The sequence below is a fragment of the Aulonocara stuartgranti genome, assembly GCF_965226115.1.
Source record: "Aulonocara stuartgranti genome assembly, chromosome: 11".
NCBI lineage: Eukaryota > Metazoa > Chordata > Actinopteri > Cichliformes > Cichlidae > Aulonocara > Aulonocara stuartgranti.
The window spans coordinates 33,730,263-33,836,065 of NC_138947.1; the positions used below are offsets into that span (position 1 = coordinate 33,730,263).

The 105,803-nt window shown below is 40.4% G+C and overlaps 1 protein-coding gene across 5 annotated transcripts; it reads left to right on the plus strand.

Moving 5' to 3' along the window:
- The first annotated feature begins 1,155 nt into the window (after positions 1-1,155).
- On the plus strand, positions 1,156-81,620 carry gask1a (golgi associated kinase 1A). 5 transcript variants are annotated; one of them, XM_082551026.1, is made up of 6 exons: positions 1,156-1,530; positions 39,146-40,155; positions 43,216-43,653; positions 67,879-68,001; positions 76,102-76,205; positions 80,015-81,620. In XM_082551026.1, the coding sequence occupies exons 1-6, from the start codon at positions 1,503-1,505 to the stop codon at positions 80,217-80,219; spliced, it is 1,908 nt and encodes a 635-aa protein (XP_082407152.1). In that variant the 5' UTR covers positions 1,156-1,502; the 3' UTR covers positions 80,220-81,620. The 5 variants fall into 5 exon arrangements, with proteins under 5 accessions (XP_082407152.1, XP_082407151.1, XP_082407153.1 ...); XM_082551025.1 differs by having other exon boundaries at positions 1,158-1,530; positions 39,049-40,155; XM_082551027.1 differs by lacking the exon at positions 1,156-1,530 and adding an exon at positions 1,566-3,903 and having other exon boundaries at positions 39,049-40,155.
- Positions 81,621-105,803: the final 24,183 nt, after the last annotated feature.

The window sequence follows — 105,803 nt, forward strand, 5'->3', positions numbered from 1 at the left end:
TACTTCTGCGGGCCTGGCCAGCGAGCCGGCCGGCATCAGGGCGATCAGCTGATCTCTGGAGTAAACAGTCCGTGCGTGTAGGAGATGTGCCGCGGTCCCGTTCCTTGATAAAAGTAACAGTTCCACGGCCACCAGAAGAACAAAAACTCTCTCAATCCACATGATTGAGTAAGAGATAGAAAACGGAGGAAAATACAAGTCAGAAAAAAAAAAAGAATACGTAAGAAAAAAGAGCTAAACTAAGAGAAAAGCAGGAGCGACTGTAACAGGCTGCATGCTGGTTGGCGCATGCGCACTATATATATATTGTACTATTGTTGGTTTATAATGGAGCACTGGAACAAAAACATAATTTCCCCCAGGGATCAATAAAGTATTCTGATTCTGATTCTATATTTACTGCGTTACTGCTGGGTACATGTGTATGTGATGTGTGCACCAGCATACACAAAGACGGCAAACTGGTGGAAGGAGTATGATTATCTTGGCAATACACGTTTGGGAAACCCTGTATTCAGTATTCACATGGTCGATAATTTGCCACCTACTTAAAAAGTGTTGCAGGCAAGGAACATCTATCCATTAATTCATCAATACCTACAATCATGCATCCTCTTAACCATGTATCCAATTCAAGGGGGCTGAAGCCTATCAAAGGTGCTACTATAAGAGAGGCAGGGTACACCTTGAACAGTACCAGGAACATTAATTTGTGGCTCTGGTACTCTCTGCTACACAGGGATAGCAGTCTTGCTTTGTAATACAGACTTTAGATCTCACGAGCTGGCGTTGCGTTAGTGGCACACAAAGAGGATCACCAGCATGTAAGACTGTTCATAATTTTCATGTCTAGAGATTAAAATATTAATAATTTTAAAGAAAAACTATAGAAATGGTAAATGGAGTGGTATTTATATAGCGTTTTTTACTCTTTTACTCAACCCTATTGAGCCATAGCCGTTATCATGCTTGCTTTGTTTTGTAACAGTCAAGTTCCTGGTCACAGTTCTTGTTGCAGTTACAGGGGATTGTAGTCTGCCTTCTTCCTTTCTTGTTCCTATATCTGCCTTAAGCTGTCTGCCGGTTCGGAGACGCGTTGTTATGTTTTCAGGGAGAAATCATCTCAAATTTCACACTGAGCAGGCAGCCCCTCCTTAAACAGTACGGCTTTTACTTTGAAAAGTCATTTCCCAGACGCTCGCGTAGCAGCTGCGCGTTCCCCTGGGAGAGAGAACGGCGCTCGCGACACCCCGTAGACTCATTTTTTTGAACTTTGCAGATACAAAATTAAGGACCTGGTTATGTAACTTCTGGAAAATGACATATTAGAAGCAAACACAGTTTTTAGTTAGCAAAGCAAGCAGTTTTCAGACTAGAAATTTCGTTGTCCGACTGGCCCGTGGCCGTTGCAACTTCAGGACCACCGGCTGTCTCATGCTTGTGTGGAGATTCAGCAACCTCCAGTCAAAGGGGATGTCTGTGTGATAAATGAGATAAGGGTAATGCGCTCGACCAGCGACACGCACCATGGTGAGAGTCTTCTTTTGTCTTCCTGCAGTTTTCCCTTCAGCCTTGCAGTCTGAGACAAGACGGAACACTTTGAAAGTTTTCAGCCAAGTGCTGAGTAGGCAGATCCACGAGTCTGTTTCAGAGAGTGCATAGTACAGTCGACCACATATTTCATAGGTAAAATGAGTTTATAGCTAGTAGTGGAAAAAATATAGTTGTAGGTCCTAAATGTGGACTGTTTGTACATTGCAGAGCACCAGTCTCCATTGTAAAATGGAATCTTAGTGAGCAGAGCTCCCCACTCTATAAATAATAAGTATAAATAATAAGGACACTGCCATGTAAAAGTAGTGTAATGGAAGTGTGCATATTTAAAGACCACATACACAACAGACAGCTAAGCAGGTCCTCATGCATGTGTGTGATTACTGCTGTCGGCTGCTCCCTTCCTTTCTCAGCCCCAGTTGTTGTAATTCTGCCTTAAACACACTCTGCTGTGTGTTGGTTTCAGCTGCAGATGTTTTTTCTTTCATTTAATTGCCAGTTTATATTTTGTGCATGGTCTTGGTTCAGTGTGAAACCATCTAAAACTGCAGTTTTGCGCTGATAAAAAGGAATTTGGAAATGAGTACACACCAGCATATAGATAAATTATATGCACAACTGAAATTGTTACACTATGGTGTTTTAACTGAAATGCATCTGCGTTTTATTTATTTATTTTAAAACCGAAAACAAGGACATTGTTGGGTGACTCTTCAAGAGTGCTCTTTCTTCTGCTTTCTTTTGTGGTCTCTCTCTTCTGCTATGTTTTTCTCTCAGCACAAGCTGTTTTAAATTTCTGGGTGACTAATGGAGGAAACCTGGTGCAGATGGTGCTGTTGGCCTTGCACACGTGCATTTCTCATTGACCGTAAGTCATGACCACTGAGAAGTGCAGTCTCTTTGAATGCTCTTAACAAGGCAGCAATATTTGTGCAGCTACTTAGATAATTAGAGAGAATTCATGTATACAAATTAACTACTGAGGTAATAAACTGTGACTTTGCGTGACAGCTTACTTCTCAAACATAAAGTTTACAATGTCATTAGCTCCTTATTGATCTTGTCCCCACATTGGGGTTAATTTATCATCACTTACTACTGATGTGCTACTTTTTGGATGGATTCTGCCTTTGTGACGCAGCAGGTTTTCAATAAATTAAGAGAAGACTTCTCAGAACAGCTGGAAGCAACAACCTACCTTTAATCTTTTGTCAAAATGTATGTTGTAGTCATTAGAAGTGAGCCTAGTTTTTACAAACTTTCACATTTCTTTAATCTCAAGTTGTATTTTATAAAATTGTATTCTGTAAAAGATACTGTAGAGCAAAGCAAAAGACAGGGAATTCGCCATACATAAAAATGTATTTTAAAAATAAAAATAAACTTGTGGTGAGGAAATGTTTTTCATTTGATATTTATTACTAAACATGTGAACAGATTTTACCTAACAGTAAAATGAATGCTACACATGTGCCATATACACATAAATAAAAAAAATAAAAAAATATGGGCAAAATTGTCAGGTATATTAAAATAGGTTTTAACAGAATAAAACACTTGTTTTCACTTCACGGTAAACTTCTAAAAGTATATTTATGTGAAAAAAAATGAATATATATAAAATACAATACTATACCCTTAAAAGTAAATACTGCCCAGAGAGTGAGCTGCCTTAATGGTGGTTTGTGCTTCTTGTACTTATGTTAGTTTGGTATGTTTGTTTTTGCCGTATCTCACAGCGGGTAAGAATCCTTAGATTCTTAGATCCAGCTCCTGTGTCAGTTTGGCCCACCTCTGGTAAAATTTTGATGGAAATCTATCAATAAGTTTTTGATTAAGCTTCTTAACAGACAGATAATCCAACCATATAACTGCCATTAATCTCTCCTGTAAGTTACAGTCACAGCAAATGTAACCTTTGAAAGGAAAAAAGATGCACACAGCCTGAAACTCTCTGAGACGAGATATACAAGACCAGAAAACACAGTGTAACCTGATATATTTTGATACAAAATTTGAAAAGAGCTTGGTTGGCATTTACATACTTGTTTTTCTATCATCTGATTGGCAGTCATCCTTCTTTCAAGGAGTCCCTATAGTTTCACATTTCAAATTGGTTCCATGTGCAGAGCAGGCGCCTGGGTTTAAATTGCCACATGGAAACCACAAACCTCTTCTCTTCTCTTCTCTTCTCTTCTCTTCTCTTCTCTTCTTCCTGCACTGCATGCTGGGAGTGTGAGTGAATGGGTGTGTGAAGGTGTTTGGTGAGTGCGTGGAGCTGCTGAGTGAGTTTGGGACATTTGGACTGTTTTTTTCCAGAAAACTTTGGGCTTTATGGGTGGTTAACAGGTAAGGCACGTTTATTTCATTGTGTTGTGTGAAGTGAAGAATTTTAGTTAATTGGCCAGTTTTACCTTGAGTCATGGCGTCCCTCCCTAGTGAGGGTTCGCCTCCCCTGTCTGTTAGACATGGGGCCAGTGTGGTGGCACCCCAACAGTACACCGTGGAGCAGGTTTTGCTAGCTGTTGGTGAACAGGTGGGCCATGAGAACATAACTTATGGCTCTTGGATGAACAAGGCTGTGGTTGCCTTTCTCCGTGAGGAGCGCTTGGTTCACCTGTTAGTTGAAAGGGGGATCATTTTGGATGATTTGTTTGTGGCTGTTTCGCCACTGTTTGTGCCATCTATGCAGGTCACCGTGTCCGGTGTCCCGCCATTCATCCCAAATGAACTGCTTGAAAAGGAACTGACCCGCTTTGGAAAGTTTGCTAGTGGGTTCAGGGTTGTTCGCCTTGGCTGCAAAGATGCCAGACTGCAGCACGTTCAGTCTCTACGAAGGCAGGCCTTCATGTATCTAAACGATCCTTCACAGACACTGGAAGTGTCGTTTAAAGTGAGATATGAAAACAGCTTATATACTGTTTATGCAAGTGCACGTAGCATGAAGTGCTTTGAGTGTGGTGATGTTGGCCAGAAATGCTCTTCCTGGTGCCACTGGAAACAAAGGAAAACTGACTTTTGCAATTTGGCTCAATGGTGGGAGGTGGGGAAAACGCAGATTAAGCTTTTTTGTCAACAATACACGTCACATGCAACGGCCACTGTTAAAGACTGCTTTGAGGACTTAGAACGAGAGCTCAAGATGCTAGAGGATAAGATTATAAGTGGGACAGATGATACAAATAGTACCTGGGACAGTAGGAGGAAGGCTTTAGGCAAGTTTCTCCACTAAAGAGCAAAAGGTGCTCTTATAAGAACTCGGATTTCTACTATTAAAGAAATAGATACCCCAACCAGATTTTTCTTCAAGCTGGAGAAAAGGATTCGTGAGTCACACCAAATGATGCACTTAAGGCTTCCAAATGGGAAGGTAACATCTGACCCAGCAGAAATGAGGAAGCTTGCTATTTACTTTTATGCCAGCTTCTTTAGTGCTGAAATGTGTGACCCTGACTGTGTGACGAAGATGCTGGAGGCACTGCCACGGCTGGATGTGGCTGAATCGGCTGTGTTGGAGTCTGCTATCTCTTTTGATGAGATGTCTTCAGCGGTTCAACAACTCAACTGTGGTCGGTCATCAGGAGTTGATGGTCTTCCTGGGGCATTTTATCAGAAATTCTGGTCGCTGCTAGGAGAGGACATACATGAGGTTTTAACATACTGTATGACCACTGGGATCTTGCCAGCAAGTTGCACAAGGGCAGTTTTGACTTTACTGCCAAAGAAAGGGGACCTGGGCCTGCTTAAAAATTGGAGACCAGTTTCTTTGCTTTGTACGGACTATAAGATTATTGCAAAATGTCTTTCCAATAGGTTGAAGACCTGTATCGACATGATTGTAGATGTGGATGAAGCATACTGTGTCCTTGAAAGGACTATAATGCACAACTTGTTTTTAAATCGAGACATTATTGATCTGGCCAAGCTCAGAGACTTGGATGTGGGGTTTTTATCTCTGGATCAAGAAAAAGCTTTTGATAGAGTTGATCACCGCTATCTGTTAAAAACTTTAGAAGCTTTTGGGTTTGGAAACATTTTCATTTCATGGATCAAACTGTTGTACTCAAATGCTGCTGTCATGTTAAAGGTGGGGGGAGGGTTAAGTCGGCCTGTTCCAGTTCAGAGAGGCATCAGGCAGGGGTGCCCCCTTTCTGGTATGTTGTATACGCTGGCCTTTGAACCTCTTTTGCACCATCTTAGACAGGGACTCTCAGGTTTGACCTTTGAAGAAGCAGGAAGCACAGTAAAATTTATATGAGTGAGATTTCTTTTGGGGAGGGCTTCACTGGACCAGGTCTGCTGTGCTGTCTCTACCTGTGTCGGGTGGGTGGGTGGGGGGGGGTCAGGGTTTGATTGACCTTCGCAGCTGCATCACAGCGTTCCGTCTTCAGACAGCATAGCAGTATCTTTATCGAAAGCAATAACCACTCTGGTTCAAGACTGCATCTATGCTGCTTCACTGAATAAAGGACCTTGCATATGACAAGCACCTGTTTCTTATTGACGTAACTGGCATAGACCTTTCGCAGACCTCTGTTTTTTACCAGTCTGTTTTGACTGCTTGGAAGACTGTTTTTAAAGTACAGAGAGACTGTTCTCAATTTTATGGTGATGTTGGTGAAGAGCCTCTTTTTTTTTTTTTTACAATCCCCTGATGCCAAGTAGGATGATCAGCACTACTAGTGTGCAGAGGTTCCTCGTAAATGCTGGTCTAACTAAGCTGGCGGGCCTCAGGATGGCAGGGCAGTGGAAAACGGCTGCCAAGCTGGCTCAGGAGACTGGAATCAGATCTTTGCGCTTTCTGGACAAGCTGGTGGAAGAAGTCATGGGTGGTCTTCCTGGACTTGTAAGGGCTGCGCTGGGGACTCTGCAGGTGGTCAACCGAGTTCAGCTGACTTTCTGTCGTTGCCTGTTTGTGCCGCAGTTGGGGAGCAGGATGAGGAGGGAGGCTCTCTACTTAGTAAGTAAGTAAGTAAGTAAAATTTATTTATATAGCACTTTTTAAGACAAAAACGCTGTTACAAAGTGCTTCACAAGAAGACATGTCAAACAAACAATATAGCAACATAAAGGAAGTATAAAAGCATATCAAACAAGCAATAGTACAATATAAATATAAAATAAAACAACATATTACGCATTAACATTACCCAAATGCCTGTCTAAACAGATGAGTTTTAAGCTGTTTTTTAAAAGAGGCCACCGTGTCGATGGTGCGTAGTGAGGAGGGTAAACCGTTCCACAGTATTGGAGCCAGGGTTTGAAAAGCGTGATCCCCCTTTGTTTTCAGACGAGTCCGTGGAATAGATAGACGACCGCTATCAGTGGATCTAAGAGTCCGCTTTGGAGAATAGGGCTGGAGAAGCTCCGAGATATAGATGGGGGCCTCACCTTGTAGAGACATAAACGTAAAGGTGAGGATTTTAAACTTCTATCTATACTCAACCGGAAGCCAATGCAGGGATTTTAGTATAGGAGTGATATGGGAAAATTTATTGCTGTGGGTTAAAAGCCTTGCTGCAGCATTTTGAACCGCTTGGAGCCGATTTAGTGAGGCCTTAGATACGCAGGAGAAAAGTGCATTACAATAATCCAGCCGGGAGGAAATAAAGGCGTGGACAAGCATCTCCAGTTCGGTTGTGGAGACAATAGTCCTGAGTTTGGCAATATTTCTTAAGTGAAAAAAGCAGGAGCGGGTCACGGATTTAATATGAACGTCAAAGGACAAAGATTGGTCGAAAATTATCCCAAGATTCCGAGCAGTGGCTTTTATCGACGATGAAAAAGCACCCAGATGTTGACTAATCTGGGGCTTGATATTCTCTGGGGCTAGGATTAAGCACTCGGTCTTGTCTGCGTTCAGCTGCAGGAAATTGTTTGTCATCCAAAGATTAATTTCCTTAAGACAGTCCATAAGAGTGGATAGCTTGTCTAATTCCCAAGATTTAAAAGAAATGTATAATTGGATGTCGTCCGCATATAAATGATAGGAAATATTTTTGAAACCGCTAATGATCCGGCCTAAGGGAAGAATATATAGTGAAAATAACAGGGGGCTTAAAACCGAACCTTGTGGAACTCCACATAGAAGCTTAGCCACGTCTGATTGGAAGTTTCCCACTGAAACTAAAAGCGTCCTATCTTCCAGAAATGAGGTGAACCACTTTAGAACAGATCCTGATATCCCTACCGTGCAGTTTAAGCGATGGATTAAGATCTGATGGTCAACGGTATCAAAGGCTGAGCTAAGGTCCAGAAGAACCAGGACTGAGCAATCACCCCTGTCTGCAGCCATCAAGAGGTCATTTGTGACTTTCAGCAGAGCTGTTTCTGTAGAGTGTAACTTTCTGAAACCCGATTGAAATTTATCAAGAATGTTATGCTTCTCCAGCGCTTTCTTTACTTGTAGCCAAACAACTTTTTCTAGGATTTTAGAGATAAAAGGAAGTTTTGAGATGGGCCTGTAGCTTGACTGAAGTGTTGGATCCAGGTTAGGCTTTTTCAGCAGAGGTTGAATAACCCCCTGTTTAAAGCACCTGGGGACAGAGCCAGATAGCAATGAATGGTTTATCAGCGTGACCACAGAGGGCCCGATGGTCTCAAAAACTTTACAGAATAAACGAGTAGGTAAGACATCAGCTAAACTCGTTGAAGGATTCAATTGAGTCAGTGTTTCCAATAAATCCTCTAAAGAAACTGGGAGGAAAGATTCCATAATTATGGGGTGTGGACGATCATGGTTGGTGGGGTTTCCTGAGGGAGTTGTGTTATGTCTTAGGCAACTAATCTTATCTTGAAAAAATTTTAAAAATTCACTGCAGTCCTTATCTGAAGAGACGGGTGTACATGGCGTTGGGGGGGAGACAATGCTACTCACTGTATCAAAGACAACTTTCGGATTTCTTTTTCCTACTGCAAGTAGTTGAGAGAAGTAAGTGGCTCTTGAGTCTGACACCATGTCATTAAAGGTAGATAATAGTTCTTTTAAGTGGAGCTTGTGAACCTCGAGTTTTGTGATTTTCCACAGGCGCTCGGTTTTACGGCATATTCGCCTAAAGCTGCGGATAGCTTCTGTAAACCAGGGCGGGCATTTAACAGTACTGCCTTTCCTGATTTTAAGAGGAGCCACTTTATCTAGAATTTTTTGACATTGTGAATTGAAGGAGGCCATCTGCTGATCTATATCGTCTGTTTCAGATAAATTGTTATCAAACAATTCCATAAATTCTTCTACCGCTGAGTCGTTAATTAATCGTGAACGCTTCTCATAAACAGAGGGTAGAGTGTCATAAGTAAAAGAGAGATCAAATAAAAGGTATTTATGATCACTAATAAAAATGTCTCTGCAATGAACTGGGCCGATATCCAGACCCAGTGATAATATCAGGTCCAGGGTGTGGCCACCACTGTGTGTTGGCCCAGTCACATGTTGGACAAGGTTAAAAGAGTCTAAGAGAGTAAGAAAATCCGAAGCAGCGTGACATGAACTGTCATCAACATGAAGATTAAAATCCCCCAGCAGAAGAATTTTTTTTCCAGCTTAATGGTGGAGGATAGAAAATCCCCAAACTCCACTAAGAAACTCCTAGCTAGTCCTGGTGGCCTATAGATTAAAATCACATAGAAGGGATGAGTCCTATTGATCTTCATCATCTGGATTTCAAAGGAGTTAAAGGAGGGGGTCTTTACCAGCCGACAGAAAAAGGAGTTTCTAGAAATAACTGCCAACCCACCACCACGTCCTGAGAGACGCGGTGTGGTTAAGCACTTACAGTCTGCTGGACACAGTTCTTTAAAATGGACAAATTCCATATTCCGCTGCCAAGTTTCGGTTAGGAACATAAAGTCCAAATTATTCCTAATGAAAAGGTCGTTGAGAACAAATGCCTTATTTGAGATCGAGCGGCAGTTTAATAGAGCCATGTTAATCGGCGGTGCTGGAGCATCACTGTTTACACCCTGAGGGGCTTGGTGCAGGTTCGCACTGCATACTCCTCGGGGTTTTTTACCGTTTAGTATAATCCGTGGGACAATAGGACGGTCACTCACATGGTCTGGGAAAACTGTTTTCAGACACGGCGTCCTGATGAAGCCCATGCGAGGAAACTGTGCATTAAGCTGGAGGTCCGCCTTAGCAAAAACATCCACTGTTGAGAGCTCCAAGCAGGACGTTAAATCAGCGGTACTCTTATATTTCCGTAATCTCACTTGGATGCCCGCTCTCCTTCCTCGTCTTCTCTGACGGTGATTTGTCCGGGAACGGCGGCTCCGGTTTTTCCCTGGCCCAGGCAAGCAAGGGACGTAATGGGCAACAGCTGATCGCCCGGAGGGTGGAGAGAAGCCTCGAAAATATTTCCAGGTTTCATCCATAGATTCCATAGTTGATTTAATCCGAAGTAGAGTGTGGCGATCGTAAACATAGGTAGCTGTAATCTTATCCACAGACAGCAGCAAAATGGGTAATGCAACATAAAACAGAAGAAGAACACAGAGTTTGACAGCGGCATTGCCGATCACAGGCGCCATCTTGTCTGTAAAGACTCTGTGCGCCTTCCAAAGTGTTCTGGCTTACACACCTCTTGGGGTCATTCTTTCCTTTCGAACACCTGTTCTGGGTGACCTGTCAAAGATTTCACAGAAGGCTATATATGAGGTGGCTGTAAAGCTGCTGAACAGATTGTTGGCTGGTGTTCTGGAGTCGAGGTGGTCAGGTGTGTTGGCTCTGGGGTCATCTCCAAGGGGCAGCTGGAGGTCCCTGTACAAACCTCCCATAGAGAAACACAGTCCGGATCTCCAGTGGAGAATAGTGCATGGAGCCATGGCTGCGAACAGGCATGTGGCACATATGGATCCACGAACAGGGAACCACTGTCTTTTCTAACTGAGGAAACACTGCAGCACCTGTGGCTTGGCTGTCCCAGGCTAGCTGGCCTTTTTTCATTGCTGCGGCAGTGGCTTGCTGGCCTTAGGAGTGTTTTAGAGGAGGGTCTCTTTATCCTGGGTCCAAGGTACTCTGCACTGCAGCGTAGGAAGGTTTGCTTGATTATTTTTTAATGGGTCAGGCTAAGATGAGTATATGGCTCACAAGGAGGAACAAAATGAAGGGAACAGGATCTGTTAATTTAGGAATTATGTTTAAAGGGTTAGTAGGTGCACGTTTGAAAGTAGAGTTTGTTTATTACAAGATGGTGTCCAACATTGAAGAGTTTGTCTCTATTTGGGGTATTAATAGAGTTTTGTGTAAAATAACCGATGATAATTTAGTTCTGAATTTTTGAAAAAAACAGAATGGAGTGTCTTCTGTTTTTGTTTTCATTTTTGTGTTTATTGTATTTGGGTGGGGTTGATGGTTGTTCATATGTTGATTTGGCATTCATTTTCAGTTATGGTTGTAAGTTGAAGAATTGATATAACTGATAATATAATAAAGGTGTGTTAAAGGTCAAAGGTCTCTTTTCTTCTCTTCTCTTCTCTTCTCTTCTCTTCTCGTAATGTAAATTATATAACTAGGTTTTTGCAGCAGATTGGATTCAGTGAAGGTGACAGACCTACCTAAATACAGACAGAACAACAACGCAGCCCTCTGCAGTGTTCTCAGCTGTGTGTTACTCCATGTCTGCATCTGTGTGAGAGACAGAAAGAAAAGCAGGTAGACACGCCTTTGCTGATTGCAGTGTATCAGTGGAGTGCATCCCTACTAAATATACTGTAACAGAAGTGTGGTTAAAGCACCAGTTATAATTTTGTCATGCACGCTACAACCATTTCAAAGTTAGACAGCACTGTAACTCAGAGATTTACACTTGCACCAAATTACCCATTACTATTCTACAATTACTGTACTGTCACTGGACCTGGAACTTAATTTTATGGAGAACCATATTCCTAAATGGCTGCTACACCAAACACACATATACACTGATAAGGCATAACACCCTGACCAATGACAGGTGAAGTAAATAATGATTATCTCTTCGTTGGGGCACCTGTTAGTGGGTGGGATATATTAGGGAGGAAGTGAACATTTTGACATCAAAGTTGATGTATTAGAAACTGGAGAAATGGGCAAGCAAGGGCCAAATTGTGATGATCTTCAACACTGCAGCTCTCGTGGAGAGTTTGTGGAGAGAGGTCAGTGGTCCATAGAAGGAACAGTGGTTACCTCATTGGAGGCCAAGGATCATTGATGCACAGCGGGAGTGAAGGCGGGTCCATGTATTCTGATCCAGTACACAAGCCACTGTAGCTCAAATTGCCAAAAACGTTTTAGCTTTACCTAACAGTAAACATACCTGAATTAATTTTAGTAAATAAAGTAATTAGCAGTGTAATGACAAACTCAGGATTCAGACCATAATTAATGATTCTCCATGTGGGAGTATACTGACCCTAATTACAAACATGAACTACTCTCACACTTGCTCACATTTATTATTCACATTGGTTTCTCTGTTGGAGTATATATGACCCAGAAAATCTCAGTGTATGTCCCCTGTAAATGTGCAAATGGCTAGAGGGCAACCAAACAAAAGGTTAATGAGGAGACTTGGATTCTTCTCTTCCACTAAGCATCCTCCTACTGTGTTGCATGTCAGGTGGAACAAACAGATGGAACAATGGAGTTGCGTAGCACTGCCAGCACTTCCTGCCATTTCTGTGCAGATACACTGTTTGTGATGAAAGGAGAGGGACATGAGAATATTTTTCCACTTCCAGCAGCTGGATATACTAGCATGGGAGCAGCAAATAATAGTTAACCTTGTTTGCCTACAGTGATGAATAATTTAGCCTAGCATAATTAGTGAGTATTGGATCAGTGGATGGCCATCAGTTAATCAAATGCTGTTTAAAAAGTTTATTTCTTCTATACTTTACACTTTATAGTTCTAACTCTTTTGAGCTCCTTTAAGGTGCTAATAAGTACTGTTAGTATTAGACAACTGAATGATAGTAAGATGTCTAGAAAGTGCACATACATAAAAATTTAAAAAAAATTCCCCGCTCGCCCCTGCGGGCATCTATCCCTCAAGCTTGGGTCCTCTACAAGAGGCCTGGGAGCTTGAGGGTCCTGTGCAGTAACTTGGCTGTTCCTAGGACTGCGCTCTTCTGGACATAGATCTCTGATGTTGTTCCCGGGACCTCCTAGAGCCATTCGCCTAGCTTGGGAGTCACTGCACCTAGTGTTCCAATTACCACTGGGACCACTGGGACCTTCACCCAGTTACTGTTCATTGGAACTCTCTGTTTGAGGTCTAAAGAGATGTCAGTAGAAGTGAGGGAAGCCATTGTTGGACTGAAAAAACTAAATAAGATGTAAATAAATAATAAGAGGGACACGAAAACCTTTAGAAGTAGTAAATCAACAATATTGCACATTTTTAAAAAGCAGAAATGCACTGGCCAGCCGTTTGGTATGAAAAACACATCAGACAGCTCATAGTGCAAAAGCAACCCTAGAGTTTCTCAAACTGGGATATTATTCAATGGCTAAATCACTCAAGTGATCTCAATCCACTACACCATGCTTTTAGTTACTGATGACAAAACTAAAGGGAGAGACATACAAACAATCTGCAAATGAAGGTGGCTGCAGCAAAAGCCAAGGAGAGCATTCCAAGGGAGGAAACGGCATGTGGTCATATCCATGGTTTCTAGACTTCAGGCAGCACACTGACTGCAAACAAGTTACCTTCAAATCTTTATATTTTAAATTATGTTAGTTTGTTAGAGCCTCTGAAAATGTGTCTCTGTAAAAACTGTAATTCCTAAGATGAAAGTCTACACTTCAGTGACGTCTTGATTGTTTTATTTATATATACCCACTGTAATGGTGCACAGAGACAAAATTAGAAAAAATTATGGACTTGACTGTATCTCTCCTCCACACTCCACCATGCCCTCTCCACAGTGTTTCACCAACAAACACACACTTACATTGAGTTTTAAAACTGAAAAAGCAGACAGAAATATCACCTTCAGTTTTTTCATTGCAGTGGTGATGGATCAGTGTAGCAGTGTAGAGGGCAGGAGTGCAAGCTTTAACTTTGTGTTTTGGGCACTGGTGTGTGCCCACACATCTGTGTTGCAAGTGCTGGTTATAAACCGGGATGCCTACATGAAACTAAGCCAGTAGGATTAAATCCAACATAAATTTAATCTTAATCATAATAATAATAATTTATTAAGTGATTATTAATTAGTAAAGAAGCTAAAACCAGTGACACTGCCCTGGATCAGCACAACCCATGAATTAAAGATGTTACTACTACTGTGCAAAAAGAAAATATCTGTGGTGCTGGTAGTGCTTTTATGCTAATTGATGCTAATTATCAGTGAGCAGTGGTTCTGTTCAGAGTTTGGAAATCGTAATTTGTGGTAACTAAACAGTTCCTCTAGACAGGATTATCAGGTGCTCAGAATTAATAATGTCAGATCTTTAACACTGACTTACTTTAAAGGAGTACAATTATATTTCAAGTTACTAATTATACCAGTGCTTTGTTTTTACACTGACACAAAGAAATCTTATCTTTAGTAATATGTTCCACGTCTGCAGAAACTTTACCCAACATTAGTGTCTTGGAATCTGGTCATCATAGCAGAGGCCAGCCCATCGCTGCTGTTCTCATAGTTAGTATTGCATTTTTAATTTCTCTTTGCTATTTGGGCTGATTGGGACATGATGAATGTAAAAACAAAGAATTACCAGATTTTTTATTTATTTATTTTTTTACCTGATTTTTGTTTCCACATATGAGGACATTCGCTTTAAATTTCGATAGAACAGTGGCAGGATAATGTCCTCATAAGTGGATATCAGGTACTTGTAGAGCACAATTTAGTATTTTGGTCTAGACAACCCGAAATGTGATGTCCACACATGTGGACGCCAGGTCCTAGAAGGTTAAAGCAGCATTATAACCCTGCATCAGTTGAATGCAACATTAAATTGGCCCTCACCCTGTCTGTCAAGCAGCCTTTCTGATAGAAAACCCTAATTATGGCTGTAGACTAGTTTGACTTATTTGCACCATGTTGAAGAAAGTGAGCAGCAGTGATGATGATGTAATCTCATGCAGTCTTACTAACTCTTGCATTTGTGTGCTTGCATAGATGATATGAGTTTCTGCAGTACATTGGTTTTGGTTGCTTTGGCTTTGCAGCGTAATGAAACTGGACAGGAAACAGAAGAAAGTGCAGTGAAAGTGACTTCAGAGGCGCCTTGCCTCCCACTCAATCTGTCGCGAGTACAACTCCAAGAGGGACGCTGTCCACACAGCCATCTGCTCTGGCTGGGATGTCTAGCCATTAAAACGGACACCTGCGAGGGTCTTTGTTAAATATCTTTAAAGTCTTTAAAGACTTAAAGATTAACACGAAGAAATTAACAGAAATTGCAAATAACAGAAAGAGATACAACGGAGAAAATATCTATATGTAGTCATTATCTTAAGTAATTTGGCAAATGTGGCTTGCACGTAGTCTGGCCTGTGGTTGCCAATGTTTGTTCGTCCGTCTGTCAGCCAGTCCGTTTGTGACGCCCACGTCTTCCATCTGGGCATCTATCGATCAAACAGAGCAGTTTTTCCTGACACAATTTGCCACATTGCAGACTTTCCACCAGAAAATTGCCCAGCGGAGGTGGTGATCGGTGAGCAGCTGGTGTCAGTGTCAGGTCACATATATATTTGTAAATAAGAAGTATGTAATGCTGCTGGCCAGACAGCTATTAAAATCTTTCAGCCACACATACACTTCTCCAAGGACAAACTCACAAGGTTTCAGAGATTTATGCAACATAATGGTTTATATAATGAGCTGCTGCCAGTTTAGCAAATTAAAAGCACAAGGCTGTAAAGGTAAAGACAATTCTATACTTTCTGAAGCCTGTGAAAATCTCCTCTTTACAGAACTGTGGATGCATCCTAAACAGGCAGGGATGACTATTACAGCTGCATTTCTAGTGAAATGAGTACACACACACACACACACACACACACACACACACACACACACACACACAAACTGGCCTTTTAATGCCTTTTAGCTTGGCTGTTTTACCAAAGCTGTCGATGAGGATTACTTGAGATTGGATTAATTTTGAATCCAGTCTCAAGTGGCAAACCCAAGAACTGCACTTCCACATCCACTTTTCTTATCAGCCGTGGGGATTGCTGCTTGGTATTAGGACTGTGCCATCATTGGTATGAAGTTTTATGTCATATGAAAGTGTTTTATCACAGTATCATTGCTATAGCAAGGCAGTTTATGTTCCCTAGTGCAAATAACAAGACGAGCTCAGGCATCTCTGAGACCAAGAGCGGCATTTCAGTTTCCGATAGGGCCTAAAAAAGGATCTACTTCAACAAATTACAACATGTGCAAGAAAAATGTTTCTGTTAACGGTGCAGAGAACAACATGTTTCATCTCTGCTTGGTTTTAACACACATGGCAATTCAGGGAAATATGCATGGAGAACCCATTGGGATTGAAATGCACATTTAGGTATCTTCGCATGTGATCTGGGACAGGTACGTTTTTGTAAATCCTAACTAATCTAAAAACTGACATCAAATGTAATTGCATTTGATGTGTCCGTTAAAAAAAGCAAAGACCCAAGGATACTTGATACTGGAGTATCAAGATAATGTATTCAGCCTTAGTAGTGACATTACTTTTTTATAATTTGTGTTTAATATAAGTATATATGACCTTTGAATAATTCAATTATGAATACTCCTTATTTATCTTATAGTGGTACTTTTTGCAGCCCACAGGGGATGCATTATCTGAATCAAAGCGGTTTTCACAGCCAGACCTGTGTATTTGAGACAGCCCATTTAGGGATCGACAACACACAGAGCCAGGAGTAGAAAAAGAGCTTCAAAGCAAAGTTTTTAAGCTCTTGAGATACTGGGTGCATCTACACATATTTGGAACCTTTGGTCATGTTTAATATTAGAATCTCCCTTTATGACAGCATACAGTGCTATGAAAAAGTATTTTCCTCCCTCCTGATTTCTTACTATATTTTTGTCAAGCTTGGAAATCATAAAACCGATTCGTCAAAAAATGTTTTAGTATGACTTTGATAAGCTACGAAGCCGCACTGCTTGATAGATTGCATTAAGGCTACCGTAGGCGGGAGCCTCGTGGAGGAATCTGGGTCCAAAATTCCGTCCGCTTCAGGTCCCAAAGTCAAACGAACACTGCGGCATTACTGAGAGTTAAAAACTGTCTACATTCTTTTATCTTTAATAAAATGATCAGTGTTGCTGCTTTACCAGGTGTAACAATTAAGTTTAACATCCATGAAAACAGAATTTATTAAATTTAACAGAGTTAAATGTTAGCAGGAAGTTAGCTCACTAGTTTCCACCTAAACATGACATACCACGTTCTGACTGAGAGATTTCTGAAAAAATTAAAATGTACAGCTCTGCTATCACTTCCAACACAAATGAAGACAGAAAACTAAACAGCAGTGACTTTTTTAGGGTTACTGAAGTTGGACCGGATATATATCGATGTGCTACGTGATCGCTAGCGACACAGCTAGGTTAGCATAACATAAACACAGTGAAGGTGGAGGATGAATGCTAACTTTTTTACATTCGATAAAAGTTAGATTCATTCTCCACCTTCAATGCAAGAGTTCCCGATGGTTAGGGACAAATGCAATGGCAGGATGCTGTAAACAGACTAAACTTCAGTCAGGAGAACAACTGAGATAATTCATCCACAATACGAGGTTAGTCATTAATATACAGCAACAACACGGGAATAGAGCAGCTGCAAGAGAATTCAACATTAATGAATCAATGGTACGTAAGTGGAAAAACCAAGAAGAATGAGTTGAGTAAAGTTTGACTTATCTGACTGTTTTGTTTCACTTAATGAGCCTTATAATCCGGTGCACCTTATGTATGAAAACAGACCTTTTCATCGACAGTGCGCGTTATAATCCGGTGCGCCTCATGGTCCAAAAAATACGGTATACATTTTTTAAATAATGAGTTCATCTATTAAGGAATAAAGCTTTCTAGACAAACCTGATCCTTCACTAGTCACATTCAGTGGCTAATGAAAGTAAAGGGCTTTTTAATGACTCAAATACCTCAAAACTATACAGGGCTTAGGTTAATGTACTTACATTTCACAAGTACAAATAAGCAGCCAGGGATGGTTTCCATTTGTAACCAGTTGGTCTACTGAAGCATTAGATTAAATGCATGGTGACACTAAGAAATATAGAGGAAGTCATCTACCATCACTCAAGCTATGTGACCATGGCAGGGTTGCTGTGTTCAGTCAATTGAGACAACATTTTTGTCCTTTAAACAAGAATCACTATTTCTGCTTTAGTTTAATTTTGGCTTAAGTTGATGTAATTTGGCTGCAGCCCAAATGTAGTCTGTTTCTTGCGAGCCAGTAAATGATCCTGAAAAGTCAGCCTTCATTTTCTTCTTGCTACCACATCTTTCTGCAAAATTTGCTCTTATGCAGCCCCTTCCACTTAGGAGAATGGAATGTGCGTTGTGGAACAGACTCGACCACGTATGCACTCAGATCTCTTTGCAGCCATATGGAGGAAGGATTTTTGTGCCATAGAGTAATTACTTTCAGAGCTGTGATCTGATGTTTGGGCTTCATTCTACACACGGAGATGAAGAATATGAAGAAATGTATTCTTTATTCCTTTGCCAAAAGGGAGAAAAATCAGGTCTGTGCACTCACATAAAGCTTTTTAACAAAGTGAGATTGGTTTGGGATTCTGAACAAAAAGAGACGTTTTCTCAGTGCCTGTAGTATATATCTTATTAGGAGGTAGCTTTTAGAAAATGAGCAACTTTCAAAGGCAGATGGGGTTTTCTTGAAGCTTAAAAAAAACTTAAATTAATCAGCACATAAATCCCTAAAAGTCAGCAATCATTGAGTGTTTGCTTTTAACATGTCAGAAAAACTTGTGGTTTTAAGGAGTTGACTTGTCCTTATTGATTGTTATAATCAATGGGCAGGTTGCACAGTTGCTTCACTCTTTTGAAACTTGCATCTGTTCAACTTACTCATTTTATTAAACTGGACATGGCAGGAGTTAACCTCCTCATAATCAAGGCTTTCATTAAAATGAGAATAAATTGAAGTGATTGTTTCCTTTCTAACGCTAGCTCTGTTTCAACAAATACCCAGATGAGAACTTCTCAGAGCAGTGAAAGCAGAGCCAGCAGCAGCTTGCCTAGCATGCTGGTCTCCCATCAGTCTTCCGACAAAGACCAAAGGTTTAATGCGCATGTGTAGACAACCAGAAAAAAGTTACTGGTTTCTCGTTAATGAGACATAGACACAGACATGAGAACACCTACCCCATACACATTTCAGCTAATTTAGCAGCGCTAATTCTGCTTCCAGAGACAATAGCCAACTGTGGCCACAAGATGGCAATAATACAAGGGATATAAGTAAACAGACCAGGGGCCTATTTGATTCCTCTGTTGTTACTGAGCTGTTTGTCATTGTCTTGAATCTGGTTTCAGAGACCCTTTAAAGTAATCAGTTCTTTTGCGCTTTCTTTTATTTTTATTTTTCACTTGATGATTTTTTTCTTTTCAGTTGGTAGTGAGGGAGTGACAGATGCATCTAATGTCATAGCCCAGGGGATTCACAGGCACCAAAAGATACGTTGTCAGCAGTTTTGAGAAATGGGCTGAGAACAGACTAAAACACTAGGACCCAGGGTTTCCTAGAAGACAGTTGCACTGTAAAGAGAGGATCAACTTTATTCACCTAATCAGAATCAGAATACTTTATTAATCCCTAAGGAAGTTATGTGGGTTACAGTTGCTCCAGTACAGTAACATTAACAGAAACAGACTGTACTATTTAACAATAAAATCTGTTACAGATTTAAGAAACTGCACAATATATACAAATCACTAAATAATAAATATCAAGGATTGACAGAGGTGATTATATATAAGTATCTAGAATATTGACAGCAACATTACTGAGTAGAAAAGAGTGTGTGCAAAAAGGGTGTAACTATTGCAGTGTTTACAGTGTATTAGATGGAGGAGTTATACAGGGAGATGGCCACAGGCAGGAATGATTTCCTGGTGCTTTTTGGTAATCTCAGTCTCTCACTGAACATGCTCCTGTGGCTAGCCAGAAAGTCATGGACTGGATGGAAGGTATTATCCAACATTGCCTTTATTTTGGACAACATCCGCCTCTCCGACACCACCTTGAGGGAGTCCAACTCCATCCCCACAACATTGCTGGCCTTGTAGATCAGTTTATTGAGTCTGTTGGTGTCTAGGGGCCTCAACCTGTTCCCCCAGCATGCAACAGCATAGAGAATAGCACGTGCCACAACAGACTCATAGAAAATCCTGAGCATTGTCTGACAGATGTTGATAGAATAGAGACGACTCTGGCCCTTCCGTTAAAGTGCAGTGGTGTTTTTAACCCAGTCCAGTTTATTGTCTATGTGTACTCCAAGGTTTTTATAGTCCTCCACAATGCCCACGTTGACCCCCTACATTAAAACACAGGTCAAGGTTTTCCTGGTCTTCCTAAAGTCCACAATCAGTTCCTTAGTCTTTGCCACGTTGAGCTGCAGATGATTCTGCTTGCACCACGTGACAAAGGAGTCGACCACAGCCCTGACTCATCACCCCTGCTGATACATCTAACCACCACAGAGTCATCAGAAAACTTCTGAGGATGGCAGATCTCTGTGCGGTGGCTGAAGTCTGTGGTGTAGAGGATGAAGAGGAAGGGGTGGAGGACGGTCTCTTGTGGTGCCCATGTATTGCTGATTACCTTGTCAGACACACAATGTGGAAGGCGCACATATTGTGGTCTTCCTGTCAGGTAATCAACAATCCAGGACACCAGAGAAGCATCCACCTGCATCGCTGTTAGCTTATCATCCTTATCACAGTTTCTCTTGTGTGTGGCATAGTAAGTAAAAGCCACTTTTTTGATTGAAGTATTAATATAATAATTTAATTGATCAAATAGTCTTGAGATGAGCTTTGTCTGTCGTTTAGAGAAAATTAATATGTAAATAAAGAAAAGGCAGTGCAATTCTCTTCTATATTTAACAGTGATCCCCATTTCACATCTTGAGGTGTACATGTTAAAGAAAACTATTGCTTTCTCTAACATCAAATTAAAAACATCACTGTTGTTTTCAGTGTGCACATATGGAACAAGGCATGACATCTGGAACATTTTTAAACACAGGAATTTCAGTATTATAAATTATGAGCAATTTATATTAATCCCAGTTATGACGACAGGGCTGTTTCCAGGACAACCAGTACGTGGTCCGGCAGTGTACAGCTCAAAAGAATGACTGAATCGCTGTTCCTCACACACACAAACACAGCCTATGTGCACTTTAGAGGTATGCAAATTAAAGGATATGCAAAAACGTGCACGAGGCCACACACAGTCACACAGCACTTGGCCATCTGAAGGTCTTGTCAGCGAGAAGATTGCCAGATTGCCTGCTGTCACGCTCCACCTACTCAGCTGACACATAGTACGATGGCAGACAGGTCACCATGCAAAGAGACCACACAGTCACATCACAATGGATGACAGCAGGTTCCACACAAAGAAAACAGAGCACAAAAAGACATTTCTGGGTTTTTCCTGCTCACCGTCTGTGAGGTATGTTACGGGATATACACAACTATAAAACTGCATCAGCTGAGTCTACATTTCCTGTTATAGGACAGCAAACACAGTGCATCAGGTGCAGATTGCAGTTATCTGTGTACATGTAGTAATACTATTCCATTACAGAAATATTGCTCTACATTTAAAAATACTGGTGTTGGAACAAAAAGCTGCTCAGGAAATGACAGTACTTACTTTTTAATCATCTAGCAAACATAGTACTCTTAATGTTTAAAAAGGATTTGCAGCAGGTTAGGGTGATCAAGGACAGACATGGAAATGTGTTAATGACACTGTGTTTTGAGAAGATGGAAGGAGTAGGCCTGCTTTGAGAAGCTGACTAATGTGGAAAATGAGAGGAGGCTGGGTGGAGGACAGTTAGCGAATCAGGAAGTGCCGAGGATTGGTAATGAGAAAGGCAGGGCACCTATGAAGAGGATGAAGAGGGGAAAGGTGGTTGGTCCAGATGACATACATGTAGAGGTATGGAGATGTCTAGGAGAGAAAGCAGTGGACTTTTTAACCACATTGGTTTAACACAGTCTCTGAGAGTGAGAGGATGTCTGAGGAATGAAGAAGATGTGTACTTGAACCAATTTTCATGAACAAGGGTGATGTGCAGAGCTGTAGTAACTACAGAGGGATAAAGATGATGAGTCATACCATGAAGATATGGGAAGGAGTTGTTGAAGTGAGGCCAAGACTAGAGGTGTGAGCAGCTTCATGCCATGAAAGAGAACTCCAGATGAAATGTTTGCTTTGAGAGTGTTGATGGAGAAGTGTAGAGAATACAGAAAGAGTTTTGGATCCAGATACAGTCTAATCCAGACGGGCTCTAAAGAGGAAATGAGTATATCGCAGGGGCAGCTCAGAGTGAGTGGTTTGGCGAGGCGAGGCTGAGATGGTTTGGACATCTGCAGAGGAGGGAGCATGGATACATGTAAAGGATAACGGATATTGAAGATGGAGCTGCCAGGCAGGAGGAAAAGAGGAAGACAGTAGAGAAGATTCATGCATATAGTGAAGGAAAATATGTGGAGGGTTGTTGTGACGGGACAGGGTGAGGTGGAGGCAGATGATCTGCTGTGGCAGGCCTCATAGGGAGCTACTGGAAGAACACTAAGCGTTTGAAACAGGTTTTTAATGTTGTATTACTTATTTTTCAGTCATGTAATATAATGTGATTTATTGCTATGTTGAGAAATTAAAGCCATCTCCAGCTACAACATTTAAATGTTTTATGCATTAATTAATCGACATTTATGATTATTATATATTATAATATGTAAAACTAGAAGTGGGAATCACCAGAGACCCAGTGATACCATATTATCATGATAATTAACTCACAATATAGACATTAGTGTGATTTCAAACATTTAGTGATATGGTATTTGTGTTTTATTATAATAATATTGTGAATAATGCCACCAAACGTAAGCTTTGTCTGTTTTAGGCATTTAATTTGATTTGAGAAATTATTGGTTGCTTGCTCTCACCTAGCCATCACCACAGACCATAAATGTTATCTAAACTTTACAAACTGAACTCTTTGTGTTACGATCTAGTTCAAATTAACTGAATGCAGACGTGTGAACTGTAGTATTAAGATAATGAGCTGTTTTAGTCACATAGGACTCTATAGCCCATGACGTTCATAAGTTGTACAGTTAATTCCTCATAACCCCTCATCATACTTCATTTTCCACAGCATGTAACAAAAGTCCTGGTTTTCCACAGCACTGCATCAGTGGAGGCCTTTGCACATGAAGTGGGTGATGGTTTGTGCTTTTTTTTTCTTAGCTCACTTTGAATTGGAACAGTTTGTTTTAAGCTAGCTTTGCCATCATTGGCTGACTACATTTAAGGACACTCCTAGCAAATCACATATGTCACATTCATCTTTTTCATCTCATCCTTATTAACAAATCAAAAATAATTCCATACATTTGAATTTAACACAGATGGGTCTTTTATGATTTCATTCTCTGATGCCTCTGTCTTTGTTTTACTTAGTTCCTCCAGCATGGTGATCGTCACTTTTGCTAACACAACATTTCATTTGTTAATGTGAAATAATAACATGGAAAAAATGACCACCTGACCACAGGTCTCCACCTTTTACTCTGTATTTGTCTGATCTATTTACAAATAACTATGACTGTCGCTCCCAGGCCACAATCACTTGACCTGCATGCATTACAGTGGGGCAAAAAAGTATTTAGTCAGCCACCGACTGTGCAAGTTCCCCCACCTAAAATGATGACAGAGGTCAGTAATTTGCACCAGAAGTACACTTCAACTGTGAGAGACAGAATGTGAAAAAATAATCCATGAATCCACATGGTAGGATTTGTAAAGAATTTATTCGTAAATCAGGGTGGAAAATAAGTGTTTGGTCAATAACAAAAATACAACTCAATACTTTGTAACATAACCTTTGTTGGCAATAACAGAGGTCAAACGTTTACTATAGGTCTTTACCAGGTTTGCACACACAGTAGCTGGTATTTTGGCCCATTCCTCCATGCAGATCTTCTCGAGAGCAGCGATGTTTTGGGGCTGTCGCCGAGCAACACGGACTTTCAACTCCCGCCACAGATTTTCTATGGGGTTGAGGTCTGGAGACTGGCTAGGCCACTCCAGGACTTTCAAATGCTTCTTACGGAGCCACTCCTTTGTTGCCCGGGCGGTGTGTTTTGGATCATTGTCATGTTGGAAGCATGATGTTTCCACCCCCATGCTTCACAGTAGGTATGGTGTTCTTGGGATGCAACTCAGTATTCTTCTTCCTCCAAACACGACGAGTTGAGTTTATACCAAAAAGTTCTACTTTGGTTTCATCTGACCACATGACATTCTCCCAATCCTCTGCTGTATCATCCATGTGCTCTCTGGCAAACTTCAGACGGGCCTGGACATGCACTGGCTTCAGCAGCGGAACACGTCTGGCACTGCGGGATTTGATTCCCTGCCGTTGTAGTGTGTTACTGATGGTGACCTTTGTTACTTTGGTCCCAGCTCTCTGCAGGTCATTCACCAGGTCCCCCCGTGTGGTTCTGGGATCTTTGCTCACCGTTCTCATGATCATTTTGACCCCACGGGATGAGATCTTGCGTGGAGCCCCAGATCGAGGGAGATTATCAGTGGTCTTGTATGTCTTCCATTTTCTGATGATTGCTCCCACAGTTGATTTTTTCACACCAAGCTGCTTGCCTATTGTAGATTCACTCTTCCCAGTCTGGTGCAGGTCTACAATACTTTTCCTGGTGTCCTTCGAAAGCTCTTTGGTCTTGGCCATGGCGGAGTTTGGAGTCTGACTGTTTGAGGCTGTGGACAGGTGTCTTTTATACAGATGATGAGTTCAAACAGGTGCCATTCATACAGGTAACGAGTGGGGGACAGAAAAGCTTCTTACAGAAGACGTTACAGGTCTGTGAGAGCCAGAGATTTTCCTTGTTTGAGGTGACCAAATACTTATTTTCCACCCTAATTTACGAATAAATGCTTTACAAATCCTACCATGTGGATTCATGGATTTTTTTTTCACATTCTGTCTCTCACAGTTGAAGTGTACCTCTGGTGCAAATTACTGACCTCTGTCATCATTTTAAGTGGGGGAACTTCCACAATCGGTGGCTGACTAAATACTTTTTTGCCCCACTGTATATCTGAGCTGTAAGCAAATAGCCAAGTTTGCAATTTCCTGGAAATGTTTGAATGAAGCTTTATGCTATATGGCTTATGTCTGACAGGCGTTTGACAGAATACGGTGACTTTAAGAAAACTGAGGCCAGTCGTTTTAAGTATTTCATGTCTGAAAAGAGGAAAACGGATTTTCAGTAGATTGATATGTTGTTTCATCAGCCATCCCATTAACTTTGAAAAGTGTAGAGTAGAGATTTGGTTGTTTATTACTTCACAGATGGAAAATATCGAAGCAGTTTTATGGAGTCAACCTTACACAAATATCCACTATAGAAACATTTATTTTTAGTGTCTATGTGTGTTTCTGTGTGTGTAAATCTTTTCTAAAATCATATTTGAAAATAGACACTCTCTTTAAGACCAAATAATGGGGGGGGGATACCCGTCATAGGTGATGTTATACTTCATAAAAATGATATGGAGTGGACCTGGCACCTGATTTAAAGTGCTGTTCCTGGGCTCTTGCCTGTTTTGCTTGGCTGATAGTCTAACCTTGGTAATTACTTGTCCTCCAGACGTTGCTCTTCATTAGAAACAGCTAACCATCCTTTAAAAAGGCAAAAGGATTTTCCAGGATGATTAAATACACTTCAGGTTTCACCGTTTGTCAATTGGATCCAACGCCTGCTTTCCGGAAGAAAAAGTTGCTGACAGGAGAGCAGGATAGAACAGTACTCATATTTCAAACTCCAGGAAAAGCAGGGGTTAGTTTTCTTCTCGAAAGAGGATCTCTGTGGGAATATTTAGATTTATGCTTATTCAAAGGCCTGAACTGAAGTGCGTTATTCACTGTGCTCTAGCTTCGGAAAGATATGGGAGCACATGCAGGGTGGAGTTCATACTTTATGAACGCACAAATGCATTTTCTTGTGCACGTGTGTAGCTGCCTTCATGGATTAGTTCCTGCTGTGTGAACATTCATCCCTCTGACTGTGCAAGCTCATATCAAGATACCAAAAACATCGGTTTGCATTACATCAGCAATTCCATAGCCCACTGATGTATCCAATGCCTCAGGCTTGTGTGCCCTTGAGCTGAGGTGTTACATATACCAATATTATTGCTTACTTCCATTTCTGTGCACTGTATGTCATATGGTATCAACCATTTCTTTCTGTGCTATATACGACCATTTCTAAAGTATCATTTTGAGCCCTACTGTTGTGGGCGAACTGTGGAATTCATTATGCCGTATTGTGCATCACTGGATAGGATGGTGCAGCAAAATCCCAGCTCTATGCCAAAGACTCAGCACAAGGCAAGCTGATGACTTGAGCTGACTAAAACTGTGTCTCTGGCCCAATGACCAGTCTAGTTGGAGATGCAGTGTTACAGACTGGAGTAGCTGTTTCTGACTGACTGGTAGTTGCATCAAGTAGAGCTTTTTCACCTTACTGTGCGTTGCTTGGCTTCACACTACTCTTTGTTCAGCTTTGATGCTACAGGGATGGACCTATCAAACTATTTCCAGCTCTAAGATGATATTGATACCTTTGGGTGGGGCAGAAATAATTATTAATATTAATAATATTATTGCAATATTTTGCATTGTATTGATACAGGGACACCAAGTAGCAATATTCTAATAAAATAAAAAGCAAGCTCATGCCCCAGCATCCTGAGATAAAGTTAACCGAGCAAACTTACATTAAATCGGCTTAACTGAAAAACCAACCAATGCTGGGCACACTGAGCTTGGCAAAGCTACCTCTGAATTCAGAGCAAGCTAATGGCTCTGTAAAAGGAGTAAAAATAGGACAACAACCATCTAGCATCTACTAAAAAAAAAAAAATCAATGGCGACTGCATTTAATTTTTTCCACCTTCTGTGACCAATTGCAACTTTCAGTGCGTTTCAGTGTCCATAGTTGAGGTTGCACACTCACAGCCACTTTTGACTGTGAGGCAATTGCACAGATTGTCCAATAAGACAGATACATTCTGACTTGGACTGACTATAATCACTCTTGAAGAGATTATTCTCTAATTTATGAATATGTTGCCATCATTTTAATTGCTGTACCATCAGAAATGATTGCATGACATTTCCAACTTGACCCCAGTCAAGCAGACTGACTCCATCATTTTGAAACATTTATGGCAGGGTTTAGTATTGGTATGCTTGATAATTGAATTGGCAAATTTTAGGTCTGATGACATTATTTGCGACTGAATAAATGTGATAAACACACATGTTAAATGTTATTGAAATTATCTGTGTAACACTAAGTGCAGCCACAGTAGAAAAAATGTTTTTATCCTCTGTTTCAAAAATGAAATTGAAAATAACCAATATTTAAATAATCTGAACTCTTTCTCCCTCATCTCCTCTTTCTATAGTTGCTTTGTTCCCATTATTTTCTGGGTAGAAAAATACACTGATATCAGGCTGTAATCTCAAAAGTCATTTATTTTTCATCTTTCATGTGTTGTCATCATCCTCAGACTCAGATGCATCAGAAAGTGAAGCGAGCAGTTGCTGAATGCATTTTGTGCCTTGGTACATCACTTTGCTTTTGTTGCATTGCTTTTGCATTTCTTTCATCTTCCTGCCATCCTTTCTCACACGCTCTTCCTTATTCATGTGCATGTCAGAGAAAAAGAGGATCTGACCACTTTCATTAAGGTCTGCTGTCGACAGCTGAGAGAGACACACACACACACACACACACACACACACACACACACACACACACACACACACACACTTCATCTCTCCTATAGAATTCCTCAGATGCGCTTTTGTCCTCCTTTTCTTCTCTTTGCTTTTTTGCACCTTTCCTTTTCGGTTGTTCGGCTGTCATTTTTCGTTTGTTTTCGACTCAGTAAATGACTCTGGGGTTTTCCTCTAAACAAAAACAGCAGACTGGACATGCTAAAAACATTCAAAGTCTCAGCTGGTTTTAAACTACATATAGTCTGTCACGGCATGCTGTTCTTCATCACCACTTGGGCAGGGTTTTTATATGAGATGTCCTGAGTCAGTCATAAGTTGAAATCAACACTTATCCAGCCATATTTTAATGGATCATTATTGAATAAAGTAAAGCTGAGCCAAATCCAATTCTTTTCTCTGTAAGATCTACAATCTGAACTGCTTTTTATCATTAGAGTCTAAGGTCATACAGTAGTACAGCAGCACAGCAGTACAGGAGCACAGGTAGAGGCCAGCAGCCTTCGATGTGGTATTGCATGTTGTAGGCTAATTTAACCTACCTTACCAGTAACACAATAAGACATTCCCGGTTAAATAAAGGTTAATTATTCAAATTATAACATTTCTTTTCATTTATTTATTGTCATTCATTTTATTCATTAATTCGTTATCATTTATCTCATCCATTTAAAAAAAGCTAGTACTCGTAGCTTTAATTCTCCCAACCTGCACAGAATTGAAAACTGTGTTTCTTCTGAAAATATCTAATGTTAAATCTAATGGTCTTAGGGCGTTCTTGGACCACTGTCCACTCACCTTGTTTGGCGAAGTCAGAGTAGCTATGTAGGTGAGAGCTGTAATGATTTGGGCTTCCGTGATTAGTGATCATCAGTCGAACAAAGTAAACTGTGTCCCAACATTGGTTATGATACTGCTTACATTTTTTAAATTAACTTCTTTTAAATCCTGTTTTAGTTCTTCTGACTCATTCAGGCTGTTTGTATTTTTGCAGAGGTAATCAACACTAACTTTGAGGTAACATTTGTGTTTTGTGAGCCAAAATACAAAATTCTTTGATGCTTCGTCCAAGTCAGGTATGAGTTTAGTCATGGATTTATTCAGGCAACCGTTTGGAAAGGATGACACAAAGTTCAAAACCAGCTACAGATAGAATGAGAATTGTTAAACAATGTAGAATTTGTCAGCAGACAGCAAAGTTGAAGAACCCTGACTGCTGTGGCTGAACGCATACTGAATTAAGCTTTGAAATGGCTAGTGATAAATGCAGGTCTCTGTTTTTGATTGTTGGTGAATTGAGGCTGTTTCATGTCTTTCGTAGCAGAGATCACTCAGGCTTTCTAATATCCTATCTGTGAAACTAAACTTAGGTATTTTATAAATTAATTTTATCCTCACTGTTTATCCTGCAGCAGCAACCTGTACAGATAATCGTGTTCTTGTTGGGAATCAGCCAGTGATGTGTATTTGCTTGTAAAGGTGAACTCTTTGTAAGAGCATTGCACAAATGTAATTGGCCTCTGAACGCACATCCAATTAATTTAACACTGATATTAAAGGATACCAGTCCAAACCGGGTGTTATGAAGTGGCAAGCTGTATCTTTTGTGTTGACGCTTGGCTGTTAGTTAGTTGATGTTGCACATAAACACGCGCGGTATATCTGTGTCTCTGAAGATTTGATGTCTCTCTGATTGAATTAATCCAGATTGAATTAACTCGTTATTTTTTTTAGTCTCTCCATCCACTTTGATCCAGACGGGGAGTTATTCTTTGCTTGTGTGTGTGTGTGTGTGTGTGTGTGTTTATGAGGGGATGATGTGTGTATTCGTGTGTGTTTTTGGTTTTTCTTTTCTTTTCTTTCTTATAATTGAAGCTGGCACAGACAGAGACCTTCTGACCTCATAAATTTCAAACATAATTCCAGCTTTGATAGCTCTATTAAACCAATCTCAGATGCTGGCTCATTCAAACTCTCTAAAGCCCTGATGCCAGCTTCTTATCATTCATACGCTGTTAAACCTTCTTTTCCCGTTAGTATCACTTCATTATACAACAACATCATAGAGTTGCTTCTTTCTGTACTTCTCTATATAAATGTTTAATTGCTAGACTATAACACTAATGATTAATGAAGACTTCAGCTCTGTTGTACATTTAAATCAAAGTGCACTCAGCTTTACTTAATTCCACACTCCGTTTGACCTTGAAGCACCACATTTGGAATAAAACAGCTCAACAGAATGGAATGAAGATAGTAGCAGTAAAAAATTTCAAGTACTCATGCAGCTTAAACAGCTGGGATAACAATTATCAAATAACTTGGATGTATATTGGTAGATATGTTTTATAGATGTTGACTTTTATTCTTTTTTGGTTGTTTAGATATATATATACGTATATAAAAATTGTGCTTTGCATCTCTCCCGACCTTTGATCCCACCTTACTCTGCAGGGACTGAAATGCCATTTGTTCAAGACATGAAATCTTTGAGGATGAATCCTTATACCTCCTTATACCTCTTTTTCGCCATGGTGTTGCCGTTTGTAGTTCAAAGTCAAGAGCTTAATAACTAATAATAAAGTCCCCAATGAGGATTTCAGAGCCTTAGTTAATTACGGCCTCGAGCCACATTTACTTTCCCTAATTTGTAGCATTTGTAATTTTTGATCTTGATTTCCGTCAGTTATTTTATACTAGTGCTAGCCAAACGGTCAATCAAACAGGACTAGCATTGGTTGCCTTGCTTTGTTTACTACAGAGGGCTGCAGTCACCTGTAGTTTGCACAGTTATGTGGCAACACCTATGTGTGCAAACCGATTCACTTTTGGATCCGTTTGCAGCAACCCTCACTGGTTCATTTGACTGCATGACTAACTTAACAGTCAACTCCAAACCGTTTTTTGTTTTTCATTTTTCACTTAATTTTTCAGGTTCAGCAGTGATTCTAATTCTAATGTAATAGAGTTTTAAGTTAATTCTAAATCTGTTCCTTTTTACTGTGAAGCACTCGTTTTATCTGTTTCATAATAAGCACAACCATTGCCTTCACAGCATTGCTGTGTTTCCCCTTCTTAAAAGCTGAAGCTAGGAGCTGTTTGGTGCAGTCTGAGTAAAAATGAATGAAAGAGAGCTTAGCCCAGACTCACAAGGTGAGCGTGTGAAAGGATTATGAACAGTTTGTGCTTTTGACTCTTGACTTTGAGACTTTGTTGCTTGCCCCAAGGTACTGTGCTAGTCTGCTGTTGCTGGGGGGGCTCTCTTCGTCCCTGTCTGCAGAAATCTTGCAGTGAAGGCTTGTGCATGACTGACTTAGCAGTCAACTCCAAACTGTTTTTTGTATTTTTCATTTGAATAATATTTTAAGTTTAAGAAAATCCTCTGTGAAGAATAAATAAACTAGTAACTGAATGATGTAACTGAAAGAGTTCTATTAAAACTGCGATACTGATCAAACATGTGGACGGTAACACAAGAGGACCTTCCTGCTTTGGGTATGATTTGACTGGTGTATGTCCAGTAAGGTGGTCATTTCTGGCTAATTTTTCCCTTTTATAGCACTAAGTCCAAATATACCCCTCCTTACCCTCATTAGGTGTAACAGAAGTGTACTGAGTCTACCCTTCTGTTAGTAAATCACAAAGTGTATTTGTTTTGAGCCATGTCACACTAACTACAGCACAGATGGTTAGCTAATGCTCTTCCAACCTGATGGCCAGTTTCCGTTTGTTAATGTGAGGACATCCATCTGGTATGTTAGAGTTTACCCGTAATTGCACTGTTCTGCTGACTTTGTCTCACAGTTAAACACACTTTTGGAAACAGCACATCCACTTCTGCCAGCACACTGCTCTGTCAAGACTTTTATTCTGTTGTGTCTTGCCCTGTCTCTTTAAACACACTGATAAAAGGTGCCATAGAGAAGACGGTGAAATGAGACAGGTTTCTGGGTCCAGACATTCTCACCTCCTTTCTTCTCCATTCTCTCCTGAGGCTGGCTGGCTGCAGCACCTGTTGCGTGTCTTGACCTAATGCTGCATACCTCGCCGTCAGCTTTGAGCAGGAAGAGAAGAAAAGAAGTGATATTAAAAAGAAAAGAAAGGGGAAATGAGCCAGGAGCTGTCAGATAGTGGCACACCTGGCCTGTCAGAGCAAGTAAGAGGTATACATACATGTGGAGGGTTAGATATGAAGCTGCCAGATATTAAATAAACAACATATCATCTTTTAGTCACAAATCTACTTAGAGGGGACTAATTATTCTTCATCATCATCATCATCATCATCATCATCATCATCATCATCATCATCATCATCATCAACAACAACAACTTTGCCACAGTCTTTATTCCTGGACTTTACTAGACCAGCTTTTCATGATTAAGACTTCAAAATGATTCATCTTCTTAGTTCATCCTTTGTAATAAGCTTTTTTGAGTTTCCTTTCCCGTCCCCAGTTATAATCTGATTGGCTGCCTCTCACAAACACAAAGTTTGAACATCAGGTTTTATAGGTTTTCTGTGCTCAGTGCCTGAGATGACCATAACAGCGACATCCTCTCTGTATTACATCACATAGAGCCAAGAACAAAAATAGCTGTCTGAAACAGAGTTTTAGGAGAAGTCCAAATCCTGAGCTTTTGGCTCACAGGGATTACTTGGACTTTATTTGAAACTCTGGCCATGTTTCATATGAACATCCACCAGTGTTGCAGGATATAACAGAAAAATCAAAAGCATAATATGTCCGCTAAACCATGATATCATTCTGCAAACACACATGCAGATGCAGAACACTTTGTAGTGCTTTAATACAGATGACTCCAGTTTACATTAGCGATAAACTCTTAGCAGATAAGAGAGATGAAACATGATGAATTCGCTGTTCTCTAAATCCCCCCCCTTTGTGCGTTGTGCTAAAAGATGACTCCCTTTGTATTGCTGTCCTCTAGTAGGTGAAAACCACAAAATTATTTAGTTTCATTTGGATATATTGCAGACAGGTTGATAGGATTGGGCAGTAGGGGTAGGCCATATTATACCTTTCACGGTAATTCCGGTACAATGTTAGGCAATGATAAGAAAATGAAATATCGCAACAGAATATGGGTAAAATGCGCATGCGCAGTACCTTTCGTACACACATCTCAGAAAAAGCATGGCAGCGACAGAGAAAAGGGCGAAAGCGGATCGTTGAATGAAACAGATGAACCAGAACTGGTTTGTAAAAATTGTGCAACTTCAGTGGTGTGAAGTGGTTTGGTTTTCTTCCGTCAGATACCCACCAAAGCACAATTTTTTGTAGAACAAGCAAGCAGGCCGTCGTAGCGAAGGGAGGAAACACCGCAAGCCTATTTCATCATTTGAAGCAGAAGCACTTGTTGGAGTACAACAAAGCTGCTAAAGCATGTGAAAAGGCGTCCGCTTCAACTAGCGAGGTGGTGAGACCAAAGAAGCGGACTCAACAAACAATCGGCGTACTTTAAATAGCTGCACGCCTTATGACAAAAGCAGCAAATGCTGGGGGGAACTAACTAATGAACTAAACTAATATAAATAGCTGCTTGGTTTTTTTTGCACTAACAAAGTTGTGGAGTTGTAAAGCATTTTGTCTTGCGTCAATTATAGTGTCAGTCATATCGTTTCGCAAATCTTCAAATATATATCGTGATAAATATTTTTGGCCATATTGCCCTGCCCTATTGGGCAGCATATCTTCATTATATCATCTGAACGTTTTATTGATGCTTGCAGGCAACTGCATTTATAAGTGTAAATAAATAAAGGGCCAGTCTTTTCCAATGACCGACTTTCAGTGATGACACAATGATATGAAATGATAATCTATTGACACAAGGTGCCACAGCAGTATTGCAGTGCAATAGTAATGACACAACATAAGTCAACTATATGGACAAAAGCCGTGCAGGCAGTTTTTTACATACAAGTATAAAATATCTGCTTAACACTTAATTTGAAGTGAAGTAAACTAAACTTGTATCTCATTTCAGGAGCTTCACAAATATCGTCACTCAAAAATATTTTAATTGGATGGAAATCAGTCATTTTCATCCACTGTTTACTTTTCCTGTTCTAAGAAGTGCATTTACGAGAATAGCTAGCAATGCTTGTTAGAGTCATTTCTTTACATCTGTGCCGCACATCACCAGAGGCTAGCATCTCCTCCTTCATAGCCTGGTTTGACTTGACAGGGTGTCGAACATGTTTGTTGTTTCCATATTTTGAAAGGGTCTATTCTTTATCAGATGATGTTGAAGTTTTGAAAAACAAAAGCCTGAGCCGATAGCAGCATACCTAAGGAATGGTTCAGGGTAATTTAAAACGTCATCACAAAGGAAAATTTGAAGTTTCCTCATTAGACTGAAATATCTCTAAACTGCTTTCACTGCTTCCCACCATGCTTTAATGCATTAAATCCACGTTGCATGCTGCTTTGTGCCTGCACCTGGTGACCTGTTTTGAATCTACGGGAGCTATGCGTACCTGAACTCTGGTAACCGTGGACACCGGTTTCATTTCATTTGTAGTGGAGAGAGAAACTGCTGGCCCTAGGGCTGCTGTCAAAGCAGCGGAGGAAGAAGAGTGGAGCCAGACAAAGAGGCAGGACTGCAGACACAAATAACCTGTCAGAGAAAAAAGAAAACTGGGAAGATAACAAGTGTAAAATATCTTTAGCTTGGCAGTAATAGTGTCATTTTTCTCTTTGAAAGCACAAACAAAACGCTACATTGAGTTAGACTCTATAACCTCAGGTCTTTAGGGGTTTGTGATTCTTATCGCGGCAGAAAAGGCTTACATACGCATGTGAGTGTGTGTGTGTGTGCGCGGCTTCTCACCACTCTGTATATTTATTCATTGTGTTTTTCCAGTTCTTTCTTTCAAAGTATTTATTCTGTGGGTCAAAGTGCATGACAGCACAGTCAAAAGTACAGCCAACCACATCACGTGACTCATGCAGTGAGTTTTCCCTCCCCTCTCATTCTAAACATTTAAAAAGCCTGGCATCTTTGGATGCTATAGAGAGGTGCTGAAGGCAACAGCACACTCCACTGTTGGCATATTCACATCAAGCTATGCTAGGCTGCACACGAATGGACACTAATTAGCAAATCTCAGCCAAAGTAACTGCTAACGCAGAGGAGTGTGTGTGTGTGTGTGTTGTGTGGGGCTGTAGTATTGCATATGGAATGCTATCACCTTGTGTCTTCAATGCAAGGTCATAATTTGAGCTATAATTTGAAACACAAAGTTTAAAGTCACTGCAGAGCCAGGTTGATTGTATTAAATAAGAATCCTGTAAACTGTTAGCAGTTAAAAATTTGTCTTGATGGTGGCAGTGTCGTGTGAGTCTTACAGTGGCTAAAATGAAACTCAATGATAAAGACATTTTTCAGCTTGACCTGCCACAATAACAGGATGGCACTTGTGACTACTATACTGCTTTTCCTTGGTGGGGGAGTTGTCACTGATGAGTTAATGCAGGCTGTTGGTGGGATATTTCATTGGACTACAATGAAAACACATTAGAAATTATTATTATTAGGAAACACTATGTGCATAAGAAGAAAGTACAATTTTAAACTGACCAAAATGTATTGTGTTTGTATTATGTGTGAAGTGCATTAAAAGATTAGTAATGGCTTACATGACTAGAAACAGTAAGAGTATTTTCACTTAGTGGCACACTCACTGCAAATGATTATCTCTCTCAGTTCCCGGTTTGGTTTTTTATAGTCTGAAGTCTACTGTCGGTATCACACTGAGCACTTTTTCACAGACTTAATTTCTCAAAGCAGCAGGCAACTTTTTTCTGTGAAAAAGCTTCAAACGGCCACGGTACAGTACACTACCTGCTCAGCACAGCAGACAGGCTGAAGAATTAGGAAGGAAAAAGAGCCACATACTTTCTTCAGTAGCGGAAGAAGACCAAGGTGGAACTAAATTAAAAATCAATGTTGAACTTGAATAAAGTTCATTTATATGGTACTATGAAGGTATCATGTTAGATTTAATAGTTCAGTATTATAATCAAATTCAGTCATTAGCTGAAAAACTGACTTTGTGCAGTTTAGCTTCATAAATTGTATACAGGAGTGGGGATGGGAACTGGGAACGTCACTTATTAATTTGATTCTCAATGGATTGTCACTGGCTCCACTTGAGAGTCACCACCATCACTAAGCAGCACATCAATGACAACACGGCATGTAATAAATCTGCATGAATGTAATGTCTAATGTTGGGAGTATTTCACCTATTTGTTGTGGTCAGTGTTGGGGTTGTTACTCAAAAAAACGAATGTATTACACAGAACACTTTCCTAAAAAATTATGTCGTACTTTACTGAAACCTGAAACACACTGTCTCATAATTACCATTTGACAATATAAACCGATAGGCTACAGTTACACACACCATTACAAATCCTTATCCTAATGAGGTCACGTGTGATCTTTCTCTTTAGTATTTAGGGTAAGAACACAAAGCCGACAGCACAAATCAAAGATGAAAACGAGCACAAAGAGACTTTAAAGTAAAGTGATTTTACTTGAGAAAAATGTACAGTTAGAAACAGTCGTTGCTTTGGTTACCTGTTTAAGTTCAGGGTCTGGTTGCTGCTGGGGTCAGCAGACACTCAGTTTTATCATCACTCTGTGTAGGTGCTTGCAAAGAGTTGTTGTAGCAGCAGAATGCAGTTGTCTTCTGGATGCACTCTCGTCTTTTGACCAAAAAAAAGTTTTGTTTGTTAGCAGGTTAACGGCCACAGTTGTGAAGGTATGTTCACATTTTATGTGATGTAGATACCAGTGATAGGTTGAACTAAGATGAAAATCCGGCCAAGGTCCCACCAAATTTGAAAATCAATAAAAACTTTATCCATCCATTCATTTGCTTCTGCTTATCCTTTTTCACGGTCGCGCGGGGTTGGAGTCCTCCCAGCTGTCTTAGAGCGAGTGGCCAGGTACACCCTGAACAGGCCGCCAGTCTGTCGCAGGGCAAACATATAGACACAGACAACCCTTTGCACTCACAACCATTTAGAGTTTCCAATTAACAAATCCCCACCAACTGCATGTCTTTGGACAGTGGGGATAGGTTAAAAACTATATATTACCCATAATATTTTATTGATCATCTTCAAACTTAAAAATAGACTAGGCCGCGAGGGACATACCTAGGTACCTAGGTTGGCTAAACATTTGACCTTGACCTTCATTGGTACTGCCCTAAGGTCAAAGTTGACCTTGAAAAGAATTTCAAGAAACCATATTGAGTAACGTATTAAAGTGCTGTGCAATCTGTCACCCGACAACATCACAATGATGCCATAAAGATTCGCAAAATCACAGACTACATGAATATATCTTAAAATCTCAAGTTTTTACAGCTTATAGACGCCAAAGATTTCAACCAGTTCTGTGTAAGTTAAAAATAATATAATGCACCATCTTGGTATGTCATACATCTGTATTGTGTATTTAAAAACATCATAGAACATCGGAGTTGAATGAATTTGAACATTTCAGATAAGCTATTTCTGTATTACTTGAGGATTTGTATTAATAGTTAAAATATTATGATTGTGAATTTCTTAATATTTTTTGATATTTTTAAGCTATCTAACAATTGACCAACCAGTTAAAGATTAAAGTGTTAGTGGGACTGCAAATAGCAGTAGCATCTGATTGGTTAAATAAACATTTCAGATAATAAATGGATGGATAAAGGATCTGTATTATTGACTTGGAGTAACTATTTAAACCTCTTTACAACGAAGGTTAAGGTGAGTTTTCAGTCAGAGCAGTCCTGCTCGAAAGTGTCTGAGGCAGGCGAGCTGCAGATTTGCTGTGAAATCCAATCCATTAGCGTGAAATATAAAAAGGCATTAAGAGGTCAGTAAACGCTGCCAGTCTGCTCAGTAATGATCTCATTTATTTAAAGTAATTCAGCAGAGTCTCACACTAATGATTCAGTGACATTCAATTTCTCCATGTAGCACATTTGATCAATTCTGGACTGAATGTGTGGCTACTATAATATACTGTAGTCTCTTTAACACTGTTAACTACAGCATTAAAAATTGTCTTTGAGCGGTAGATGAATATATCTATATAAGTCTGACGCTCCAAGTCTCACACTGGTACTGTTGGGTAGTTTGTACAGGCTCTGTCAGCACAGGCAGCCTGATTCAGGCCGTCCAGTCCAGGAGAAGAATAATGGAACCCTTTCACAGGTGGAGGAATCTGGGCATGTTGTTAAGAGGCTTTGAGATGAGGAAGAGATCTCAAGGGTCTGAAACATTCCTTCACCTGAATGCAGAAAAAAATGAAGGTGATGCAAAGGGAGGGAGCGAGCGAGAGAGCAGGCAGGGACAGAGCAGTTATCTGGGTCAACCTGGCAGCATTCACATATGGCTTTACTTACAGGTGGGGGGAAAGTGTGGTATTCAGATGGAGCTGTGTGGTTAATCCAACAGTTGCAGGAAGTTTTGCTGATGGGAAAAGTGCTGTATGCATCCTCTGCCACTTAGCTTCTTAATATTTCCACTGGTAGGCCACCCTGTCTGCAGAGGAGCTACCATCCTGTTCTCAAACAATTTTATTTCGAGTTTCAGCTCAGATCTGTCAAATAAAACAAATGCTGCTACAGAGACTTCTTGCAACACAACCCCTTGAAAAATTGGACGATAAATCATTGGAAGGGCCAATTCCAGCTCTATTATTTGAATGTCAGCGTCATGGAGTTATAGTTTTGCTGTTTAAAAGCAAATAGAAGGAGTGCAGTCTACAGTAAATAAAGGGCTAGCACCTCTGCGACAAAATCACTTTGACAGAGCCTTCAGCAAGAACACCACAAGTCGTACTGGGGCAGTGAGAGCACATTGTGAGGAATAAGGCTTTTCCATCCTTGCTGGGCACAGGCAATGGGCATGCCACAGCTGTATTGGTCTCAGCTGGATAGGTCCAATGCAATTGTAAGCTACTGGAAAAATGCAGCCGCCTGACACGAGCTTTATATTCTTTATATTCTGCTCCTCACACATTCATGTTTGTGCAGCATGCACAGGACGTTTCAGTGCTGATGGCTCTGTGCTACAAAATTCCAGATTATTCCTCTCACGTAAACTGATGACTCAGAGGTCACTATTCTGATCTCATGCAACCGACCCGAGCTGTGTGCCCACATCAGATTGTTTTTCAGCTTTCCCTTGTAGAGTTTGTTTTCTACATGCCAGGAGAAAGACCCCGCAGGAGCACTGAGCACTCCAGTCTGTTTATTGCAGATGCTATCTTTGATTTTTATGTTCCCTCTCCATTATAATCATTGGTCTCTCACTCTCCCTCTAACTTCTGTTTCTTTTTATCTGTTTTTGTGTTTGGTTTTGTTTTTTAACCACAGGCCTGGCGAGTGTGGTCCAAACTCTGGTGTGGTCACAAATGGATCCTACTTCTTACCCCTCTTTTCCTTCTCTTCCTCATGATCTTTGTGATGACAGTCACCCTGCCACTCCCTTCACCACCCGCTCACATCGCCTGGAGGTCGTCCCGGGCCCTGAGTTCTACGGGGGAGTTCAGGTCCAGGAACAGGATTGTGGAGACCCTTCCAGCTGCTGGCTTCCAGCAGCCACTCACTCACATGTACAGCAGGAGCTTGAGAAGCAGCAGTAGAAGAGAGACATCTAAACATTCTGTGCCACTTAAACCTTTCGGGGACGCTGCTGGCAATGACAAAAACAGCATCAAAGAGAGACGTCGCGCTGACATACAAAGAAATAAACACAAAAGCAAAGGCATTGCCTCCAAGAGAAAAGAGCTGGCAGGCGTCAGCCAGCCAGCCAGTCATCACCGTCCCCATCCAGAGTTTATAGACAACATGCTGCCAAAGCACAGAATTAAACCAAGCAACCACAGTGCTGTGGCAACGCAAGCTACACAAACATATATTTATCTTGAAAAGAATGCTTCAGCAGATCCCATAGAAAGTGAGACAGGAGCTGCAGATAGACAGGCAGCCAAATTTTGGTTTAGACACACAAACAGGAATGCAGACAAACAGATACATGGCAGCCATACAAGTGCAAAGATAGCACAACAACACCTGGGTTTAAAAAAACACAAACAACCAACAAAACGCAATCTGAAATCAGACAATGTGCAGGCTGTTAAAAAGCCCGCTGGATATTTCATAAAACACCGTAATCTCTCTGAGGATCCCTCAGATGCGAAAAAGATCCCGGGATCACTGGCCAACAGAAAGGCTTTGTCCAAACCAGAGGTCGCTGTGATGGAAGATGACATCGACTGGTGTCAAAGCTTTACAGAGCAGGACTTCCCAGACAGCGACCGCAGAAGGATCAGGGCCGACTTGCACCGCCTTCCCTGGTTCAGCAGGGAAGACATCCAGAAGATGGAGTTCCTCGCTAAGGGCGAGGTGGTTAGCAAGACCAGGATGCCGGGACACGGACAGGTGCTCCAAGTGGCACTGGATGCTCCAGCAGACCAGCAGGTGTGTTGTATTGCTGACTGTAATTTTAAGTTGAAAACACTTCTCAATGTTAAAAAGCTGTTTCCTACTTTTTCAATCACATAATGCAGACGCCTCACAGACTGACACAGATGAGGTGAAAGCAGGTGAAAGCAGGTGAAAGAGCGCTGCTCTGATATGACCATAACAAGCCAAAGGTGTAATTTGGCAATGTAAGCTGAATACTGCTTGAGATTGTCAGCCCGTATTGTGTTGGCCTTGAATATTGTGCCATCCTTGTCACACTTCCTGAGACACACAGGGTCAGTGGTGACGACATGCCTGGGTGACAGGATGAGATGCTGAATTCTGCAAAAACCAACAGTGAATGCATCTTAGCGCTGTGCATGTGTAATCGAAGCCGGATACTGTGTGAGGCATGTTATTCTGCACCAAAGAGCAGCTATTCTTCTCTAGAACTATTTAAAACAGCACTCCTGCTGCTGCACTTCATTCTCTGAACACACACACTGTGGTATATTTTGACTCAGTCTCACAGTCGCAGTCATCTCACTGGAAAAACTCATTATTGCACCAAATGTGGATGAATTGGTTAGACTTTATAATCCTATTACTGCATAAAATGTTTGTAATATAGTTACGCACTATGAAGCATTAGTAATCAGTTAGTAAATACTTATTTGAAGACCTTTCTAAACATGGTTTATTTTGAATTAATAAGCTCATATATAATGGAAATAATGCCAGCACTGTTATACTTATAAATGATGGATTAACTGTAAAATATTACAGTAAGTACTACAAGTTATTTATTTATTTATTTAATGGTTTGTGCTGTCATTTAGAAAGTCCATGTAAGTGATACAAAAAGTATTTTGCTCATTCATGCAAAAAAATATGATAAAGACATGAATTCATTGTTTGTGTGGTGAAAGCGGTTTTATAAATACTTATTTCATATTTTAATTCAGTTGATTACTAGTTGTTAGTTTAGTATTTTGTGTGACTGCCTCAGCCTTACAAAGCAGAAAGTATAAATAAAACTGAAAGGTCAGCAGGACGCTGCCTTCACAACAGAAAAGAAACAGAAGCATAACGTGACAGAGAACACATGCAAACAGAATACTGAAATATGTGCCAGACCACAGTCTGAGTTTGTAGAGGATTTAAGACATGCTGAGCAATCAAACATAATAACATTATCACAAAACAATAGAGAATATTTCACAAAACTTCACAAACAAGTGTAGATACCATAAATTGTCCACCATATTAAACAGTTATATTCAAGTCTAGCGTGTTAATAAAGCCTTCACAAATATGTTGAGTATTACTCAAAGCTGCCCATCTTCACTCGGGGGAAACTACCTGTCTCAGGGTTGCTTGTTTTATACCCAGTCGTGTTATTGACTTGTCAGTTTTGTCAGTTTAATTCCAGAATGAAGGTGTTGGAATAACATATTGTTGTTTCAGTCTTTTCATGGGATTTGCTTCTTAATTCAGATAAAACTGAGGTTATTGTACTCGGCCCTGAAAATCTTAGAAATATGGTATCTAATCAGATTCTTACTCTGGATGGCATTACCTTGGCCTCCAGTAACGCTGTGAGGAACCTTGGAGTCATTTTTGACCAGGACATGTCCTTCAACGCACATATTAAACAAATATGTAAGACTGCTTTCTTCCATTTGCGCAACATCTCTAAAATTAGAAATATCCTGTCTCAGAGTGACGCTGAAAAACTAGTTCATGCATTTATTACTTCCAGGCTGGACTACTGTAATTCATTATTATCAGGATGTCCAAAAAACTCACTGAAAAGCCTTCAGCTAATCCAAAATGCTGCAGCAAGAGTCCTGACAGGGACTAGAAAGAGAGAGCATATTTCTCCTGTTTTGGCTTCCCTTCATTGGCTTCCTGTTAAATCCAGAATTGAATTCAAAATCCTGCTCCTCACATACAAGGTCTTAAATAATCAGGCCCCATCTTATCTTAATGACCTTGTAGTACCATATCACCCTATTAGAGCGCTCCGCTCTTGCTCTGCAGGCCTACTTGTTGTTCCTAGAGTATTTAAAAGTAGAATGGGAGGGAGAGCCTTCAGTTTTCAGGCCCCTCTTCTGTGGAACCAGCTTCCAGTTTGGATTCGGGAGACAGACACTATCTCTACTTTTAAGATTAGGCTTAAAACTTTCCTTTTTTCTAAAGCATATAGTTAGGGCTGGACCAGGTGACCCTGAATCCTCCCTTTGTTATGCTGCAATAGATGTAGGCTGCCGGGGGATTCCCATGATGCATTGAGTTTTTCCTTTCCAGTCACCTTTCTCACTCACTATGTATTAATAGACCTCTCTGCATTGAATCATATCTGTTATTAACCTCTGTCTCTCTTCCACAGCATGTCTTTATCCTGTCTTCCTTCTCTCACCCCAACCGGTCGCAGCAGATGGCCGCCCCTCCCTGAGCCTGGTTCTGCCGGAGGTTTCTTCCTGTTAAAAGGGAGTTTTTCCTTCCCACTGTCGCCAAAGTGCTTGCTCATAGGGGGTCATATGATTGTTGGGTTTTTCTCTGTATCTATGAAGCGCCTTGAGGCGACTTTTGTTGTGATTTGGCGCTATATAAATAAAATTGAATTGAATTGAATTGAATTGAATTTGTGGCCAAAACCAAAAATCTAGAGTAACAGCAGTTTCATCGATTAATCTGGATTGTCATGCAGTGACAGTGTGACACAACTAAGAGCTGATGGTTGTGCTCACAAGTCAAGCAGGTTTTTGAGTCTGATAATGGATTCCTGCTGTTTATGGAAAAGGAGAGAAAAATATATTACATTTGAAAGAATTCAACAATATTATTATGTATACTCTAGCTCCACCTTTGGCACATTTATATATGAAAGATGTTAAAAGGTCCCATCCTTTAATTACTGGATAAAAAGTCATAATCTGCTAGTTGAATAAATATTCAGTTTGTCGTAAATGAAGTCCTTACAATTAAATATACATGGCTATAGGATCATAATGGGTGCATGGTCTTAGAGTAAAGTGAACAGCATTATCTAACTGTATTCATCCATCACAGAAGCCATCCGTGATGAAAAACTCACATCAGCACGGAGAAGGACGTGGACGTTCAACTACCCACAGTGAGCGCTGTCAGCAGGGCTGCTGCGCCCTGGTCAAGCGCACTGATGACTGGATTGAAGTGTTCGCCTTCCACCTGGACAGAGTGCTGGGACTCAACAGAAGTCTCCCCGCAGTTCTGAGGACCTTTCATAGCCACGTGCTGCCCAACAGGTACATTAATGGCACCCCCAGACCTGCAGTGTGGTGGGACCCAGATATTCACCACCTTTCTGATGAAGACAATGACCAGAACTCAATACAGCTCAGCTGGGTTCACTACCAGAAACTGCTAAAAGCTCGCTGTGGGAGTGAAACAGACCTGAGGTCAGCCCCCTGCGTGGGAGTGCAGCACTCAGAGTGGGGAAGCCTAGCTCTTTTTGACTTCCTGCTGCAGGTAAGAGAAGTGATTTTGTCCATTTTCCTGTGGCTTCCTACTGTAGTAATATTAAACTGTCTATATACATCTCCAAAAATTGGTTCTGCTCATCTGGACGTAGCGTTTTGTGGGAGAAACGTTTCCTCACTCTTCCAAGTGACTTCTTCAGTCTCAGCTGACTGCAGGGAGGAACGCTGGTTTGAGCGCGGAGTATAGGAGGCCATTTACGTGAAAAGGGAAAGACCATCTCTGAATCGAGGAGGGGGCCTAAGGGTACATCTTTCGCCATCTTACAATGCTGTGATTGCAGCCATTCCCGAACTCTCTGTGAATGCTACTCATGGTCTTTGATCAGTGGGTTTTGATCAGTGGTTGTTGATCAATGGTTATGAGAATTTGTATAATTAAGATTAAGGAACTGACCTCCCAGCCCATTGTTCCCTCAGTGGGCTGGTTTCAGTCATAATGTAAATGTACTGTTTATAAGGTTGGGGAAACCTGCAGTCAGCTGAGACTGAAGAAGTCACTTGGATGAGTGACGAAACGTTTCTCCCACAAAACGCTACGTCCAGATGAACAGAATCAACTTTTGGAGATTTACTTTCCTGGATGATTGAGAATGCATCAAGATGTGTATATACAGTTCAGCAGGACAATTTCTTTAGATCAAAAAAGCTGACATGCACTATTAAAGTTATCCAGAAGACACAGGACAATGAATGGAGTTTGCTACTACTACTGATAATAACAATAATAACAATAATAATAATGATGACATGATGACAATGAGTGAAAGGCACGTTTTTTTAAAAGCATCAACCTACCCACAAACCCAGAAAAAAACAGCTAGGTCATGTGACCCTCACCTTGTGGGTTGTAGTGTAGTAACTTCCCAAGCTAGTTAACATTGATACAACCTAAATTTCATTACGTGCTAGCTAGCTAAATTGCTAACTAGACAATAAGTTAATAGAGTTCATCACAGACACTCAGATCTTGACTTTTCTGTTTATCAGTTTGTTAAAAGTTTTATTTTTTTAAACAAGCTTGAAGGTTACCAGTGTCAGGCTGACGTGCTGTTGGTCAGCTGCTTTATTTAGGCATGCATTTCAGACCTAAATACAGTTGAATCCAAGTTTTAAATTACTTGCATGCACAAGTCAAATGTTATTTTATGAGATCAGTCATGAGCTATTTTACATTATATGGAGGAGGCTGAGTGATGCCTTTCAGCTTTAAAAGGTGGAACATCTTGTATCTTGTATGTAGACAAACATGGGCTTTTTGATCGGCCTTAATATCGAAACATTAATTCTGGCTAATATTCATACATGAATCTAGCATGAAATGTCTTATTCCTTGTACAACATTGAAAAGCCAACATTTGTTTCAACCAGGTTCCAACACTGAGGGTCAGTCATGTGCAGCCTGGGTTTCCTCCTCTTTTTAAAGCTCTCCCAGTCATGGTTCTGACATTGATTTCTGCTTTGCTGGATAAAAGCAATAAAAAGACCTGTTGTTGTTATTACTCTGACATTTGCTTCACAAGTTACACAAAGCACATAGTTGTATAAGCATGTGCTTTCATTGGCTCGTGGATTGGGAAAAAAAGACATTTATGGAGTGAGATTGATGAATGTCTGCTCTCAGACACAAAAACCCACACTGGCCAAACTGTTACATTTAGGAGGTAATTAAAGATGCAGCGTTATGTGTAAGAAGCCATCTGGTCACACCTTGTAACTAACGCAAAGCTGTTTGTAGTAATGTTCCCACCAAGAAGAAAGTCGCCTAAACATTTTTCCTAAGAGGATTACAAGCCACAGATCACTTGTAAAGTATAAAGCTGAAGTGGTGATGTACTAGAATAATATAATGTCATGTTATGGGTAACTTTAATCTGAAACACCTGGTTCATGCTGAGTTGGATTTAATGAGCTTTTATAATAAATGTTTCATGTACATAGTGTACAAAACTAATCTCTGCACACTTTATGCCTGTGGGAAAAAAAGGTTTCCACTGGACAGAAAATTATACCGTGTGAAGACTATTATATATTCAACAAGTATAATTTGTAGCATTTTTTTGTATTAAAAGCTTATTATTGCCAATATGAACTCTTACCCGACTTATACATGACATAGCAGATACAACAGAGGAGCATAGCAGTACAGGGCAGTCTGCTGTATGTCTGATTGCACTTAAGTTGATGGCTGTGCCATTTCTAATGTTTTTCCTAACCAGACAATCTTCAAGGAGATAAATAATCTGGAAAAACTTATCATTGTGACTGCACTGAATTTGAATTGTATTCTTTCTAACTTCATTCATTTAGTCAAAGTGACACCCAAGCATATTATGGGCTATTATAAAGTCCACTGATGTGGTCATTTCGTGTTTATTGTATTTCTGGCTGTTCATCAAATTCCCAGTTTTATGCAGTTTTCCTGGTAATCACATTCATCCTGCATAGAGATTTTCTCATCAGTACAATCGCAGCCCAGGAGTCCAGTGGAGGGGGTGTGATGTGGGGCTGTCAACGTTAGCTATAATATGTACTGCCATCACTATAAGTATTGGTTTATGTATTCCAGTGATACTGCGAGCTAATATGTACTTTCACTGTAAGTGATGTCCAGCCATCTGTGATCGGGATGAAACACTCTTTCCCTACAAATATTTTTTCTAATTTTGTCTGTAGTGGTATATTAAATAACTCTGTGTGTGGCTACAAATGTAATATGTGGGTTAAAGTTCATAAATGAAATCTTTAAACCTGTTGTTACTGGCTCTCAAATCTTTTCAGTGTCAGTTTGGCTGCAGTAGCAACTGCTGAAGCTGGTAAGCTCCTTGGATGAGAAGAGGGAGGCAAAAAGAGTTAATTGTAGTTGGCCTGAGCTGCAGTTCCTGTCAGACTTTAGCTTGCCTAATGAGCCAAGTGCACTGTCATGTTGCTTTTTGTCAGCCACACTTAGGAGAATTAATGCAGTTATAAAAAAAGTTTACATTGCAGATTACGGTGTGAAATTTTAAACCAGTGGTATTTTTTTCTGTTTGTTCACATTTTAACCCTCTCGAGGCAGGCGTTGCCAATTTGCAACAGTTAAAAACTAACAACCTGATTACCCCACATACATATTCTATGAGTTTTTTTTTACTCAGAAGTACCACTGCAGGACTTGGTTGTGCATTAGCAACAAAAAGTTTCATTTGAGCCTGAGAGGGTTAAAGATAGATGAACAAAAAGTGCTACAGACGTGCTGCTAGACTGATTTATTTGGTTTGAGGGGTTGTGACATCAGTAATGTAATTAGAAAATAGACTGCACTTGCACAGTAGTTCATTTTGTTGGTGAAATACAATTATGAATATATCCATTTTAATCCAGTTTATAAGTAACCCCCCAAACGTTCCAGGGCCTCCACCATTTCTGCTGAAAAGGATGTGTGCTTCCATTAATGTAATTTCCAGGTTTTTCCACCTGGACGGGAAAAACATGACCTTTATGGTTTTCCCTTCCAGAGACTGGATCACATCCTCATTTTCTTTAAAAGACACTGAAACGTTCCCAAGCAGACATAGGAGTATTACCTTTTTCTGTACTAAGACGTTCTTACTTACATACTGCCGACATTTGAATTCTCAAACATAACATTGCCTACATAACATTTACATTTGGGACAGCTGAGGTCCCAAATTGTAATTTTGGATGGCAATTGCAAAACCTTGTCCCAAACATCACTGTCTATTACAACATTTGAGCAAAATATACCAGGATGTTCTTAGCCGTGCAGGGAATTGAGGGTCGGGGGAGCAATCAAACACACATCACAGGTTCTGCAAACGTGTGTTCTGGTTGTTCAACAGGTGTTTGATAAATTGCTTGTATTGTCTCCCTTACTGTTGGATCATGTTGCACCTATGATTCACCTTACTTGCACCTTACTTGAGAAAAACACAATCTGAAGTCTGTTATATTTTCTCCACAGTGGCCTCTGTTCTGGTGTGTGTGTGTGTGTGTGTGTGTGTGTGTGTGTGTGTGTGTGTGTGTGTGTGTGTGTGTCAGGGGTAGAGTTTCATCCTCAGCCAGACAGTAACCAACAGAGTATGAGAGATTTCCTGAAATAGTTGCCTTTATTTCTCATTCCCTTTTTATTCTAAGTGTGATGCCTAATTCTCCTCTCCCTTCCTCTGTTCAAGTCACTGAGTTATGCTGTGCACTGTGGTGACTCACACCTGAGAGGAATTGCTAGGCTAGTTCCAGCTTTTGTCAGCAGTCCTTTATGCAGACAATAAGAAGAGCATCACTCTGATTAGGATTTATCCATTACGCCCCTGGGATAGCGCTCAGTTCTATGACCCACTGTGTGCACCTTCGCTAATCTAATATAAATTGCTGTTTCTCAGCAAGTACTCTTTGTGCGTGGGTTTTTTTTCATGTGTAGATGACATCACAGGCCATTTTCAGAGATCCTAGTTTTAACTGACCAAGGTTTTTATTTGATCACTTAAGGAAAGTTTTGGGTTTCTTGTGCGACTAACAGGGACACAAACCTCATGTTATGCTTGGGGTTGGTACTATTTTCTCCTTTATTTGTCATCCTGGAGGAGCTGGACTAGTTACAGGATGTTATCAAAAACCAAACCTAAAGAAAAATCCATTTAGCAGAGGGTTTTGGAGAGGATAACTTAGTTGGTCTGTGGAAACCCCCGGTTTGGGGATTTCTCTTCCAGTGCTCCATTTGTCATGTTCATCTACACCAACGCAGGTTAAATTGATTCTCAGTGGTTTAAGCTTCCTCACTGGATAGAGTGGGCTCCCTGAAGATTAATGTGTTTTTACACTTTGCTGATCAAGTGCATTTAATGTCTGTTCATCTCATTTTTTTTCAGTAATCTACTGTGACAAATTGTGACAAAGTTCCCACCCACTGCATTTCTTTTATCTTCTGGAAGGCATCACCACTACTGAGTTGAAATCCATACAGCTACTCACTGAGTTTATTAGATTTTAAAAGAAACAATCAGTACTTTAAAAACTATGTTTCTGACTTTTTTCTTTAAGAAGTTGGAGAGCAGAGAAATTAGCTTCTATATGGACAGTGTGTGGAAAGCAGATGTTTATCTCCACTTTTTTAAATTGGCAAGTTTTTCCCCAGAGAAAACTCACAAATGTGTGGTGTTTATATTATGCTAGAAAGAATCTGTTGTGTAATGTCACTGCTTGCAGTAAGAATTCACAGGAGCCAATATATTTTACATACAATGTACCATATGTACGGTAATTTTTGAAAGTACATTTTGTGTTAGTGACTCACTATAATTTGTAGCAGTGCAGTAATTGCCAAGTTAAGAATCACCAGACTGTTGGCATGTTGTATGAAGCACCTCGAGTTACTTTTAATACTTTGATGAAGGAGCTAAAATAAAATTGAGTGTTTCTGGTTAAAAAAATAAATAAATAAAAGCAGTGCATCTCTTTTAGCGACAGGCTGAACATCGTATAAGTAACGAGTAGCAAACTGTGCAGATGGAATTTATGTGCATGTCACTGCCAGTACGCTTAAGCTCTGGAGACGAGAAGTACTGCAGTTTTCCTGGATTTATCACTGGAGACATTTCCAGCACCCGTCAGTGCTTCCCCTGTGAGAAAACAATGACGGACATCTTTGCAAATGGAAACATGAACAAAATGAAACAAATACAACAGCAGTGATAACACATTATAACGCATTTTATTTAAAATTCTAGATTCAACTGATTTTTGGTGTGACTTTGAATCCAGCCCTCACAGGGTGGGTGGTTTTGGTTTCCACTGAGCATTAATACGCCAGTAAAGATGTTATAATTTAATATTTCTTTCAAGATCTGATGTGTGAGTTAAATCATCCCTTAATTAATAATTGTGAGTATATGATGTGATTAATTGCTCAGTCTCATTCATTCTATCTTTTAACTCTTTTGTTAGTTTGAGTGTGTTCTGCAGCATACCAGAGCTGACAGGCTGATTTTTTTTTACATCATGGATTAACTTAATGAGCAATACCTACACACCAGAAGTGTTTCTTTGGATTTCTGCTTGTGTGTGCAAAAAGTGTGTGCCTGTGTCTGTGAGTATAGATCCAGTACCATCGGTTCAATTAAAAATCCAATATAGCTCCCGGTGTGTATGTGCACTTTTGGTTCTCAGGGTCTGTGTCTTTGGGTTTGCAATTTTAGTGGAGCTCGTTTAAAAAGTGTTAGCTGCTAATGATCCTGTCAGAGCTGCTGTTTCTGTGCTAAACGACAGCCTGCGAGTAGAGAGTGGAAACTTGACAATGATAGGTAGTTACTTTGTAGTATATGGGAATACTACACTAATGATTGGGAGTCATTCAGTGTGGATATTTACAACATTTATTAGTGCACTGATGAGAAACCAAATCAAATGGAAGCACTAAAGGATTCAGAGGTACAAATGCAATAAGTAAAAGCAGTAAGCTGCAATGAATCCCCCCAGGAACATCACTGAGCTGTGAGGGTAGTCCGGGGGCCACGATCGATTAGGATCTTTTCATGTAATTTGGCCACAAGTCTCCAGCATCCTGAAATTACTCACTTTGAACAGAGACAGTATGAAGGAAACACGGCAGTCTGAGAGTCCTGGTCTGAGCTCAATGTTCCCTACATCTTCCTCACTGACTCACAGAACTGTGTATCATGAAGAGTGATGAGTAAATGTCCTTCAGAACTGAGTGAAAATGCTGGAGACATGCGTAACTTATCTGATTACCCGTAGTGTGTGGGAAGAGGCTTTGCTCACAGCCCTATTCTCTCTATTCCACTATTACCCTGTGGGATGGTTGCCCCCTCTCTTTATCTGATGCTTAATTTCTTTAATTAACGAAGAAAAAAAACATACATTTGAAATGTGTAATTTTGTAATTTATGTTATATTTTTAGCTTGTAATTTGAGTTTTCCATAAAAAGGCGATGACAAGGCTTTAGATTTGAAAATCATATAGGAGAAACAGAAATACAATGTTAATAAGAATGAATAAGAAAACAGCAACAATGTTCATGATTGTACTGTTTCAGCTACAAAAATAAAAGGATCTTTTACTGCTTTTACATTTGCAGTTAGAAATAGGCATTTATTGGAGATTATGTATGGGAATTTCAGGAGTGGGACCACGCCTCCAAACACCCTCCTTCCGGTTGTCATCTATATAGGTTCACCCAGTTCTGCAAGCTGTTCATTCTCGTTTACGTGCCCCACCCTCCCTCTCTCCTTGTTCTCAATTCTTTAACTTCTTCACTCCTATTTAGTACATGGGGATCTGCCAGGCCTGGGAGCCGTCGCCAGTCCCCTTCCAGCCCTTTCCCCAACCGCAGCTCAATTCATGTCCAAGCATTCACCTTTAACTATTAACCTAAAATGAGAACGTCGGCCCAGCTAGTGAATTTCAATTTACTGTGCTGTTGCTGAGGCAACCAGCACCATATAAGTTTAAGGTTCATTTTTCTTACATTTTACCATAAAGCATAAGTGTACAGTTACCATTAGCTTAAATTAAGCAGAATGTGAATCTGCCATTTCCTCATTTGCAGAAATAAAGTGGTGAAACATTTTTATGTTGCGCTCCAGCAGCACTGCACATGTGGCTCTATGCATTAGAGGCATTAGTTGTGTTTCATGCCAAGTTTTTTCTCTTTATGTTTTTAGGGGAGTTTAGAGTAGCAAGAAAATCCAAATTCAAAACTCAGAGACTAATTCCTGTGCCAGTTTGCAAATGTTTGCAAATATCTGGATATTTATGCAGTTAGAAAAGCTGAGATATTTTTTTGCTTGATTTGGTCAAATGCCTTTCGTGGTAAGTTGGCAATGCAGCCCGTGATCAGCACACCGTCACTGTGAATGATAACAAACATTAGAGGTAGGAATCATGACATTATCACTTCACTCACAATACTTTTTTCAACTGTAAATCACGTCTGTGCCCCAGTATTTGTGTTTCAGGTCCTGGATTAATATTCTTTGATTTAGTGTTATTCATGTTTTCCCTATTTGTCTCTGTGTGTTATATGCGTAGTTTCTAGTCTCTAGTTTTCTGCCTTCCCTGTGTTCCACGGTTAGTTCCTCTTGTCTCCATGTTTCATGTTCCCTCTGTTCCCCTAGTCATCGTGTCTCCATGTCACAGTGTCAAGTCTGCGTCTTTGTAAAAGTCTTATGTTTCCTTTTTTATTTTGATAGTTCCTTGTCCTCTGTTCGGTGTATTCAGTTTTGCTTCCTGTCTGATTAGTCCTGTGTTTTCCTCTGTGCGTTGTCGCGTCGTACTCCCTCATTGCTGTCGTTTTTCTCTGTCTTGCCTGAGATCTTCTGGTGCTGTGTTTTTCTAGTTTCCTAGTTTCCAGTGTCGGTTTTGTTTTTCTCTGTTGTAATATTCCGAGTTTTTGTCACAGCAAATAAAGCTGTCTTTTTCAGTTCGACCTTTTGTTTGGGTCCTAATCCTGCGTGCCACAGCTGTAATATGACAGGGAGACCTTCCTGCATCCTTCCTGTCTCTACTGCTGCTTGGTCTCCACAGTTGGTTGTGGTCACTTCAGGTTTCTGTGGCCATGTGGACTCTGTGTTGTGATGTTTGTACTCTGGTGATTTGGGTGATTTTGGTGGCAGTGGAAGTGTCCTCACTGCTGTCTGTTTCTGCTTGGTTCTTTATCCTTTTTTCGCTGTTTGGTTTCTGGCTTTCATTGTGATACATTTTGCTGCAGATTGGATAGTGAGGAATATCACAATGATGTCTTCACAAATTTGCAACAAAACCAAAAAACAATGTTGCATCAGAGGTATACTAGGTTATCTTACTTCAGTTTTTCTTAGTAACCAACACTGTTACTAAACCCTGCCATAATTTGGAGATAGTGTGTTATCAGTTTGTGACTGAATGGGGTCAGGTTAGCAATTACGTGCAGTCTGTTTCTGATAATACAGCAATTAACTGTGATGAACTGTCAAAAATCTCCATAGACAGAAATTCGCAATTAATTATTACATTTGCACTCAGTGACCTTCCTGTTCTTTAGGAGTATAACCAGAATACAACCAGCAGGGCAGCACGGTGGTTAGCACTGTTGCCGCACAGCAAGAAGATCCCGAGTTCAATTCCAACATCAGGCCGGGGTCTTTCTGTGTGGAGTTTGCATGTTCTCCCCGTGTTTGCGTGGGTTCCCTCCAGGTACTCCGGCTTCCTCCCACCGTCCAAAGACATGCAGCTTGTGGGGATAGGTTAATTGGAAAATCCAAATTGCCATTAGGTGTAAATGTGCGAGTGAATGTGAGGGCGAATGGTTGTCTGTCCCTGTGTGTTGGCCCTGCGACAGACTGGTGACCTGTCCAGGGTGTACCCCGCCTCTCGCCCTATGACAGCTGGGATAGGCTCCAGCGACCCTGAAAAGGAGAAGCGGAAGCGAATGGATGGATGGATGGACAACCAGCTGGCACCCAGTTGCTTCCAGTTCCCTTGTGCTAAATGGGACTTTGTCAAGCTAAGTGTGTCAGGTGGTTTTTTGGTTGAGCTGATTTATAGTAAGTTTGCTCGCCTAACATTATCTCGATATTTATTGTCCCTGTTTCGGTACATGCAAAACATACTAAAATACTAAAAATTAAATACTATGCTCTATCAGTTAATTCTCACAACCCTAATGAACATAAGGTGACAGTATACTCGGTATACTCGGTCTCGGTAAATCGACTGACTCAAACACACTGTCCTTTATTCTGTGCCTTTAAGCATTTTCTACCTACCGCGCACAGAGACACTATGACAGCTGCGTCTGGAGCATTTTGGGTTTCAGTGCCTTGCCCAAGGACACTTTGAATGTGCCAGGGATTGAACACACATTTCAATTGGGTTGAGAGGAGCCTTTTATCAGTGGCTGTCTTGGAACTCAACAGGCCTTTTTTTTAATGAGGCTGCAACACTGACAGTAAAGATAAATGTAACATTTACCCCCTCATTATTCTCAACTGCCATCTGGCTCTTAAAACAAACAGTTTGATAAGCCAGTAAGTTTGCCTGCTGGTGACATTAGACATTAAATAAAGGTTCAGTGTATTGTACCTGTTGTTTCAATTGAAAGTGTTTTGTTCATTGAGTCAAGGGCATGCTAGTCAGCTAGATGTTTAAGTGCTGCAGGTGCATGTGGACCTGTGAACCTGCAAGGAACGAGAGCTATTGCGGTTTGCTAATCTTAGCCATACTGGTTTACAGAATGTGATTAATGGTTCGTAACGGCTAACAATAAATGTTTATATAGATAATGTGTGACATTTTCAGCTCTCTTTTCACAACACAGAACCAAATGAAATGTTTTACTTTAAGAGCTTAAGAAAATGTCTCGTGACTACAGATACAGTACTGGTGCATTGGTGACTTGCAGTATACATTTACAAGGTACTGGCTACATTTCTGTTTGTTTACTGTTTGATTAAGAAGGTGGGATTCAGTTGGCCATATCTTGGTATGTTTACACACACACTTCAAAGCAACGACTGCAAATAAAGCCTGGCTCCTTAGATTAGAGCTGCCCACAGTAATCCTGTTTACACCACTGGAAGTACGCTTGAGATTATCCAGAGAAAATTATGTTTCTACTAAATTAAAGGAAAAAAGCATGCTTTTGACAGCTTTGATGGTGCTCAGGGTGACAATAAATGTGAAATCTGGGTAATTGTTCTAGGCTGGAGTTGGATTTGCAGTTTGTGTGCCAAGATTTTTAGACTGGTGGAGTTAAGGATCGTACATTCAAAAACACCTACACATACTGACACTGACCTTACTTATGTTCACTTAATGAAGACATCTGCTAGCAATACAGTTGTCCAGACTCACTAGCCAGTTAAGTGTGCATCTTGCTAGTGCTGGGTTGGACCCAGTTTTGCATTGAGAACCGTCTTAATTCTTCATAGCACAGATTCGACAAAGTGCTGAAAACACTCGTCAGAGATTTTGGTCCTTACAGACCTGAACAGCATCACACACTTGCTGCAGATTTGGAAAATCTCTTTTTCAGTCTATTCTCTGTAAATCATAGAGACGATTATACTGGAAAATCTGGGAGGACCAGCAGTTCCTGATATACTCAGAACACCCATGCCACATTCAAAGTCACTAAATCACTTTTCTTCCTCATTCTGATACTTAGTCTTGACCATACTTACATGCCTAAATGGATTGATTTCCTGCCATGTGAGTGGCTTTTTAGATATTGTGTTAACGACGCAAGTAACAAATTGCCTGGTTAGTGTTTTTAAAGGTATTTTTCCCAAAGGGCGGTGGGATCTATGATTGTTACTAGAATTTTCAATTTGTATTTTAAATACCGTTACAAATACAAAAAAATACAAACAATTATGTTATGCAAACAAAGTTTTTTGCAGCTGTTTACCTAAAAATGCAGCAAAGGCGGTTTTTTTAAATAAACATTTCAAACTATTTACAGAACAATCAGCTGTTCTGCATCAAATTTGATGCCACACAAATTATTTGTGCCACTCCAAAAAAAAAAATTCTGTCCACTATGAGATAAAGGAGAACATCAGCCTGATACCTGCAGGCCTGACACCAGGAGATGTATCACTCCTGTAACACCTGTAACATTCAGCAGTCGCCTCATTGTTCTGACACACACAACAAAACTACTGACTACACACTAACTACACAAGATTTGCGCTAAACGTCGCAAATCTCTCACATCTCAAAACACCGCCGTCACTCCTAAAACTTCCCCCTTCCTAAACAATTGGTCATGTTGGCCATGTTGTCATATCATTTTTTGATTGGTCGACATGGTACATTTTTCGACCAATAGGAAAGGGTGGTTTTTTTTGGTTTTGGTTTTGCTCACAGGCTTTCGAGCGTTTTCCTTATAAAACGCAGTTTTTACCGTTTCTTCCCGCAGTAAATATAAACAACGATAGGATTCAGGAAGAAAACCAAACATTGCAGATATTTTTATCATAACTCTGGTTTTACGTGGCTTATCAACACAATTTAAAAACTGGTGTGAAGTCCACACTTGTTCCATCTGTCCTGCTCACGTCTCCAATGGTTGTACACGTTGTCATTAACATGGCTTCACTCCACATCAGCCACGCTGTCATAGCCTGTCAACGACGTTGATTAGCTGCGTATATACGAATGTGAATCGCATCATTGGATGGACTATGGGATAAGGTGGCATCATTCTAAACACATACGGGAGCAGCCAGTCACTCACTGACTAACACTGCAAAACAGAATTGTTAAAGTTTTAATTTTAATTTCAATTCAGGTTAGTTTTTTTTTTTGTGCACAATGCAGATTTTCTGTGCGCAGAGACCGTGCCAGCAGTGCGCAATTGCGCACGCGCACAGCTTAGAGGGAACATTGGGTGCTGTGCTTCTGGTGACTGGCTCCATACTTTGCTGATCAAACAGAGTTGGTAAGATAGGCAGCCGCTGTTTCTCTCTAGTTGATGTTAGACTTTTCTCAGCTTCAGACTAGAGCCCTAGTTTCGCTGGACGATAAGTTATACTATTTTAACTCAAACACACAGCTTGATGCTGCTCCAGGTCAGTCGGATCCTTGACAGAGTTGGTCCCAACTCTGTCAACAAGAGCTCAAACTGCCAGCTGGCATCCTGAAATATGTACAAAAGTGGTCGTGACACAGCTTCAACTTCTGGATCAAACCATGAAACTCTCCCTGCTGCTGGTTGCTCGTGAGAACTGGATGAACCCAGAATCTCCATTTCTTTCTTTTCTTGTTTAGAAACATCAGGAATAGCTCATCATCATTTGATGCTGACTTAATTTTTTCACAGTGTGTTTTTTGAGGAGAGATTTTCTGCAGAAGCGCTTTCAGTATACATACACGACAAGTTCATATCCAAGAAATTCTGAATTTTCTGTTGCTTTTTCACAGCGTTTTAGTTGCAGGACTGATAAGATTTGCTGCCTCATGGCAACCATAATGTTATTGTTTTATTATGAGCCATAGCCTTTAGCTTATGATAAGACACAGCACCGAGAAGGTGACATGAAAAGAATGCTATTTGATAAAGTTATTTTCAACTACTCATCCTTTGCAGGATGAGCTAGCTGACACCACTCTTCAGTACCTTGTGACTGTTGTGCAAATGCTAATAGTTGGGTGGCTAACACTGACGCGCACAGTGAGGCTAACATTTACGATAAGTGTTCAATACTTGAGGGGAGGGGCTGTGTGTCAACCGGAGTAGGCAAAGATGATTCTGTTGCCATTAGTACTGTTACAAATGAGTATCTAATCCCACAGTAATTTTTAATATTGATTAGTATCAATATTATAAGTTTTGTCTTATGTTATGTCCTCCAAGCAGAAGCAATACAAGAACGCAACACTAATGGCTAGAAAAGAAACTAAACTGTTTGCCTAATACAGACCAAGGGACAAAATATTCCCTGTGGTTTCATGTATGATGGGAAATAATAAACATGCACATTACGCAGAAGAAACAAAACAGCATACATCTGCAAACCACAGCTGTCGGATTTGCCTAAGAATTCTTATATTTTTTACTTCTTTTCTAGCGTCATCATTAGCTGACAGTTGTCTGTGCATAAACGGGTATAAACAGGAACTTCTTAGAATTAAACCTGCACGATTTTATTTGCAGCAATTCTACAAATCTGCCTGTATGTTAGTGCTAGAATGCAGGAGAGAGAAATATATCAAAGATAACGTTCTGTGGACAGGATTAACTGAACATGACATCTGTTGAAGAACAGGTGGTGATTTTAAGTTGTAATTATTCCTCTAGCAGTTCTGAAAACCAGCTCACAGATGTACTACACAGTAAATTATTAAGCGCCCAGTTAGGCGAGGTAATATTAGATACCTCTGTTTTTTCATACCTTGACATTTTTCACTGAGGTGTATCGCAGCGTTTGTAAAAACGAAAAGAAAAAGAACAGAAAGGTGCAGAGCAGCTGGTGATGGAAGGCACTCATGCAATGAATGTGAACAAACAAACAAGTTAATGTCTGATTTAACTTTGCTTCCCTCACTACAAACTAGAAACACTCATTTGGATGCCTGTAGTCCATGTTGTCTTGACAGCTGTCCACCCTTCTGGGCTAATAAAAGCATTAGGATACTAGCTACAGTGGTTTCTTTGTACTAGACCAGTTGGTTAGTCTAACGTATTGTTTAAGTAAGTATTATGTAGGGAATCCTAAGCTTATTCCACAGATTCCTACAGGACGACTTGATGACATTACTGAGTCCACTGCAGCAGCAAAGGGTTACTCTCTTTAACTAGAGGCGATGCTCATGTTATCAGTTATCAGTGGGACTAAACCCACAACATTTGCAAACAGTTCTCTAGTTCGACATTGTTTTCTACTTCTTGTCTCCATCTTTCAAAGCTCACTGAAATTAACTGGCTGTTTACTACTACATATCACATATGGTATCTTCATGCAGTGCATAGGGTCACACGACTGAATTCAGAGACATTATAGAAGAGGGACATGGCACTCAAATACAAATGAATAAAAATATATATGCAAATGACACAATGGGAAAGATGGTGTGCACCTGTTCATCTATTCATAACAAATGGAGGGTGCTACGTTACTGTAGTAAAATGTTGAGCATTTACTTTTATTTGGGTCATTTATATCATCCATCCATCCATTCGCTTCCGCTCATCCTTTTCAGGGGGCGCTGGAGCCTATCCCAGCTGTCATAGGGCAAGAGGCAGGGTACACCCTGGACAGGTTGTCAGTCTGTCATAGGGCCAACACACAGAGACAGACAACCATTCGCACTCACATTCACTCCCGCATTCACACCTATGGGCAATTTGGATTAATCAATTAACCTAGCCCCACAAACCCCCACATTTATATCTGCAGAAATTTAAAAAAAAAAAAAATAGAAAAAAACAGAAAATAACCAAGAGGGTGTAAGTTGAAGCTACAGCTTTTAAAACACCAACCTGATGCAAGAAACTCAACGTATAAGGAAAATTAGAACAGTGACAGTTTTAATCTCCCACTTAAAAAAGGAATCACGACAGAGAAGAAAAAGAAAGAAAAGGTAGACCGTTCACGTCAAACCCAGCTATAGATGAACTCTTTGTATACAGAGCGTCTTCACACTGAATATTTAACACAGTACTGAATAATTACGTTCAGTTCTTTTCATGTCACCTTCTCGGTGTCAGGCTTGTCGCGACATGCGCTGCTTGCACTGTGGCGACTGCACCCTGCCGCTAATTTTACAACGTCCAATAGTCATTTGGACCTGCTTCGTTCTGTCCACACTCTCAGATGGAATGTGTATCTAACACCCATCTACAGTGTGTGTGTGGGATGGAATATGAATAACCCATGAGGCTGCTCTCTCCCCCTCTAGATGTCAATCCCTGTAATAGGGCCAAGCTCTAATAGCCTCCTATTGATTTGCTGAGAGCCGATGAGGGCGCCTCTGAACACTTGTTTCTACCTTCTCCCTTAACACCTCCCTTGACTCTGATAGCAGGGAACCAAACACCAAAGGCGCAGGAAGAATAGTGTGAAGGACACATATTCTCACACACATACAATGGCAGTGAAGAACACCCTGGGTAGGATAAGGGAACTGAGGCTAAGGTAACAATTTGAGTGTAGGTTTAAAAAATGAAAGGTACACTGTTTCAGACTGCTACCTAGCTGTTTGTGCTACAGCTGCAAGGAAAGAAATCGACCAAAGCTTAGCACGCTCAGCATGTTTCTGATGGGCTCGGATTATATTCTGAAATCGTTTCACAGTGTGATCAAACCAGCCTGAAGCCAGTCACTCAAGTCTGATACCCAGAGAGCAGTCCTTGCTGAAGATAAACAGCTTGGTGATTTTCTTATTTTCTGAGATTTATTAAAATGTGAACATAGATTTTAATGACATGAGGTTAAAATTTTGGGTTGTCTGTCTATTCAGTTTGTGGAAATGTTGAGTTCTCCTCAAGCTGGCACTAAAGAAAATTGTGTGAATCTTCAGCACCAGCGTAAGCTTTCACCACTTCCAAAAAAGGGGTTGTCCCCTCTCCACCACCTTTAAAGGGCTTTGATTCCGTAAATGCACCTCAAGGAGAGAGGTGGCTTATGGAAGACCTTACGAGTGAAGTAACACCAGTGTGTTCTAGCCTTTTTTATTAATTATTGTGAGATGCAAATTTGTCTCAGTACAGCAATCTAACCTCTTTACCAGCACTGAACTGCAGAGTATTTTCCTCCAACAGAAGGAGACATTTTGCAATAGAGATCCAATATCTGATTTACCAATTGACGACTTAGATCTAAACTTTAAATTTTCAGTTACTGCCTTTATGCTTGCTCCTTTTCTGTAGTGCTAGCTAGATGCTAACTTAGCCTTACTTACCATAACTTATGAACATTTGCACTCATTCCAGTGTCATGCCAATTTAAAAAAAATATTATATGGTTTTGCGGCTTTCATCTTATTCATCTCTGAAATAATAACTCTCCCTAAATATACTGAACAAGTCTGTTTTGAAAATGTTATAATAATGATAATGATGGGTTGGATTTATATAGTGCTTTTCAAGGCACCTAAAGTGCTTTACAATGCCACTATTCATTCACACACTGGTGGAGGCAAGCTACGGTTGTAGCCACAGCTGCCCTGGGGCAGACTGACAGAAGCGAGGCTGCCATATCGCGCCATCGACCCCTCTGGCCATCACCAGTAGGCGGTAGGGTAAAGTGTCTTGCCCAAGGACACAACGACCAGGACAGAGAGCCCGGGGATCGAACCAGCGACCTTCCGGTTACAGATACGCTTCCCAACCCCCTGAGCCACGGTCGCCCATGGTTACTTGTTAAGAGTAGAAAGTATAAAGATAGTGTAGAAAAAAGTCAAAAAAAATAAATATTCAAGGTATGTGTACTTCCCACCTCTGGTGATGTATAAACTTCACTGTGTTTTTATTGTAGTGTTATTGGTGTGACTCAGATAATGTTATAGGACACTTACATATATTATTTGTATATCGTTCGTATGGTATTTTGGTACCTGTAGTTCATTTACTCTTGTCCGAATCAGTTGATGAGTTTGTAAACTTGTCAGCTTGTTTGTAACTTGTTTTCACACAGAGTTTGTTTTCACATAAACTCCGAGCGAACCAAAATATGTTCAGTCCGCTCAATGGCCAGATGTGTCTGGTAGTTGGTTCAAATTGAGGTCGGATAATGTTCATAACAGAAACGAACCGATCTGGAGTTTGTTTGGAGCTTACAGCACCACCTCCTCCCAGGGGTCTTGGTGCGTTTGTTTTGGTCTGCACCCAAGTGTAATTACTGTGTTCACACCCGCACATATTAATCACAGCAAGGGGGGAAGACCAGAATTCGATTTAAATGGGCTAAACGGGGGTTTGACAACACCCTCAAAAATCTAATAGACAGTATTTAATAAGTGTAAACGAAGAAATCATAATAACCCCATGCAAGAGATAATGAACACATTTAAGAATAATGGTCTCTTTTAGTTTTTAGGCCATAACAGCAATAGCTCTTTAACAGGTGGGTACAAATGCCTTCCAGGTGAAGTTTATCAGGTCGACCAACTGAGAAGAGACCCTGTGACAGACCCAGGACATGTTGGAGAGGCTATGCGTCTACTGGGGGCTACCAGGAGAGGGATGTAGCTCTGCTTATACTCCTACCCCATGATGAGTAATGCAGAAAAAAGTAATACCCACCTTGAGACATTTTCTTTTTCAATCCAAACCTTCAGACTACTCATTTCCCAGTCTGGAAATCTTGATGCAACTTTTATCACACTAGGTTCCCCTTTGATTCTTAAGATACAACTAGTTATTCAAAATGCATTTCCTGGCCTTCACTCTATCACATTTGAATTTGTTATTTACAATCCAATATAACTTTCATGGTGTCTAATCTGTTCTCTGCTCTGAGTGACTGATGATGCATGTAACAGCATTATGCATAGCCTTTTTTTCAATTAGCAATTATAAACCTGTGCAGTCATTTTAAGAACAAATGATATGGTAATTCATGCGCATAGATTTCCTCATCCATTTTTTACTACAATGACCCCAATGCACTGCGCAAATGTGCTCGATAAGTTTCATAGCAGTTGAGCATGTAATAGGCAGAAAGCTGGCTTTAAAATAATCTTAGTGCTAATTTTCCTCCTCTGCATATACTTTATTTGCAAAGTACTTTGTTACAAATACATTACTGAGCAATATAATCAAGATTTCTCTCTAGTAAGACTCAGCCTGTGGATGAAGTCCACCATCTGGAGCAGCAGTTGGCTGTAGTCCCTCTTGACTGCAGCACTTGTGATCTTGGCATAATGGTGCATGAAACAGTTCTCCACCTGTTGCAGGTTCCAGTTAGAGTGGCCCTCCAGCTGTCAACAGCTGCAGTACAAGAACTGTGGAGCTGGAGTTTATCTCACAGCTGGTTAGCTGGTTAGACTCAAGCTAGCACAAAGTGAGAGACTATTAACACTGAACAGAGCTTAAGAGCAGAAGCCACTAACAGGGAAGCCTGATGACGACCGCAGGGGTGAAGATGAGCTGGTGAAACCCACCGTTGTCAACTCCAAAAAAAAACATGGCAACAAAAAAATAGAAAACACCCTTGCCTTGACACAACCACAATGGCTGCACCCTGCAAACGGACCACTAAAAAACCGCTGTGATTCCTGGACAGACCTCTCTTCATTATATATGAGGCGAACCTAGACAATCTAAGGAAGGTGGTTTTAATGTTATGCTTGTACATTGTATCTCCACAGGGTGCCAAATAGTAAATAGCATAGAAGAAATACATATATTGAAATTATTTTTGAAAAGCAGTCTGCTCCCTGGGATTCTGCTTTGAAACATTTTGATTGTGTGCAAAAAATGCTAAGTGCTCTCCTGATAATTTAGCATTCATATTTTTGCCATCCAGCCTATCTGAAAAACTATTAGATGGACTTCCATGAGATTCGGTTTCTTAGTGTTTCGACCATATTCAATTCAATTCAATTTTATTTATATAGCGCCAAATCACAACAACAGTCACCTCAAGGTGCTTTATATTGCAAGGTACACCCTGCAATAATACATACAGAGAAAAACCCAACAGCCATATGACCCCCTATGAGCAAGCACTTTTGCAACAGTGGGAAGGAAAAACTCCCTTTTAACAGGAAGAAACCTCCGGCAGAACCAGGCTCAGGGAGGGGCGGGGCCATCTGCTGCGACCGGCTGAGGTGAGGGAAGGAAGACAGCATAGAATATGCACAGAATTATGAAGTCTGCTTAGTATTAATATGTAGTTGGAGTTGTGAAACCATAATAAGTGGATTGAAAGCAGAGGAAAGAGCAACACCTACACAAAGTCTGATTTCATTAGAGTGAAAAAAGTAAGGAGCAATACACGCTGCCCACACTGAGACTGAACGCTGAAAAGTTGAAAGAAGAAAGATAGACATGGCACCAGAGGAAAGTGTTAATGGGGATAAATGGAAAATAAGGTCTGATTGCCATGTTAAATAGGTTGCTGAACACGTGATAATGCAGTGTATTACTCTGTTCCAAATGGACACACGCAGTGGAAAAATAGATTTGAATAAATCATACTCCCCAGATGCACTTTACAATTTGTTCCACTTTAATATTGTGTTGACTCTGACCGCAGAAAGCTGTCTCACTCTGAGGCTTGCTGGTGTTCAGTGGCAGTGTAAGTCAATATTGGCTTAGTCTCCACAAAGCTGCTGGACTGTGCTCAAAATCACTATATTCCAGTGTGGGAGTGAAATGTGGCAACGGGGTGAGAAGTCTCCTCAAAGAAGCACACAAGTGAGAAGAAACAGCAGAGGTGCATCTTTAGTACACAACAAAACACACAATCACCTCTCACACATTCTCACCTACTGTTGACTTGAGGGCAATAGGGTCATGTGAGTCATACACCCTTGAACACGTACACAAACCTTCCTTACTACATATACACACAAACCCTTGCAGTTGACCTGAAGGCAGATCTCATCAAGGTTGTATCTGTTTGTTTCTCACTCTGTCAGTCTCTGCCTTCAACACCAGGGAGTAAATTACACTCTTACACTGAGCTTTCTCTCATATTGTTAATCATTTTACCAGCTGCAGAATGGGAGAGTTGACTACAGGTTCTCATTTTTGAAATCTGAAAAATGTAGATTTATTGCATGGATACTGCATGGATTGGTTTAAGCTCCAATGACCTGGAGCCTAAACCGCTCATTGGAGCAAGTGGTTGCTACCAGTTGGCAACTACTTGCCAACTGGTAACCACCCCACTACCAGTTGGCAAGTGGTTGCTTGTTATTGCGGTGCCTTTTGAAAGAAGTTGGTTTCAGCACTAACGCATAACTTTCACACTGAAAGATAAGATAAGATAAGGTAAAACTTTATTAATCCCTCAGGTGGGTTCCTCTGGGAAATTCGGTAAGGCAAGTAGGCAAGTAATATCTGTTTCAGGTTTTTTCATCACACTTTTTGCCCTTTAGTTAGCTAGTGATTGTCTTCCATACTAATTGCAACCACAGCAATCTGCTAGCAATTGAAGCAAACACAAGGAGATGTGGCACCCTCTTTATGACTGATTTCACCTGTGTACAGCCAGCAGCTACTTGCCAACACACTGGAGAAAATACATTTTTCCCTACCAACAAGAGGTTGCCAGGAGGTCCCTGACTTATCTCTGTGTCCGTGGGATTGAGACCTTAGGTACATATGTCTCTTATCTAGTACTTTATATCACATTAATGCCATGAAACAGATTTAAAACTAACTTTTGACCCTCTGTGGATTAGAGAATAATATATTCAAACTTATCCTCCCAATTCAGTCAATAAAAATATATACTGTACAATCATTCCATCCTGGAAAAAGAGAAGTTCAAAGAAAGAAATAAAAGCCCAAAATTGCAGTAACATTCATGCCCATGATGAGTGGATGTAAACTACTGACCACAACTATGTAGTGGGGTTGGAGGTTCAGTCCTTAATCTCTCTGCGTGGTCAGATGTTCTTAGTAAAGACACTGAATCCCCCAAGGTTGCAACTGATAGCAGCCACTGTGGAAGGGAGCTCCACAGCCACTGGTGTGTTTGAATGTGTAAATGAGAAACACACTCTAAAGCACTTATCTGGCCAAGATTAAAAGGCGTTAAAGTCCACATTATTTAAAATTTCATGAAGGATGTCATCCCTGATCTTGCTAGGCTTAGATTACAGGAAGTAAAAGAGACTTGGCAGCAGGTAAAAAATAGCCAAGAGAACCTTTTGTTCCATGGAAAGTTCCATGATCACTTGAGTAAATTGCCCAGTTACCTCAGCTATTTGAGTTAAATATAGGACTTAGAATATCAGGTCACAGGCAGTTCTCACAGTAGTTGCACCGTTTTTTCACACTGAAATGTAAAAGCTGTGTTCAAATACTTTGCTGCATAGAAATAGAATGAACTTCAAAATATATGAAACCACATTCTCTCGTTTCACTAGAACATTAAAAGGTTCTATTAATTCATCTGCAGTCGCACTTGTACATGCTTTCATTTTTCAATATGTATGGTTTCAATGACTATATCTTATATACAACTGTGCACAGACGTGCTTGTTTGGAGTGCAGTCCTGTCCTGTATACATGTAACATGACGTTATCTGCAACTATTCTTTTTCAGTTGTGTTAAATCCATTGTCTGAAGTCAACACAACAGAAGTATAATACCAAACACTGGCCTGGTATGTCAGTAGAATTTAAATTCACTTAAACAGCTGTCACATTAGGTTGGACATTTCCCAAATATCAGGCATAGTCTGAGTTGTTCATAACACCAAATGTGTTTGCATATTTTTTGGCAGCGATCACTGAGTATGCGGTGTAGAATATTCATGTCTCATAACCAAAGCTATGAATTTCACTTTTAGCCCTAATCAGTACTTCTCTTGTTTTGAACACAGATACTAAATGTGAGTCTATTTTTTTTAACTCCATGAGATTATCTGTCAGGCCAGCAGCCAGAAGCAGATAAGTGACTGGGGTGATGAGCAAGCAGGACTAACCCAAAGCTCCATGTCTTTTCCTTTGTAAGCATTGATCTTTATTCCAAATCATTTGGCCAAAAACAGTAAGATGTAAAATAACAGACTATAAGGAGAGCAGAATGAAGTCAGAGATTCTTCTTTTATATGCGTTATTTGAACTATTTTTTTTTGCTCTCATACTGTTTAGAGATCTACTCCATAGTAATCATAGTACCAAACAGAGATGGGCAGTAACGCGTTACTGTAATCTGATTACTTTTTTCAAGTAACGAGTAAAGTAAGGGATTACTATTGCAAAAACGGTAATTAGATTACCGTTACTTTCCCGTAGGAACGCTGCGTTACTGCGTTACTAAAACTGTGATTTATTTTGCGAGAATGTCTCATGACAGTGACGTAAGCGAGTGCGACGTATGTGACAACAGCTGTGTGCAGATCAACAATGGATCATATATCGAGTGCGGGAGAGAGTATGACCGTGCAGCGTTTAAAGCGTGGAAGTACTGACCTTACTTTGAGTTTGATTCCATAAAAAGTGACAAAAACATTAGCGTCCATTAGCATTGTGCGTGGGAAGAAAACTTCTTTTTACAGCGAAAAAACCCCTAAACTTCCAACAAGCACCGAGTGCGCAACGACGTAATGGGAAACTCACAGAGAAACTCGCGGATTCTTCAACTGACCGCTGCGGCACACCTGCACCAGGGTAAACCTCCGCCTGCCCTGCTCCTGCTATACAGGTGAAAATAGAGCAAAAGGACCGCTAGTCTTTGATTTTATTTATTTTCTGCTGTGTTTTACTTGCATCTATTTGAAAGAGTGAGTGTAAACACACAAAAAAAATATTTTATGTGCTGGAATGTGCAGAAAATAGGTTTGAATATTAAACAAATTTCTTCCAGTCAGAGAATGTTGCATATAATTAAATTTTTGCTTGATGCATAAAGTTAAAAGATTAAAACTAATAAAACAAGTTTTAAAAAGAGACTTTTCCATTTGATTACATTTTGTATGATGGATTATGCAGAAAAAGCAGAATTGGGCTGAAAGATCTATTGCTTTATCACCTATTCAGGTTGTAAATCGTGTTTTTAAAAAGTAACTAAGTAACTAAGTAATTAATTACTTTTGAAAATAAGTAATCAGTAAAGTAACTGGATTACTTTTTGGGGAAGTAATCAGTAATTAGTTACTGATTACTTTTTTCAAGTAACTTGACCAACACTGGTACCAAATGCTTTGGGCTTTTAATAAATATTTTAGTACTGGTTTGGTTTTATTACTGGTTACTTCCTCCCTACCATTGCTAGATGTTGCTCATAGGGTCTATATCTTACAGTATAAAGTGACCTGAGAAAGCTGTTGTTCGATACCGGTGCTGTAACTAAATTGAACTGAAAAATAATTCTTAACAAATTAGTAAACATTGTAATTTCAATTGTTTGTAACCAGTAAATAACTGTTAGCAGAGTTTTATTCACTATCAATTAATAATCATTCAATTGTGTTACATTAAATCTGATATTGATAATTCTACAGCTAAAGCCTCCACTCAGTGTTGATTTACTGTGTCATAAATAAATATGTATTTGTTTTAAATCATATTTTATTTGATAAATTACAATTAAAAGATCAAAGTGGAAATTTGCATGTATTACACAGTGCCCTTGTATTAATTCCTGAATTACAAATCACTTGTCTTGAATCACTGCAATATTTAATATGTTTAAATATTAAATATTATTCTATATAGTTTTCATCCTAAAAAAACTATATTAGTGCGACTGTTTGTATTTCTGTCTTAGCCAAGCTTCATTATTGCAGCACTAAGTCTGAGGGGCACTCTTGGAGCAACTATTTTAGAGACGTGCTTCCTTTGCATACACTCGACCTTTCTACTGAGTATCACAAAGTGCAGCCTGGTAGCTTTTGCACAAACATGTTGACAGACAAACAGAAAGGCAAACAAATGCCCCTGAAAACTTTCTGCCGATGCATGTCCGCATAACAGCAGTTTGAGAATTCTTGCATTGCTAACTTTCTGCTAATTTACAGATCAAGGCTCTGCAGCAGAGGTCAGTTAGTAACCTCTAGGTCAATTATTATCATTGCATGTTCTTTGTTTTGCAGGTAAACGACCGGCTGGACAGGTACTGCTGTGGATTCATACCTGATCCCGCAGAACTCTGCGTGGAGAACCGGCTTTATGGAAAGTGTGCCAACACCAAAGACCTGCTGCTGGTTCACATCCTGGTACGTATCACAGCCTGCCCTAATGCTTTTTCATCCTGTCTAGTCGCTGCAGACAGTAGACCCTTACGTTTCCTCTTTGTTCCATTATCAAAGTAATTTATGTCCCGAGACACTACAAGGCAAACATTAATCAGTTATCTTCAGTCAGCAGACCACTTCACTGGTCACTGTTTGATGGATGTGATAGCAAACAATGCTTTTCTCTTGCCATTCTAAATTGTTATTTAATCAAAAAAATATTTAAGTGTCGGTTTTCTGTTGTTGCCAGATCATTATTCATTATATCAGTGGGAATGTACTGAATAAAAACCACCTTGGCTCCCCAGTTTTCGTTACACAACAATTTGTTGCTGTCATTCTTCCGTGGAAAGACAATGGTTCTATATTTAAATGATACAGCAGGAGTGGATATTAAACTCTCCGAGTGTTGATGTATGTGTATTCACAGACAGAAAATGAGTTCAGAGCCTGGCGGATGTTACCGAGCTGGAGCTGATTATGCTGCATGTGCTTCATATTGTTTATAAGAATAGATAAAAGCTCACAGCATTTCCTGCAGGAAACAAGCTCTGCAGAGAGAGTCTTGACACATCTTAGCAGCACAAAAGAAGCAACGTTAGGTACATTGGAACTTCACAGAAATTTAGACTCTTGAACAATATAAAGACAATAAAAACACCATGACGGCCCGTCAGTCCAAGTTAGTCCAGGTGTGTTGTTTTTGTACAAGCAGTCGGGTTGTGTGCTTTTGTGCTTTCTCTGGGTTAGCTGAACATCTTTGCACGCTCCGAGTGACACACAGCAGTCTGTTTCTAACATCTGTTTGTTTGTACGTCTGATACAGTGGAGGGGTTTCTGGGCTGCATGTTCTCAAGTTGCAGTCAGACAGTTCTGTGACATAAAAAAGTGAAACATACCACGTTTGTATTTGGCCAGTCTCCCTTTTTTATGAACCCTTGGGCAGCACTGTTGATATTTTAAGATTACAGGTGCACAACTGCACTTTCATCTCAAACACCAACTTCTATGTCAAGCCAACTTGACCTTCATTATCAGGGATAATCGCTGGTGATGAAATCTACATCTGCAGGTATGACCTAACAAGGGAATCGTCATTTAAAGGGGCCAAGACACCAGGAGCATGCATGTCATTTTCTTTACAGGTCACAGGATTGTGCACTTGTTCTTCCTGTGGAGTCTGAGGGAGAATGGTCAGGCTGCCTGTGTATGATCAATACTAAAAAAATCAACATGAGCACAAAAGCTGAAATGGTAAATGGACTGATTCTTATATAGCGCTTTTCTACTCTCCCGGAGTACTCAAAGCGCTCTATACAACATGCCACATTCACCCAATCACACCGAATCTCACAAGCACTTTCTCTAATCCGAGTGCTTTCTAATGACATTTACACACAGTCATACTCTCTTGGATGCATCGGAGAGCAACTTGGGTTTAGTATCTTGCCCAAGGATACTTGACATGCAGGCTGGAGAAGCCAGGGATCAAACCACCAACCTTCCGATCAGTTGGTGACCTGCTCTACAGCCACCCCAACCCCATCATTTTGGAATTAAGTGGATTCTTAATTCCAAAATGATGTTCCATGTAAATGGCCTGCATTTGTATAGCGCTTTTTTAGTCCATAGGACCCCAAAGCGCTTTACACTACATTCAGTCATCCACCCATTCACACACTGGCGATAGCAAGCTACATTGTAGCCACAGCTGCCCTGGGGCGCACTGACAGAGGCGAGGCTGCCGGACACAGGCACCACCGGGCCCTCTGACCACCACCAGTAGGGAAACACGGGGTTAGTATCTTGCCCAAGGATATTTGGCATGCAGCCAGGATGCAGCCTGGGATCGAACCACCGACCTTCTGATTAGTGGCTGACCTGCTCTGCCACCTGAGCTACAGCCACCCCAATAAACGTGCACCAATGATCAACCATAAAGACTCTGATTAATGACTGTGTGAGAGCATCACTGGCTTTATTTCCAGACTGCAGAGTGTACACAATGCATATGTCCAGGTGGGGATGATGTGTATGTGTGTGACTGGAGAAGGCAGATTGTGTTTCAGCTTTCTCGGGTGTGCGCTGTGCTCCTGACAGTGATCATGTTCACTGCAGAGATTTCACACACATAAGCTAAATGAGAGCTATCACCACGATCAATCACTTTGACGCTCTGTTCTGAAATTCTTTAATTCCCGGTGATGCTATCCTGGATATTAACCACTCATGATCTTCCTTAATGTGATGAGGAAGACTCACTACATTCATATTTGGGAAAGGTGCCCCAGACTTTTTCCTCATCCTGCCACATGCTGTCATTATCCTGTTAGCTGCTGTGAGCTACTCACCGTGAGTGTCGGTGTCAACAGTCCGACCCTCTGCTACGTTCTCCAGGAGTGTGGAAGTTGATTGTGAAACACTGAGCGGACGTTGAAATTTAATTTGGCTCACTGATACTGAAGTAACACTGCTGACATGAATGTTTATCATAAAATTAATGTTTTTCACGAAGTCTGCAAACCCAGTGCCAAAAGAGTTGGCACACTGTATAAAATGTTAGTAAAGAAAGAATGCAATGATAGAACATACAAAATATATCAGATGTTTGAAATATTTTCTCATTGTGAATTTAATGAAAGGAACACATCAGCCGGAGGAACATTTTGCACATAAGTCAGTAAGATAGGCAGCTGGTCAGTAATGTGATGGGCATAAAAAAGACTTTGGATATTTCATCATCAAAATATCCTGGGAGGCTGGAGCAATGACTCAGCGCAAAGGACAACACCAAATATTAATATTGGATCCCTGAGATCTTTGGGCTCTGCATGAAAAACAGACATGAATCTGGCATGGAAATCAGAGCAGGGCTCAGAAACGTTTCAGAAATAACTGTCTGTGAACACGTTTTGCTGTGCCATCCACAAATGGAGGTTAAAAAAGAAGCTGTATGTGAGCATGATCCAGAACCCTGGCTGTCTCCTCTGGACCAAAGCTCATCTAAAATGGACCGAGGCAAAGTGAAAAACCGCTCTGTGACTAGACAAATTGAAATTTGAATTTCTTTTTGGAAAATACGGACGCTGCATCCTCTGAACTAATAAGGAGAGTTACCATTCAGGTTGTAATCAGCACTCATTTCCAAAGCTGATATGGGGGTGCATTAGTGTCTGCAGCCTGGTCATCTGGAAAGGCACAGCCAGTGCATCTATAACAAGAGCATGGCTTTGTAGTACGAGAGTCTGGGTCCTGGCCTGCCTGTACTTTAGACCTTCTGGCACATCATGAACTGAAAAATATAGTTAGTTAAGACCCAAGATTGCTGAGGAGCTAGAGTCCTATATCAGACAAAAATAACAACATTCTTCTCCAAAAAGTTTAGCAGCTGCTCTCTTTCAGTTTCCAGATGTTTATGGACGAAGAGGGAAGCTACACAGTGGTGAATGTGGCCCTGTCCTGGCTTTTTTCAGATGTGTTGTTGTCATCAAATTCAAGCACTATTTCTATACTCTAAATATACCATAATATTACCTAGTAAAAGATGCTAGACTACAGTTAAATCCATATTATGATCATTCTGCACCACTCCAAAACCTTCTTTTGCCACGGAAAAGCAAACGTTCTATTTTGTAACTGAAATGCATGGACACTGTTATTCTGTGGCTAGCTTTATTGGAATGTGCATTTTATGGAGGAGAGTATTTGAATTGACGGTCAAACTAATCATCTTACTCTGCAGCTCTTGTGGCTGATACAGATGCTGTGTATCAGCCACAGCATCTGTATCATTTATTTGAAAGTCAGAGATGTTGTGAGGACAAGCAACGGCCTTGGATGGCTCAAAGCTATGATGTTTTGGCTCTGTCCCGTAACTCCTTAATGAGTTCCCCTGTCCCACATATTTCTGGTCCTTAATGATAGAGGTATTTTGATAAACAAAGCAGACTTAATTTACTTTGAAGCATCAGGGGGAAGAGGAGACTCCCAAAACAGCACAGTGAGGCAGACGAGTTTTTACAGTGAGTGATGCGCTATTAAAAAAGAAGAAAAAATGACAAACCTAAAAATATGTCAATCAACATCATTCAGTAGCTTTTTGGGTTTTCTCAACTTTTGCCTGTTGTTGTTGTTGTGAGCTTTACTAAGATTTGCATGTTTAGATAACAGCTTTGGCAACTTTAATTTTCTTTGTCACTAAATTATGTGCATGTGAGGTTAACAATACTAGCTTCAATTACATGTTCAGAAAATTTTGCTTGTAACCAAAAAATTGAGTTGACATATTTGGTTTGGCATTGATTTTTATGCCAGGCCTGGAACCAGCCGGGGTTTTACATCAGCTTGTGATTTGGTTGAGTTGGTTGTTACAATAAAAAATGTCAGTTAAATATATTTAACTGACATTTTTTATTGTAACAACCAACGATTTATACAGGAAAATAATGACTATTAACAAGGTTGCCCAAACGTTTGCATCCCACTGTATCTGCCAAAATGCAGCTACTAATGGGACTCACACAAATCTAAAGTGTATTTTATTATCTGAATGTTACAATGTGTAATATTGGCTTTGATAAATGCTGGCAAGTTTATATGGCATGTAGCAAATCACAAGCAACCCACACAGGTGGCACAGTAGCTAATTTCCTTATCATGTGGACGGATCAGGATGGGATATTAACAATGTATTGTCTTTTCCACAACCACATTGATTGAGTCGCACATTGATTTATCCAGAAAAGGTTTTCATTATTATAAAGTATTCCATCAAATAATGTTCTGTAATGCTGGGATTACACTGTGTGATTTTTTTTTTTTTGCTCATTTTGAGCCGATTTTTCAGTCGTGCGACCGTTTTGGTGATCGGCCCGAGTTTGGCCTTCATCGTGTGTCATGCATCGTGTAGTATACGTGGGGTAACAAGAAGCGATTAACACCTCACGACCAGCTCCCGATCATCAATCACTTGGTCGTAAGAAAATCAAACGTGTTTGAAATCCTGTCGGCCGTCGTGAGGGTGTCACCGTAGACTCTCACACTGCGCACACGCAAACACAGAAATGAAAGTGAAAAGACGGAGCAGCACAGCGGTGCAGCGTATGATCTGGACACAAGCGATGGAGGCACAACTTGTAGAACTTTGGCAAGCTCATCTGAGCCTTTTCGATGTGGCCTCACAAAATTTTCATGACCACAACAACCGTGAAAATAATTGGATGGACATTGCTGCTCAATCACAGCTGCCTGATCAATGTTTTTCATTAGCAATTTAGCAAAGTTGATGGTGGCGCGTCTGTGTGAGTGAAAAACAGAGAGGGAGAGAAAGGGAGAGCGAGCGACAGATTTTCTGTTATAACCTTCATGTTATGGACGCACAGTGTGAGCACTCAGGTCGCATCAGAGTATCGGGCCGTATAGTGTGAGACCCTGCATCATCACCTATGAAATTCTAACCCCTGTGAGTCAATCGTACAGTTCGAGCAGGGGCTGAATAACGCGACTGAAAAAAATTGCACAGTGTATGCCCAGCTTAACTGAATTGATTTATCCAGATTGCTGATACAACATCCAAGACCCCACCCAGTTTCTAGTATTTTCTAACAGTAGAGTCTGTCTTAATAGAAAATATCAGTTCTCATTGTTTGGCTGTTTCACTGCCATACTAATTTGCTAAGGGTACAGGGGAGGTCGTTAAATGTTTTGTTTATGAAGCGAAGAGTTCATGTCTGAAAAAGCCACTTGGGTTAATGTGAGAATGAAATACTGAAATGCTTAGAATGCAGTTTGACACGGTCCAAGTGGACTGTCGTGTGTCTTTCAATCTGTGTAATGGTGACACACTATTTAAAGAAACTGTTAAAGGTGAACTGTGGTTTCACTTATCTTTTTTATTTAGGGACACACGTAATGTATTTTATCCCCTTTGTAAAGAAACTGCACAAAATTATATAAATCTGTTGTCACAATCTGGGTGAAGCAGACTGTGTGGAGTGAGGACCCAAGTGCTGACACTGACAGTGCTGAAACAGTACAAAACAAAAGGGTGAAACTAAACTATAACCAAAACTGTATGATCTAACGCTAACAAAAACAAACCTGGAACATGAACATTAAAACCTGGCATGAAATACCTGGACCATGAAGGCTTGACATGAATACGTGAAATCCCCCCAGACTGGACAAGGAATGAATGAAAACTCAGAGACTAAATAATAATAATAATAATAATAATGGATTGGATTGATATAGCGCTTTTCAAGGCACCCAAAGCGCTTTACAATGCCACTATTCATTCACTCTCACATTCATACACTGGTGGAGGCAAGCTACGGTTGTAGCCACAGCTGCCCTGGGGCAGACTGACAGAAGCGAGGCTGCCATATCGGCCCCTCTGGCCAAGACCAGTAGGCAAGTAGGGTAAAGTGTCTTGCCCAGGGACACAACGACCAGGACAGAGAGCCCTGGGATCGAACCGGCGACCTTCCGGTTACAGATGCGATTCCCAACCCCCTGAGCCACGGCCACAGGAGGTGATATGGTGAAGTGGAAACACATGGGGAAGCAATGGTTTTACTTAACATAATGACGACACAGGGGAAGTGAAACTAAACACACTGAGCACAGAACACCAGAGCATTTCAAAATAAAACAGGAAACATAATGGGAGGCAGACATGGCACACATGATAGACTAAGGTTGTGTCCACATTCATGGGCTGCATCCTCCTGAGGACCCGTCCTTCGCGGTCTACGTGGGCCGGGTCCTCAGAAGGTCAGGTAGGCGGGAAGTAAACAGCTGTGAAATTGGACGGTCTAGCCTTCAGATTTGCGTCACCGCTGTCTCGGTGGAGTTTAGTAAACTCAGCCGTCTGCTCCTTGCTATCTAAAATATAACAGGACACTGGTGTAAATTCTCGACCATCTCACACTTCTGTTTAATCAGTTTTCTGTTTGACGTTTATTCAGATGTGTGAAAACCACACAGCTAGTTTTATTTTATCTAATCTAATCTAATAATTTTAATCTCAGCCAAACCGATTTACTCACGAACAAATAAAACACTGAAAAAAGCCAAACAATAACATTTTTAGGTTATGTAAGTGACTTTTATATCACGTTTAACCTGAGTAGCGAAAGACCGCGGTGATCTGAAAATGATGCGCCGGGAGTTTGACGTTCTCGCCGGCTCTAGTGACCCTCGAGCTCCCAGCTAGCTATCGAGCTGGTGGATAACAGACGTTTCCGAAAACGTCGGAGCACTTTTGCAAATATGTGGTATCTTGATAAACCGAGCAGATATTTGAAGTTTACACAGCTGCATTCTCGCCTGAAAATATGTTTATTTTGTGACCCAGAAAGAGTAATAAGAGTAATATTAAAAACTTAGCAGCGGCCACTATTGTTGGAAACTGGAACTGGCTATGAATTCTGGGATATGGTGGGCCACGAAGGACACACCCGACCCATCCTTCAAATTCGGGGAAAAAGAGGACACATTTGTCGGCTGCATTCGGAGGAGTCTACGAATTTGAACAGCCTGCGTTGCGTCACTGTGATGTAATCGGCCTTCAAATGCGTCCTCAGGAGAATACAGCCCATTAATTTGGACACGACCTAAGACACACGGACACAGAGGAAGAAGGAAACTGGAGATGAGACATGGAAATAACTAAGCACAAACAGACCATGATAACTGGGAAGAAAAGGAATGGTTCACAAGGGGAATACGTGTAAGCAAGGGGGAGATGGCAGACAAAAACATTACTGAAACGCATTAAACACAAGGGGGTGAAGACACTAGGGGGACTCTAATAAACAGAACCTAGGCAAAATAGAAATGAGCTTAAGATAACTAAATGAGACTTATTAAATATAAACCGTAAACATCAAAATATAAGAAAACAAAAAACACTGTGTCAAACAACCCAGGATCGTGACGTCTGTAGTTTATCAGCTTTATTTATTCCTGTTAATATTGTATTACGTTTAATGTTACTCACTTCCAATCGGTGCACACTTCCTTCTTGGTGAGCAAACAGTAGGCTCTGTGTTGACTGTGTATGTTTGTGTGTATTCTCAGGTGAGGAAGACGGATCCCTCCACACTGGTGTTTATAGATAATGCAGGGAGACCACAACAGTCCACAGACAACCTCAACTTCAAGCTGGTTGAGGGCATTGATGAGTGAGTATAAAACATTATGTCAGAGAAGAAGCAGGCAAATGAGATTTTTTTTTTGTGTGCGTGTCCTTCAGTCTAGCAGTGAGGTTCAACAAATTACACCATGCCGATTGAGAAACTCATTTTAGCTCACAGCGGGTAGAAACAATGATGTAAGGAAATGTTCCAGGAAAAAAGAAAACACATCCAACAACATATTTCCCTGGTGACGTTTCTGATTTGAACAGCTTTCAAATCAGCAGCACAGAAACGTCCACTGGAAGCTTGTTAGATTTTTGTTACAATGTCTGTCTGATTAGATTAGCGTGCTTTCAATTAGCCTGCTATTCAGTATACTGAATGAATCAGCTCTGATAGAAATTCCCCTTTGTCTGTCACTTAGGATTACTAAGCTCTTCCATAAAATTCTCTTAAATATCTTAAGCCTGGACTTGGAGCTGAATGAAAATAGAATGTTAAAGTCACATATTATTTCTCATGACTGAAGATTAAAGAGAAACTTGTTAGTTTTCAGAGGTGTTACAGGACAAATTTTATTGTATTTATTTATTGTATTTATTGTATTTAATGCTTGCTGTATTTAATTAATATAATTACATTTTAATATACATTCATTTTCACATGATAGTTATTCTTGCTTTTTTGTACACTTTATTGGGTTGAAGGTTTAATTTGAATTTATAAAATAAATTGTTTTTGTCAATAAATATGTCATTACTATACTGTTAAATTGTTCATGCTCATAATAAACATAGTGTGAAATATTGAAGTTAAATTAAGCCCAAAGCTCAGGCTTCAAACTTTGCTCTTTATGAGCAAAGAGTAGAAGAAAACTTTCAGAGATTGAGCGTTTAGCAGAGTGCTCTTTAAGAGCAAAGAGTAGATTTGCTCATAAAGAGCTGGATTTGAGCTGACCTCTAGGTCAGTCATACAAACAAAGCTCAAAACTTACATCTTCTTTTATACACATATCATCTTTTTTTTTGTCCACAACAGCTGCAGCAGTGTCGGTCTACTGGAATTAGATTGAATTTCTTGGCTGATGAATAAAAAACATTAAACTAAACTACTAGAAAGATTTAGGTTCCAAAAGTTGTTTTTGTGTTTTTCTTTCTCTTTTTTTCTTTTTAGTGTGGTGATTTGTTGAGCTTTGCTGCTCTTGCAGCACTAGAGAATGGCTAATATTGATGTCTCTAAAGCTTTTTGCTTATGACTTATTGATTCAGGAAGCTTGAATCACCAAATGGCTTTCCAACCTGACAGAAGTCTGCACTGCATTATCACAAAAATCTAGTATGGCACAGCACTGTAAAATAAAAAAGTAATAATAATAATGTATGGCCTCCCTTTTCCTTGTTTGTGAAAATCTTCATTACAAAATCTCCCTGTATGATTATTGATCTGTTTGTGAAAAATCACGCAGAGACTCAGAGGCAGAGAACTATGGACAAAACAAAATTAACTTCAGATAAACTGCAGACAGAACAAAAGGCACAAATATTTAAAGGCAACAACAGGAAATCTGGCTTTGTTTAACCCGAAGAGCCAACAAAACTGAATTAAAGAGCAGATTACAAACAATAAGTTAAACGCCATCCTTCCAGCAGAAAGAAGCGAACATGTAGTATGAACACTCACATGCACGACATCTCCTATACAGGAGTATAGTACTCTGTGTGAAAGCATGAACACAACAAATCAGAAAAGTCCAGAACACCATTATTTCAATTCAGTTCAAAAGATACAACAGCAATCAGTGCTTTTTGTGAGTCTGCCAGTGTCAGGGTTTTTATTGAAAAAATGACATATTCTTTCGATACAAAAACATGTTCATGCCTTTTTAATTTGTCATTTATTAAAGTTCTAAATATATATTTTACCTCAAAAGTACAGTTTTTAAATGTAATGTTACTGAAACAAAAAAATAATTAAAAAAAATAAAAATCTATCTGATCGAGAAATCCCTCATCTTTGGAAAAGAGAGTTTATTACAGAGAAATGTCTCTTTCCAAAATAAAAGCTATACTATCCGCTTCTTCTGGGCTATATTCTCAGCAGCATATTAAACATATCAGGTCCCCATAAGGAGAATCATGTGCTAATGACTCGGGTAAAGTTTGTAGCATGCGTGCTTGTTGTTTTTGTCTGCTTCCACTTGTCTTTGCACTAGGATGATGTCGGCGTAAATGTGCAGTCATATTCATTGTGTTCCCACTAGTGCTGTCAGCGTTAATCTCGTTAAAATGACATTAACGCCATAACGCAGCAAATCTCCGTTAACGAGTTACCGCAGATCGCCCCGTGCGTGGGGCTGGACGGCGTCAACACGTTGATGAGCTAACTGCGCTAACGCACTGCGTGGCACATCTAACATACTGTTTTACTTTTGTCCATGATGCGCTTACCTTCAGGGTCATGCTTGACATGAAAACCAAAATAGTTCCAAACGCCAGATCTGAATGAGGGTGGGGGAGGTTTAATTTTGGCTAGCGTTGAGGCAGTTGCCATGTTGCAACGAGCTTAGCTTCTGTCTTGCTAGCTTGCTCAGTGGATCTGCGCTCGACAGTGCAGCCTAGGCGGAGTATTTGAACGCAGATCCACTGAGTGCTCAACACAGACAGCATCGTCAGAAGAAAAGTTGTGTCAAACTTTTCTTCTGACGAAGAAAATTGTTTGATACATTTACGTACCGAACCGAAAGCACTGTATCGAACGGTTCAATACCGATACGAGTATTGTTGCACCCATAATTTATATATATATATATATATATATATATATATATATATATGTGTGTGTGTGTATATATATATATATAAAATCAACAGTGAGTTCTGTTGATTTTATTTGTGAACACATGTCCATAAACATGGCTTGCCCATAAAAATATAACCGCACATCCGAGGATAAGAGTCAACCTTGAGGTGACTTTTAAAAATGCAGTTTTTAAAAGATTGTGTTGTATAGAATGCATCTTGTGTAATAATTAAACAACAGTCTCTTACACATCCTTAAGTTGAATTTCACCTTTGCAGAGTAAAGGGTATGTTATGCAGTGGGATGCATACAGTATGAAGGGCGGTAGAGTTTTCAAAACTTTATTTATATTTACACAAACTCAAAGAGAAGGACAACATGTTTTTTAATTGCTGTGTAGTTGTTGCTTTTTGATTTTTTAGAAGAAGCTGAAATGGGGCTGTTAAGCCACGCCCCTGAGAGGTAATGAAGAAAAGTGTCAGCTTCCTTTTAATGAATCAGCCAGGTTCAAAAACTAATGATGGCTGAGGGAGTATCTGCTGTGTAATAATCACTATCAACATGAATTCTTCTTGTGGCACAGAGTGACTCCACCTCTAGCTCCGTCACCAAGTCTAAAAGTGTACTCGTATATTAAAAATATACAGTTTGTGTGTAACCTCAACATTGAAGTAGAAGAGCATCCCAGCAGAATGAACCTTTTTTTGATAATCCACAAGTTTTCTTCTTATGCCACCCTCAGGCTAAGATGTCAGCCTTCAGTAGCCTTGTAGCCTTTATTCTAGCAGCATGCTCAGGGCAATTTTTTGAACTTTTCATGGTAAAGCATTTTCTTCTTTTAAAGTGTTCTGTACAAATCAGGCTTGTCGCCATTGTTTCATCCCTGGCACTGCTAAAACCTAAATCATGAGCAGGTTCTTTGTTTTTTCCTATATTGTGACGAATAAAGAACATGACGATCTTTAGAGTCTGCACACAAATATTTTAGTTTTCTAGTCTGTGAAACAGCCATTAAAGCTACAACATATCAAAACCAATGTTATGTCTTTTGTCAGATTTCCAGAGAAAGCTGTGTCTGTGCTGCGCTCAGGCTGTCTGGAAAGTCTTCTGCTACGCTCCCTTTACACAGACAGGGAATTCTGGGACAGCCACGGCGGGTCCAGCGGTCTCGGGCCTCTCATCCACATGGTGGAGCGGAGAGGAAGAATTCTCCTGCAGCACATCAGGGACAAAAAGCTTCAGCTCAAGAGGGATCTGTGACTGACCTGATCAGGCCAGCCTGGATTATAAAGTAGATGCAAACTGCATCTATTAGCTGTCGTCAAAGAGAGCAAGAGTCTCTGGAAGAAAAGAAGCCTGCAGCAATGAAATGCATTGTATAATTTAAAGCACAAAAGTCATTAAGATTGAAAAGTGCGCCGAGGCACAATGAAAACAGATTTAGAATGGTTTTTGCAGTGCAGAGTCATCCAGGGCTTGCATGGTGGAATAAAATATTTAAATGTGTGCAAACAGATCAACAAAGCAACAAAGTGGACTGAAACACTGGGAGCTAAGTGCACTGTCTGGCAGCCCGAGCCCAGCAATTCATGAACATGTTTGACTTTTTCACTTCATAATACGCTTTTCATTCTTCGTTGGTTAGTCTTAGTGTTCTGTAGTATTGGCTGTACAGCAGATACAGTATTTTTAAAAGGTGCAACTGCTTTTAGGTCAGCTGGAGAGATGGACCCCTGTGCTCTTGCATTCTGGTCTGCACTTTGTAAAGATGCTAAAGGGCCCTCTAGACTGACCAAATGTCAGCATGTGGTGCTTTTAGAGTAAGATTGAGTTGATACAAAGCACTCTGAAACTTTCTAAAGGTATATTGCAATTTGCGTTATTTCACCAAGTCCTACCACAAAAGACAGTTCTGTTTTCACTTAAAGTTTGATGTCTAGGCTTCAAGCTCATCACTCCCACCACATATGATTCACACAGAAACTAGGGAGTGATGACTAAACATCCTCCCTGGAGCCTACAGGTTGATGGAGGTAGAGACCCCGGACAGCAGAGCCATTAATATGTCAGAGGGAGAAATGGGAAATTCGGGAATGAAGGAAGACCGCTAAGGTTTCGGCAGGTATATGACATAAGGAGAGATAGTGTGTATGACTTACCAGCCTGAGCTCACAAGCTTCACTCCATTTAATTCATTACAAAATAAAGTGTGTTGTCATGTCTCTGCTTTAGCCATTTTTATTGTTATTATTCAGGAAACAGATTCAAAACTAAACCTGAAGATGTGTCATTGTGTGTACCCCGTTAAAAAAAGAGCCAGCAGTCCTAAATTTGATTGACTCAAATTAGGGCTGGGCGATATGACCCAAAATTCATATCTCGATATTTTTTAGCTGGATGGTGATATACGATATATATCTCGATAATTTTTTTTTTTAAAGCCATGATGTAAGAACAAAAAGAGAGTTGTTAGTCAAAGCTGTGGCCCAGATGTCACACAGGCACTTTTATTAACATACAGCGTAGATGTACATGAAGAAATTACTCAAAAATAAATTATCAGCATTTATTAAATCAGTGGTTCCCAAACTTTTTTTGCTAGGCCCCCCTTTGTTTTACAAGAAAAATGTTCATATTCAGCTATGCTCCATCTCCTGCGCCCCCCCCCCCCCCCCCCCCCCCCCCCCTGCAATGGCTCTGCGCCCCCCCCAGGGGGCGGGCCCACACTTTGGAAAGGTCTGTATTAAATAATAATGCTCCATAAATAAAAGAAAACAATGTTGTTTTTGTGGATAACAAAAAGCTCACAATTGTGCAGTCAAAATGTAAACTAAAAGATGATGAGCATAATAACAAAGACAGACAGATTTCACAGCTGCTCTATTCCCAAGTTCTACTGCGTGACTGACAGCCTTGAGTTTGAAATCCTCTTCGTAACCATGTCTCTTAACAGGTGCCATTTATGGCCCTTATATACACACAATACAGTAATATTACCTTGAAGCACAGTACGTATCACTCCACGAGGCTAAAGACTACGGTAGCCGTAATGCTCCGACAATCCATAAGCGGTGCTGCTCCGTAGCTTACCAAAGTCGTACTAAAACATTTTTTTGACAGATTGCTGAGCTTCGTGTACCACATAAAAACGGTTCGCGGTCATTAAGCACAACCAGAATTCATACATAAGGCGCACTGTCGATTTTTGAGAAAATGAAAGGATTTTAGCGCGGTTAGATCGCTAACACGTTGACGCCGTCCAGCCCCACGCACGGAGCGATCTGCGGTAACTCGTTAACGGAGATTTGCTGTGTTCATCTTGTCGTTGCCTGCAGGTGAAGCTATGGGTGAGGGGGAGTTGTGTTCAGTGAAGGAGAGGCGAGGCCAAGTAACGTTGCGTAGAGACAAAAGTGGACGAAAGAGGCAAACTTGCGGCTCCACAAGTATAATTATAACGTAACATATACTATATCGATATAAACGATATTGTCACATCTTATATCTCGTATGAAAATATATAGATTTTTTTTTTTTAAAAACTTGATATATCGCCCAGCCCTAACTCAAATGGTTTGATTATCTGCAGAATATGCAATACCGCTGTAGCTCCGTCTGTTCTTCAGGGCGCCTGTCACTGCTTTTCATTGAAGCCTCCCATCTGCACTCAGTAGCTTCTCCCCAAATGTCGCCTCATTGAAGGGAAATGTGAGACAAATTATCCCCCGTTTCCTCACTCTGTTTTAATATTACAGAGAGCTAGCAGCAGATCGAGTGATTGATTTGGAAATCTGCTTTTGTGAGATAAGCTTTTAATCGAGGGATTAAAACTGGCTGCCAGCAAATAGCTTCTGGAGCAGATCCTGGAAGCTTTTTGATTTATAAAAAATTACTAAATATATTTAGATATTTTTTTTTCTATTGCAAACTGGCTGAACTTGTACATTGTATAATACAAATAGTGAATCTAAAGTTGAAAGAAAATTTTATAAAAATCAAATACCATTAGTGAAGGAACCGAGCTGTGGTCTTTCTGTTTGAGCAGCACGTATTTTAAGCTTCACTGTCAGAAAAAATCCCTTTTGGCATGTTGCTATTGTGAGATGCACAGATGATATCTGTTGAAGCTGTTTTATGTTTGACCCGTTCTGAATTAAAATTCCAGGCATATTCAATTCACAGATTAATGACATTTTCTATGGCTCCCTCTTTCATCACTGAATAAATGGCTGCAATGAGAAATGATTCAGATGTGTGATCCTCTCTTCATCACCACTCGGTCTCTTTTACATTAAATATTTTTCCTTTTTTTTTCTGTTTTTTTCTTTTTTCAGTCCGCTAACTGTGCTGGCTGCTGTTGGATTTTGCTATTTTTACATCGGTTCGGTCCAGCTCATTAAGCCCCATCTGGATTATGCCATACTTAATGCTTTCAGACATAAATAGTAAATCCTTCATACTGTACTGCTGAAGGACGGCAGTTCAAATACCAGAACACTGGGACTAAAGAAAGGCAACAAAATGAAGAAAGTGGTCACAGTCAGATAGATGAGTGTTTACAATACCAGGATTAAAGCTGCAAGCAGCGTTATGAGGGCCATCGCACCCCGTTGCATCGAGCCACGCCCAACACCTACACCCAGCATGTTAGATCTGATGTCACATTGATGGAATTCATGTGTAGAACCACCAGGTAAAATTTCATGTGAATCAATGATGATTATAGTCATCCCACTAGGTGGCGCTCTAACCATCGCTTATCAAACATTTCTGAGCTTGACTCTTGACTCATGCCTGCGTCGTCTGGGTGAGATTGGACATTGTGTTTTTGAGTGACAGCAGATTACTGCTTTTTGGCGAATGATTGAACCTCCACGTGCCGCCCTGACCATCCCGTTTCCCTAAACATAAAAAGCTTTGCAATTTAACATCACAGAGGTCTTTAGAGTCCATGCATTGGAGATCACGTCGTTCTGATGAAATCCCTCTGAGGAGTTCATCAAGGTACGAGGCCTGAAAAGAGGGAAAAATTAAGCCAAAATTACATGTTCAATTCAAAATGGATGACTTCCGGTTGGTTTTGGAATATTGCTCCAAGAGACTTTTTTGTACATCTTGATATCTTACATAAACTTACCAGGTTTCAGACTCATAGATGAAACACAGAGCAGGGGCTGAAATTTTGTTGGGGGCGCTGTGGAGCCATTTTACAATATTCCATTAAAATGATCACATAACAAGAAAACCTTCAACACATTCGAGGTGTGGACCAAATTTCAAGAGTTTTTAAACTTTCCAAGCCCCTCAACAGCCACTTCATCTTTCATGGTGAACCGCCATGCCACCAGGGTTCACCATTCCGTTTAAACTCACAATTTTCTCACTGAAGCATCATCAGGGGCTGATGTTAATATTCACTGCTTTTGAGGTGGACCTGATGAACCTGTGAAAATCAGTATATCAAAGTGAAAGACATGACATTTTCTGTTCCCACTAGGTGGCGCTCTCCGTATTCCTGACAATGAGCATATCAATCTGTTCAGGGCAGGTCTGTCATCATATCTGTAAAGTCTGGTACTGATCAGACTGGCTTTCTTTTAGTTACACTAATTTGTTTCTTCATGGCGAGACATCAATGTTCGCCATGCTGCTCACACCGTTTCGTGAAAACTCACACTTTTCACTGTAACCCAAGACCAACTCCTTAAGGCTTTCCTGGAGAAATCTGAGGCAGCGCGGGTTACCCATCACTAGGGATGGGTATCGTTTAGGTTTTATCCGATACCGGTGCCAAACCGGTACTTTTGAAACGGTGCCGGTGCTTATTGAGAGTAAAAGCGATATGCGCTTTCACGTCTTTTTTTAGCGACTTTTTTTAGAGAAAAAGTCGCTAAGGGGTCTGAAAACTCGCTAAATATAGCGACAAAGTCACTAAGTTGGCAACACTGTGTGGGATACTTTTTGCCCGTGATTTGAAGAGCCCAGCGCGGCTCCCGACGCAGGGAAAACCAATTCTGTAGGGGAGACCTACCTGGCACTTGTGCAGGTAAAACCAAAGGGAAGTTATGCTTCACCATATTTTCTAGTCTTTGGCTTGAATGAAGTTGGTTTGGAAACATATTCAGCTGCTTCACCTCCTGCTTTGCGTTTGTGTGGGCGCCCCATGCTTGCAGTGTCCAAAGTGTGGGGCCCGGGAAGCTCTGAATTATGGTAAGTAAAAAAATGCTTACATTCTAGAAAAATAAACTTTGTGCCAAAAAACCAAACATAAACAGGACTTCAGTGGGTGGGTTCTTGGCCCATCTCTGAATTCTTGACAACTATGGGATTGACTGGCTCAATATTTGATAAAAGTTGGGCTTCATCACTTCAAATTTCAGTGCGGTTATAAACCCATAATATAATAAATGCATTTAGAAAGATAGCAAATCACATCATTCTGAGTGAAGAATGAAAAATGCTCACATGCTCTCCACATCAGTATAGGTGCTCTCTTTTAATTCATTGATTTAGCACAGTGGTTCTTAACCTGGGTTCGATCGAACCCTAGGGGTTCGGTGAGTTGGTCTCAGGGGTTCAGCAGAGCCTCCACCGCGGAGGTCGCAGAGGTCCAGCCACACCCGAATTATCGTGTAAATTTGTGATTTGCAACGCCAAGTTGAGCAACTCTAGTCTTGCACCGGCAAAACTAAAAGAACACTTCTTGAAGCTGCATGGAGACGGGGAACACAAGAACACAACACTTGCTGAATTCAAGGTGAAGAGAGCCAGATTCGATGAAAGGCCCACTCTGCCTGCTCTTGGATTTCTACCCGTTAACAAACCAGTCCTCACAGCATCGTACAAAGTTGCTTAGCAGGGTGCAAAGCAGGGCAAGCCACACACCATTGGTGAAACACTCGTGAAACCAGCCGCGTTAAAGATGGCAAATCTGATACTCGGAACAGCGGCCGAAGGTAAATTATCACAAATTCCTCTTTCTTTTTTTTTTTTCTTTTTTTTTTTTTTAAATGACATCAGAAACAGCAGTATGCGACATTACGTGATGGCAGAGCTTCAGTTCATCCTTTGTCATTTTTTTTTTTTTTTTAATAAATAGGACAGGGGGAATGAATGAGAGAGAGAGGGGGAGAGAAAGAAAGAAAACCAAAGAGGAGAAGAGACGGTGAGAAGGGGGGGAAGAGAGAGAAAAAAAAAAAAGAACTCCTGGGTCACCTGTATGGAGAAAAAAAAAAAAAAAACAAACAAACAAAAAAAACAAACAGAGGAGACAGCAAACAACAAAGAGCAACATAATAATAGAGAGAACAAAGCACCATCACAATAAACTAGCTAGTCATAGATATCAATATTTACTAAATAATAAACGATATTGTGCAGCACGCAAGATAGACAGCGCACAGTGTGCTTTGAGGCAGCAGCCAAGAAAGCTTTAGTCCGTGTCTGTGAATACCCATGTGTGCATACCTGTGTGGATCAGCATGCTTGCATTCCAAAGGTTTCTCCATGTAATGATCTGCTAGGGAGTGTGGGGGGGCCACAGCCCCGTCCTCCAGGGTGTGAAGCGGGTATGGAGGAGATCAAAACTCCAGACATCCAGAGGCCCCCAGAACAAACAAATTCCTCTTTCAAATGACACCGTCAGTGACAGAATAGAAGACATGAGTAAAGACATCTTGGCTCAAGTAGTCGCCGATCTGATTTCAAGCCCGGCAAAATTCAGCCTTCAGCTCGATGAGAGCACAGATGTTGCTAATCTAAGCCAGCTTACTGTTTTTGTGCGCTATGTGAAACATGACATGATAAAAGAAGATTTTTTATTTTGTAAGCCTCTTACAACAACAACTAAGGCAGCCGATGTGAAGAAGCTTGTGGATGACTTCTTCAGAGACAACAATCTTTCATGGGACATGGTTTCTGCAGTTTGTACGGACGGAGCTCCAGTCATGCTGGGAAGAAACTCTGGTTTTGGTGCGCTAGTAAAAGCCGATGCACCACACATCATTGTGGCTCATTGTATTTTGCACAGGCATGCATTGGCAACAAAAACCTTGCCTCCAAAAATGGCAGAAGTATTAAAAACCGCGGTGGAATGTGTGAACTATGTGCGAAATAGTGCTCTGAGGCACCGCATCTTCAGTGAGCTCTGTAAAGAAATGGGCTCTGAATTCGAGGTACTTCTGTACCATTCTAATGTTCGGTGGTTATCCCGGGGACAGGTGCTGAATCGTGTTTTTGCCATGCGTGTAGAATTAGCCCTGTTTTTGCAAGAGCACCAACACTGTCATGCAGATTGCTTCAAAAATCCCGAGTTCATTCTCATTTTAGCGTACATGGCTGATATATTCGCAGCTCTCAATCATCTCAATCAGCAGATGCAGGGTGGTGGAGTCAATATCATAGAAGCGGAAGAACACCTGAAGGCTTTTCAAAAAAAGCTAACGTTATGGAAACGACGAACAGAGAACAACAACTTTGCAAACTTCCCCCTTCTGGACAACTGTGTAAGTAAGGTCGAAGATGTGTCTGGAATCGGAGATGTTTCTGTATCCACGGAACTGAAGCAAACAATTGCAACGCACTTAGATGAGCTTGCAAAGTCTCTCGACAGATATTTCCCTACAAGAGAGTCATATCCAGCATGGGTGAGACAGCCGTTCACGTTTGCTGTTGAGACAGCAGATGTCAATGATGAATACCTTGACGAAATCATTGAAATTCAGCAGAGCCAGGTTCAACAGCAACTCTTCGGAACAACAACGCTCTCAACGTTTTGGTGTTGACAAATGGACAAGTATCCAATTATTGCTAAGAAAGCCCTGGATTTTTTTATACCATTTGTTACAACATATCTTTGCGAGCAAACCTTTTCGACGATGCTGGACATAAAAACGAAGAAAAGGAACAGAATTTTCTGTGAAAATGACATGAGACTGGCACTTGCCAAGGTGAAGCCACACATATCTGAACTGGTCTCTCAAAGGCAACGGCAGAAGTCACACTGATTTGCAGGTATGTAATTTGGTGTAAGTTCATGCATTGTGTTGGTTTTGTTCTTTGAACAAGGTGATGTTCATGCACGGCTCATTTTGTGCACCAGTAAAAAACATATCTATGTCTTGAATTTGAAAAAAATATATATATATATATTTTTTTTTTTTTTACTTAAGAAGGGTTTGGTAAATGCGCATATGAAACTGGTGGGGTTCAGTACCTCCAACAAGGTTAAGAACCACTGATTTAGCAGTATCCACAGACCCCTTCTCAGTGTAATGTGCCATTTCTGTTCATCTTGTGAATAAAGCTATTTACCAACTTTACTGAATGAAATTAGTTTGCTTCCCTCCCTCCTAGCAGAGCGTGGTTTTAACACGTAATGTCCTTTCTGTTAGCCTCAGCTGTCTCCTCTCGACTGCACAGTTCTATTTATGATCACCAAAAACTGCTACGGTAGCATAGCTACTGTAAATTATTAACATTTAAACTTTTCAATTGGTAAAAACTGCCGGCTGCATCTACACCTACCTGTGTCCTGCCACATCTTGAGACTGAACTAACTGCACCAGCCAGGGGATCCAAATCCTTGGCTTCGATTCAAACTATGCAACATATTCTTAGAAATACAAATTCATGTTTTTTTTTTCAACTTACTCTTTCCAAATCCTGAACAGGTGTCGAGTCAAACTGGTAAACCTGTAAACTGTAATTTTTCCTTTGTTTATTCAGTGACTGGACATTAGATTTTAGCCCCGATTTAGCCATTGTGATGTAAATGTTACCTCACATAAAAGATTTAAATAACCCCCCTCTTTAAATAAAAAATGACAACGGGTAGTGAGAGCAGCGGAGAGGATTGTGGGGACCTCTCTTGTCTCCCTCCCCAGGAGATCTACTGTGCCTGCCTCATCCGGAAGGTCCTCTCCATTACAGGTGACTCCAGTCATCCCTTCAACAGCTTCTTCAGTTTGCTGCCATCAGGAAGGATATTGAAGAGCCTCCGGGCCAGAACCCGCAGACTGAGAGACAGCTTTGTCCATCAAGCTCCATCAAGCTGTCAGGATGCTGACCATCTCTGAATCGAGAAGGGGGGCCCAAGGGTACATCTTTCGCCATCTTACAATGCTGTGATTGCAGCCATTCCCCAACTCTCTGTGAATGGTACTCATGGCCATTCGAGAATCTGTGTCTTTGATTAGTAGTCGTTGAGCAATGGTCATAAGAATTTGCATACGATAACAATCATGGAACTAACCCCCCAGCCTATTGTTCATTCAGTGCTGCTAGTTTCCTTCACTATGCAAATGTACTGTTTATAAGGTTGGGGAAACCTGCAGTCAGCTGAGAATGAAGAAGTCACTTGGATGAGTGACAAAACGTTTCTCCCACTGAAAATGTCCGGATGAACAGAATCAACCTTTTGGAATTTACTTACCTGGATGATTGAGCAGGCATCAGGACATTATTTTATTAATATTTTTTAAATGATAGCAGCACAAATGAATTTTTTTTCAACCAGCGCAAACGTAGCACAAATGTTTGACATCAAATTAGTTTGATTTGGGTAATGTGGGGGGGCTGGTTGACCTTTTGACCTTTACATTTTCATTAATATCTTTAAAACAGATGCAGCACAAATGACAATTTTAGCAGCACAAACCAGCACAAACACAGCATAGTTGATTGACACCAGTTTTGTTTGATTCCATTAATGTGGGGGGGCTGGTTGACCTCTGATGACCTCTAGAAATTTTCTTGAATATCTTTAAAATGATAGCAGCACAAACGAAAATTTTTGCAGCACTGGAGCATTGGAGCACTTTTTTGCCACATGTATCGCAAACCACGTCTCAGCTGTTTGTGGAGGTAAAGTAAGTCCGCACATGACTCCAATTACGCTCAGCCATTGTTGTGAGTGCGCACGCCAGCGGCTGCGAGACATTTATGCAGCCGTATTTCGCACGTAACTATGAAAGGTGGAAGAGGAAGTAGTTCCTTTGAATGTAGACAATCCGAATGTTATAGTTTCTTTCCACTGTGTTCCTGTTAATGATAAACTACAAATTTACTCTAAATTACTAAAATATCGATATTTTAATGTGAGAATCGATTCTAGAACATTGGTATCGGAGGAATCGATATTTCACGATCGATCCGCGCATCACTAATATTGTCCACTGACTACTTCTCTGATCTCCAGAGTGCAAGTGAGTGCTACTGTCATTATCATTTAAAGTAATGCACCTCAGATGTAAATTATATCTGGTGTAAGGCACGCAGTGTACCGCAGAATCATATTAGCCTTGTTCCTGTTTGCAGTGATTTCCATTAAATAAATGTATGCCTCCCATACATGCTCATAAAAACCCCAAATGTGTTAATGCATTTTTAAGACAGAGAAAGCAGAGGAGACAGAGAGATATAGACGGCAAACATAAACAACCAGTCAACCATGACTCATCCATAAAAAGCTATCATCATGGAGCAGTATGGTGAAGGTCATTATCTGGTGCAGTGCAAAAAAAATGGGCTATTATGAGATGCTGAGGCGAGCTGCAGGCCTGATGTGGTGCCTTGAAGCTGTGATGTGAATCAGACTACTGCACTTTGGAAAAAGGAGGCCGTGCAGGTAATGAGGATATTTTTTCTCCCTCATTAGCATGATATCAAATTTTACATTAGCTTCATTTTCAATGCTATTACAGTGAGCCCATTTATCCAGAGTTTATAAATGGACACAGCTACTGCATTTATCAAATTGCCGCTGTGCATTCTTGACACAGAACCAGAAATGTATTTTCACCCAGGTCAGGTCCAGGTCAAATACAATTAAAACATCCAAATGTTTTAACTATGAAAGTCACAGGTTGTCATGCATAGTTTTGACCAGTTCTGAACAACTGGTTTAGAGCCAGGGTCGGCATCGTGTTCAGGCTCCACTGACAATAGCTAGAAACAGTAAAAAAAAAAAAATAATAATAATAAAGATGGATGCAGCTGCTGTGACAAATGGCAGGTGTATCTGACTGCAAAAGTGCACAGTCACTGGCTAATGACTACACAATCACAGGTGAGCAAGCAACGAGCATACACTGCATAATCTATCTTTCCCAAAGCTAGACTGAACATCGGAACAGATGTTCAGTATATATATATATATATATATATATATATATATACAAATTATACAAATTATACAAATCTAATTATACAAGTGGTTCTGACAAGAGCCGCTGAAAGAGCAGAAGAAGAATGGACCTTGTAAGAGAGTGGACCGTGTTAGTTGTGTGTGTGTGTGTGTGTGTGTGTGTGTGTGTGTGTGTGTGTGTGTGTAGACGCATTAAACATAGTGTTATTTTTATTTTTTTAAAAAAACTCTAGGCTCTGGCTTTATTTTCCATTTAATATCAGATTCTTCAAAGCTTGTTTAAGTTTTTGTGATGATCATTATTTCAGTAAGGTACAGTGCTCACCTTTTATAACTGCTCAACACATTCCTGCATGTTCTGTCTAATTACTGAAAAAATCGAAGATGGAATGGAAAAAACGACGGCTAGCTTTGATGATGATCAAAGCTAGCTGCCACGATCCATCAAATATTTCTGCCCAGGTTTCTGTAACTCGATGATCTGGGCATATTAAATGCAGGTTTATTAAATATAAGGCTTCTGACCTGGAAAATAAATCCATCTTAAGCTTACACCTCAGTCCTACATTCTTTTGTCATTTTAATCCATTTGCTATTCCTTAAATGGGGTATCGTTATGTATAATATTTTCATGATATGTGCAGACTGAGAACTCCAGTGTGTGTCTCAAGTTAATTTGATCATTTGAAGAGCATCCACGAAAGAGCTCTCAGGTGGAATCAATATCTATCCTTAAAGAGATCAAATTTTAACATTGAAATTGTGTGCTGGTCCTCTCATAGTTGGAGAACAAATTCAGAACCAATCAAAATGTTCCTTCACTTTTAATATAAATGCAGTATGCATGTCTGTCAAAAGTGCAGAATCTAAAACTGGTCCACAGCCAGCATGTTTATGGTTATGTCAGCCTGTCCCCCTCTCTGATTACTGCTCCATTCATGCCTCTCAGTTGAAACTGTAATGATGACTGCTGCTATTGCTAGTGATTAAAAGAATATTTACACACTTTCTGCTCTTGCCTATCAGCTAATAATGATGTTTTTACAGCAAGCGACAGCAAGCCATAAATAAGAGAGCTCAGCTGCTCAGCATCTTCTAACTATAGAGGAGATAATGTGGATCAGAGATAGGTCAGCGCCTCAAGCTTCCACTGTTCTCTTTTACACCCAGATTTCTGTTCCCTTTCTCCTCTTATCTGCACTCTTTTTAGCCATTCTACGTCCTGCTTTTGGAGCCTGAATTTAGGTACAAATCCAAGTCAGCAAACTGCTAACAAGGTTTAGACATTTAGACTTTGACATCTAAGTATTAGTTAAAGAATAAATGATAAAAATAACTACTTTTATTTATGATGTAAATGGTAAATGGCCTGTATTTATATAGCGCTTTTCTAGTCCCTAAGGACCCCAAAGCGCTTTACATATCCAGTCATCCACCCATTCACACACACATTCACACACTGGTGATGGCAAGCTACATTGTAGCCACAGCCACCCTGGGGCGCACTGACAGAGGCGAGGCTGCCGGACACTGGCGCCACCGGGCCCTCTGACCACCACCAGTAGGCAACGGGTGAAGTGTCTTGCCCAAGGACACAACGACCAAGACTGTCCAAGCCGGGGCTCGAACCGGCAACCTTCCGATTACAAGGCGAACTCCTAACTCTTGAGCCACGATCGTGTTATATTATATGACTAATATTATTGTTGGTTGTAAAAAAGTAAAACACAAAGACAAAAAGCCGTCCATCTTCTGTGCCTGCAAAATCTGGGTTTGGCAGTTGCCAGGAGAACTGTACTTGCACTGTGACAAGTGTAAACTTGGGGCGGGGGGGGATTATGGTGTGGGGTTATTTTTCAGGAGTTGTGCTCGGCTCCTTAGCTCCAGTGAAAGGATCTCTTAATTCTTCAGGATACAAAGACATTTTGAGCAATTTTATGTTCCTAAATTTGTGGGAGCAGTTTGGGGATGGCCCCCCTTCCTCTTCCAACATGACTGCGTACCAGTGCACAAGGTCCATAAAGACATGCATGTGTGAAGTGGAAGAATGTTAGTAGCCTGCACACAGTCCTAACATCAACCCAATATAGGGATGAGAAAGATTTGCTGTATCTGTCCTTGTGGCAGCAGAGCAGTCATGATTTGAATGCCGATTGTTGTTGATCATGTGCATCGTACCATTTTAGTAGCTGCTTCTATACGGATAATGATCCTTGTCACACTGGTATCATGTACACAACAATGAGTTCATTGGTCTCCTTTGGCCGCCCCAGTTACCTCATCCAAATCCTTTTCATTTAGTATAATTGGACGTATACAGATGTCCAAAATGTCCAAGAATAAAAATATAGATCTAGAAAGGAATGCAACAAATCCATTGTAACTACTTATATTTCATCAGAGCAAAATCACAAAGGAGAAACATCCTTGAAACTGCTGCACTGAGCTGCTCATCCTGTTACCAGTGATCTTGAATCACTGTAAATACATTTAAATACATACATTTTTTAAAAAAAAAATAGAATGAACAGTGTTCATTCTATTTTTTTTAAATGTATTTATTTTTACACAAGTGCCATACAAATTGAAACAATGTTACTCTTGACTAACTGCTCAATCTCCTGGTGACAGCAACATAATAATATGAGCATTAGTGGCTGAGAACCATTGATGTGCAGAGCAGAATAAAAACAACATTAAACATTCAACAAAGGACAAGAAGACACAGCGGGATACAAAATGTTTTTTCTTCCGCTCAGCCCACACTCCTTTCACTACTTACTCATTATCTCTGGCTGCTGAAATTATTAAGTAAGTGTAACAGAGTTGCAGCCAGGTTGACAGACACATTGTAGGTTGAGATAAACCGCTTGATGTTGGCTTTTCCTGTCCCCAAATTAACAAAGCCTCGAGAGCTCTTGCCTTGAATAAACTGTGCACAACATTGTCATATCTGCAGCTTAAGCTAGAAGAAGAATAGAGGTTTAAAAGGCTGGTAATGGCAGAGGGTTTTATAGTCTATATATTTAAACACTCTATATATTTAAATAGTCTATATTACATGCTCATATAAGCATATATCTTTATCCTATAATGCAGCTTACCTTGGCACAGTTGTAACTCCTCACTCTAACAGTGCAGGGACGATTATGTGGTATAACATTCATGTGAGCACACAGTGTGGTCCTTTGATATGCCAAAGCTACTGTGAAGATGCATACAGAGGTGACTGCTGCTCTCTCCCTGCAGGGCCCCATCCGTTCTTTGCAGGTGACGTGATAAGACAGGAGCTGACACATTAGCCCCCTACCTGCCACATATTAACCACATGGCAGCCTGCAGGGCAGACATCAGGCTTTGACCGACAGAAACCGTTTAATGGACTGTATTATACTGTAATTATGTATCCCTATTTTATTGTTCAGTCTCACATTTTTATAGACTGATCTGATCTCTATATATTACATTTTTTAACTTCATTGTTGATTTAACGCAGTTCATCCATGAAGTTAAAAAATAGGAAGCGTATAATAGCGAAAATCCTTGTGCGATTTAAATTTCCTCTTAAAGAAAATTTTCAGTGCAGCTGCTATTGATATCACCAATTTTGTGGAGCTGGATTTAAGAAATAAGTGCTTAAAGTTAAAAGGTTTTAGGAAATGTTTAGCGCCATCTTGTGCCAGTACGGAACGATACATCACATGGTTGGTTGGTTGGGATCAGAACAATTTTATACAACAAAATAGTCTTTTATTTTATAAAATCCAAACATTTTACTATGTAACAGGTTACGTCATGTCTGTGAAGGTTCTCAGTCATCCAGGTCATCGTAGTCATGCATCAGACCACAAACATATTTCCTACTGAAGAAAAATCGGGAATCCTGACATCCATGTCGTTGGGGGGGAAAATGTATGGTTACTGTGTAACCTTGGTTCTCTGAGTGAGAGACTATCTCTCCACTTTCAGGCCGCTCAGAGACGCATTCCGATCAAGCTACCACCGGTGTCATGTTTGCACAGCTGTTTATACGTAAGCTCTCGGGTGTGGCCGGGCTAGCCAGAGTGTCTTAAAGAAATATCTGCACACCATGACCGGGTGGGGGTGGGGGTTATACTCCGTAACGGAGTGGAGAGATAGTCTCGATATGGTAGAGAACTCCATGTTACGGTCTCCTTCACTTACATTTGAGCATCAGTTTTCCTCACTTCTAAAACAGTCCCGCTTAAGCTTAAGACCACTTGAAAAACGGTCGCCTCTCTGGCGTGTCTCATGGATGCAACCCAACAGTTAGTCTAAGGAGCTTGGAAAGGTAAGGATCTGGACTTCTTTAAGTTTCTTGAAGATGTTCCACCTCTCATCTGAGAAGCTTCTTCAGTTCTGAAGTGAAGATTATTATGGCATGGATGACTAAGAACTTACACAGACACCCCAGCAGTTACCATTTACAGTGAGGTCTATAAGTTTATGGACAATAACACAGTTTTGTCTTTATACAATATCTCAGTGCGTTTTAAATCAAATCAAGTTGTGAATAAAGTGTAGCCCTTCGTCTTTAATGGATTTAACAAAAGTGATAAGGAATTATCACTTTTGCAGCCCCCAACCTTCAGAGGCTCACAATTAATTGAACAATTGTCTTATACATAGTTTCATGAGGGTGTTCCCAATTCCAAAGAAATGTTGATGGAAGTGAGGGAGGCTGTCACTGGTCTGAAGGTCGACAGAATAGAAATATGTGGATGGGGAGGTGCATCATTGCCAAAGACACCTTCATGAATGGAAATACAGAGTTTACAACAAGGTGCAAACCACTGGTTACACTCAAGAACAAAAAGGCAGAAAACATCTAAAAGAGTTGCTAAGTTCTGACAAACGTATTTGGACAGATGAAACTAACTTTTACCAGAATGATGGGAAGAGCAACATATGGAGAAGGAGAGAGACAGCTCATGATCCAAAGCATACCACATCGCCTGTCAAATATAGTGGAGGCAATGTACTGTTTACTGATAATGTGACTGTTGATGTAAGTAGCACGATGGATTCTGAAGTGTACAGGACTACATTCTGCTCAGATTCAGCCAAATGATGCAAAACTGATCGGACAGCATGTCACAGCAGATAATGACCCAGAGCGTACTACAAAAGCAACCCAAGAGTTTCTCATATGCGCTGATGCCCACATCTCTTTGGCCTTCACATTTAATTTGCCAGTTTGAATTAGCTCCAGATAGTATGTCTGCCTCCTTTGTTAAGTCTTGCATTTAGCTCTGTCCACTACATGACACACTTTAGTGTTCATTTTTTATAGCTGTGTTAAGCTCTGCTGTACATGGTGGATGGATTCTAGAAGTCTTTTGGCAAATCAACAAAAGTCTGGAATATTCTGGCTGCCAGTTTAGCCCAAAGGGCGAGCAGGCAACCATATGCCACAAGGCTTAATGCTCCAGCCTGGACTCACCTCTGACCCAACGCCTTTGTTGTGTGTCTTCCCCTGCTTTTCTATCCTAAAAAAGGCCCAAAAACCTATGAGCAGAGTTGAGAATAGATTATCTGTCATGGTATTTTGAAAAGTTTGTGTTGTTTTTTTCGTTTTGTTTTTTTTTTTTTACAAAATCCAGTTGGAATCCACTGTAAATGCTGTGACTTCATGCTGACTATAGTTGCACAAAGGAACAAACTACAGTTGAAAAGCACCTTTCATGCCTACAGGTGGTGAAGATATGATGGTAAAACTCTACACTCTCGGAGGATGATTCCTTCAAGTTAGTCTATTTGGTTGTGGAATCTCCTCGACTGGCTGATAGTTTGCTCTCCATTTTTCATGGAAGTTTCATTTTACTGGCCTGTCATATCTCCCACAAAATCTTTTAAAATGTTATTAATGGCATTATATAATTTATAGCTGTAACAGAGTTGTAAAATGGAGTGTTGAGATTAATACGGATTTTAATCAAAAATTCATTGATGGAAGTGTCAGTCCATCTGGCCATTTCACACTTATCCTTTGTTGGGTCTTACTGGAAGCAGGCTAAGCCAGAAGTTTGTCTCCAATGCAACATTTTTAAGCTCCGCCTGTGGGATCCTCAAATATTTCAAGACTGGATGACATATATTCTCTATGGCGTAACCTCCTAGTGGGACGTGATGGGAAAACCTGCACAGATAGCAGCCCAGGATGCATCCTAATCCGATGCCTGAACCACCTCACCTGACTCCTTATGATGCAAAGGAGCAATCACTCTACTCCAAGCTCCCACCAGACTGAACTCCTTACTCTATAAGGCACATGCAAATCCAGCCTCCAGCTTGAGTTAATATGGTCTGCTGCCGACCCTGTCCAAATTATACCGTGATACCAGGTGCAGTGCGAAGTGGACAGGAGTCAAACCCAGGATCAATGTGTTGAATCTCAACCAAGCAACCAGTATCTGCGTCTGAAAAATTAAGACAGTGCAGAAAAGGGCAAAAACTGCAGTTCCTCTAGTGGCCACTTGAGGCTGGCTCCATGTTAAAATGTCCAACTAACAATAGCTGATAGCTTAGTACTCTGGCCTCCGGGCTAAATATGGTCACATGTGGCTCAAATATCAGCAGGTGATGTCACAGTGATTGCATTCATCTTTTATGTACAGTCTGCAGCCTGATCTGAACACGTGCAAACAAAAATAGAACAATGTAAATAATAGAAATTAGGTTGACCTGGTGTCCTTTTTCCATATAATACTAGAAATGACTTTGTTCCTTGTAAAAATCAGTCAAAGTACGACCAGCATGGAACCTGTCCCTCCACATGTTGCTACAGTGTTTTGATCACATAAATCACAGCAGGTACATTTTAATCCAAATCAGTGAGAAATACATTTTTGAGGGAAATTGATTCCTGGTTTTAAAACGGATTTTCTGCTGTCAGTGAAAAACAAACTGCCATCTTATATTTAGGTATCATTTACAGAGATACAGTGCATCTGTCAAAATCTCCACAGATAATAAAGGAACCGGTTAATGGGTCGTTAACCATGAGGTACTTTAAGGAAGAGCGATCACACTCTTTTGTGTAGCCTGAGCAATGAAAATAAGACCTTGTGTCTGTGCAAATGAAGCTACTGAGTGACATGGCATCACCCTTGGCTTGTCTGCCTTGGGCTCAGATTCCTGGCTATTGTTGCTTGACAAGCTGCCAACAAGGCTGGCACCACTGATGCTCCTGACTCCTGCACTGATCCTGTGTCTCAAGCATGGCAGCCTGTTAGCCGATGCTTTCAGTTTCTCAACAAACACTGCCAATGCACTAGTTATTACTCCAGTCTTACTTTTGGAACTGCTAAATTTTCCAGGCATCAAGTTCCTCTAGCACTGTATCTGTTCATTTGTTCCTTTCGCAGTGGCTACTTTATAAGGTGTACATGTTTTATTGTAACCACATCTTCTGATGGCTGGCTTAAACTGGCTTCTCAAACACACCAATGACTTCGCTGTACTCTGTACACTGTATGTGATGGAATGACAGATTTGCACAATGCATGTGCATCCAACAAATCTGCAGAAACTGTGTGATGCTGTGTGATACATCACTTTTTGGGCATAATTGCCATAAATATATTTTATACACAATGAAGGTTTATACCCAGCACTATAACAGAAAGTTGTTAATGCATTTTATTCTAAACCCTAAATGTAAATTAGACGGTGCAACATCTTAAAAAAAAAAAAAGAATTCAAACAACCCAGCACGGCAGCCCGATGTGAGAGATTTGGCACTATTTGCCAGCAACCAGCACCTTATGAGTAGTGTGACAGCCAGTTAAGCAAAGTAGAATCAGGTACGGTATGCTACACTGGTTCAGTGCTACACTGGTTCAGTGCTACACTGGTTCAGTGCTACACTGTTAGAGAATAGATGCAAACAGTGTGTCTTTGTGAACTCTGAGAACATAATTTGCTGCCGGCAAAGTTATCATGGCAGTGCCATCACACTTCCTGAGTGCAAATTGAGTTGAGTTGGTTGCTTTGTGGTCGACCTCATTATGCACTGAATGCTTTGTGGTAATCAGAATCTAGGCATTCAGTGGTGTAATTATCTGAAATTATCTGTTTGAAAAGCAACAATTTTATGATTAACACCCAGTGTGTTGTCTTCTATAGTATAAAATATTGAAACAGAAGAGGAAACGCTCACCCAGAGGTACTTACAGTAAAGGGAAATCTTTATGGCACCCTTATGAAACATGTTTAAAAGTCCATTACCTATATTGGTTTGAGCTTTTCAGCACTCAGTGGGACTCATTTTTGTATAATTATTTCACAGGTAAGCCAGATTTTAAAGATGAATTATAAGCCAAGAGTATGCTCTATTTAAAGAGTCGCTGTAGCTCACCTAAAACCTCCAACCAGGCTGAATTCACTTCCAACCCTCTGAACTGGCTTTCGGGGCTTCTTTGCAGGTGCATTCTCATTTCAATGATAACATGAACACTGTACCCTACACCCTCCTTCTCATGGAAGAGTCCGGGGATGTCAGTGGTGTGTGTGTGTTTATCTGTGTGGTAATGGTACACCACCTCATACCTTATTAATGCTGATTTCTCTGTACTGGTTCCTTTGGCTCAGAGGGTAAAATGTAGAGAGGATGGAGACTGCTGCAAATTAATGGATAGAGGAGAAGAGCAGAGAGAGGGGAAGAGAAGAGAATGACATGATGGAAAAATGGTGACTTAATGATGTCTTGAAGGACTGTAAAAAAAAAAATCAGCAAAAAGAAGGGCAGAACAGCAGGGAGGGGAACAAAAAACAAAACGTAGGCATACTGTATGTGGATAGAGGTGAGCCATCCATCCCCATGAAGAGGTCACTGGAAACTGCCTCATTAACCAGACAGAACACATAGATCCTCCCTTGGGTGAATTACTATAACAATGATGAGCCGTGTATCGCAAAAATAACACACACTCACACACACACACACACACACGCTGCCATAGTAATAATGAGCAGAAGTGCAACGGTGCTTGTATGCAGGGGAAAACCCCTTCCTGTGCTAATGTATGTGAAAACAGCCGATCAGGTTTCCAGACATTAAAGATGCTATATTCTTTAAGTTACCACTTCCTCCCAGAATACACTCGGACACAAGATCACCTGGTGCTTGGAGATGTGCTGCTCCAAGGACCAACTCAGGGAACAAATGCACCTTTGCTCATCGTTCGATAACCTGCCAAAGTGCTACGGAAAATACAAATGCATCATTGTACTTTCAAACCTAAACAAACCACTGCCAGTGTTTACAGGGATGAATGCTGTAAAGTAGACTGAAACCCATCATTGTCACCAGTTGTTGCTGTGTGTGGAGCACCTTCTATTAGTCTAATGCATTACTGTTATCAGTTATAACTCCAGGTTTAATGTGGACTGCATGTAAAAGAGGAGTGTATTGACTTGTTAGTTTTGGACACTGTGTACTGAGGCGTACTGCTCACTGTCATACTGATTTCTCTGGAGCCAGAAGTGACCATATTTAGATATGAAGGTGAGGTGCTAAGTGCTAAAAATGGCCAGTCGGTTAGCAGAATCTATAAATTGTATGGGTTCAAAGCACAGACACACATTTACGCAGATGGATTAAAAACTAGAATTTCACTCAGGAAACTGACACAGTGGATTATAATATTTGACCAGATCAGTGACTTGAATTAGCAGAGGTGGACAGCTATCAGCTACAGTATGTGTTGGCACAGCAGCAATGTGCCTAAACTGAAGCCTTATCAGTATTTGAGGGTAGGATTTTTTTTTTTAATCACCCACCTTACAGCTGTCATGAAGGTGGAAACTAAACAGAACATGTACTATGCTCCAAGAATGATTTTACACATGTCCTGGGATTTACAGCTTCATTTTTACACATGAATCTCAGCCGGAGTTAGGAGAATGGAGTCTGGGATTCGTCAAAGTTGCAAATTTTTATTTTATTTTATTTTTTTACATTCAATACAAAAAGCAGATTCACAGCCTCAGCTACGTTCTCACTTGTGGAAATACCGAGTTTTATTTGGGTACAGTGCTGTCTGGACAGAGCATGCAGGGGCAGGCCACATGACATCCACTCAGTATGAATTTTCCAGAGTTTTACCTGCCGCGCTGTCTCATGCATGATATAATTCTGTCGTTTGTACAATCTAAAGCTGATTTTTTTGTCCAAATCTCTTTAATCAAAGTGGGACTATTATACCATCCATAGTTATTTACTCTGTGAGCATTTCCATGTGGAAAGCCAAAAGGCAAGGATATCAACAACAGCAACCCCCTGACACAACAGAACAGGCATAAGTAAATGCCATGAAAAGCACAAACCGGAGGAGTTTGGGTGGAGGTGGGTTGCAAAATGGCTTGCAAAGGCAGCAACATGGGGCTGAAACTTAAATAGCACACCAAATGGACAATTTGCAATAAAATGTGCCAAAGAATATCAGCTGAGCGAACAGTTGATGTAAAATAGCATTAAATCAACGGATGTACCAAGATTGCTGACTGTGCTTGACACTGTCACCTGCTAAAAGTAACTATGATCAGTTTAGGGATGGGCAGTCCTGGGAATGTGCACCACTGTTCCAAATTCTTTCCATTTACTGGATTCCATAAACCTTAAAAATGACTTTGTAATTTTTTCTAGACTGATGGATAACAATGACTTTGTTTCACAGCTGTTTTTCTAGACTGAGGCATGATGTATTACATTTTTAGTCTACTTCACTTTTTTAGACATTTTCTCTTTAAGTGATTTCTTGATCCAACAGGCCTGGATGTGCCTCGTGAAACTGAACTTTCCATAAAAAAGTTGTTTTAATCAGTTCATTCATGATGTAATAATTGTGCAATTTCTTTTCACATTGGTACTACTTTTTCAGTCATTTGTCCAGTAAATATAGTGGAGTCAAACTTAAACTTTAATTATCATGTAGAGCAGTAGAATTGATGTGGAAATGATTGGTGGGAAAATGAAGAAAAACTGAGGGATTCAGTTACACAGCTGCCTCTCACATACTCTCACTGAATAAATTAGCATGTTTTCACAAAGGTTAAAGGGATAGTTAAAATAAGAACAGTGAAAGAAGTTGAGGCATTACATCTGTTGTGAGCATCAACAGAGCTGAGTTTTTCCATGTCAGCTGTAGTAAAAGTATTCAAGTTTAAATGGCAACAAGAAGAATGCAAGTAAAAATCAGATTTTGAAGGAAAAGTTTTTACGACTGCAGTCTGCAGCTCAGTTTAACATAGTCCAAGTAAAAACATGAAACTGATGTACTGCAGATAAGTTTATAGCTAATTTCCAACCAGTGTCCCTTGTTGGGCTTACATTCACAATACACGGAGATAAATCATGAAACCAAAACACACCATGAATACAGCTACAATTAACAGACAATGTAAAAACAAACAAACACTGTCAGAACCTGAGCAATCTGATTCTGTGTCGGTATGAATAACAGTCCATTTACTACTGCAGAGATAAGCTCCTGAATGAAAACGGTGCCACACGTTACAAAAGCCCATTTTCTAGGTCAGCTGGGTCAACAGTAATACACAATCCAAAGACGGCAATGCCAGCACACATAAATGTATTCCCATAGCTGCTAAAGGTCACTTAATTTTGAAAGGTAATTATAGGTTATAATAAGCTGCTCTCATGCAAATTGTGGTTGATTATGTGCAGGAAGATTCTCCTCTTGGAACCGAAATGTCAATGCATTCGCAAAACCATAAGCATAACTGTGAGATACACTATAAATGAAGATCTTGCCTAACGACCCACCTCCCTCATTTGCTTCCCCTTCTTGGATGACCTGGAACACCTTTCAGGATCCTCCATTGGTGAAAACTACTGCCAGAGATCTACACGTCTTCTGAAAAATTACTTTTTCTATACATCCCAAGCAGAAAGCAATGGCTTGAAGTATATAAGTCCAAACAAGTTAGTTTGGACAAGTAGTTTAATTTTTTTGTGTATGCGATCTAGCCAATCAGAAAACAGCTAGGTTTCAGCTAAAGCAGTTTCAGACATATGAGCTGCACAAACCTCCGGTATGATATACATAATAGTTATTTTGAACTGTGAAGACCATGAAAAACACAGAGCTAGGCATGAGCAGCTTATGGAACAAATTTGTTAGGCCGAATTATAGTGCCCCTCTTATTTTTCCAGCCAATAAAGGCTCCAAAGGGAGATCTTCATAAGGTTGGCAAATTTAAAGGCTGCTGTGATCATTTCTGTTATCATTCTGCAATCTTCGCTATAGAAGGAAACACTGGTATACGGTCAGTGTTGCAGCAGTTTTCTTAAAAGGCGTGTGGTACTTTCTAAAGTAGTCATGCACTAATGCAAGCTCAATGCTATTAAAGTGAAAAGTTTTATTATCCAGTGACTGCTACTGACAGAAACTCTCTAGCATGAACTTTACACACTCCCTGCCCTGCACAATCCCCCAAAGTCACCTTGACCTTTTAACAGAGATCAAAGAGGGGCAAAAAAAAAATACAGAGACACAAGAAAGCTTTAGTCACAGTTCAAAGCACCGATATCTGTGTGTGTTGTGTGTGTGTGTGTGTGTGTGTGTGTGTGTGTGTGTGTGTGTATGTGTGTGTGTGTGTGTGTGTGTGTGTGAGTGTGTGTGTGTGCAAAGAAATGATGGAGAAAGTGATGAGAGAAGAGAGGGAGAGAGTCAATGAGGCACAACCTGACTTCAAACACATACAGATTAACCTTACACCCCTCCTCATAGTGGCATGTTGGTTCTGCCAGGATCCAGAAACCTATTAGTGAGTCCAAGCTCTCTTTAGAAAGATCGTGATGGGGAAGGCGGGGCACTGCAGTGGCACTGTCTGAATACAAAGAAATCCGCCTGAACACTTGTTTCTTCCCATTTAATTGGATCTGGTTCAGTTTGTACTCATGTATATGTATATTTTTACTAATGATGTGAAGAAACCAACCACAGTTGTGGAAAAGGATAATCAGAAGTCTTATTGAGAGGTTAATAAAAGAGCTGCTCAAAGGTCATCAAACACAGCTGGACCTTGAGTTCAGAAATAAAATAATCCTGCCAATTCCAAGGTTACTAATCTGAATAAAAACAGAATCCAAAATAAACATTTAAAGTCACGAAAATTTGATCTCAATATTTGATCTTCAATATTAATATATTATTTCAGTGTTTGGATATAGCCTATAGGTGATCAGTCTGCTAAAGGAACTAATGTGATGACCAGTAGCTGAAAATTAACATTAAATAATGCTGAAGATCAACAAGAGTCGTGGCTAAAAAAGTTACTTTCACTGTTATATAAGCTACTTGGATATTCTTTGCCTCTCTGAAAGTACTCTGTCAGAAAACTCTGAGGGTCTGTCTGGGGGATTTTCCTCCTCCTCCTCCTCCTCGTTGCTTCTTTTTCTTTTTTGGAGTTCTCTATTCTATGGTTTTTCATCTGCTTGTTTAAGTTCGTGGTGTTGACACAGGAGTGAATATCTTATATATACAGATTACAGTTTACATTGTTCTCATTTGCAGCCATAGAATATCTCCTCTTTTTTTCTGCTATCGTGCTGTCTCACACTCCAGAGTCACATGACAGCATGGCAACAAGACACGGCAGAGCAGGGGAGGAGGTGACAAGCAACATGTGCATGCAAGATGTGAGAGAAGCAGCATTTGTTCAAACCTGTCTACTTTTTGATGGAACAGGAGCAATGTACTGAACACAGAGGGGAGAAACAAACGATCCCTTCACACGTATCAATCAACTGGTATTGATACTATCAATATTTGGATCAATTCACTCATAGCAGTAGGTTGTGAAGTCCATATACTCATAGTTAAATCGGCTGTAGTGTGGAAGTGCCAATGCAAAAGGGTCTTTGGTAACATAAAGTAGTAGTAATCCTGCTACTTTTCTCAGTAAGCAATAGATTTTTAATGACTAACAAATTACTTTAACAACATAATGCTACTCAACACTGTCTGTCAGGCTTATAGTATGATTTACTGTTTCTAAAGTTCTACAACACAGAAACATTGTGTTTTACATTTTGCCTCTGTGCAGAGTAGCTTCACAGTGTTTGGCTAGAATAGACTGCAAAGACAGCAATGGAGGGGTAAAAGATAGATAGATGAATGAACTAATTTAAATATTCATTAATGTCCACAAAATAAAGAAGGTAAAGCTGCACAGTTTCATGCAAATCATTTTAGAGTCTTTTTTAATGGAAAACCTTATAAATAGCTGATGAACATGAAGGCGTTTTTATGGTCTGACCAAGTGAGGTTAGGTCACCTTTTAAAGAAAAGCCAGCATGTCGTATGAAGGTTCAGTTATCTGTGCAGAATATGGCTCAGTGAGATGAGAAAGGTACAGATATCCCCTCTGGCTGCATCAGATTCATCTGTGCCTAAAATGTTTGCACAGGGAGAGAGAGTCTGTATGTGTGATGACCTAAAAAAGGCAGAAAGTCAGTGTAGGTTCAGAAAAAAGGGTACAGATAAGAGATTTGACAAGAACACACTTCAAGGCAACACACCCAACAATAGCAGCAGAGTATAGGCAATTTTCAGGGAATATATAAACATTTTTTGCAAATATGTTTGCTTTGCTTACCAGATTTAGGAGAAAAGACTAATATTAATGTGTTAAATAAGATCATTTTGAGCATC

Bases quoted from the DNA above. Each gene is read 5' to 3' on its own strand.
- gask1a (XM_082551024.1), top strand. From the start codon at position 31,735: ATGAGCCAGGAGCTGTCAGATAGTGGCACACCTGGCCTGTCAGAGCAA. The intron at 43,654-67,878 runs GTAAGAGAAGTG...TTTGTTTTGCAG, and splicing joins TTTTTGACTTCCTGCTGCAG to GTAAACGACCGGCTGGACAG. The intron at 68,002-76,101 runs GTACGTATCACA...GTGTATTCTCAG, and splicing joins TGCTGCTGGTTCACATCCTG to GTGAGGAAGACGGATCCCTC.